At 36.6% G+C, this 144,179-nt stretch overlaps 1 pseudogene; it reads left to right on the top strand.

Moving 5' to 3' along the window:
* Positions 1–33,017: 33,017 nt before the first annotated feature.
* LOC101424110 (bcl-2-like protein 13 pseudogene) lies at positions 33,018–114,628 on the top strand (annotated as a pseudogene).
* Positions 114,629–144,179: the final 29,551 nt, after the last annotated feature.

The raw sequence follows: 144,179 nt of genomic DNA, 5'->3' as shown, positions 1-144,179 counted from the left end.
ATCAAGATGAACCCACCGGAATTAGATTAAAACTTTGAGATGGAAGCAAGTTGTATTTAATAAGAGCCATGTATTGATTCTAATTCACAGACCTGATATTTTGGAGAATATACTTCTTCAATCAATAATTGAATAATCAATAATTAATTATATGCCCACTGACTTTTGTTTGTCAAATAAAGGAAGCTTTGACATGATGACATGCCATTTCCTTCTAGGCTGAGATCTCATAAAATTGAATTACACTTGTATACATATTGCTGCCTCATAAGCCACTACATTATTTTCAAATTTTAATTTAATGATGGTGATATTTCTTTCTCATAAATGCCCATGCCATTATTTCCTCAAGTGAAGAGCTGTGTGGGATCTATCATCTGGAACCAGTTTTCACTCAGAACTAAGGTGAAAGAACTTCTAAATTTACCAAACATTCCTATAGCAAGCTCATAACTTATTAATATTCTATGCCCAAACAATAGGCGTCCTGTTGAACAGTAGAACTGATTTTCTTAGTTCAGCATCAGAAACAAGTCAAGGCTATTATAATACATGAACTTTTCCTCACCAATATTAGTTATCATTATGCCCCTAAAGAATTACATTCTTCTTAGAAATCAACTTTCATCTTATACTTTTTCTTGTTCATCTGGGAGACAGACTAAAGTATCAGAAGGGGGAAAATGAGTATGGATGTAAAACTATTTGTGATGGTTAGGCTAATGTGTCGATTCAGCCAGGTAATAGTGCCAGTTGTTTGATTAAATAAGCACTGAGCTAATTGTAATACAAGGGCATTTCATGAACTTTAGTCATCAGTGAGTTTATTGCATAGATGGCTGATTGCATCTACAATCAACTAAGGAGATTGTCTTCAGCAATGAGTGATAACACATTCAACCAGTTGAAGGCCTTAAAAGGGAAGTGATTTCAGCATTCAGAGAGATAATTCCTATCTTTACTTCAGACAGCTAACTTCTTCTGGGAACTCATCAAGGACTTTCTCATGCTTTGCAAACTGCCCTGCAGAATTTGGACTTGTGCATCCCTACAGTCGCATGAGAGAATTTTATAAAATCTCATACTATTTCCAGATATCTCCTGTTGGTTCCATTTCCATAAAGAACCCTGACTAATACACTCTTTAAGCTAAAATAAATTCAAAGTTAGCATTTTTATAAATCTCAAGGACCCAGTTTGGTCTCCATTTTTATATCTTCCTCAGAGATCCTTGTGTTACAGAAGAAGGCACTCTCATGTTCAATGAATGTTGCAAATCTCCTCAGAGATGACACTGTCATGAGGCTCTTAACTCTCAAAACTCTGTCATATATCTTATCAGTCAACTATTATTTAATAAGGACCCATATCAGGTGATGTTCCAGGTACAGTGGAAAGAACAATAAACAAAGTCCCTGCCTGAAAGGATCTTATCCTCTTGTGGAGGAAAACCATCAATAAATGCACACACAGTTAAGAGTATAATATGGCAAATGAGAAGTTCTACGGAGGAAATCAAAGCCAAGTAACTTGGTAGGAAACCCGGAGGCCACTTTATATAGGATGGCCGGAGGGCTATATAGGTACTACTGTGGTTACTAGAGGAATATATGAGACTCATTCTGAGCATGGAGAAATAGTCTGGAGGCACAGACAATGTGGAAACACTGAGCCCAACCCTGGGAATAAAATGCACTTGAGTAGTATCAAGGAACTCTAAGGTGGTAGTCATAACCGGCCCATAGTCTCAGGGGCTTAACTAAGTTAAGAGCTGCAGTAGTTTAAGTAGACAGATGAGAATCAGAGTCACACCAAAATGAAGACATTTGACAGGAATTAGAACTTTCGCGAGACAGAACATCTAGAAGTAATGGTCCTGGAAGTGAAATCAGTAGCTAGACTATATTCTTTCTCAAAGGAAAGCAAATCCACACACTGTGATTAAACTTGTGTTCCTGATACTTTATCACAGGAGCTTTTGTGACTTGGCCCAGGTTCTCAGAGGAAGTGAAGAGAAATGATCTTTCCACCGGTAGCAAATCCTCAATGCATAAAAGTGTATAATGGGAAGAACTGGTAGCAATGAAGTTATAAAATATACTGAAGAGGGCCTTAGGCTCCAAACTTTTCTAATAAACTGGCTATGGACTTTTCAGAGAAAGATGTAATACCTATACAAGTTTACATGTATCAGCAAATGGATTAGGAGGTAGAAATTTTGAGACAGGTTATGAAATAGAAATATAGGTAAAATCATAGAGTAGTAATTTACAGACAGGAGGAGAGTAATAGACATTTATCTTTCTTTACAAAGGTGAAGAATATTTACATCAATAATATGCAACTTTTTGGAAATGTTAATATATCCACATTATACCTCTTCCTACCCTCCTCTCATGATCATCTAATCAAGATGCTTCCAACAACACCCTAGATCATTCTTTTAAGGTGATTTTCTATACTTTTTTCCTGTCTTAATAAAAGAGACAATAAGAAAAAAATCTACTTCTCTTATAAAATCAAGGGAGGCATTTCCTTGTTCCCACTGATTTACAAAAGAATGATTTAAATAGTCTATATAACAAAGCATGCCCTATTTTCATAGCAAGAATTCAGGTTAGCATATAAATCAGCATTCCAATATTGGCTAAAATTAAAATCTCATATCTTGAATCAGTAGCCTATATATTGCTACACAAACATCAGTTGCTTTAATTAAAAATATATACTTTTTAAAGATGATTCTTAGAAACTGTTTGTCATTATGATATCAAATTTTGAACATGTTTAAGTTTCAGTCTTGGGTACAGAATTTGGGGTTTTGCTTGACAAAATTCTAGACATTGAAGCAGTCACCCATGTGTATTCTTCAGGTCAAATTCCACCAGGGAAAGCAAGTCACTGAGAGTCCATGGCAATGCTCCAAACCATGATGAACGGAGGCAATTTCATTTTCGTTGACCATTGCTCCAGGTCATTGTAATTTAATGAGTAGTAATCCTATTTAAAAATAAGATGCAGGCAGCAAGGTGCCTGCTGGGAGAAAGAGGCTGTGCATGAACAGATCAATATGCATTGTGTGCTTTCAACCATTCAATAATCGATTCACCCTTGTTATGAGAAAATAAATGCCAAAGTCCCTGAACTTAATTTTTGAAGAAAGCTTTTACAAGGCTATCAGATTATTAAAAGTTTCCAAGAGTTATCTTCTGTTTTCTTATTTGTCCTTAAAATTTCTGTGCTACAACTCACAATATCCCATCCAAAAATTATAAGAGAATCCTAAAAGTAAATTCTAGCTGGGAGCTTGGCTGCATTTCTTTAGTTATCACCAAAGTGCTGAAAGCTTGTGTGGACTAGAGCATTTTACAAACTCAACTCTTTTTTTCTCCTTCTAGTCTTACTTTTAAATATACCAGCTGCTTTTAATAAGCTATCAAGTAAGGCTTTCAGCAGGCTTAACTGTAAGATGTCAGACCTTCTACTTCATGTGTCAGTCAGTAATTTTCAATTTCTCAAATTTGTGCATTAAAAGAAGGTAACATATTCTTTAGACCAGTCTGAATTTTTTAAAGTCTTAGTTATATGCTATGGCTTTTCAACATTTCCCTGTTGCCATGGAAATGGGTTTACGAAGGACTGAATCTGTGCAGCATAATCACAAACATTAAATTGGCATATAAAAGCATTTCAGCCTAGCATTTCCACTGTCTATGCTAATGGTGTCGCTGCTTTGAAAGCAGTATCTTACTAGGCTGTAATGCATTCAGAGGGCCTTAAACACTCTCTTTCATTGAAGTAGATTTCAGAGGAGTGTCTTATACATTGTGTACCATTTTACTGTTAGCTAGCTGAGCCCTCAAACCATCATATTGCCACATCAATGAGTTCTGTGGATTAGAAATCAAACTAGAGAACTATCCACATCAGAGCACCAAGTGTAATGCATAAATCATACACATTTGACTTCAATTAGTAGAATAATGTGAATGGCAAACAAGATTCATTTCCTTGGATCTCAGTCATATTGCCATTTAACAGAAATTGATTACAATTTCACATGAGTGAGTAAATATATTTGGTTATCAAAGTTACTAAACTTTATCTCCTCAAATCTTTTTCTCTCTAAGAAGGTTACTACTTACTTTTAAAAGATTTGGCGTTATTATGTAAAGATGAACTTGTTAAGGATTTCATCCCCTTAATAATAAATTCTGTCATTAAGACAATCCCCAAAAAACTCATCTTAGTCATCTAGGTAGCTTTAGAAAAGTAATATTCTTACACTTGTTCATTTGCTATAAAGTTTAATCAAGATCCCCAATCCTTCTATTTTAATGACTCAAAACTTTGATTCTGACTCCCTCTAGATCAAGAAAGCAGATGTTCTCTTTTGCTCTCTACCCAAATTGAAGTTAATTAAATTCTTTCTTGTAACAAAAACTAGCAAGGACCTAAAATTAACAGCTACTTTAATTCTTCTGTGTGTCATCTTTCATTGTAACCTGCTCTTAGAATAGGCTCTGTTCAGCAACTTTTCACTTGTTTATAGAGGACTAGTTTCATTTGAGCTGATGTCAGTGGTTTTAACTTTTATTCTTACAAAGGTCAAATCACTTCTACAACCCTCAAAAGAGACACTAAATTCATCTCATCCTAACCAGGCAAAAAGAGTGCCAATGCCATTTGTCAAAATAATCAAGAGTGACTGTTTTCCTCACACTTTGGTTATAAAGTAAGGTCAAGAAAAATGAGATCTAGTGATTATTTGTTTATTTTGCAGCCTAGCATCCAACCCTCTTTCTTGTGAAAACTATTTCTCCCCTCTTATTTCACTTGAATCTAGTGAAACCGAGCCCATCTCCATGAATTTTGCTTGGCCAATTAGTATGTTCCATTGCTCAGTCAAATCATTGCTTTGGGGAGGGCACAAGATTCACATCAGACCAACTATAGCAACAGATCTCAAATCTAGAGAGCCGGCTCTTTTTCCCCTGAAAATTGGTTTTGTGATGATATGAGCTTGGCGCTTCTGGAGGAATAAAGAACACACAATAGAATAGATAAAAGTTGTGGGGAAGTGGGATCCTGATGATAATACATGAATGTATCCACACACTAGGACTTTACAGCAAGATGAACCAGTTTGCTTCAGCTGGATGGAATCATATTTTCTTTCATTTGCAATAAACAAAACAAGTCCTGCTTCGCAGTGGGAAAATAATCAGTTTGGCTTATTTTGATTAGAAAACTGTTTTATTTAAAAATAATAATAAGAACTTTCAAGTAGTTACATAGAAATATGAATGAACAGACAATTAAGAGATTGTATTGGCACAATAATATTAAGAAAAATTATATATTTTGAGCCATCGTATGTTTATAAAACTTAAATAGGAATGTCAGACATGCAAAGCTATTAAAAATGCAAGATATGAGTGAGGAAAATAACCTCTTGCTTGCTTTCATTTTTTACTTTTTCTTAATTTTATTGAAGTATATCATTCATACATGAACATACATAAACAATAAGTATACAGTAAAAGTTATGAACTTATAAAATAAACATGCATAATATCATACAGGGTTCCCATACATGACCCTACCACCAACACCTTGCATTGTTGTGATACATTTGTTATATGCTATGCAAGAGCATTGTCAAAATCTTACTACTAACTATAGTACTTATCTTCAATTTGATATATTTTTCTCCCAAACCACCTTATTATTATTTTTTATATATTTTCATTACAGAGGTTGAGAACTTACAAAACAATCATGCATATGTATAGATTTCCCATACAACACCCCTTCACCAACACACCACAGTGTGGTGAAATATTTGTTACAGATTATGAGATAATATCATCACCTCACCCATAAGGTATCAAACACAAATTTTGGTGAAAGAGAGAGAAATACAATGTCCTTTAATTCAATTTTTAAAAGATATCTACTAGAACAATTTAATTGCTTCTCTCAATTTTCCATTAATTCTTCCTCTCCCTTTCCCTCCCAGAAACTTAAAACTTTCTAAAATATCATTTATTGGTTAACTTAGACTTCACCTGATTGTTGGACACACCTATTTATCATTTCTTGTAGGCTTTGTGTTCTCTGTTTGGGAATATAGAATTGATGAGGTATATCCAGCTCCAAAGAGAATAATAGTGAAATAGGAAATAAGGCAAAGATCCCACTAGACACATTCTTTCGTGGTCCCTGCTTGTTTTTAAATAAATTTTAATAGAATAAAATAAAGTAAAACCAACAATTGTATCAAATAATTGTAGAGTTAACTAGTAAAGTAAGCCCCCCAAATCTTTTTTTCAATGAACAAGACAACTGTTTGGGCTGGGCAAAACTAGATTTTATTTAATTCAAGCCAATATGATGGCTACTCCTGTGAACCATTTAGATAATCCACTGATTGCTCTTCTAGCAACCTTACATCCAGGGTCATGTTCATGACACATATTTTTATCAGGACCAAAAGTACAACCAACATAATTTAAGGTCATAACCTGGATTAACATAAAAACAAACTCCATTTAAATATACAACAAAATGTCAACATTAGCATGAAGCAAGAAATGTTAAAACTTTCAAATGATGTAAAATATATCTCTCAGAACTAGCATACCAGGAAACATGAAGCATGTCTCTTTGTAGATGTCTACCCAGATTATAAAATCATAAATGGTATAGGAAAACGTTTCTTAACCTAAAGTTCTTCTATTATCTTCTCTCATCATCCTACCCTTGAGAAAAGTTTACTTCAGTCCAAAAAAAAAAAAATTTCTTATTTTGTGTACATTACACATCAGCTATTTTCACTAATGAAGATCTGCAAAGATGATCAGATTATTTTATCTCTCTGAACCTCAGTTTCTTTATCTGAAGAGGAGTATAATAATAACTGGTCTGATTGGTTGTGGCAAAATGAAATGAAATGAAATATATAAAGCACTTAGCAAAGTACTCACATACAATAAGCTTCAATAAATAGTGGCTAAAATTTAAATCTATCAGCCCAACACATTATGTAAACAAGAAGAGGGAGGCTTTAGCCTATGCATTGCAAAATGTCTGTGCTATGTGGATTATATATCTGTATCATTTTTCTGTTCCTGCTATAACAAATTACCAGAAAGTTAATGGATTAAAACAGCCCAAAGTTATTTATCTTACAATTCTGCAGGTCAGAAGTCCAAACTGTATCTCACTGGCTGAAACCAAAGTATCAGCAGAGCTGAGTTTCTTTTGCAGCCTCTAGAGAAGAATTCATTTCCTTTGCTTTTCCAGCTTCTAGAGACACCATGCTTTCTTGGGATCCTGGCTTCTCACTCCATCTTCAAAGCCAGCAGCATAGCATCAACAAATATCTCTCTGGTGTTGCTGTGGGGGGAGTGGGGGGTGGGGGCGGTGGGGTTGATTGGGACCTCGTGTTTTTTTAATGTAATTCGTAAAAATAAATAATTTTAATTAAAAAAAAAATATCTCTCTGATACTCATCCTACCTCTTCAACTTAAAAGGGCCCTTAGGAAAACAGTGGGTCAACTAAATAATTCAGGATCATTTCATTAGTTTATTTTAAGGTTAGCTGATTATCAGCTATCCACTGGTTCCAGATATCAAGGTGCAAACATATTTGGGGTCCAGTTTTCTGCCTACCACAGAATCTATCCTACATTGATTCTTTGAATTACAAAATAGCAATCCCTAGAATTCACATCAAGTCACTATATTAAACAAATTTTTCAGCAGTCCAGAAAGCATACCCATCCTGCTCTCCTACAGTAATTGAGAAGGAAAGATCCAAATTATTCATTTTGTTGTAAGCTTATCTTCACAGATAATCTGAAAAAAATAAAATCATGCTGGAGTATACCAAGATTGCCAAAGATATTCTAATCACTTTTAAAGTATAATTTCAGTAAACGTTCTAAAATATCCTAGAATGCCATGACTAGATTATTGTAACTTGGATATTAGATATCAGTGCCCTGATTTCCTGTACAATGCATGTCTAAACTGCATTTAGAATATAGAATTTGAAACCCATACAACAGACTTGCCGGTAATAATACTATGCAGATACATTTGGCAGGAGTGGGAATTGGATGGATTTGGGGGTGTGCAGAGGTAAAGCTAGAAACGAGACATTCTCAAAGAGGTTTCTTCCATATCTGTGAATAAATGATTCCTGGCATTTTATAATTTTGACTCAAATTATAATTTTAAATGATTTTAATATTTTTGGTAATTTTGCTGGATTAAAGCATAACTATTTCTTCTCAATTCATCTGTGTATTAATCAGCCAAAGTGGTGCTGATGCAGAGTACCAGAAATCTGTTGGCTTTTATGAAGGGTATTTATTTAGGGTAGAAGCTTACAGTTACAAGGCCCTGAAGAGTCCAACCCAAGGTACCATAAGAGGTACTTTCTCACCAGATGTCTGTTGTCACGTGTTGAAGCAAGATGGCTGCCAATATCTGCCAGGGTTCAGCCTTCCTCTTTCCTCTATTCCATGGACCAGCTTCTTCCAGTCTCAGCTGTAGGCTGGCATAAGGCTCTCATGACTTTTCAACTGCTCTGGTCTCTTCACAAGGTCAGCTGTAAACTATCAGCAAATATCTCATCTCTCCCCAGGGCTCCAGCTTCAAAACCAACTTCTCTCCTCTGCCGTGTGTCTTTTTCTATGTATCTACTTCCACATTCTTGATTGAAAATCTGCTTATATAGCCCACCAAGGGGTGGTGCCTAAACCCTGCATGCACTAATGATGTGGTTAAATCAAAGTCCTAATCTTAAAATAATCAAGTTTGAATTTAACACAATCAAAGGGCATCCCACTCAGCGGAATAGACTAGTTTACAAATAATCTTTCTTTTTGGAATCCACAAATAATCTCAAACTGCCACACTCCACCCTCCAAATTCCAAAAAGATACTATAATATTAAAAAAAAAAAATCTTAAATCAGTAACAATGTTAAATACAAAAACATATCATAATCAGTTTAAAGAAATACAGTTTGTCTGGCTGTAGACCTCTGAAAATAACAAAACCATTTATCTGCTTCCAAGATATGAAAGGACAGATAAAGCATAAACATTTGCATTACCATAAGGAGAAACTGGGAGGAAAACATGAGTCATGGGTCCCCTACAGTTCCGTAAACCTACAGCACATACTTCATTAGATTTCAAAATCTGAGAGATATTCTTAAGAAGATGGCATGACAAACCCTTCTCCCTGGGGCTCATGGGGACCCACCCTTTCCACAGGCTTTCCCAACAGCCATTTTCTTGGTTCCACCCTCACCAAGCATCTGGTTGGCAACTGAGCTTCATACCTCACCCTCCAAACACATTGGGGTCATGGCCACAGAGTCTTAGCCCCCTTAGTACAATGAGGGGGAGGCAGCATCCTCCCTAATCTCTGGCCTAAATGCCCATCCCTCTCAGAGCAACCTGGCTTCCCTAATCAATGGAGGACAAGCCCACCTCTCTCAGATGTACGGGGTGGCTACCTTAACCTACCTAATTCTTGGGGAATATACTCTACCCTCTCTGTAGCATGGGCTTGCAAAACTCTCCCTGAACAGTGGGCTGGACATCCATCCTCTTTAACTGGTGGGGCAAACTCAGCCTTTCTGAACACATGCATGGGGTTTCTCTCTTGGCCCAAGGAGATGTCTTAATTCCAGACCTCAGCCTCCGTGATTTTCTTCTTAAAGCCATTTTCCCTTCAATCTTTCCCCTTCACATCCCTTCTAGTCCAAGTTGACAGTGGTTTGTTCATACAGCTCTCTCAAAAGCTTGTTGGTTTAGCATACAGGAAACAGGGGTCCAATCCATCAGACAGCAAGACTTTCCACAAGTCTTTCCTAGAAAACTGTATTTTCAATCCTGATTGACAAGTTCTAAATTTAGTCAAGTACTCAAATGGGCACTATCTTCTGGGGGCTTATAGCAGTTTGAGATAGTTATGAATTCCAAAAATAGATACTGGATTATGTTTGCATTCCAGTCTGTACCTGGGCATGATTCAGTTATGATTGATTAGGGTTTTGATTGGGCAACATCATTTGGGCACTGAGTTCCCACCCCTTGGCAGGTGGGGACTCACAGATAAAAGGCATGGCAAAGGACAAAGTTGAAGGTTTTTAATGTTGGAGTTTTGATGTTGGAGTTTGATGATGAAGTCTTAAGCTGGAGCCCCAGGAAATCAGCATGCAGAGGAAAGAGAAGCAAGCCCCAGGAAGAGATGACCTGAGCCAGGAGAAGAACACAGAGGAAATAGACATGGCTCCCATTCCTCTGTGGAGAAAACAGAGGAGCTGAGCCCAGAGGAACCCAGGAAGCCTGAACCCTCACAGACATGAGCAGCCATCTTGCTCCAACACGTGAAAATAGACTTTGGTGGGGGAGGTAACTTGTTCTTTATGGCCTGATATCTGTAAGCTCCTACCCCAAATAAATACCCTTTATAAAAACCAACCAATTTCTGGTATTTTGCATCAGCACCCCTTTAGCTGACTAATACAGGGCTTATTTCTGGAGGCTTAGAATTTCCAGAATCAGATTCTGTTTTCTTTGTGCCCAACAATTCAGTTCTAAACATATGGCTCTCATCTAGTGTTTTACTATAAACTGCAAGGGGAAAGCAAGCTGCATTCTCTGAGTTTACTTTGGAAAGTTCTTCAGCTAAACACCCAGGCTCGCCATTTTCAAATTCTGCTTTCCGTAAAACATAAGGAGTTAATTTGGCAAGTTTTCTGCAACTTTAAAACACAGATCACCTTCCCTCCAGTTTCCAATAATAGTTTCATCATTTACTCCTAAGGTCTCGTAAAAAAGTCTCTTCAGCATCCATATTCCTATAAACAGTCTCTTCAAAGCAATCTAAGACTTTTCTATCAAACATCTCAGAAGTCCTCCAAAACTGTGCCTTTACCCATTTATAAAACTGTTCCTACATTTTGGTAATTGCAAAATCATCACCCCACTCTCCTGGTACCAAATTTTATATTGGTCAGTCACTTCCACATTCTTGAGTGAGCATCTGATTATATGTTCAAGGGGGCAGGGTATCAACCCTGCATGCTCTAATGATGTGATCAAATCAAAGACCTAATCTTAACATAATTAAGTTTGAATTTAATACAATCAAAGGGTATCAATTTCAGAGGAACAGACCAGTTTACAAATGTAATCTCTCCTTTTGGAATTCATAATTTCAAACAGCCACGACCTACATCTACCTTTTTATTTGAAACATACTTTTTATAATTTCTGTTTTTTTCTTTGTATGTCTTACTACAAACACATCTATTTTAATAATCTTTTGAAGAACTCATTCCTGTGTTGTTGGATCATTTTTTTATTTGGTTAATTATTTTCTATTTTATTTAATCCTATAAAGCCATAGTTTTTCAGCCATAAAAAACTTTAGGTTTTTACCAGATGTACAGAAACCACAACAATAAATTTTCCATCAAATTACCCTTACATTTCCAGGTCCAATTCTAAAAGGATTTTCCTGTGGGATAAAATGTAAAGATAAGCCTTAAAAGAAAGTAATAAACTGCAATGAATACCAAAAATGTTCATGCTTAGAAAGGTACCAGGGCCCACTCATGTGATGATCTAGACAATAGTCTGTTCCTCAACTAAGATAAGTGACTTATAAGCAGAGGGATTAAAATTGGCACTCTACATTCAAATTGAGTCAGTAAAATAGAAAGTAATCAACCAATTATTCAGAAAAAGAGAAATATGGGAGCTAGCCTGAAGCCAACCTTTTCCTACCAGGATCACTGTCAAAAATAGATGCAGTCTGCTGGTGTAATTGAAGCATGCATTAGACTTCATCATTGTATTCATAAAATGAAATTCCTCATTGACAAAGACATGGCTTTGGAAATATAAATACCACATTTAGCAATGAATAACAACAGGCCTTCGATCTTTAAGTCAATTTTTACTTCCTGTACTCATACTTTCTGTTTATGGATTTATTAGTCACAATGAAAATGGAATTATTTTATAATAAAAATCAATAAAACATTTCAGCCATGAATTATAAAACATTGTTTGTTTATTGTTCCCCCCCCCCCCCCCCCCCAGTTACAACTATGTTCTTCTGATCCAAATCACATTTTTGGAGTAATATTCTCAGTCGATGTAGTAGGCAGAGTATTGGACTCCCCAAAGACTTCCATATCCTAATCAACAAAATCGGTGAATATGTTACTTTCCATGGCAAATAGGCTTTGAGGATGTGATTCTGTTAACAACCTTGAGATGGAAAGATTTACATGGAATATCTATTTGGGCCCAACATTAAAAGGAAAGACAGAGGCAGGTAAGGCTGACTCAGAGAAAGAATAGCAACAATGGAAGCAGATGTCAGGTAGAGAGAGAGCTTTTAAGATACTGCCCAGCTGGCTTCAATGATGGAGGAATGGGCCAGGAGCCACAGAGTACAGGCAGCCCCTAGAAGCTAAAAAAGACATGGAAACAGATTCTCCCCTAAAGCTTGCAGAAGGAACACAGTCCTGATTGCACTTTGATTTTAGAACTTCTGATATTCCAGACTGTAATATCATAAATTTGTGTACTAAGTCTCTGGAAATTTGTGACAGTAGTTATAGGACCCTTTATTGCCCACAATATCAGATGTGTAAATATTATCAAATTTCTTCATATTCTTTAAATCAAATTAATTTTTATTTTCTCAGCTAAGCAGGCAGGCAGGCATGGAATTCAATATTTGTCCTTCTTGCTCCCCCTGAGTCTCTCCCTCAATGGGGTGGTTATCCAGTACCAGAGTCTTATACAGTATCTAGTCTGTGGTTTTTGGTTCACACTAGTTTCTGCCAAAACACCATTTATTTGGTCATTTTAACTTCAGTCACTCTGCTCTTTCCATGCCATGCTGGGAGCATGAAATTTTTTGGCAAGTGGGAAACACTCATTTTCTTCTGAGGTATTGCCACCTATCCTGTGTAGACTGAGAAGGGCACTACTGCTCCAAGGCTGAGGAACACACAACTTTCTGACCCTTCTCATGTTCTAATGATATCTTTACTATATTAGGCACATCATTTTCTCATGTTATATCTCTCTCAGTGGTACCTTCTTTCTTCTCCTTTCAGAAAGTCTAGCATAATCTTATTACTGGGTTTCAGTTTTTAGCAAATGAAGCATTTGTCAGAAAACCCTTGATTTCTGCCTTCCTTGCAGCTGAGCAACACAAAACTTGCTATTTGCTCCAACACAGGGGTAAAAAAGAAAAAGGGGGAAGATAAAAATTATATCTCATGCCTGACACCTTACACCCTGAAATAGTTACCCAAAGTTAAATTAACAATTAGTAGCTTTTCTATGCTTATTTTCTTTGCAAAAGTAAACATATTAGAAATTTGAGCATAAACATACCTAAAATCTTTTTGCCTCAGATAAATCACTTAATCTCCCTGATATCCATTTCCTCATCCATTAAATACAGTTTATTAAAATTTCTGTCCTATCTCAGAGTTATTGAAATGATTAGTAAAATTCATTAAAGTACTGTGCAAATAGTAGTGTTATTTTTAATAACTAATATCAAGTATTTTAATAAAAATTAAGCTTCATTATCAAATTTTAAAGTACATACAACCAGGATCAGAATATAGATTATTACTAAATTATCTCCAAAATTTGTTTAATCTTATAATATTGCCATATAATAAGGAAATTTGTGTGGATCTGTGTAAGTAGGTCAAAAGGGCTCCTAGGGAAACTGGAGGACTACTGAATGTTTAAGCTTTTGGTCTTGAGAATCTTTACTCTATAGTAGGAGCCATTCCATTCCTAACATATTCCCATGCTCCCCCTCAGTCTCACTGCCTCAATGTCACTGCTTTGTTCAATGTATATTTTTTAAAACACATATTCCTTCATTCAACATTGAAATCAATCTCAAGTGCCCAACATGTTCCTGATTCTGTTCTAGATGCTGAAGAAGCTGGAAAAAGAGAAATTCATGGTTCCTGTCCTCATGAAGCTTGCATTACACTGCAGGATAGGAAGGAGGGGAAAGAGCAAACAAGTAAAGATATAAAAAGTTATGTTAGTGGTAAGTGAATGCTATAAAGGATATAGAAGAGGGTGTTATAAAACAGTCTAGAGTTGGAGATGCTCCCTATATAGGGGTGATTTAAGGTCTTTGCAAGAATGTGGCATTTGATATGAAGGAAAGACAAGAGGAAATGAGTTATGCAAGTATGGAGAGCACAGCTTTCTAGGCAGAGGGAACAGCTAATGTGGAAATGGGTTCAGTATGATCAAAGAGCAGAAAGAAGAGTCAGCATAGTTGGCACATGGAGACAGAGGGTAAACGTATTAGGAAATGAGGTTGGAGAGGATGACCAGTGCCACATATCCAAAGCCTTTTAGTGGATGATAAGGATATCATATTTTGGTAGCTGTGATAAATACAGAGATGCACTCTCCAGATATCCCTTCAAGGAAGAATTTGCTCCCCACCAGCAAGAAGAGCAATCAGCCAATAGCCTTCAGCTATCAGCCATTTTGCGCTAGGTCACTCCCTTTTTAGACTGTGTCCAGTGAAGGAGTGGAGATGCAGGCGCAGCTTATAAAGGCACCGCAGTGTCAGCCTGGTATGGGTCTATAATCACTCCAGAGCTCCCCACTGAGGTTTTGGCCAAGGATTTGTTGGCCCTGCATCACAGTTAGGCTTTTTCTTCTGACCAGTTCTTCTAGGTCCTCCTTTCTTAAGTGTTGATTCCTCATACTTTCTCTCATAAACGATCGGCATACCGAACTCCATCTTCAATCTGCTTACAGGAATTCCATCCTACATTATTTATATGCAATGGACAATTTTTAATGATTCCTTCTACCACTGTTTGGAGAATGGATTAGAGGAAGATGAGGATGGAAGCTGAGAAACAGTAAGGTGGTCATGTTAGTAGTCCAGGGGTGAGAAGATGATGGCTTGACTTGGGTGGTATCTGAGAGAAATGAAGAAATCTGCATATATTTTTTCATAGAAACAATATTTCTTGCTGATGGATTGGATGTGAGGAAAGAGGAAAAGAAAGGAATCAAGCATGACTCAGGTTTTTGGCTGGAACAGCTGGGATAGTGTGGTAATATTTATTAACAGTAAGAAAGGAAAATATAGTCCAACAAATTATCATTTCAAAGTACTTTTCCTAGTTCATTTGCCATAGTTCTTTATTTATGTCAGAAGAGAATTTTCCATAATCTTTTTTTTATTAGAGAAGTTTTAGGTTTACAAAAATGCATGCGTAAAATACATAAAATACAGAATTTCTCTATATCATTCTATTATCAACACTTTGTTTTAATGTGGTACATTTGCTATAACTCATGAAAGAACAATTTTACAATTGTACTATTAATTATTGTTTATAATAGAGTTCACTCTTTGTATTTTACAGCCCTATGATGTTTACATTTTTATTCTAGTAACATATATACAATCTAAAATTTCTCCTTGTAACCCCATTCACATAAATAATTTAGTACTGTTAATTACTTTCACAGTGTTGTGCTACTATCACCACTATCTATTACCAAAACTTTTCCATCACCCCAAATATTAATAGAAACTCTTTACAATTGAAACATTAACTCCCCATTCCCTATACCCAGTGCAGCTCTGGTAAACCTATATTCTAGATTCTGAATTTAAAAGCTTGTTCATTCTAATTGATTCAAAACAGTGAGATTATACAATGTTTGTCCATTTCTGTCTGGCTTATTTCACTGAAAGTGATGTCTTCAAGGTTCATCATATTGTCACATGTATCAGAATGGCATTCATTTTAACTGAATAATATTCCATGATATGTATATATCATATTTTGTTTATTCATTCATCAGCTGATGGATACTTGAGTTCCTTCCATCTTTTGGCAATTATGATTAATGCCACTATGAATACTAGTGTGTAAATATCTATTTGAGTCTCTGAGTTCAATTCTTTGGGGTATATATCTAGAAGTGGGATTGCCAGATCATATGGTAATTCTATAATCAGCTTTCTGAGGAACTGCAAAACTGTCTTTCACAGCGGCTGGACCATTAAAATTGTCACTTGCAATAAATTAGCCTTACTAATTCTCCACATCATCTCCAACATTGTAACTTCTGTTTGTTTTTAATAGTAGTTTTTCTATTGTGTGAAATGACATGTCATCGTTGCTTTAATTTGCATTTGCCTAATAGCTAATGATATGAGCAACTTTCCATGTGGTTTTTCACCATTTGCATATCACCTTTCGAGAAACGTCTATTCAAGTTTTTGATCATTTTTAAATGGCTTTTCTGTCTTTTGATTGTTGATTTTTAGGATTTTTTTTCTTTTGTTATTTGCATTTTGGGTGTAAAGTCTAAGAAACCATTGCCTAACACTAGGTCCTGAAGACACTTCCCTACATTTTCTTCTAGATGTTTTATAGTTGTTTCTTACATTTAGATCTTGATCCATTTTGAGTTAATCTTTGTATATGGTGTATAGGAGTTCACTTCATTCTTTTACATATGTATATACATTTCTCCCAGTACCACTTATTGAAGAGACTATCATTTCCCAATGCAGTGACCTTGACAGTCTTTTCGAAAATCAATTGACCATTGGTGGGAGGGTCTATTTCTGAACTCTCAATTAGATTCTGTTGGTCTATATATCAATCCTTGTGCCAGTACCATACAGTTACAACCACTGTAGTTTTGTAATAAGTTTTAAAGTCAGCAAGTGTGTTTGTCCAAAATCATTCATCTTTTCCAAAAGGCTTTTGGCTATTCGGGGCCTCTTACCCTTCCAAATAAATTTAGTGACTGGCTTTTCCATTTCTGCTTACTAGGCTGTTGGAATTTTGATTGAGATTCCATTGAATCTATAAATTGTGATAGAATTGACATCTTATCAATATATACTCTTCCAATCCATGAAGATAGAATGCCTTTCCATTTATTTAGGCCTTTGTGTTTTCTTGTAGCAAAGTTTTGTAGTTTTCTCTATATAAGTACTTTATCTAATTGGTTAAAATATTCCTAGATATTTGATTCTTTTAGTTGCAATTGTAAGTGGATTTTTTTTCCTTATTTCCTCCTCAGATTGCTCATTACTAGTGTAAAGAAAGACTACAGATTTGTGTTTGTTGATCTTATACCCCACCACTTTGCTGGATTTGTGTAATAGCACTAATAGCTTTGTTATAATTTTTCAGGACTTTCTCTATATTGGATCATGTAATCTGCAAATAGGGAAAGTTTTACTTCTTCCTTTTAAATTTGGTTGCCTTTTATTTCTTTTTCTTGCCTAATTACTCTAGCTAGAACTTTCAGTACAAAGTTGAATAACAAATATTACAGTAGGCATCCTTGTCTTGTTCTAGATCTTAGAGGGATAGCTTTCAATCTTTCACCATTAAGTATATATGAGCTATGGGTTTGCAATGTATGCCATTTATCACGCTCAGGAAGTTTTCTTCTGTTCCTATTTTTCTAAGTGCTTTTTTTATCAAGAAAGGATGCTGAGTTTTGTCAAATACCTTTTCTGCATCAATTGAGCTGATTGTGTGGTTTTTACCCTTCTTTTTGTTAATGTGGGGTACATATTAATTGATTTACTTATGTTAAACCACCTTTGAATATGTGGGATAAATCACACTTGATCATAGTGTATAATTATTTTAATATGCTATTGAATTTGATTTGCAAATATTTTTTTGTGGATTTTTGCATCTATATTCATAAGATAAATTAGTCTGTAGTTTTATTTCCTTGTAGTATCTTTATCTCTCTATGGTATTAGGGTGATATTGGCCTCATAGAAGGAGTTACGTAGTGTTGCCTCCTTTTCAATTTTTTAGAAGACTTTGAGCAGGATTGGTATTAATTCTTCCTGGAATTTAGGTAGAATTCTCCTGCAATGCCATTTGGTCCTGGGCTTTACTTAGTTGGAAGGTTTTCCATTACTGATTCAATCTCTTCATTTGTTTCGGTCTATTGGGATAGTCTATTTCTTCTAGAGTTAGGGTAGGTTGTTTGTCTATTTCTATGAATTTGTCCATTTCATCTAGGTTGTCTAATTTGTAGGTATGCAGTTGTACATAGTATCCTCTTATGATCCTTTTTATTTCTGTGAGGTCCATAGTAATATACCCCCTCTCACTTGTGATTTTATTTATTTGCATCTTCTCTCCTTTTTTCTTTGACAATCTCATAATAGTTTATTTTATTGGTATTTTCAAAAAACCAACTTCTGGTTTTGTTAAATCTCTCTGTTGTTTCTTATACTTTCTGTCATTTATTTCTATGCTAATCTTTGTTATTTCTTTCCTTTTTCTTGCTTTGGGTTAATTTTGTTGTTCTTTTTCTATTTCCTCCAAGTATGCAGTTGGGTTTTTGATTTAGCTCTTTTTTTTAATGTAAGCATTTACAGTTATAAATGTCCCTCTTATCACTTCCTTTGCTACCTCCCATATGTTTTGATATGCAGTGTTCTCATTTTCAATTGTCTCAAGATATTTACTGATTCTCCTTGTTATTTCTTCTTTGACCCATTGATTGTTTAAAAGTGTGTTATTTAACTTCCATTTATTTGTGGATTTTCTATTTCTCTGCATACTACTACATATACAGTTTCATTCCATTGTGGTCAGAGAAGATGCTTTGCTTAATTTCAATCTTTTAATATTTATTTCAACTTGTTTTGTGTCCCAACATATCCCAACATCATCTATCCTTGAGAATGATCCATGTGCACTTGAAAAGAAGATATATTCTGCTGTTTGGGGGTGCAATGTTTTGTATATGTCTATTAGAACTAGTTCATTTATTTATAGTGTTATTCAAGTTGTTTGTTTCCTTACTGATTTTCTATCTCTTTGTTCTATCTACTGATGAGAGTGGTGTATTGAAGTCTCCAATTATTAGTGTTGAGGTGTCTATTCTCCTTTTAGTTTTGACAGTTTGCCTCATATATTGGTGCATATGCATTTATGATTATTTCTTCTTGGTAGATTTTCCATTTTGTTGTTATATAGTGTCTGTTTTTGTCTTCTGTAACAGTTTTTGACTTAAAGTCTATTTTGTCCAATGTTACTATAGCTACCCCAGCACTCTTTTGGTTACTATTTGTATCTTTTCCATCCTTTCACTTTCAAGCTATTTGCATCTTTGAGTCTAAGGTGAATCTCTTGTAAATGACATATAGTTGAATCATGCTTTTTCATCCATTCTGACAATCTGCATCTTTTGATTGGGGACTTTAATCCATTAACATTCAGTGTTAATACTGTAAAGGCAGTACTTAATTCAGCTATTTTGTACTTGTTTTTTATATGTCGTATCTTTTTGTCCCTCTTTTCCTTTATTGCAACCTTCTTTACTGTACAGTCAGATTTTTGTGATATATATGACTGATCTTTTTCTCATTTCTGTTTCAGTATAGTTTTAAAATGCTTTCTTTGTGATTACCATGCAGTTTGTATTACACGACTTATATCTATTACCTATCGATTTGAAAAGATACCAGTTTAACTTCAATAACATACATGTTCTCTGCTCCCATATCACTATTTCCTTCTTTTTATATTGTTTTGTCCCAAATTCCCTCTTTATAGTTTGCATGTCCATTATCAGGAAATATGATTTTTCTTACTCAATTGTATTCTGCCTTTCAAGAGCAGAGTTGTATATTGAGGATGCATTGGGTTTTGCATTTATTCATTTAGTTTACTTTTGATGAAGATCTTCACTTCTTCACAATGCTCAAAGACAGTCTACTGTCTCTTCTTTTCAACCTGAAGAACTCCCTTAGCCATTCTTGTAAGGCATATCTTTTGGTGGAAAACTGTTTCTGCTTATCTGTGAATGTTTCAAACTCTACCTTATTTTGAAGGATAGTTTTGATAGATAAAGAATTTTTAACTGTCAGTTTTTCTCTTTCACTACCTTAAATATATCGTACCATTTCCTTCTCACCTCCAGGGTTTCTGCTGAACAAATTGGCACTTAGTCTTATTGAGGATACCTTGTATGTGACAAATCGATTTTCTCTTGCTGCTTTCAGAATTCTGTCTTTACCTTTGACATTTGACATTCTAATTATTATACATCTCAGAGTAAGTCTATTAGGGTTTATTCTGTTTGGAGTAGATATATTTATATCTTTCATAAGAGTTGGGAAATTTGGGGCAATATTTCCTCAAATATTCTTTCTTCCCCTTTTCCTATCTCTCCTCCTCTTGGGACTCCCATGATGCATGTATTTTTAAGTTATATGCTGTCATTCAAGACCCTGAGACACTGCTCCATTTTTTCTATTATTTTCTCTATCTTTTCTTCTGACTCTCTGATTTTAGTTGTCCTGTCCTCTGGTTTGCTGATCCTTTCACCTGTTCAAATCTGCTGTTTTATGTCTCTAGTATAATCTTAATCTCCACTATTTTGCCTTTCATCTCCATGAATTCTGTTATGTTTCTTTTCAAACTTTCTTTTTTTTTTTAAATTATTTATCTTTTCAAACTTTCTAATTCTTCTTTCTGCTCACAGAGTATCTTCTTAATAACCTTTAAGTCAATATCCAGCATTAACTTATTTCTATCCCTTTTTCCTTTTTCTCCTTGAAGAGTTAGGAGAGCTGTTTGATCTTCTTTGATTAGTTGTTCCAAATTCTGTGTTTCCTCTGAATTTTTAATTTGTTTCTTTGACTGAGCCATGTCTTCCTGTTTCTTAGTATGACTTTTAATTTTTTGCTGATGTCTGGACATCTGATTATTCTGATATGCTAACTCTGAAGTCAGTTTCTACCTTTTGCCTAGGGTTTTATTGTAGATTGGCTATGTATTAAGGTTCTTCTTTAACATTTGGTCCAACTTATCCTGGACTTTTAGACTAGTCCTTGTTTAACTGTTCAGATTTTCTCAGTTTTTCTGCATCTAATTCTTGCCCTGGCTATGTAGTACAATTTTTAACATTACACTTTTATGTACGGTTATTTCATGTCTAAGAGAAAGCTTCCTTTCCTTTGTTCTTTCTCTGGGTATTCTGGTCTATTCTGTTTGTTTTTGTAAAGAATTTTCTTCCCAGATCTTATGATTCATTTAAAATCTCTCTTTCTCTCAGTGACCCCTTTTCATTTAACTTTTCCTGCCTTACTGCAGTTCAGTTTTATCCCAACCTTTTTATCACATGGTGTTTCTGCTTCTGTTTCTTCTCTGTAGGGTTCCACCACCACCACCAGGGAGCCAGATGGGGTCAATCCAGAAAGGTGCTCCAGCAATCAGAGACTGGGTTGAGTCTGTGCACCTCTAGTCACCAGCTGTGCAGTGGTCTCTTTAAGTTCCTGGGAGCACTTTTGTAAGCAGCATTCCTCAGATGCTTGTATTCTATCCTGGATCTCTCTGGCTTTGGCTTCCTGTGTTTTGGTATGCATGGGGTTCTAACTAGCTGCTTTGTGACTCCATGGTCCACATCCAGGTAGGAGGATCCTAAGCCATGCTGCCTCTGTGCGACTCTTAAGCTGCATGGGTCTGAAAGAGGGGGAGGTATCCAGACCGTAGATCTCCTACCTTTATCTGGTGGGTTTTTTTTTTCCTTTTCTTTGATTCAGCATTAAAGGAGTCTTCTCCAGTCTCTGTCATCTTTCAGAGTTCCAAGCAAGTGGGATTTGTCGATTTATTGTTACTGAGGAGAGACTTTTCCAGGTGTTATCATGTATCACGACGTTAATGATGCTTCCTATAATTTCTTAATTCATTCAAATACTAATGGTTCAGTCTGGTTCTGGTTAATTCATCTGGTTAACAGTCAAGTGGATCTGCTCAACAACAAAAATTTCCTAAACTTCACTGTTGAACGTTATTGCAGTATAACTGCAATATACTGCAATATACTGATTGCAGTATAGCATTGACCTGCATTTAATTTTGTTTTTTGTCTGAGGCAGTTTTTTTTAATATTTTTACTTTATTAGGCAATATGAGCATTTAATTTAAAAGGCCAATTAAGACTAAAAGACTCATAGAGAAAAACAGTAATCCTTCTGCCCACCTCTCCACATCTATCTCTTGTAACACTAAAATCTCTGTTTTTTGGAAGGAATTTAGAGTTTTTTCCTTCTTTAAAGATTAAAAAAAATATATTCATAAATATCTGAATAGGTAGACGTTTTGTATAGGGCAGTTTTAATGAAACATAAAATCCTATTAGAAGATTTACTGTACGACATGGTAGATTTTACACATACATTTATGTTCACTGCCTTCTGAACCCCTACCTAAAAGACAATAATAAGATTATAAGGAGTTTTAAAAACACAAGGAAAATAAAATAAGGAACCAGTGAGCAAGAGATCTCAACCAAGTTTAGAGGTTAGAAAGCAAATGAATGAGTTTTTACATAATTTTATGGAGAAAACTAAAATATCAGTGCATGCAATGGGGCACACCAGTGAGCAGAAGCAGTTTATACTGCAGAATTCTAGACTGCCTTTGGAGAAAGACTGTAAGAGAATAATTTGGTGTGTGGTAGCCTGAAAAGCTGAAGTGTTTATCAGGTCTAGTCAGGCACTTCCTCCCCTCAGGCCCAGACTCCCACCTCAGACAGCCAGGCAGCTACAACTTCTTGAAAGAAACGTAAAGTATTGGTCTTTAAAGAAATTGACCAGAGGGGTTTAAACCATGAGGAAGGCAGAGGTGAAGAACCACACTGAAAATGAGGATAAATTTAAATTCCATGTGCTAAACAAGGAGTCCCTGGCACTTTCTCCCACCTCAGCTCCTGTTATGTTAGCAGTCAGGCACTCTAGCAGGAGTAGAGAATGAATAACTGGAGAAAATGATCAGAGAAAAAGCCAGCAACACATTCAGTGGTCTATGGTGAATCTCCTGACCTGTTCTTTATAAATAACGTCTCACTCACACATATACCATAAAATTTTCAATGAGATTTTAATGCTCATTCCTAAATTTGAATGGTTGCCAAGAATCAAAAGAGATTTGAGGCATACCTCCAACATGAAAGAAACAGCAGATAAGAGGAACTTGTTAAACATAAAGACAATATCATGAGGTTAAAACCATGATTTGAGAGATAAAAATCTATTTCATTCACAAAACAAAAAAAAGATATAGCTTTTTTTTAAAAAATGGGGTACAAAGAACAAAAAAGAGAACCATGGAAATGTTAAAATAATAGTTGATATGCAAACTTGAATTTAAAGTTTAAAATATTAACTTGAGACAATCTCCCAGAAAGAATTAAAGAAAAAGATAAAAAGCAAAGAAGGGAGTTGGGAAACAGGGCAAAAAGATAAGAAATTAGGAGGTCAATGCAAGAAGTCAAACAGCTACATAATAGATGTTCCAGGTAAAAGAGAAAAATAATGTAAGAAAAATTATAAAAATTATAAAAGATTCCCCATAACTTAAACACATTGAAGGGACTACTGAGTACCAAGAAAAAAGCTCAATAAATTGAAAAATGCCCATACTAAGGCACATTTCCATGAAATTTCAAGACACTGGGTATAAAACACTTCTATAGAAAATGAATAAAACTTTATATACAAGAAGACACAGCAAGTCTCAACAGCAACAATGGGAAATGTTAAAAAATTTTGAGGAAAAACATGTCAACCCGTAAGTTCATAACCACCCAGTCAAGCAAGTGTGATAATAAACTGAAGATACTGTCAATCGTGCAAGCTTTATATTCCTTATACCTTTTCCTGGACCCTAAAAGAAAAGCGCTCCACCAAAATGGGAAAGAGAGAAGTACAACACCCAGGAAACAGGAAACAATATACAGGGAGAGAGGAAGGGAATATTGAGGATGGTATTAAAAGGAAAACCTAAAGGAATATTCACACAGCAGGCCTGAAGAATAACTAGTGCAGTTTGGAGCAAGTAGATAGGGAGTAAGGGAGCTCAGGATCGTTGCCTTGCACAACACGGAAGGAGAGGAGGTTGGATGTGCCATTCACACTATAATGTGTGAGAATGCACACCCTGCAGTTGTGCAGCCCAAGCCTCCCTGTTGCATACAGAAGGCCTAGGAGGACTCCAAGACAGATGCCTCCTGGTAGGGAAAAATGGAATGGGTAAATTCTCTGATATATTTTACCATGTGGGAAAAGATGGTGAAAGGTGTTTCACAGTAACATAGAAAAGTCTGGAAAAAATTAGTGATAATTAGAGAGAATATTATGCAAATAGGAAAAAATGTAATGATCAACTCTTGGGAAACGTAAATAAAAGTGTATAATAATGGAAAGGGATATATACAACTAGATTCATCAGTTAATATTTATACAGTAATATAAAGACTGAATATTAATTTAATTAAATAGTATAGTATAATTATATTTGGGAGAATATTAGAGAGAGAAGTAGAAGGGGTAGGAATGTGCTAAGTCCTCATCTTTCATAACAGAAAATCAGTACATGAAGACTAAATTGATACACATACAAAAATGATTTAATTTGGAAATGTGATCTATTTATCAGGATAAAACAGGTAAAAGGATTGAAATCAGTTTCTCTAGGAAGCAGCACTTGGGTTTGGTACTGGAAAAAACTTTTTCATTCTAACTATTCTTTTATAAGCCAATTTTATTTCTTTAGTATGTAGTATTACTTTGATATAAAAGTATTTTGGAAATTAATGAAGCAGACATCAAATGTGACTGTTTCTATTTTGATTGCAGATTATAAGAGTATTATTTTAATCTGTTGCTATTTCTTTCATGTGGTCTGCAACATGGTACAAATTTGATCTAGTGGAGATTCATGATGAGGAAGCTATTTTTCTCAAATCCTAAATGTGCCTTTAATTTTGCTTTTGTCAATTTCTTTTAGGAAAAAAAATCAAAAATAAATAGGGCTGATTACAGTCCATTAAGAACAGATGGATAATGTTCCTATCAGGAAGTAGATCAAACGGACATAATTTTTTCTCTCTTTTTATGTCATCTGGATACTAGAAGAGGAAAATATGCATATTCACACTATGTAGACTGAAAAAACAAATATTCCTAGACTACAGGTTCAAAATCAAAAAGAAAGAATTTTATCTTCCTTCTAGGGACAATAGACAAATGACAAAGCAATCTTCACAGTTTTTAATGAGATCCCAAGGTAGTCATGTAGATTTCAATAGTGAAATAGTTGAACAGCTGAATTTAAACTATCTGCTTTTTCTTGAAACTTCCAGTTGTTTTTTACAAAGAGTGCGGCATACAGAATACTGGACAACAGTGGAATAATGTATTTTCACATTTTCAGGAACATCAAGATTTATTATTAGGAGTTCAACCCTGATTAATGATATCACAATGAATACCAAAAAGGAGCAAGGAGAGAATTGTCACTTATTATAAAGCATAGTCACATTTCTTTTAGTTTCTTGCTGAGGGTCCAAGAAACCGAAGTCATTACTTTCTGAATGAAATATTGCATTCCAGATATTAATAATAGTGCATCTGGAGCTCCCCAGTTCCCCTGGATTATCATCTATGCATACAATTTTAGAAGGGAATTGAATGAATTGTTTAGAGCTTTGGAAAACTTGAGAGTGATAGCATTGCCTAAGGCAAGACGCTGACTCTTTCAAGCCACAAGGTAATTGTGGAAATGGCAAAGTCCCACAGCTCTAACCTCAGTTCCTTTCCATCGCAGAACTATTTTGCCCCTGCTTTTAAAAATCCAAAAGTAATTTTGTTATGAATATATATTAATTTCTGTCTTCCATATGATTCACTTTCAGTGCATTAAAACATATATCTAAATTTCATCAATTAATTTTACCTACCAGAGTGTGTCACTCCATAATTCAGGGAAACAAATTTGAATCAGTGACAGCTAACTGCAGATATTGCTAAGAGTATCACCCAATAGCTGGTGCTAACGTCAATTTTCTTTTTGTGTTTTTATATATGTAGCTTTGATTTGACAAGAACTTGAAAATAAAAGCAATTTTATGTGGCTGAAGGTTATAATTTCTTGAAGTTCACATACTCTCAATGGGTTTTTTTTTATTAAATTTTGGACTGGTTCTTTGTTTATATTCTTTGTCCCATTTGACTTTATGGATATTTGATCGACTGTATTTTGTTTCTTATTCTTCATAGGATTCTTCTCTCTCTCTCATTCACACAAACACACACACACACATACACACACACAATTTGCTAGCATTAACCAGATTTCTGGGAAACTTATTTCAAATGTTTAATTTCTAACCTCAATAGGGAAAATTTACAGAGCCCTGCACAAACTTATTTAGTGATTCTGCTTCTGTAAATATAATGGAAAATCATATGGCTAACTTCCTTCCTTTTATGCTAGGATTTTAACAAAATAGCTCTAAAGAAATATACTTATAAGTCACATATAAGTATAAGCAAAGCAAGTCTTCAGAGTGTTTAACCACTTGTAGTAGACTACAATTATATAACAAATCTTTAGGAAATAAAGCAAAGAAATGAAATGATCACCCGTTGGCCATACCCAGAAGAATTCTCCTTATGGCAACATAATATTAGGTATTGGTTGTAATCAAGTACTGAGACCTACATAATTTTGTTATCATAGTAGTCCTGTTAAGTGTCCCACCAATGACAAAGTTACTGCTTCTTTGACAGTAAGGAAATCATTAGAGTATGTGACAGAACTTGTGACAGAAGTTGACAATCAACTTGAATCCTCAAGATCCTCCTCTACCCACCCCCATCTAGCCTTAGAGAATTGCTCATTCTGAGTTGGAGCTACTGCTGCCCGCTTTCGTGTTCACATATAACCGTGATGGATGTATTGGACCATCTTTACCTCAGTGCTTCTAAAGACACTCAGTGGTGGGATGTGAACCATTGTTTGCATTTGTCTTAACCTAGTCCCTCTTTCTACTTCCTTTATTCACAGAGGAGTAAGTACACCAAAGTACTGTTTCATGTGTATTATGACACAGAGGAAGAAACACACATACACTCTCACTCTCTTCATCTCAGACAACAAAAAACAGTGTATGGAGATACGTGAACAAGTCTGACCTTTTGCTTGGCTTCCAGTTTTTCTGAACCCATCCCTTTGGCCAAGGATTTGTTAGATGTAGTTAGGATAATAGGTAGGCACTTCACTCATACATTCTTGTATATCACTAATTAGCAGATAAAGCAGAGCTTTCAGAATAGTCATGGTTTCAGAGTAAAATAGATGAGAGTCCATATGGTAGAATGTGAAGGGCACCATAAATTTGTGAGGAGACTAATACCTGCTGAAAGATAACTCACAGAATATCAGGGCAAGAGGGAGCCTTAAATTGAATCTGGTCAAGTTTACCATCTGATAGTTCAATTCCTTCTAGAATTCCTTGTCAGTAGTTGTTTACCATCTTCCTAAAAATATCCCATAAATTTATGGGGGCTGAAATTGAAATACAGTGGGTTTAGGATTAATAAGAGGTATGGAAGTTGAGATAGTAAAATCAAGAATGTGATAAAAGGAAAAGAGAGATAAGGTGACACAAAGTGGAATGACAATGGAATTCACCAGCTTCTGAGGGAGTCCTTATTCCTGGAAGATTCTAGTTTTTAATTTGAAACAAATTGAATATCTTTTTTACTTCATGTTACACACTTACACTGAATACTTTGTATTTGCTAGGATTTGGGATGCAGAAGCAATAAATTCATGGTCTTTTTCCCCTTAAAGGAGCTTAGACTCTGGCTAAAAGTCAGTGCTGTATAAAAAAATCATCACACAATGTGAGTGATAAATGCTAAAGCAAAGTAGTCTGGTAAGACTAAATGAGTTTCCTGTTAGGATAATTGCACAGAGGAGATGAATATTTGAGCTGATTCTTTGAGGAGGACTTCGCTAGGGGACAAAGGAGATGGATCAGGTGGATGGGAAGCTGACAGAATCCCAAGCAATGTGATCAGAGGAATAAAGTCTATGAAGTGATTAATGAACAGTCAGAAGTCAGCTGGGGTTATAGATTTAAAGGTATGGGAAAGAGCTTGGAGAGGAAGCTGGGAAGATAGCAGAAGCTCCATTTTGAAGAGGCTAAGGTAGCAGAAGCTCCATCCTGACTGAGCAAAGGATCCAGTTCCTACAGCTGGGCTTTGGGGTTCTAAATTGAAGCAAAAGGCAGTTACATGGGCTCAAAATTTTACAGGGGGGGTGGGTTCAGCATGTTCTGGGCAGAGTTAGCATGTTCTGTGAGCATAATAGAGAGTATTAGCTATTCTTCCAAATTGGTTAAGTGCACAGGGAAAATGGACAATCTGCCCTGACAACTATTTTCCTGTCTCTCTTCTGTGTATAGAAATTTCACAACCTGGACCAACATGTTCAGTCATGTGTTTGCATTCAGTTCCTCTCAGGAGAAATAGTAATTTCAGTGATTTTATGTTCTGGGGATCTTTCATACATACTAGAATGGATTCATTAGAGCCCTAGTGTCCAAGAAGTGACATATGGTTTCATGTCAAAGAACTTGCTATTCAAAAAAATTTCCATAAAGGGAAACTGACCCCAAGTTAAAAAAAAAAAACAACAAAAATCTGTTATGTAAGTTGCAAGGCAGACAATCAGATGTCTACTGAGAGGGAGATACCAAGGCACTAGTCACTATTGCAGTATATAAAGGTTTTGCTTACTCTGGCACAAACTATCTTTAAAGTCAAATTTACAGCCAAAAGGGCAATAGACTGATAAGGAAGGGCTAACTATTTGAACTTTAGACTTTATAAAGTTCACGTCTTCCAATTTAACCCTAACCACAGATGACAGCTCTTAGCAATCACTGAATGGAGCAAGGGGAAGATTTTTGTGACAGGTGTGACTTCACTATCCCCATAAACATTCTCTTGGGTACAGGGCAAAGAAGCTAAACTGTGAACAAGTCTTGTGACTTGTGCATTAACACACATCAGCAGCAAAATAGTATTAAATAAGAACAACTCATGTTTCAGGTTCTTTGGGACCAATGATGCAACTGTAGTTGTTTTGTTTCTTTCTAGGCTATTGTGGAAAATTGTTCATTATGTTATTCTGAAATAGACAAGAATTTTCTAAGTATCCCATGGGAAGACATAGTTCATTTAAAATAAGTCTGGCCAATTTCCTCAAGTATAATATCAACAAACTAAATATAATATATTATATATAATGGATATATATACACTATATATACCCCAAGTACTTCATTCACCCACATGTAGCCTAAAGACTGTAAAAAAATTAAGATGGCTAGTTTATTGTGCATAAAACATTATTGAATCAAAAAGAATATTCTATTCCCATCTTGGGCAGTTGTGCTACATTCTCTAATAGAGCGGCAAGAATCTCTAGGGTACATGGACAGTGCCTAGTGAAGGAGGACAGCCAATAAGCCGGGCCCTTGCTATTGATGCTCGTAGTTACAATTTCTTTTGAAACTGAAATTTAAGCCTAATAACATATATTTCCTAGGAGTTATCTCCTGACAGCCTCTCTCTAAGCCAAACTCAGCATATAAACTCACTACCTTTCTCTCACCCCACCCCCATGAGGGGCATGACTTCAAGGAATGGGCCTCCCTGGAACCAAGAGATTATTACCAAGCTGAAACTAGCAATGCATTTGGAAATAGACCTAAACCAAGAGGAGGAAATATTAAATACAAATGAGTTTTTATGGCTAAGAGATTTCAAAGTGAGTCAGGAGATGCTCACTGACTGCCACAGTAAACAGTGCCTTAAGCTGGGGTACTCCTGAGGGTCATAGAGACATCTAGACACTATAGGCAGGGCAGAAAACCCCAAGAAATTGGCATCCCATCATCAGGCCTTAACTTGGAATATATGATAACCTATCTCCCTAAAATATCAGAGTTAGATTCATTTATAATTTTTCTACACATGATTCTTCTGTCCCTTTTATTTCAACCTATAATTAGCACTATATCTATTAACTATACATTCCAGAGGCTTAAATCTTCTGGCTGTTCATATGCCAGTTGAGCCCTAAATCTCAGCAGAATTGTGCCCAACTCTGCTCTCCAGTTCATTGGACTCACCCAAGACAACTAACAAAATGGTGAAGATGGACAACACCCATTATAAAAAACAGAGAGCATCTACAACTGCAAACAGACAGTAGTTCCATCCATCTGCTGCACGGGATCTAAGTTTCCTTTCAAACATCACTCTCCTCAAACCCTCAAGATTGAGGAACAAATAAACAAAAGGTAGGACTGCAACTATGAACTAAAGTAGACATTATTAGTCTAGTAATGGAAGAACATGTAACATTGATGTAAAGATAGTGCTTGCCAGAAGTTCTAATCTAAGGGGAGGGATAGGGAAGAAAATGTGTATTATGGGTCATTTTTGAGACACTGGAATTGTCCTGCATGACACTGCAATGACAGATCCAAGCCATTATACATTTTGCCAAAACCTATAAAACTGTGTGGTGCAAAGTGTAAAACATACTGTAAACATAATGTAAACTATAGATCATGTTTAGTAGCAATGCTTAAAAATTTGTTTATCATTTGTAACAAACTTACCATACTAATGAAAGATTTTATTAATGGGGGAAATTGTGGGAAGGGGAATGGGTGGGGTATATGGTAATCCCCTATTTTGTCAATGTATCATTTATGTAATCTAAAGCTTCTTTAAAAATAAAGAAAAAATAAAAATGAGCATTCTAAATCATTTGAAGTTATTGGATAAATTAGCAAGAATCCTTCACAAAGAAGTGTAGCCAGATTATATGGAAAAGAAAATTTAAATAGTCTACTATCCACTGAAATCACTTTTGTTATGGTTGGAAACTATACAATATTTGGAGTAACTCATAAATGACAGAGCAGACACATTTTAAGCTGAGGCATGCAAACCATTGGCATTTATAACAAATGTCTAGTGTCTGGCACACACACAAATGTGAGTGCTCCTGTTTCTCCATGTATATGATGCCATAAATATTACATAAACTCAGCATAGCACTTGAAACCAGTCACAATCTGTGAAAGATAGGGAAACATAGTAACTCTGTATCTAGGTAAATATCCTTCATTTGAGGGATTCTGTTTGTTTTCTGTGTTTTCATCAGGCAAAAGAATAAATATGTATCCAACCTATTTTCTTTTCAGTATACATGGCTCTCTTTTGACAACCTTTAAATATAAATGGACATGATTTTGATTTAGTAAGTCATAAAGTAATTATAACCTCATCTCATAAGGGGTTTTCCACATTCTAGAATTGGATAAAGGAAAATACTTTACGGGAAATAAATTTCACATTCTCAGCCAAAAGTATCAAAGATTTTGTTTAAAAAAGTGAACTCGCCATGATTTTAAGAATACTAATAAAACATCTACTTAGTTCCAATAAGTAGTATTTATTTAAGAAAATGAAAAACGGTTACCATATTCAAACTAGTTAACACTTTCAGATCTGTGCTAAAGCCAACCTTAGCATAGCGTAGCTTAGCATTCTAATGTGCAGGTAGCTCTGAGATCCTATTGAGCAGAGACTGTGTTGTTTCATTCAGGCAATCCATATGCCTAGCTCAGTCCTGGCACACTTTAGATGTACATTAACATAGACCAATATGCTGTGAATGTCTCATCTAAAAGTTAGTGTATATTAGCTTTTCCTATCAAAGGCAAAGGATCTTTCAAAATAAGGAAGAGTGAACTAATATTTCTGTTCGTCACAGATGCTTGGGAATTTTAGCAAAAGTTTTATGCTAGCTCCTAAAAGTCTCTTTTATCAATCAAAAATTTAGTGGCAAAAAAGAATGAAAGTATTCTAAGGACAGCAACCATTTTAGCAAAACGAGAAAATCAGTCCGTTGGGAGCATAGGATCACTGTTGGGATGTGATAGCGGCTAAGGCAGGAAGGGAGATGAGGCCAAGATGGCTGCCTGTGAGTCAGTCTGTGATGTTTAAACCTTGGAGTGTGACTGTCGCAGTGGGATAGAAGGTCTCCAAGCAGAGGTGAGGTGAAAATAAGGCAGAAATGGAAGTGGGGAGTTTCAGGAAAAGCCTACTGCTAAGAAAAACTCGATTCTCAAGATGTTGTAGCAAAGGAAGAAAGAATTTCAATGACAAGACAGCAGACAAAGCCAAATGTTCAGAGAGTAAAAACTGAGAAAAGACTGTTGAATTTGGTAATTAGGATCCTGTCATTGAACTTAAAAAGGAGAATTTCAGTAGAATCAAGATGGCAAAGCTAAATAAACAATGGTTTAAAGTTTTAATGCATAAAAATGAAGAAACAGACAATGGTTGTTAACCCTGAATCCAAAATATTGGCAATGGAGAAACAGAGGTGAGAGACCTTTGTATATTTACAGGTTTCAGGAAAGAAAAGTTTGGAGATGGAAAGAGTGAAGACACAGTATATCAAGAATATAATGAGTGAGCAGGGCCTTTGAGGAGGAACTGAATTGCAGCCAGCCTTGAAAAAGGAAGGGCACATCTTCCTCAGAATAGTAAAGAAGCAAAGAAGAAGATGGATATAAACAAAGTACTTGTGCATAGTGAAGAGAGAAAATGGGCAAAGTTCTGACTAAAGAGATGTCCTCTGCCTTCTTTGAAAAACAGGAAAGGAGATTATCTGACAAGATTGGGGCTGATGGAATGAGATTAAAGGTTTGAGGCAATCAGAAATTTAGAAAACCTGTTATTAGGAAATTGATAGATAAAAAAACCTTGCTATTCGCAGTGAGTGAAAAAGCAAAATTAGGACCTACAACAGATCAAATCAACATGTGCCTATGCCTCGCTCTATATATTCTATAGCCTGGAAGCAGGAAAAAGGATAAATTAGTCAGGGAGGATAGTCCAGGCCCAGCAGATCTGGTTATAAGGTTAAAGGTAAAAGGCAATATAGGGCATTAGAACTGCGTAAAGGTGACTACTAGAAGTCTGACTGAACAAGGATTCAAGTGCAATCATGGAAGAATCACTGAGGGAAATGAGAACCTGGGCCATTAGAGGTCACCTTGAGGGCAAAATGCAGTCAAAGAGCTTGAGAGAGGATCTGAAATACAGAGTGCAGCAGTATTACAATGCCAAAGGTACGGCTGCCTTTTCTTCCTAATAATCTCCCTAGAGTCTCATAAACTTTAAAAAATGGATGAAATAAAATAGGAACTTGTACTGAAAGAAAGATAAACAACTGTTTGCCACAATTTGAAGTCTCAAGTTTTGCTCCGGGAGCATTTGTAGGAGGACCTAACCTCACTAAGAGAGAGACATGTTTGCTATTACCTTCGAAACAGGAGAGAGTGATTAACAGGCGTCGTCAAAATTAACTATATGTTGAAAGTAAGATTAATAAGCTCACGTCTCTCCTGTCTGAGCTGCTCTCTGGGAATAAATCAGGTAGGTTTAAAACAGCATCAATTTTCTCAGAATTCACAATTCTATTTAGTTAATTAAGTTTACATCAATTCAATATACATTTAATGCATACCTACTAAGCACTGAGACACTGTATTAGGGAATCCAAGCATGTCCCATCCATGAAACTCCTTTGACGCATATATCTACCAGAGGATACTTTAAGATCCTCCAAGGGAGAAAGGAAAAAGGAGGAAGAGGCTCCACAAATGAAACCACTATGACAAAGGGGTAAGTTAAGAGCTAGTAGTGAGGGAAGTAACATGTATGATAAAGGAAAGGAGCTGTAATTCAAATAACACCTCAAAAACAGAAACCCAGTAGGTAAAAAATTCCAAACCACTGCAAAAGCCATGAAGCAAGGAGAGAACCATTGACAAAGCACAGAAGAGTGTTGGCTTCAGTGATAAAGAGGTCACAGATGAACAGTACAATAGGCTAACTATGACCAACTTTAACAATAAGACAAGATTGTTCATATCCAATGAAAAGAGTAATAATTCAAAGAATAAGTGATATTATAGTCATTAAGTATGTGGTCAACAGTCAAGGTTCTAGAGAGCTTGAGGATAAGAGAGGAGATAACAAGCTATAGGGAAATTATTTTGAATTATATATATATATGGAAAACAAGTCAGGAAAAGAATTTGGGGAGTGTGTGTATATACATATATACACATAAGTCATTTCTGTATTAGGCTGTTTTTCTTTGCAATGAGCATAAATCCTACTCAATTCATTAATGCAAATTTTAAAAAGTGATATAAGAGGGCACTATGTGCTTTCATGACTGAAACTTTCAGGAAAAATTTTAGCATGCCTGGATCCAGAGATTCACTATCCCATTATTTTCTCATCTCTTGGCACAGATGTCCTTTCTGATGACTACATTTTACCTTGTTGGTACCAACATTTCCATCATTGTTTTATCCTAACGGAAAACAATCCCAGAAAAAAAGGGGGGGGGGGGGGAGGGAGAAAAAAAAAAGAAAAAAGAGTTTCTTCCTACTTGGTAATGCCAAAGTTCTTCATCCAGTTGAATCTTGTGTCTGACTAGATTCTAATCCACTCTTTTCCCTTCTAATCTGGTTTAAGAATTGCTAACATAGAGCATGACTCTGAAAGCAGCAACCAGTTTTCCCTTTGGCTCATGAACTGCAGCCAGGGATAAAGAATTCATATGAGCCACTCTCTCCACACAAGCTAGGAACAGCTCAAGCAATTTTATGGACTAAGAGAGAGGAGGGTCGTTTCCAGAAGGAAAACTGAGTCTCTCTTATCAGAGTTATAATCTCAATTAATGTTTCTCAAGCCAAATTGGAGGGAAAAGGAGTATATCAGAATCTGGAGGAAAGGGAGGGAGAATTTTATGAATAAATAGGGAATATAGAAAAAAGAGGGAGCATGGATTGAATGAGACTAAGAATTGCCACTTACTATATTATTGTCTATGATAAGGATGCAATCTATATTATTTTTAAATCTAAATGCCCTCACAGCACACATATGTTGTTTTCAGATCCAGCTTTACCAAAAATAATAGAAACCTATTTATTTACTATCAACCTACTTACTCCTAAAAATTCCTCAAAAAACAAACAGGAGCACACCCAATGTTCATTCCCTAGTCAGTCTAGCTTTTATTAGAGCTGCACATTATAAACATTCACAAGTACAAATAAATCATTTGTCATAAAATAAGCATCATGAGATGGTGGTATTTGTAGGAGTGTGGTGTAAACATTATACTTTACTACTTACTTCAGATATCTTCCCAAATTTCAAGTGACTGCTTTCATACTTTGGATGCTATTTAGGAGAACATCAAATATGGTCAAACATGACTAGGCTTTTCTCAAAAAATAATATATCAAGTCTATTTACCATAAAATGAACTCTGGTCTTAAGATATTTAGAACTACACCTAACAAGAAATTTTAATAAACCTGTATTCCATTTTTTTACACAAGACCCTGAAGCAAATAAAATTCACATTGCTTGGGCATAAAATTACTAAAGATGCAGGGACAGGTATAGCTGATGTGGTTGAGCACTTGCTTCACAAATACAAGGGCCTGAGTTTGATCTCTGGTGCTTCCTAAAAACAGAAAGAAAGAAACAATCCAAAACAACTCTCATTGGGGAGCAAATGTAGTTCAATGGTTGAGTGCCTGCTTCTCCTGTATGAGGTCCTGGGTTCAATACCTGGTACCTCTTTAAAAAAATTATTAAAGATAATTGCAATAATGTTGTATATTGTTTAAGGAATGTAATAAATCACATCTTTTAGGACTTTGACACTTTTTGAGAATAAATCACCAAAATTCAACTTGAAAACATTAAAAACCAGTTTTCTCTACCACCACACAGCATAAAATGTGGAAGTACACTGCAGGGAAGATAAGATAAGAAATAATGAAAAATAAAGTTGTATAAATGTCATCCTATGACAAGTTAAAAAAAAATAGAACATGCAATTACATTTAAGAGCTGATTTCAAGGTTTCTATATTCCATTCTGAAACACTAATCATTTTATTTTACCATTTAAATATGTTCACGAAATTGATGCTCAGTAAATGTCCAAATAATTTTAGGAAGTTTGAATATTTAGGAAATTTAACATAGTTCTTTATTGAAACTCATTTTTTATTTTTTTTTTATTTTTAACGTTTTAGATTATATAAATGTTACCTAAAAAATATAGGGGATTACCATATGCTCCACCCTCATCCCCTCCCATAATTTCCCACATTAATAACATCTTCTTATTAGAATGGTACATTTGCTACAATTGATGAACACTTATTGAAGCATTGCTACTAACCATGGGCTATAGTTTACATTATAGTTTATACCCTGTCCCACACAATTTTGTAAGTTATGACAAAATGTATAATGGCCTGTATCCATCATTGCAATGTCATGCATGACAATTCCAATGTCCTGAAAATGCCCCAATATTATACCTGTTCTTCCCTCTCCCTCCCCTCAGAACTTCTGATGGTCGCTGCCTTTATATCAATGATAAAAGCTCTTCCATTGCTAGAATAATAATATGTCTATAATAGAATAATAATAATTCTACTTAAGTCCATTGTTCATTCCCCAGTCTTGAGCATTTGGGGATGGTGATGCTCTCTCTGTTTCAAATTGAGAGGGGGCTTAGATCCCATGTGGGAGATGGATGCAACTGTACTGCTTATAGTTGCAAATACTCTCTGTTCCTTGGGATGGGCGTTATCTATCATCATTTTCATGTTAGTTGTTCTAGCTGAGTCCAAAGAACTGAAGAGTAGGCATTACAACAGCCAGCATAAGAAAAGACCAAAGATTTAAGTCTTTGGGACATATATGAAATTGAAACTTAACCTAGTATATATTGCCCAACAGGTACCTCCTGAAACCCTCCTTGTTGCTCAAATGTGACCTCTGTCTAAGCCAAACTTGGTATATAAACATACTACCTTCCCTCCCCTTTCCAACCCTGTTGTGGGCCATGATTCCTGGAGATGAGCCTCCCTGGCACCAAGGGATTATTGCCAAAGCGCCAATTAGTAATGCATCTGGAAAAAGACCTTGACCAAAAGAGGGAAATATTAAATACAAATGAATTTTTATGGCAAAGAGATTTCAAAGTGAGTTGGGAAGTCATTCCAGAGGTTACACTTATGCATGTTTCAGCAGGATCTCATTAACTGCCACAGTAAACAATGCTTCAAACAGTGGGGCTTCTGAGGGTTCTAGAGACATCTAGACACTATAAGCAGGGCAGACAAGCTCAGGAATTTGGAACCCTGTCAGTGGGCCTTACTTTGGCCCCAGTGTAACAGAGGTAGAGTCATGTATAGTTTCCCTACACATGGTTCTTCTGCCCCTTCTTTTGAATCTAAATTTAGCACTATACTTGTTAACTTTGTTCTTTTATGTGTGCTAGTTCAGCTACTATTTGGGATTTTTTCAGGTGTTTTACTAGGGCATTTGATCAAACTTGCTTTAACTATTGTCATTTTACCAATGAAACCATCAGACATTGGAAAGAAACAAAGTTTTTAGTAACCTTGAACACATGTTCATTTTGGATTTAAGTTTGGGATTCTTCTTTAATTTTATAGACCTCTGTCAGGTAATTCCCAGTCAAAATTCTTTCAAGCCAGGATTTCCCCATGATATAAATATCGCTAAGTTTTAACAAAATATTTGCAAATATTCACTCCTTGCTGACTTAGTTGTAGCTTTTGTGGTTATTTTTCTAATTTTTCATATTCAGTTCAATTTAGCAAACATCTGTCATCCCAGTTATTGGCAATCATATGCATTTTGATATACTTGTTCCCAATTCTACCTATTAGGTCACTGATATTTTTTAAACTTGATAAAAAAATCAGCTTATGTCAAAGAAGAAATGCATACCCAGTCTGTAAAGACTGACAGCTGATAGAGCACATCAGCTGAGTTTTCCTACATTACCCAAAACATTATTCATTCATAGGAGAGAAAGAAAAAAAATGGATTCACCCTGTCTGTACCCAATGGTAGAGATTGACCATTCCAATATTTTTTTCTTCTTTTGGATTTTATTCTAATTCAATGATGCTTATAAAATTGTTCCTTATTTTACAAAAAAAAAAAATTCTCTTGGACAGTTTTGAAAGGCTTTCTAGTCTTCAAATAAATTCTCAATCACAGCCCCTAACAGATTTACATCAGCATTCACCCTTGTCTGAGGCATCCCAAAATCATTCCTCAGGCCCTGCATATTTGACTAAACCCCAAAATGAATGTGCACCAACCATTTCCTCCTTATCTTTGAGAAGTATGTCACTGGGTCTTGTTTAGTAGTCCCTCACAGCATAGTTACATTTAGATAAAAGAGAATGAGCAATTCCTAATAAGTGAATCTTCTAGAAAACTGACATTTATCCCTCTAAGCATACTGTAGTATTCTCTATCTTCTTAACCAAAGAATCCTGAACCCAATTTAACATTTTCTTGTTGACTTAGACCTATCAAATGAAAGCATAGTAGAGAATAGAATAATTGTGGAAGTGCATGTGCTCCCTCTGCTTCTTCTGACTATGTGACCTTGGGAAAATGCATAACTTCTCTGTGCCTCAGTTATTAACATCCTTTATAAAAAATGAGGAAGAATATAAAACCTATCTCATAAGTTTATTATAAGTATGAAATTATATTTCACTCAAAGCAAATCTTGGTACTTAGTAAACACTCAGGAAATTGGAACCATTACATACTATTATTATTATTGTTACCATCATTATTTTGAGGAGTACTGTGCTGTCCTCAGAAACCATAAAGTCTTAGCCTGTATCATGCCTCACCTGCAAACTGCCAGGGACTCTTCAGCTTGCCTAAACCCAAATCTACACCTCCCGATTCCTTTTTTTTCAAATACATTGAAATACTATGGATGGGCAAATGAGAAAAGTCCACTTATTGGATCTAAGCTTTACTAGGAGTACAGTTCATTAGCTTCAGTACATGTATGTGTATGCTGACAACCCACAGAACTTATTTATTCACTTTTTGATTCTCAATTTTTGTCCAAATAGAGAAGGTACTGGGTAAATGACCCCTGGAAACTAAGGGGATAATTGCTTGTCTCTTTTCTTCTTTTCTGCTTTGGTGTTCACTGTGTTCCAAATAATACACATCAAACCTTTTCCGGAGTCCTAATTGCAGTAAAAAATAGTACCACCTATATTTAAAAAGGCAAAGCTAAATAGAACAGTTCTAAAAGAAATAAACTCTTCTCAGATTAGGATTGCCTCAGGTAGAAAAGCTCTGATTCACCCATGTCAATCCATTTGTATCATCAAAAGAACCATTTTTTTCTCCTGAACAAAGTAGTAGCCACAGGATAAGGTAAGAGAGAGCCAAAATTAGTGTCTGATTGTTCTTCTGTATAGCTATATTGACTCAGAATTCTAAAAGGGTTGAAAATAGTTCTTGAGAGGTATCAGTCTCAGGAGTGTCCAGGCTGTTTTATTATCAGTTCTCGAAAGTTTGTTCTTTTATGTCTTTGAACAATTTCTAATCTCTCAAATTTTACTAATTCCCACCAAAAAACAAACAAACAAAACCTCCTATTTTAGTAAGAACAGCCCTTATAGAGAATTGTCTTGCAAACAAAATAGGCCGTGCCTTGTTCTAATTAATCATGTGTTTGTTTCCAAAGTAATCAAGTAGACAATACCTGTAGACAGCATTTATGAAGTTTTACATGCATTTAGGGTTAAATGGAGAATGTCTTTTTTGGAAGAACTTAATATATAGTATTAAGCATCTTTATAAAGCTGTTTGAACATTTCTTTTTTTCATTTAGATATTCAGTAAAATTCTTTAGCGCATGTCAATTTATAACACAAGCAGCAGTTCTAATGTCTGCAAAAAAAATTTTAAAGCCGCAAATTTAGAAAAATAAACCCTATATAATTAAATGGATGAAATATTTTTGTCAATGAAATACAGGGATGAAACTTTCGTGGGCATTCATTAAGTAAAATCTCATTTCAAAAATAATGTGTTATTTCCTGTTTGTGTATACTGTGAGCACATTTAATGCCAGGATGTTGAAGATCTAAGCTATTTGTTTTTCCCCCTAAATTCTCAGCAATTATCACTTCAATCTGTTTATTTCTGTATGCTAGAAAAACTGGGCTACTGTTCTTAGCTTAGCTAGAGCAGTCTTCAGACCAACTTGTCCTGCCTTTTAATGCTATTCCAAACAATACAGTGAATTAAAACATATAAATCTTATTTACCGGAGTAAAACATTGAGGCTAGGTGAATATTACATAAACAGAGTTAGAGATTCAACTGCATTTGTAAATTGCTGGTGTTTTTTTCCTACTATGAAGTGTGAGATAGAAAGTTAGAATTCATTTTCTAAAAATAATATATCAAAAATAGAACCAATTAAGAGAATAATAACCATTTCAAAGAGGAATGATATAAGAACAATTGTTGGACTTCCAGGTAAAAATCTGAGATTGCTCCACGCTGAAACCCCATTAAAATGATAATAAAGTGTTATTCAAAAGAATACATTCACAAGGAAAAACAAAAAACACAAGGAGAGAAAACAGCCACAACAGCATTTCGAAGGTGGTAAGTAGTTGGACAAGTGGTAAGTGAATTATGAAAAACTTGCTGGCTGTAGAGCAAGGCAAGAAGCAATCACATGCAGAACCTTTAAAAACTCAGGAATTGGAGCCCCTAGTTACCTTTGGAAGAGGGAGAAAACAGAGCTAAAGAAAGGAAGGATGGTTGTAAATCTGCATTCGAAGCAGTTAGAACCCTCAGATACCTCCTTCTCCCCCACTCTGCACAGCCAAGGAACTGCCCCTCCCCACCCCTGCAAAAGATTGAAAGTTTTCCAAAGATGGTAAACAAAGGATCTCTGGACGCTGGGAGCATTACTCTATGGAAAAACAGGAGTAATAAGCGACTATGAAATTCTGCCCTATCTGTCAGACAGCACTCTGCTCTCACTTGGACGCCAAGGGAGATGATCCTCCTCTCCGGCATTTGGGCATTTGGTCGGCATTTGGGAAAAGACCTGAGGTTATTGGTGTCATGGGCTCCTAACAAAAAGAGCCCAGTCAGGCCACCCTAGAGAGAAGTGCCCCATTTAAAAATGTTCAGGGTTTCCATTTAGCATTCTTTAACTTGAAAGGGACTGAAAGCATGTTTGTTTTTTTAAATCAACTTGAACAAAAAAGACAATACCAGGTTAGGAAAACCTCGCAAAACTATTTTTACTACCCAAACAGGCATTTCAGAAAGAAAATCATTAAAGCAATAAACAATTTTCCCAGAATTGCAAAGACTATGAATTTTCCATTGAAAGGTTCCTCTATGTGTGCAGCTCAATAAAACACATCATTGTGAAATTTCAGAACACAAGGGATAAAAAGAAAGTTCTATAGGCTTCCAGAGAGGGAAAAAGTCATAATCAGAGGACAAGAATGAAAAGATCTTTGGACATTCCATAAGAAATAATGAAGGCAGAATTTAGTAGAAAATTACCTTTGAATTACTGGAGGATATTCTCTTTTTTTGGGGGGGAGGGGGAAGCATGGGGAATAATTCTCTTTAACCTAGAATGCCAGACCCATTTGGGGTAGTCAAGAAGGCTGCTCAATAAATATTCCCACCTTTCTCATTTCCATTTTCATGTAAGAAAGCAAAGTTAATGGTCTTATTACATGGCTCAGTTTTGAATAGCATTTATTTTATCACACTTAATATTGAAGTAGTCAAATTTAAACTATCATATTTTAGGAGTCTGAACGAAGGGAAAGATACAAGTGTGGTAGGAGAAATGAAACTAAATCCTCACCTTTGCCTGTGAAAATTCAATATATAATTCCTAAAACTGAAGCAGAACCCTTTAAAGATATGGAGATTAATACCAAATACCAAAGGAATCAGTCTGAATTATTTCAAACTAATGTAAACAGGAAGAAATATGTGAGCATGGAAGTTAATGGTCAGTGCTGGTCTGGTCGGAAAAGGTCTAAATAGACGGTCTACTTTTTTTCTGCATTTCTGACTAACCAAAGAAGAAAAAGCCATTTTTCAATAGTTTAGCAATCCAAATTGCCAATTGAAATAAGTCTAATTGGAGGCAAACCTGACCACCTCATTGGATTCATAAAACTCATAGTTAAAAGTTCTCTGCAAGTGAAATGCAGCACTTCTTGTTTAACTTGGCCAAATAAAAGAATTTTTTTTTCTAAACTCATACCACACTGTATTTTTGCTGCACTTCATACTACACATGTGCTTTTATGAAGGATAAAGCTCCCATTTAACACTTAGATCCTGGACAAGTGAACCAGGAGTTGTGTCTGTGCCGTAAACATTACAATCACACGTGGGCCACAATGAGAAATTGTGCATCTGCTGATATGTGCAATATTGACACCGTGAAACCGCTATATCATTAGTATAGGTACAAGACCATTAAGTATTGAAACTTCTTCTGCTTCTTTCCCTCATTTCAACTGCTTTTCCAGCATCCTCAGAGCATATGTGCCCTTCTGGTGTTCATCACCTATGGTGTGTTCTCAGCTTCCCTCAGGCCTATCCTGCATCTTCTCCTCCAGCTTTGTGCTATCTTCTACAACCTCCGTACATCAACCCCATTTCTAATGATTCATTTCTAAAAATCACATCTTTGACTGGATGTCTTCTATACATCTCTAACCAGGTTATCTTTGTTCCTCTGAACGTCTTCAGAGTCTTCCTTTCTTCAAGTCCCTTTCATAAAAGCCAGGTCACTTCCTTGGATTTCTGCAACCAGCTAGAGGCTAAAGTCAATGGGAGAAGGAGAGCTAAGTGAGAGGCATGTGAAAGGAGAACGTTTACTCCAAATCTAGGTGGTCTTTAGAAGATTAGGAGGGCAAGGGGGAATATGAGATAAAAAGAGTCACGACCTAAATCTTAATGGTGATAATAAAGAGAAAGTGCAAAGTTGATAATAAAGAGAAAGTGCTCTTTGTGCTGATTTCAGAAGACTTTTATATCTACCTAAAATGGTTACATTTTCTGGCCATTTTTTAAATATTTACTGAGACTATTAAGTGGCTGACCTATATATTCCCTGGTAGTCATATGATCAAATGATAATAACTCAAAATTTTTTGACCTTGCAAGTATTAGGACTTTATAATGTGAATTTATTTGGCCCTCTAACAGAGAAAGGAACACATTACCACAACAGACCTCTTGAGTCTCATTTTCAAACTAATGCATTCCAAAATGCATTTCAATTTTTAACAAAGAGCAAAGGATAAACAATTAAACATTACATGTAACAGAACTCTTACCCACCTGCCAACAATTAAACCCAGTAATTAAAAACTGTAGGAGAGCATACCCAAGCATATCTTCAGCAGCAGTCATATCACGGTCAAAGAGGGGAAAAATATTTTTTAATAAGTTCCCTTTCCGTTTCCCAGGCTGCTTTTCTTGACATTAAACAGACACAAGACTCTGTCAACTATGTTTCACTTTCTTTAAAAAGAGGGAAATCCCATTCTGTGTCCCCTGGGAGGACTATTATATACAGATGAATGTATTTTGTTATTTGGTTTAATAAATGTACTGTTCAGAACAGATGTTAAAGCTTGAAATTGTCCAGAAAAAGAAACAGCTCAGGTGGCAATAATGCAGGCTTCCTGCCTGCTGGGCTTTCTTCTTTGTCTTTGGAAGCACTGCTTTCACAGGTGAAATGGTATTGCAGTATTTATAACCACTCAAGCCCTCACCACTGCCCTGACACTGACAAACAGGGTGCTAATTAGTACCAGGAGTGGCGGCGGCTGCGGTTTTATGACACAGGCATCTGGCCAGTAAATTCGGCTAAGAGAAACAGCCCATTTGCAGAAGCACTGCAAATCCAGCCATGCGATGGGAAAGGGGTGAATGTGAGGACCTGTAAAAAAGCTGGATTTTCTCTAACACCAGACTCTTTGGCCTTCCCACGGCTATGTTCTTCCGTGGACTTTTCAGTACATTAGCTACTTATATCACCATAATCCAAAAGGATTTCTTTAGAGTGCACCTGTGACTTCTTGGGACAGAGGTAAGATATTTGGTTAGAGTGAATTTCTGCCCTCTGGGAATTATAGATTATAAAAGCAACAAACCTCACTGTAAACAACAGACTACTGTTCTGCAAGCTAAGAAGCAGTAAAACATTAACACCAATTAAAAATACTTCTTTTGAGTATTTATCAAGAATGAAATTCATTGCACAACTCACTATATGAATTTCATAAAGCTTAATTTAGTTTAACTAAAACAAATCTACAATTTATAAATGTAGTCAGCACATTTACATTGTCTTCATTGATTTGGGGTCCATGGTTGCTATGGTAAAGACAAAACATGACATAATGGGGAAAAAATGAACAAGCATTATTAGACAAGTTGCATTCAAGCCCTAGGAGCTTAATAGTGTGGTTAAGAATGAGAAATTTCAAATCAAAGTTCTTGTGGCCAAATTCAATGCTCTTGTTGAGCCATTTATTGCATGATCTTTAGCAAAGTAATTGTTCTGACCCTCAATTTCCCCATTTGTAGCACCTACTTTATCGATAACTGTGAGGGCTAAATTACATACTACATATAAATTAATTAGCACAGTTTCTGATGCATTACAGTTGTTCACTGAGTGTTAAATATCCTTAAAACTATTAGCACTATACCTGTTAAATATATGTCCCAAAGACTTAAGTCTACAGTCTATTCACATGCCGGCTGAACCCAAATCGCAGCACAGTTGCAGCCAACACTTACTCTTCATTTGTTTGGATCAACCAGGACAACTGACTAAATGATGATGAAGGACAATGCCCATCCTAAAAAGCAAAGAGTATTTATAACTGTAAGCAAAACAGTTCCATCTGTAATATCTAAGGCCCCTCTCAATCTGAGGCAAAGCGGGCATCGCCATCCCAAATTCCTCAAGAAGGAGGAATGAACAAACATAAGTGAGGAATGCAAACAGGTCCAAAGTAGACTTACTATTATTGTAGTAAGGGAAGAACTTGTAACATTGTCATAAAGATAATGGTTGCCAGAGGTTCTAAGGGTAGGGGGAGGGAAGAATAGGTGAAACACAGAGCATTTTTAGGGCATTGGAATAGTCCTGCATCATTTTGCAATGACAGATACAGACCGTTATACATTTTGTCAAAATCTATAAAATTGCACGGTGGAAAATGTAAACCATAATGTAAACTATAGACCATGATTAGTAGCAATGTTTCAATATTTTTTCATCAATTGTAACAAATATACACACTAATGTAAGATGATTTTAATAGGGGAAAATGTGAGAGAGAGAGGGGGGAAAGTATACGGGAATCCCCTATATTTTCTATGTAACTTTTCTGTAACCTAAAGCATCTTTAAAAACTGAGTTAAAAAAATTCATAGCCATTTCTCCATTATTTAATCTTTCAAGTTATAAATTTTCAAGTGTATCCCCAGTTATTTGAGGATTAAATATGATAAAATAGAAGCCCTTAGAATTATTAAAAGCTACATGGATACTACTGCTAAGGAATAAAGCATCTTTTATTCTGTTGAAAAGCTAATTTTAAAGACAAGCTTTCCATATTATTTTTATATTTATTATAATTCACTTCACATATTTAGTTCCCACAAACTATCTTTCACAAAAGCCAGGGCATTCTTCCAGACTAAGGTATATGTAGCTGGCCACAGAAAATGTAAGTGTAAAATGAATAATTGTATTGTGAGAAGCTGGATGGTGATTGTTTTAAATAATTGGCTCAACTTTTGAAGAAAAACTGTTTAGCATGCCAAGTTCAATGCACAAAACTGCATCTCTGGGATATAATGTCACGGGAAGTAACAAAGGGAATAGAGTAAGAAAGTCACCTGTCAGTGGGAATGGTTCTTCAAGTTCCAAAACTTACTAGATGGTCACAGCAAATAAAATAAACTACTATGATAAAAGTATCATACATATAAGGACAAAAGATATACAATAACAGTAAAAACTGGGCCACTTTGGAGAATTCATTCATTCAGTAAATATTCATTAGGCTTTTACTGTATACCAGGCACTATGCTTGACACTGGATATAGAGGCAAATGGTGAGCAAAATGAATACAGATGAGTAAGCAAAACAAAACAACTTCATTCAAGGAAATTACAATAGAAAGTAAGATTAATGAAACAGTTTATTCATTCTGAATTTGTAAACACTGTAATTAACACATTACCTATAGTAGATTATAGATTTATAAATCTATAAATTCTAAACAGGAAGTTTAAATTTTTGCAAAAATGTAATACAGTCTTATTTTGAATCACAAGTCTTTAAAATTGTACATGAGAAGGAAAACTTGAAATGTTCATCAGTTTGTCATGCACACTCAAAAAGTGAAAAAAATAAAATTGAAATGGACATCAGAATTGGTTAATTACATTTCTTCTAAGAGCAGAACTTTTTCCAGAAATTCTCCCAGCTCAAGCTATGGAACAGTGAGGTTCCAAGTTATAGCTTCCTTATTTCTTTATGTTCTATAATACAGACTTTGAGGCTCGCAAAATCCCCACCCATGACAGAGATTCTTTATTGTAGAATGAGTATTATATCAATTCCTGGCCTTTCCTTTAAGAAAAAAGAAAAGGACAAAACAACTGCTGGTATTTTTTTTTTCAGTCAAAATATCAATAATGCTATTAAAACATAAGTGTGCATTAAAATTACCCGTAGAAATTTTTTAATTTACTCATCTCTCTACCCTCTCCCTCCCACTATAGTTTTCTAACTCATTAAGGACGGAGCTGTGGTATCTGAAATTTTTAAACCCCATGGATGACTTAGATGCATATTCAGGATTGAGAAGCTCCACAAAATAACCAAAAGGAAAAGTTTTTCTTTTCTTTCTTCCTACTACCTTCCCTAGAAAAACAACCTGTATGGAAAAAGTTGTATAAGCCTACCTTGGGTAATAATGCCCATTTATATGCTGTAGAGATACATAGTTTTAAGCACTGAAACAGACTGACCTAGGTAAATTGAAGTCAAATTACCTAATAGAATCTTCTGTGAACTGTCACATCTCTCATACCCTGCCTTCATAGAGAGGATGAATCATGGATGATGATTCATTATTTTGATAAAACAGAATATTCCAATATTATTGTTAAGTAGTGGTGATGTTCATAATATGAGAGGATGGCACATAGTTATTTGAATTCCAATAATTAAATTATTCACTTTTTCATTGATGAAACCCAAGAATAATAGTTTTAAAAGCCCAGGACCTAACTGCTTTGACTAGTTTCTGAATTTAAAAAAGTGAATCCATTCTGACTTGGTACATTCTACTTCCTAACACAGAAACTTGCATATCGCTTTGTTTAGCATGTGCAATGAAAACAGCCACAGATGTGGGGGGAGTGGTGGGGTGGGGGCGGTGGGGATGAATGGGGACCTCATATTTTTTTAATGTAATATTTTTAAAAAATGAATTAAAAAAATAAAATTTAAAAAAATGGGAAAGAAAAAAAAAACAGCCACAGAGGTATATCATGAAAGAATGTTTTATGATTTTCTGAGCAAATTATTGGGCCTATAGAGTAAGTGCTGCCATAGTGGTTGAGACACAATCATCCAAGATCTCACTTAATAGAGAACAAGGCAAAAGGAGAAAACAAAAGGCAAATTCTGAGTAATACTTGAGTATGCTGGGAAGATTGACCTGAGACTCTAGCACAATTAAGTGTTTTACTGTCACTAGCCAAATAACCTTGCAGGGAAACAGTAAAATCAGTTAAGTCATTTCTCTTGATATTAAGGGAAACTTTAAATTAGTTATTTGAAAATCAGGTACTTGATAGCTCAGAAATTTTAAGAATTACTTATTTGCAAAGAAAGAGAAGGTGCTTTTTAAATCCTGTTATGCCCATCAGAACGCTGTGGGTCGTTCCATGCCATTTGTCAGCCAAATCTTTTTTTAAAAAACATCAGTGTCAGGGCTATTTTTGACAGGTATTATGCAAATTCTCTTCTTAGAAATTAGAAAAATAACAATGACAGTACAAAAAATAACCTATATTGTGCACTTATGTTTCAGGAACTGTGCTAAACAATTTACATGCAACTATTTCATTTAATCACCACAATCATTTGAGATATGCACTATTATCTGACTGATTTTAAGGACAAGGAACTTGAGACTAGTAAAGGTATCCAAGATCATAAAACTAATAAATAGGGAGCAGATGTAGTTCAAGAGATTGAGCGTCTGCTTCCCATGTATGAGGTCCTGAGTTTGATCCCCAGTACCTAAAAACAAAACAAAACACACAAACAAATTTAAAAAAAAAACAACTCTCATAGGGGAGCAGATGTAGCTCAATGGTTGAATGCCTGCTTCTCATGTACAAGGTCCTAGATTCAATGCCTGGTACCTCCTAAAACAAAACAAAACAAAACAAAACAAAATATCTAATAATTAGTGAGGCTGGGATTTGAACTTTTGTGTGCAGAACTAGAACTTATAACAGTGTACTTTATCTATGAATATAACTCGAGGATGATGACTGTACCACAGAGACAGATCTCAACATCTCACGAGGAGGAAAATAAGAATACAAATAAAAGCACAAGGAATTGTTATCTTTCTAAATGTAAAATTTGGGAAGATGGTGTAAGAGTAGGAACAAAACAATGGAGAAAGGGCAAAAAGCTGCCTGAGGGACCTGCTGTGAGGATTAGCAGACCAGGACAGAGCTGTGCAACCCCCAGGAGGGTGAGTGACAGACTGACGACAACCATAAGTTACTAAGCCCCATGGTTACTGGGAACAGCAACCATCCGCTGCTCTCAAGGCATGCAGCCTGGATAAAACCCAGGGCTCACTGCAGCCAACTGAAAGGGGAACAGGCATCTTCCTCCCTGGGAAGAGGGAAGGCAGAAGGCAGAGAGTAGTTTGTCTTCAGTGAATTTGGGCAGGAAAGCCTGCTTTGAATGTTAGTTCTGCTCAGACCAGAATCACCAGCCAGTGGAGACTGAAAAAGGCACCTCCATGGGAAGAGTTGCTGACTATTGCCATCTGCTGGCCAGTCAGGAAATAGCAAGGAAAAAACCTGCTTTTAGATCTCTCTTGTTCCAAACCCCTGCTAGAACATCTGTGGCCCATTGGTGAGTCCCAGGACCAATTTTGATAACTCAAGCTGGGCAATTTTAAAGACTCAGAATAAGTTGAAACAAAAATCAAAGAAGAGCTATGAAACCAAACCATTAGGCAAGAGAGAGAAATTCACCATCAGAGTAAATTCACCAACATTTTCAGATGCTTTGACATCAGCAAAAAACTACAAGCCATACTAGGAAACAGGAATAGACGGCCCAGCCAAAGGAACAAACCAAATACCCTGATGAGATATAGGTTTTAAGACAACTAATCAAAGATAATAACATGAATCCCCTAAATCAATCCAAAGAGTTGAAGGAAAATATAACTAAAGAGATAAAGGATATTAAGAAGACGACACTGGGTGAGCAGTAAAACACAATTTTGAAAACTTTCAAAGAAAAGTAACTGTGCTTATGGGAATGAAAGACAAGATGGTTGAGATTAAAAATATATTGGAGGCATATAAGAGCAGATTTAATTGCTTGAAGAAAGAATTAGTGATTTCAAAGATAGTGCATCTGAACTGGAAAAGACAGGAGAACAGAAAAAGAAGAGAATGGAAAAAATGGAGCAAGGTGCCAAGGAATTGAACCAGAATCATCCAGGTAAGTTGCTCCCAAATCCCAGTTTAGAATGTTTATTGCTTTTAGCTGTTAAGTTTGGGGGTAATTTGCTATGAAGCAATATATATCTGGTACACCCGTATTTCCTATATAACCAATGTGTTATAATATTACAGCAGGTAGCAGTTATTGCCTCTCTTTGTGCTTGCCACTTCTTCTGTTTCAGGCCTCAGTTCCTTCATCTTTTCAATGAGGAAAACATATTTACTTCATATGGTTGTGAGGATTTAATGTGATAAGTCATAAATACTTTTTAGAGGAGTTCATAGCACAGTAAGCCATAAAAAAAGGTTAGCCAGTATTACCATTATTGATATGATACAACATCTCTCTCATTTCCTTGGAGTATGGGTGGGACAGTGGTAGCATGGAAGGAAAGGGAAACTGAGCTACCTATCTACTAAACTTGGTAGTGCTTTTTCATTTCCCATGTTTTTATTATCTCCACAGCTCTTATTTCCCTCATCTGTATATCAAAGGTGGTAAGATTAAGTGATTATTTCAAATTTCTTCAATTTCCTATAATTCTTTAAAATGTCTCCCATTGGAAAGCTAAACCCATGGTGCCCATGAAAAGTTTGGACAGCAGAAGAACACAGGACAAGTTTTGCAGAGTCAAAAACTTAGGATGTAGGGGGCTTCATGGGTATAAACAATACATAAGGTAAAAGTAAATATTTCTTCTTCCACTAAGAGAAACAATGAGAGCTTAGATACTGGTCTGTTTCTAAGAAAGAGATCTGTACACTAACCACCACCCTCATCTTGGACCAAGACCCCAGAATGGGAGAAAAACGACAATTCCAAATATATGTGGGGAAGTCCAGAAAATGGGGAAAGCACTTCCCAGTGGAGTCCAAAGAGGTGGAAAGACCCCAGAATTTCCCTGCACACTAGACATGGTACAGGAACAATGGCTGCATGGTGGGTCTAGGAAATTGGCGTCAGACAGACTTACGGGTCCGCTGCCACCAGAGTGATGCAGGAAGAGGACAGTCACAGGCAGGAGCCTCAGCAGACCCTAAGAGGCCAGTTCATCATACTCAGTACACAACAGTGAAATGACCTGAAAAAACACAAACGAAAGGGTGCTCTACCTCAGTACATTGCTGGACTCTTCAAAGGCCCTTGGAACTAGACTCAACTTTAGGTAAGGGATTGGGAGAGTGCCATTACATAGATTCAGTTTCTCTAACCCATTAGAAAGGAGACTTAAAGTAGATTAAAAGGAGTTCTAAAAAGCAAGGTACATTTCCATCACACATGATCTTGTGTACTGAGATTTATACCTCTACAGGGTAGATAGCATGAAATGATATCTAACATCCATTTAAATGCCTCTACTTCCACAAACATCTCAAAATACAAGGCCAAGCCTTTGTTAATCTTTATCCTAGCTATTCAAAATTCAGATTTCCCTTAAATTCCCTGAAATTACAAAATTTTCTCAGTTCTTTTACAGCAAAATCCCCTCTTCAATAAGACTTTTAACCTATGTCCTCAAAGAGTCTTTTCCCCTACTATTACTACAATCTTGTACTCACACTTCTTTTTAGTAAAAGTCTGACAGATTATTTGCAGGGAGCAGGACCATGGTTTGGGTGGAGATTGGAAGATTACTGGAGATTAGGTTTTGCAAATTTCATTTGTCCAGAAGGCAGCTAACACAATTCCAGGCTCTACCACTTACTAAGTGTGTGAGTTAAGGCAAGTATGTTCAACTCTCTGGGTCTATTTTCCCCTCTGTAAAACAAGGACAGTGAACTAGCTCTTTGCAGAATTAAGTGAGATAATCATGTGAAATTATTATATACGGTCCTATTTAATAATTATACAACTTTTGGGTTAACACAGGTGTTCAGATTATCAAATAAGACTCACATAAATCAGTGACTTCATCCAGAATCAGAAGGTAAAGATGAGGTAGGTAGAGTTCTGGGACATTTGCATGGCTCATCAGGTCCTTCTTTTTTGCATTAGTAAAACTTTCTGACCAAGAGTAAAATATATGGTCCCTCATCTATTACACACGGGTCACAGTTAGGTTATGAAACATCTCCATTTTATACTTACATCATTATCGGGTTCATAATGAGTCATCTCATAAATCTATACTTATTTACTATAGGTCATCCTGAAACAGGTATATTCTATTATGAGCATTCCATAGGTAAACTCTCCCCTGCCGGGAATATCGAAAGGAGAATCACTGCCATGTTTACATTTACAGGCATGCTAACCTGGGTCACCTGTCTTCTTTCCCTGCGACAATCCTTCTGGTAATCAATTTTTGAGAGAGAAATAGGTCACAGGCAACTTGTTTTACTCCTTCCCATTTTTTTTTTCACCATAATGTTCAAACATTATTGAATTTTAAGTGAATTTTTAATAGAATTCCCCTGACTCTTCACTCCAAATAAATCCTTTTTATCTTGAGGTCTTCCTGCCTTCTTTGTCTACAAATGATTCCTGAATTTCTTCCTGAATTTCTTCCTGAAAATATGTTTAGGAAAGTATGTATAGCAATGCCGTTCACATACATACAAACACACACTCATACACCCTCATGTTCACCATATGATTGTCTTCCATCTGATCTATTAATAGTGTATATTAATGTATGTTAATCAATATACATTCTTTTATTGTGTCTTATCTAAATCTGTTCGTGTAGTATAAATGTGGAAAACTATTGATTTAAGAAAGTATATAGTTACTACTCACTTAGGTGAAAGAATTTTAAAGGGAAAAAAATGAACCCATGTAAAGGAAATCATGGGAGAAACAAATTTTGAAACTTTGCTTTACCACTTAGAAAGCAGAAAAAGTCTGATGAGAAAATATCCCCTGGAGTGGAGAGACTTGGATTCACTTTATTCAGCTCAAGTCTATTCCCTTAGTGGTTTGAGTGGCTCTAATGGTCCTTCAGTTTTGATGTAATGATGCCAAAGAGGTGCCTGTACCTGAAAACGAGTACATTTACACCCAAGGACTTTTTAAAGTACCTTTAAAAAATACTTTTTTTAAAGGAGCTTTGAAATATGTTTAATGAATTTTCATTAAAATGTTGTTTGCCCTTGGAATATCGTTTTTTTACAGGATTTGTAAATTTGTAAATTTCACCTCCTCCCCAAATGATGTCACCCAATTTTAAGCATTTGTCCCCCAAAAATCTTGAGTACAGAGCATCATTATAAATCGCTTTTGTGTCTCTTTTGGCATCAGGCATCAAAAATAGGATAGGAGAATTTCCCTGATTCACAGATGCCTTCAGTATCATATGGTCAAATATTATAGCCAAGAAAATTGTTAGATACCACAAAGGGTTCATAAGTACAGATATTCCCTAACAATTTGCTGACAGTAAAATTAAAGTACCAAAAGAACTGTCCCACACTGTAATATTTTCTGAACAACTCTGGTTTGTATTCCTAGTTGTGACTTTCACTCAGGATAGAAGCTACTGCCAAAGGGATCAATCAACTCACCGGCATTAAGAAGAAAGTCACCTGACAAAAATTATAATTAATCCAAGGAAAAATACTCCTACAGATTCTTATAATGCCTCCAACTTTGGCATTTCTTTTCCCTTGTGCTACATTTCCCCCACTTCATCTCTTCTCTGCCTCCACTTTAAGTTATTTCCTTCTAAGAGGCTGATAATAAACTTTTAGATTTTTTTTTAAAGAATCAATTCTTAAATATGAGAGCCAGACTGGAGGACATTCTCCATCGCTGTACAAGTTCTTGTGTTCCAGTAGGGAGTGTGCCCCTCTTGCAAGGTACATATTGCTTCTATAGTTTTATGCTCAAAGACTAGATAGTAAGAATAGAAAAATAGATTGTGCAAATGGTTACAGGCAAAAGCATCTTAAAAGTCCTTTACATGTCTTGAATTAAATAAATTTTTAAAAGTACAGTAAATCTTTGATATTTATTCATATTTTCTTTAACTATAAAAACGGATGCAAATCACAATTTTGAAACCAATTTTAAAACTCGGAGGTTGTGTAATTTGAATGAAAATGTTGACACATAGCAGATAGAACTGAGCTGTAAGGTAGGTATACTGAATGGGAAAACAAGAAATTTTATAAAGGAACTTAGAGGAGAAAGAGTAAAAGGTAATAGAAGTAAGAGAAAATGATTTTTTTCTATTATAATTATAACAAATTTAAGACAGTATATATGATATTGTCTTAGTTTCCTAGCTATTAAAACAAATACCATACCATAGTTGGCATAAACTGGGAATTTATTTGTTTCACAGTTTTGAGGCTAGGTAAAGTCCAAAACTGAGGCATCAGCAAGGAGATGCTTTCTCCCCAAAGACTGTGGTGTTCCGTGCTGGCTGCTGGCAATCCTTGTTTCTTGGCTTTTCTGTCACATGGCAATGTACGTGACAGCATCTTCTCCTTTCTCCTCTAGGTTTCTTTGACTTCTGGTTTCTTCCCATGGCTTTCTCTCTCTATGTCTGCATTTCACTCTGCTTATAAAGAACTCCAGTAATCCTGATTAAAGCCCAACCCAATTCAGTTAAGTGTCACACCTTAACTAAAGTAACATCATCAAGAGAGCCCACTTACAACCCAACAGAATATGGACCAAGATCAAGAACTTGTTCAAACTGGATACACAAGTCAATCTAGCATGGATATGTTTTGCAAAAACCTTTTTAAAAACTTACCTATTGGCAAGATACATTTATCTGGCCCAACAGTTTTTACTAGACTTTCCTATTCTTTTTAGCATAACAATAATGTCTAATGATAATCATATCATAGGACAAAAAAAAAATACAACTTCAAATACTAATGGACTAACTTTTGATCCTTACTAATGTATTTATTTACTTTTCCATGTACTATTTCATTTCAGGTCAGGCCGTTTTTTACCTATATCTAGACTTCTGGAATCTTTTAATCAATCAGCAAACATTTATTAAACAAATAACTCTATTAAATGTAGCATACAGCTCACATATAATGGATGAACTAAATTAGAGTTGAAATATCTGTTTCCATTGCCTGTATGTGTGTGTCTGTTTTTTCTCTTCCTTTGAACACCCTACAGTTAATCTTTAAAAAAAACTATATTTATCTTTTTATTTTTAAAAAAGCTTTAGATTACAAGAATGTTACATTGAAAATACGGGAATTTCTATATACTCTATCTTCTCCCCCTCGCCCACTTTTCCCCATTAACTACATCTTTCATTAGTGTGGTAGATTTGTTACAATTGATGACACATACTGAAGTATTGCTACTAACCATGGTCTTTAGTTTACATTATAGCTTATGCTTTGTGCCACACAATTTTATAGGTTTTGACAATGTGTATAATGGTCTGAATCTGTAGAAATGTACTTATTGTGGTGATATAATGAAAACATTTCCCAGAAGTTAACTTTTGACAAGAGAGTTGGAAAAGAAAAAGTGATCTTCTTGCAGATTGCAGGTGCAAGGAAGGAGAAGAGGGGACAAAGTTAAGTCAGAACTCAAGGGATGTGGGAAGCAGGTGTGACTGACAGAATGGTAGCAAAAATTTCATTGCAAAGAAATGGATAGATATGGTAACTACTAAAGGAGGCAGGAAAAAGAAAGTAGATCATAAGAGGGAATCCCTGCTGAGAAACATCTGCAGAAAACATCTGTAGACACTTCTCCATCATCACTGGGAAGGAGAATCCCTGCCACAGAGGCACAAAAAAAAAGGCTTTAACTACCTGTGGTATTTGGTTGAAGGGCACACACAATCCTCAGTGCACCAGCTCCTAATTACTCTGTGACAACCCCAGTTCCGTCCTCCCAGTGGAGAACATATGTCAAAGCACTTAGTATTGACTGAAACATAAGGAAATTCTTCGATTCATCTCTTTCCCCACAAGTCTGCTTTAATTCACCCTCATTTGTCTGAGTAAAAAGGAAAAAAAAAAAAAACAAGTTCCTTCCAAGGGGAGTAAGAAATGGCTCTGAAACATTTATAATACAAGTGTTTTGCTTTGCTGTGTATCTAAGGTTAGAAAAATTCTGCCAACACTGTCCTGTCAGATTGGTATTGAATGCAACAGTAGGCATAACAAAGGCACTAGCAGTTGGAAGGGTGCATGCATTACTATCTAACGTGCTAGAACAGATGACTGGGTCAGCCACCTGGAAGACTGAACAAGTCATTAGAAGATCAACTGTGGGAAAGTTCACCCTCCCTGCTCACACATCTTGTCCGCTTCAAACATCTTATCTTTCCAACGCTCCACATTATCCCCTTCACAGCCTGCTCAGTCCTAATGTAGCAGAGGGGAAGTATCAAGAAGTCAGAGACAGAGAATGAAACTTCACAAAAGAAAATAAAATTCCTTATTCCGAGAAGTGGAGTTCATAGTTTTAAACATATATATATATATATATATATATATATATATATATGATGTAGGTTTCCATGTACACATTACTAGCCCTGGTCCCTTCAGTCATTCAGTCAGATGAATATTGCACCTCACAGAGTGAGTACATTTTGTGGGTCAATCACAGGCACTTTTCGGTAGATGGGCTGCTGTACAGAATCAGGGTCTCTGGGTCAACAATGAGCAAAATGATGCCAATGGTGCCACTCCCAGAGTCACTGCTTCTGAGAGCTCCTTTTGAAGTGCAGTTGGCAGAAAGAAACAAGCGGTCACAGAAAATATAATGGAGTCCATAAGAGGCCTGGGCAAAAGAATGCAGATGAACAATTGCCTGGTTGTTAGGCTTTCCATTCAATTTCAGAAGTCTGAATTATCTTGACAATGACTTGCTGAGCATTGCAGGAAAGTCCCTAAACCTCTATGCCACTCAGGTTTTTGATTTATAAAGTAAGTTAAAAAATAAAAGCAATGTGATATACAATACTGTCCCATAGAAGTAGGTGTTCTTGAAACCATTCATTTTAAAAGATCAAATAGATTAGCTTCCTATTGACAACCTCAACTGTTATCATAGAAAGTATCTATGAAGGACAGCAATCAAATACTTAGGGCATTCATAAAACCACAGTTTGAGTTAGTTGGCAGTTGAGAAGGCCCCTTCTTCTTTTCCCTTGCTCAGGCCCTTAAACAAGGAAAGATGAAAAGGTCTCAATCCTTCAGACTAGCAAAAAAAAAAAATAAGTTCTTTGTACACACAGCCAAGTCACGAAGTTGGAGGTGCCATGACCAAGAATTGAGTAAAAAGTTGAGGACACTACAAAAGAAAAGCTAAAATGCTACCTCATAAGCAATAAAACCATGATCTTCCTCTTCTCTGACCAATTTGGGCTCAGTAACTATGTATCAGAGAAGTATAAGAAAACAAGATTCTTAAAAATAGGAAGGAAGAACAAGCCCAAGAAAAAAGGTGGAAAGAGAAATGAAGAGTAGTTTATGGAATACAAACCTCCACTTTCTTTTCAGGCATACCTACAATCTCAAACCACTTTACCCTTAAAGACAAAAACATCTTTCCGATTTCTGATAAACATCCCCCTACCCAATCCACCACCTTCTCACCTCTACATTGCTTGTAATGCAGTATCATGAGAACACATTAGATGACTCAAAAAGTTATCTGACTGTAAGTCTGATCATTGAAATGCAGTGATTGTTCTTGGAAACAGATATCACTTTTCCATACTTGAATTTTATATAATTTGGCAGAGGAACTGATTGAGAGACGTATAGCTCTTGGAACATACAGGGGCAGAGCTACTTACATGTCCATTGGTATCTATGCATAGACATGCATCTTTACATGCCAATGGACATTTATCTTTTTCAAACATGTTTCATTTTTCTCTTCAATTTCATAGGGTGAAGTTTCATTCAAACATCAATTTATCCAATTGACGTAAATTCTATCACCTTTATGAGATGGAAATTTATTTAAAGCAAAAACTTTTATTGTCTTTTATCTCCTAATCCCAGCAAATGTTGACTGACCAAGACATATATTTTAGGGTCAGTCTGTTAATGAACTCATCTCTTGCCCTTCCAAGTTTTATACTCCTGTTTTGTCTTTTTGTTATTGTTTGTTTTTGTTAATATGAACCATCTGTTTTTCTCATCCTGTGTTTTAAAATAAGCTACCTAATTATAGGGTTTTAAATTTTTGTTATTTTACCCTCAAGCCAGCTGTTGACAATTTTTCTAAAAATTGAATGCCTGCCCTTTAAAAGGTCATTTCTGAGGTTTAAACCTGTTGGTTTGTATTATTACAGCAAATCTCACTACAGAATGTTCAGCGTTATACAATAACCACCAGTCCACTGCTGTGTGTAATGAATAACTAAGTCAAAAGCCACTATTTCCTCTTAGTTGTGAAGATCACCTTTTAAACATACACACATTTTGTGGTTTGCCTTTTACATTTTCCCAGCAGCTTGTAAGATAATATTCTAAAGAAAGTTTACAAAGCCAAATCCTTTTGTGCAACTTTTTGAAAAGTAGTATTGTTACATAAGAAGTGCAGTAAGACAATAATAAATTTCAATGATACACTCAATAAATTATTTCTCAAGTCATAATTTTCCTTGGTCTCATAGATTTCACAACTAAATTGTCCTTTATTTTTACTTGCCACAAGATAGTATTATATTGTCCAGTGGAAAAATTATATATGTTCTTTCTTAAAAAGATGCGGAAACAGTTTAAGTACATAAGCATATTACAAAAATGAACATAGGAATGGGAAGATAAAAACTTATTTCAGAAGAGAAGTAAGAAATCTCTAAGGTTGAAAAAGTATTTTTTTTAATCAGGAATAATGTTTATTACAACAATAGTATATGAAATTTGACCGTAGGTTTCTAGGAAGCCAGTGCTAGGAGAGATGAGGAGGCTATTGTGCTCTCTAATTCACATGTGATCACTTAGGAGACTCGTTCCATCACTGTTTCCTTGATTACTGCAGGGTTCACCAGGGGCTCAAATATGAAATACTGCAATGACCTTTTGGTGTTGCTAACAATGACCTAATGAGATCGTACGCTTTATCCTGGAGAATGAAGGAAGGAATCGAGCAGTCTTCTCAAAATGATTTACCGGTTACTATAAGGTCTCCAATTTTGGAAAATAGTAGTAAGATTAATATTCCTAATATTAAAAATAACAAACGACTACCATAATTGACTGTATCTTGTAAGAGCTTTAAGAATATAACTATGGGCCCTGAAAGACAATCATCTCGACATGACAGTCAGGTATTTCTGTTTTAGTATGCACTAAAACAGTGCACCTAAGAAATTAATTTAACCCTTTGTTTTATTTTTGATGCACAAGAAATTATAAATATAAAAGAGTGTTGCTTCCTTTAAATTCATTATCTTAGAAGGTTTAAATGTAACAATACTCTAAATACTATCAGAACATGAATTTAGGGACTATCTTTAGAACTAGTTTACAAGAGCAGGCGCCTAATTTTTTACCAAAAACATAACATCCTATGATCATCTCCCTCAATTTTATTAAAAGCATATAATAGCAACAGCATGAATTTGGAAGCCAGACAAACCTGAGTTTGAAGCCTATATCCATTGCACATTGTCTGTCCTGGGGCATGCGGTTTCAATACTGTACACTTGTTTCACAATCTACAAAACAAGGATAATAACACAGACCTCAAAAACTGATTCTAAGGATAAAGTCATATGTGAAGCACCTCTCACAGTCTCTTACACACACTTGTAGTTTAAGAAATCACAGTTGTTCATAAACAACTTTCCATAATTGCATACAATGTAATAGCAGAAACACTTCTCCCAACTTAGTGGAGATTATTTTACTAATATTACTAGTGGCAAAGGCAATATTAGCAGCAAGAGGAAGTCTTATATTTTGTCACTGGTACGAGTGGAATTCTATTGTATAATTATGTTTACACTCTACCTCATTTTTAGCCTTTTTCAATTACCCATTATCTCCATACTTTTGCCATGATACAACTATTGAAGAGGGAGAGGCAGAAAGAAAGGTAAACCAGCATGTCCCTATGTATCAACAAAAACACATGTGTTCCTAGAAGAAAATCCAGCTACAAGCAACCAAATATTTTCAGCAAATCAACATGGTATTCTGAAGCTGTGACATTTTATGTTATCTAAAATATTAACCTTTTTGCTTATTGGCAAATGACTTCCCAGAAGACATACTTACCCCTTACCATCAAAGACCCCTTACTGTAAAAGACAAGTGTCAAGAATAAAGTGGAAGTAGTACACATCTTGTATATTTTGTTTTTTGTAAAAGTGCTTTTCTATTTTAACACATCAAATGGACTCATCAAGTTATCCTGGTTTTTTTTTTTTTCAGCAAAAACATACAGCTTCCATGCTAAAAATGTCAAAATTTTAAAAACTAGTTTTACTACTAAGATGCTTGCAGATAGAAACCCACTCTGTACATAATACACAGGATATTAACAAGAAGTAACAATGGCGTCAGTCCATGGATTTTGTGAATATCTTTTAGAGCAGAGGTTCTTAACAAGTCTTCTATGAGCTTGAATTGAAATTCAAAAAAAACCATAATTCTTGTGGGGACATGTTGGTGTGGCTGTGATATATTTATTAAATAATTCACAATATAGTGTGGACTTAGTAAAGAGTCTGCAGTTTTCACTTGACTGGCAAAAAGGTCCCAGGAACAAAAAATGTTTAAGAACCCCTGTTTTAGAGGAAAAGAAAGTATTGTGCATTACTAGTAGTAATTTAAATTTTGTTTATGATAATTTAAATATTTAAATACACAAATCCAGGTATAAACCCCTTACTTAAACATAAACTCAAAAACATATGAATTAAATCATCAAAGCTTTAAAAGCAATAGATTAAAATTAACACTAATATAATGTAATATCTGATGATGCCTTGCTTTACACAAATTACCAGATGCAACATAGTATCTCACTCACTGCTAGAACATAGTTTCTCTCAAGTTCAATATAACTACATAACTGCTTTGTATAATGAGATTTTTCTTCCACTACTTTTTTATTTCTATCCAGTTACCATGAAATCTAGATTCATTTGGCCTTCACTCTGTGCTAAACTTCATATAAATATTAATTCAACTTCAGTTCTTCCATTCTGTATTACACTTAAAGTAGTACTGCTTGCCACTAATTTAATCAGAAGTAAGACTATAACTACAAGTGCTAAAATACTGTAATAAGGTGGTCTTTTCATAATTCACATTATGTTTGCACTAATTTTTATTTTGACGTAATTGAAAAAAAACATACAAAGTTTTTAATTCCCATAAAAACTCACTGACCCCTGAGAATATGTAGTGGAAACTTAGGGGTCCATTTGTTGATTCATTCAGCAAATATTTGTTGGATAGGAACTGTCTCAACCAAGGGACATAGAGTGAACAAAACAAGTAGAAACTCCTGACCTTGTAGAGCTTACATTTAGACGGTAAAGACAAACAAATTAGTAAAGTAAGTCTGATGATCATGAGTAAACTAAACTGGAAAAGGGCATCAAGATTATTGGAGGTAGGGCTATTTTTAAAATGGTGAAATGGATATTACCTCTTGAGGAGATGGGATTAGAACTGAGGCTTACAGTAGATGAGAGAGCAAGTCTAGTGGATATGGGGAGTGGGTTGGGGGAGATAATAGAAGTGGAATTAGAAAGACCCTGAGGCAGGAGAATGCTGAAACTGGGGGTGCAACAGGGCACAAGGATAGAACAGTGTAAATAAGGTAGGGAAAGGAGAGACAAGGTCAGGGAGGTGAAGTGGGGACACATCATCTATAATTTGGGGGGTCACTACAAAAGCTTTGGCTTTTACTTGAGAGGGGAATTCATCTGTTGGTTTTGAACAGAGAAATTACATTATCTCTTTTACGTCTTATAAGCTCACTCTAGCTAAAGTGTAGAGGAAATTTTGTATGTGGGTAAAGATAAAAGCTGGGTGACCAGTAAGGAAGTCATGGCAGTGATCCTGGTGAAAGATAATAGTGGTTTGGATAAGGTGGTAGCAGTGGTGGTGATGAGAATGGCGTTTGGCGATGGGAATGGCATTTGACATGAAGGGCAACCTGAATGTACATGTTAAATGTGAGATGCCTATTAGCCATACAAAGAGGACAGTTGGTAGGTAATTGGACAGAGGAGTCTGGATTCAGGGCAGTAGTTTGAACTGGAGGTATTAAGCTTATTATTGTGTAAATTTCATGATGCTGTAGTGAGAGAAGGAAGAGGCCCTGTAGCCAAAGATGTGTCAGGAAATGTGATAACATAATGATCCAAACCTACGAAAAGAAACAAAATGCCTTTGTGTCTCTGGGTCCCCCTTTTCCTGTCCTCACTTATTTATGAATTTATCTGTAACTTTAGTTCAGATTAATGGATTTTAAACTATAGGAAGAAGGAGTTAGAATCTACAGAATTGTCCCAGAGGGAGAGTATGAGAGGCACTTCAGCTCCCCACCACTGCTTTTTTGTATGCAGTTCTTTTCTTTACTTTAATATATTAGGAGGCTTAACAAATATTTCACTTGAGGACTTTCTTCTGCTTCTACACAAATATGATTATTGCTATTTTAATTTAAAGAAATAGAGAAAAACTTGAGCTATCATATATGATTTGTGCTGGGATATATGGACACCCATGGAAACCTAGGGCAGTCTGGTGTTCAGAAAGGCATAAACTTCATAATGTGGCAAAATCTTTTCTCCACTGTACTGGCATTACCTTGACTCAGTTGCTTTCAAATTACCTGCTTCATGATCCCTGTTTATGTAACTAGAGAAGCATCTGCAATTCTTTCTCCTTTTCCTATCTCTGCTTCCTCAGAACTTTGCCTTGTGACAAACACTGAGCATTCTAAATCTACCTTATTTCATCTTTCAGTTTCTGCCCCCATTTTTAAATCACTAATTAATTTCATTTATTACCCAGTTTTTAATTCCTAAGAGAAAGACTATTATATATCCTGAGTAGCTTTGCACATCGGATATTGCTTATGATTTGGGACCCTCCTAGGGCCAATCAGCGGCCAAGGAGGGGACCTGAGTCTATCATCTGTGTAAGTCAGATTCTTTGGCAAAGGCTGTGGACAGATAACATTGATCTTAGATGGCAAGCTTCGAGATTGCCATATTTAGCCCAATAGTGAACATATCATCCAACATATACCTTCAATGAGAATGAAAATAAGAGTTTGGATTTTAAATAATGTACTGAAGGGTAATGATTGCTTATGACACAATATCAGGAAAAACTTATGATAATAGCTACTAGCAAAATATATTAATTTTATACAAATAATACTTAATCACACTGATGTTTTTATATGCTATGCTGCCCCTGTAATTATAAAAATAAATGTAGGTGTAGGTCAGAACTCTTAATGGTTCCGATATATTTTCTACTTCATCTGGAGATGTAAGGACCTCAGATGATGGCTATATGGGATCATTAGGTCATACTCAAATAACCAGAGAAATCACAGCTGCCCAAAAAATATGCATTATATGAATTTCAGGAAACACTTCATACTCATGGTTTTTCTTAGGGGTAGTTGAGGACAAACAAAAATAAATTAACCCTTTAGCCATGGTAAAAATCAATTTTTAACAAACACAAATGCATTCGTTTAAAATTGTCAGCTGAGGAAGCAAGTGTGGGAGTTTTTAACTTAGATTTATTAAACACAAAACTTTCCATACCTACTGCTTCCAGACCTTTAAAAATGTACTAATCTTGTATATAGAAAAGAAACTTCAGAAGAGGGTAAAATTAAAATAATATTGCAAGCTCAAAATAAATCAATTTGGAGTAGTGTTTCCTTACAAATGTTATTTTACATGCATGGTCATGGAACACTTAGGATATAAAGTAGAAGGCATCAAAGTCTCTACATAATAAAAAGTTTTCTCATGCGGGTGAGAACCCCGAAGTTGATGAAGATCTGATTATTTCAATTCATTGTGAACACCAAGGCTCAGTGTTTGATGCATTTTGATTTCATTTTCCTTCCCTAAGGTATTTCCTATTTGTAACTCATTGAATTTGATACTCCATGTACCTTCAACAAGAAACTTTTCTATCCTATTTAGCAAATATTTGTTCTATTCACATGGAAGATTATTATATAGAATTTCATATAATCAACGAAGAGCCAAAAGCATTATCAGGAAATCAAAAGTAAAATTTAGAATGTCTTTGGAATGTGCTTGAGGAACTTGTAGCTTAGAGAAAGTGCTAGTCATCTTTGATAAACTGTATCATGCTTGCGCGATGGTGTTGGTGCTACTGTTTTCAGGTAATGCAGTGAAAACCAGCAGTATCACGAAATGGCCATTTCATTCTGTTTTTACCAGTTTTAAGAGTATTTTTTAATTATACAAAGAAATGCTTCATGGACATCATAATCCTGCCTATAAGGACAAATTATGTACATAGTGTTATGTTTATGGTTCATTTTTTAAAAATTCTTATATGCTGACAAATAAAAGGAAGTATTTCATCACCTGGTGATTGCAAACTATACAAAACTTATTATCCCTCAAATGTTATTCACGTTGGAATATGAAAAAAGTTTAGGCTGTATGTGGATTCACAGATACATCCCATTACAAGTTATTTAAAAGATAATATTCCTAATATTTAAGAATAATATTATTAAGATAATATCATCAGCTCCTCCTAAGTTTTATATTTGTGTTTTGGGATGAAATTGTCAAAAACCAATACAAATTATTAAATCTTAAGTTGAAAGGAACAAAACTGATTTTCATTCTACACTTGAATATTTTACTCATGAGAAAATTAACTTTCAAAAGCTTAAACATTTGGCCAGTGTCAAATAAAAGTGGCAGACCAGTATATGAATACTTGTATATGCATCTGAATGGAAGTTAAAATCTACATGGACTGTGTTGTTGATTTAGGAAGGATGTTTCATAATCAATCAATAAATAAATATAAAAGAAAGAAAAAAAAATTCTGGAAACTATGGAAGATCTCTGTAGAGGAACTGGTCTTTTCATGAATAGATACCAATTTAAGTGGTGGTAAAAATATGTGTTCTACTTTCTTCCTGCCTCTTAAATATTATTTCCTAATTGCTTTGTAATACTTTAAATTAAAGCAAATGGGAAATAAGCACCCTCTATATTTAGGTAAGATGATCTTATCATCACTAACAAGAATGGCCTTAAGATATCATTAATCCTGCTTCCTAAAAGGAAGAAGAATCAAACAGTACTTACAATAACATAAAAGGAAACAAGAAATCATCATATTTGATAGAAATGTGCCACTTTTTACATCAATAATTGCAAACTAGAAGCTTACAGGACTCTGGCCTTCAATCTTGATTGTTTGACCACTTCCTGTATTTTAGTTTCATAAATTCAAATAAAACACCAACATTCAAAAGTTGGGAGATTTCACAGGAAAAAATCCAGATTTTCAGATTCTCTGAAAATTCAGAAAACTTGACAGTACTGATTGTATTTTCAAATGTTAGTAATTTACATGGACTGAGTAGCTCCCTTTGTAAAAAATTATACCCTTTCCAGGTGCTCCCACCACTCCCTCTTGTTCACTCAAATATAATACTTGCCTGACTCCTGTAGTCCTGGGAGTTTGGAACCTGATTTAGTAGTCAATATCAAGTAATTAAGTATACCAGCTCAATTTACTCAACTCAATAGAGACATATGTTGTGGTCGACAGCACCCATTCGGATAATTTTGGCTTCAAATAAAATTATTCTGAGTAATTTTGAACTCAGAGTTCTTAGATTGGTTAATTTGGCAGCTCATTATCTCAAGTACCCAGTTTCTCAGCCTTCTGCTTTGCCATCCTAGGCATATTGCTTTGATTTTACTGGCTACATCTTCCCATCACCCTAATTGGCCAGTATTATTCCTTGTGTCACAGTCAACAATGTCCAGAGTGATAAAGGAAGGCTGTCTTCTATCACCTTTAACCATCAAGGAAGTATTTCACAAATGGTCCCCAATAGACTTCACCTCACATCTCATTAGCCAAAATTCAGATGTAGTGATTACCATAATTTGCTTGGACCAAACATAATTTACCTTCTATGACTGAAAAGGAGACCCAACCTCCCCTGAAGCACCTGGCTACCCCAAACTTCAATAATGGAGCTAGAAATAATGGGTATCAGGATGGCTACAGGAAACCAAAAGTGATTTGTACTGAAAGATACAACACTTGGTTGTGTTGCTTAAATTTGAAGGTTTAAGGAGAATAATCAAAGTGAGAGGAAATGCTACCTTCTTAAATAAAATTCAGATTAATCAAAATTGGCACTGACATGAAAATTCAAATTAATCAAAATTGGTACTGAAATGAACTTCCTGATGAGGAGAAGATTTTGGCTATATGTCCAACTGAGAAGCCAAAATCAACTTCAAAATCAACTCTTTGAATTTCATTTTATCATATGGAGGTTGATACATTGCTCATTTCTTAAAACCAATATTACACAGTGAACATTGAGTAACTTGGTAAACTTCATCTTTTGCAAGGCAACCAGGAAACTTAGAATCAGCTTTATATCCAATCACATTCTTGTTAATGCCTGCACTTCCCTATTAATTGCATTTGAATAGCATTTGAAAGGCACATTAGCATGGTTGTTAAGAATCTAGATTCTGAAACCAGATTGTTTGGGTTTAGATTCCTGTTTGCATTGTCCAAATGTGAGACCATGAGAAAGTTTTTTAACCTCTCTGCGCTTCAATTTTTTCATGAATAATATAAAAATTATTTTTATTAATGGAAAAGGAGTTAATATGTCAGCCTGACACATAAGTATAACTTTTCTATTTTATTGTCTCCCTTACGAAATTCCTGTTTTTCATATTGTGCTATGCTTATTTTTTAAAGCGGCATCAAAATCTTTTAGAAAAAAAGGAAGTAAAAAGTAACCTCTCCAGAGATGGAACACTCATTTTTTCCCAGGTGTAGAAAAAATTGTCTCAATTGGAAAAGGGAGAACACATGGAGAAATGGAATAACTGTCAATTAGAGAATGAAAGGAGCAAGTTTGTAAGAGGAGGAGGAACTGCAGGCAATTTGATGTGGGAAGAAAAATAAAATATAAATTAAATATAAATGAAGTTATTATTAAAGATAAATATTAAAAAACAGTTTTAGGGCCAAATATCAGAGAGAAAATGATACCTATTTCTTATAATTATTCATTATTTATCTGCTGCTGAATTACAATATTACCACAGATAAAGTGCTTGTAATAGGACACATTTATCTTCTGTCCTGTGGGTCAGGAGTCCAAGAAGAGCTTGGCTAGGCCTTTGGTTTCAAGGTCTTACAAGCATTCAATCCAGGGTCAGCAGGGCAGCAGTCTCATCTGAGCGTGGAACAGGAATGATCCACTTCCCCACTCATGTAGCTGTTGCCATCATCAAGTTCCTAGCAAGTTACTTGACCAGTAGCCTTTATTTCTTGCTGGCTGTCCTCTGGCTCCTTGCATGTGGGCTTCTCCATCTGGCAGCCAACAAGATGGCAGCTTGTGTCTTCAAAGCCAGAAAGAGAGAGAAGGTGAGAGTCTTAGCAAGCTGGGCTGTACAATCTTGCATAGCATAGCTATGCTCACATAACTAAGTATTTCCCAATACCTTTGCCAGATTCTGTTGGCTAGAAGCCACAGGTCATGCCCATACTCAGGAGATGGGATTATTGCAAGGGCATGGATACCAAAAGGCAAAGGTCATGGGAACCACCATAGTGGCTATAGTCTGCCATCCATAATTATAGGCATACCTCAGAGATATTATGTTTTCAGTTCTATACCATTGCAATAAAGCACATATGGCAATAAGCAAGTCATATGAAATCTTGGGTTCCTCATTATATTTATAATATACTGTAGTCTGTTTAAGTGTACAGTAACAGTATATCTATAAAAAACAATATACACATCTTAATTAAAATATGACACAGAGACACAAGGTGAGCACATGTTGTTGGGAAAATGAAGCACATAGACTTGCTCTATTCAGGATGCCACAAACCTTCCATTTGCAAAAAAAAAAAAAAAAAAATGCAGTTTCCTCAACACACAGTTAAACAAGGTATGCCTGAACTAATAATCTTTCTTCTCTCCAACAATTCTAACCACATAAGGATTATGCTGCCCTTTCTCTGTGGCTACCAGGAAGCCCAAAGCCAAAATTTTGACTCAGCTTTAGTAATAATGTAAGGCTAAATAGTCTGTGTACCAGTAATATAAATATCCCCTGGTACTGATCTTACTTATAAACAGATATTTATGCTCTTACTTGCCATTAATTTACACCCTTTCTTATCCATTTATTTTAAATATATTCATATAATTTCTCCAAATTATCAGTAGAGTGAGATATAGAATCAATAATTATACCATAAGGACATTGCTTAAAAGAACTCAGCTTTGAAGAGCTGTGAGTAATCCTAACTGTGCTATATCAGCTTTCCTGGTTTCTCCATTGGCCCTGGACAAATCCTACATGTGAAAAGCATGTTCCCAGTTCTGTCTGATGCCACTACTCATCTCCCTAATTACAGCACAAGTCATTCAATTCAGTTACTGTACTTAATCTTTCACTTAATCAAGAGAAATGTCACTTTTCCTTTTGACTTGTAAAGGCTCTCTCCTTCAACCTAAGCTAAGAAAATTAATGTAAGAAACCTGATCCCAACAGGGATTCAAATTAGGAAGAAAAGTGCTTCAGTATAGAATACATGTTCTACATGCATGAATATGTACATGTTCAAAGAAGTGGGAGGGAAATTGCACTTCTAAAAAAGAATTACTTTGAGTTGACTCCCATGACATAAGAAGCATTTTAGAAGAAATTCCCTTAATTTTCATTAGTACAAGTAGAAAATTTTAAAGCTTTTTTTGTATTGTTTATGAAACATGTTGTTGTCTCATGTTCTCCATGTTTTTAATTCAAATCATAGGACTAAACCACCAAAGAATAATTAACATCTTTGAAGTCACTTATAATTTCTGCAGGTATCTTTCAGCAGTTTTATTTCCTGGTGAATAACAATTTCATGCAATAAAAAATTGAGGAAAAATTTAAAAGTATGTTTTCATCTTGTATCTTTCTCACCTTTCTAAAAAATTAAATGCACTAAATCTTTTCTGGCATTAACTTTACTTGTAGAATTAAATGATACTCCTTGATGTACAGTGCAAGTGCTAGCTGAGTTTGATAATGGTGATTACCACCTTCTCTGAAGAGATTAAATTATCTGGTTGTATGGGTGGTTTCACCTCACTTTACTCAGAAGCAGATTAAAAAGGATTTAAATTCTCTCCTTTTTGGTAAATGATGGTTTCCTAATAATCACCTACCCAATTCCATCACTACATCTTCCCACCGTCCTGTAAGCACCTTCATTTATAACAGGGTAAGGCCAGTTGAACTCGCAGCAATGAGCAGGGAATGTTCTTGAGTGTCCCTGTGATTTTAAGAGGGAAGAGTTATGTGCATACTAAATCCAAATGTCTTTTAAAGAGGAAAAAGGACGGCACAAATATGCCTCAGAAGGGATGGTGTGAGGAGGAAGGATGGGTGGGTCACTATAAACCCAGGCATGCCTGCTTTGGAAAGTTAATCTTGCTGCCTGTACTTCACAGGGGACTATTTGTCAGCAGATTGCTTTCTGTTCATTATAACTCTCATATTCAGGAAAGAGAATTGACCAAAGCAGTAATATAAATGCATTGTGTGTGCTACCCTCCTCCAATATGATTAATTCCACCAGTGGTACAAATTTGCATGAATGAATGTCAGTGTGTTTTCTGCCCTGAACATTTCCTGCTGGCTTCAGTTCAGCCCTGCTGACATTTATTACAAATAATAGCTAAATATTCCTGATTTAATAGCTGCAGTGGCCCCACATCTGAAGGTGATGTCTGTAATAAAAGCAGACAAGACGAGCTTATAACAAATACTAATCAGATTGTGTTTGCACACATAATGGATAAGCTTCACAGATACAGCCACAAAATGTAATGGTTGTTTTTTAAATGCAGCTGCTAGAAGTCACAGTTCAAGAACATATTAGTCGCTTTATTTCTTTTTCATTTCCCTTCTTCCTCCATCTTCTTAAAGTACCCAAGCCCTCTATGTACAATCAAGATTGAATATTACCCCTATTTTATCTGGAAAAATGGGACACTGCACACAGAAGACTGGCTGTGTCCTTTCATTTATCTTTTGTTGTTCCTCCTAAACAAAGGGCATTGTCCCCTGATAAATTCCATTTTCTGCCTCTTATTCAAAGATAGTTTATACACCAGCTATGCCAATTCTCACACAATGCAGGGACTGGCAAAGATACAAATAACTTTCAAAGTTCTTTCAACCTGTTGACCCAGGTGTCCCTTTAGAAAGATATAAACAGCCTTCCACACCTCTTACAATTGATAAAGGAGACTATAAAACCTGGGATTACAAAAGAAAGACACATAGTGCCTACTAAAGGCAGGCTTTTAAAGCCTTTAGGAATAAAAAGTGTTTTTCTCTTTGTCTTACCCAAACTTCACAAGCCTCCAAGTGAAAATTGAAGGTCAAACTGGCAATGTCATTACCTTGACATTTAAATACTTAGGAATTTTACTCCCGTGGCATTAATTGTTTTATGAAAACACATCTTTTTCTCTTTTGCCAGTTGTCTTTCTGAAGCAGCAGTCCAGTAAGCCAAAAGAGTGGGTCTCAGGTCCATTGGTGCTTCTTCTCAAAATCTGTTCCAACAGCAGTTCCATGTGAATCACAATAAGATTACATTCAAGAAAATTTCTACTATCTTGATATTCAGAAAGAAATTTAAATTTCCATCCTTTTAACATTGTTGGCCCCATCTCTCAAGCAGAATTGGTTTGTTCATTGTGATCTTCAAAAGAGGTAGAAAAAGAGCAAAATGTATCAGATTTGTCTAGGAATTACCACATGAAATATAGCTTTATAGAATGTTAAACTTAGAAAAGCAACCTAAAGATTATACTCATTTTACAGATGAGGACACTGACTCAAGATGTTGAAGTGACTTGCCAAAAGCCACATATTATATTAGGATAGAATTTGTATTGTACCTCTGTCTTAAGTTCTGGGTCAGTGCTTCATTACACTATTCTTCATTCACTTCTCTCTTCTCTTGTTTGGTTCATGAGAACCAATCACTGTTACGTATTTTCGTCTGTCCTGAGCTATAAAATGTAATGAGTGGGTTTTCTGTAGTCTCAGTCTGTTACATAAAAGATTTCCACTTACTGGTATCTGACCTGATTTGAGTCTTTCATGGACCCAGAAAATTATGTTCTTAAGCTTACCCATTCCTGTCCCCGAAAGCCTATTGTAAGTGGACCTTTTGCTTAGATTCAGTTGAGACCTTTTGATTGGATCAGTTTTTAAAATATTTTTTTATTTTTTTTAATATACTTAGATTACACAAAATGCTACACAAAAAAACATAAGGAATTCCCATATGCCCCACTCCCCACACCTCCCACCCTTTCACCCATTAACAACTTCTTTCATTAGTGTGGTACATTCATTGCAATTGTTGGACACATTTGGAGCATTGCCACTAAACATGGATTACAGTTTACATTGTAGTTCATACTCTTTCGCACTCAATTCTATAGGTTATGGCAAGATATATAATGGCCTGTATCTGTCATTGGAATTTCAATCAGGACACACCCAAGTCCCAAAAATGCCCCATTTTTATACCTTTTTTTTCTTCTCCCTGCCTTTAGAACCTCCAGTGGCCACTGTCTCCACATCAATGATATCATTTCTTCCATTGCTAGAATTGTAATAAGTCTATAGTAGAATACCAGTAAATACACTCTAGTCCACATTTTATTCCCAAATCCTGTGAATTCTGGGATGATGATGCCCACTCCACTTATAATTGAGAAGGGGCCTTGTGATTAGACCACTTTTGATTTGATTAGATTGCAGGGCCCAGGGTGGGTCCTATTCCTCTCACTGGGGTCTTATATAAACTGAGAACTGAAAACAGAAACACACAGAGAAAGAGAGCTACCATTTTACCCTGCCACCTCAGAGAAGTCTCCAGGATCTCCTACAGCTGCAGAAGGACTCAAACACAGAAAAATCCTGCCAGGCTGGGAAAAAGGCCAAAGGCTGGAATCAGCAGAACAGCCCCAAGGAAAAGGAGAGATGAGCCCTGTGTTTGATGGCCCACAGCTGAACTTGGGAGAAAGTAACCCTGAACGGGAAGGCTAAGCCTCAGCAGAGATGGGCCTCATTTTGCCTTTCCACATGGCAGAAGTCCAGGATCTGCCAGCAGCTGATCTTTGGGGAGACAGATGAAGCCTTGATTTGGACATTTTCACAGCCACAGAACTATAGGTTTTAACCCTAATAAAGCCCCATCATAAAAGTCAATCTATTTCTGGTATTTTGCAACCAGCAGCTTTAGCAAACTAAAACAGTATCCATTTGGCCAAACATATGACCCATGTGTTGTTCTGCCTTTGAGCTCTGTGGTTCCCAATCTCTATTCTTTGTGTGGTACAGTATGAGGATGAATTATAAAAGACATGGTCTGGAACACCTAGTGCTTATAACTGCAATACAGATAGGCCAGTATATAAGTGCTATGAAAATTGAAGTGACAAGAAGGGCATTAGGTGCTCAGAGTAGAGAGAAATCACTTCTAGCTAGTATTCAATGAAAGTTTCAAAGAAGAGACAGTATTTGAACAGAACAGAAATGGGATAGAAAAATGGTATTCTCAGCTCAGGGCATAGCAAGGGCATACAGGTGCTGAAACAGATTTATATAAGAGTAAATAGGGCCATTATGGTGAAGGTGAATATATATGGTGGGAGACAGAGGAATCTGAACACAACATGCTCTAGCATATGAACTGAATCTCCAGAAGGAGCAAAATTGTTTGACAAAAATAGGAGAAAATAGTGCTGTAAGGGGAAGGACACAAAGTTCAGGAAACTGAATACCTGACTTCTAAAGACTAGCCACAAAAGTCACACTTAGCAATGAGTGAATGTATATGAAGTTGTTCTTTGTTAGCATGAGAAGTGAGTTTCTCATTCAGGGAGAAAGAGTATATGTTAAAAATCTAATTGCACTATTAGGTAATGGAGAGCTACAAAGCTTGCATTAAAAATAATGCATGTATGTATATATGTATATGTGTGTGTGTGTATATATATATATGTATGTATATATCAAGAATAATAAAGAACAGGCAGCCTACTCAATGGGAGAAAATATTCGTAAACCATATATCCAAAAAGGGTTTCATTCCCATGTTATATAAGGACATCACACAACTCAATGACAAAATGCTAAGCAACCCAATTAAAAACTGGGCAAAAGATTTGAAGAGATATTTTTCCAAAGAGGAAATACAAATGTTCAAAAGGCACATGAAAAGATGCTCAACATCACTAGCTATTACAGAAATGCAGGTCAAAACTACATTGAAACATTTCATGCCTTGCAGAATGGCCATTATTAAAGAAAAAGAAAAATACAAGTGCTGGAGAGGATGTGGAAGAATAGGAACATTCCTGTATGGTTGATGGGAGTGTAAAATGGTGCATCTTTGGAAGATGATTTGGTTGATGGGTCCTCAGGAAGCTAAATACCATATGATTTGGCAATCCCACTACTAGGACTATATTCAGAAGAACTGAAAGCAAAGACACAAACTTATATTTGCATACCAATGTTCATAGTGGCATTATTCACAATTGCTGTAAGATAGAAACAACCTAAATGCCATTCAACCAATGAATGGATAAACAAAATGTGGTTTATACACACAATGGAATACTGTTCAACTGTAAGAAGAAAATGCACAGGGAGAAGCACATGACAACATAGATGAACCTTGAGGATATTACGTGAAGTGAAATAAGCCAGACACAAAAGGAACAATATTGCATGGTCTCACTGATATGAACTAAATATGATGATTAAACCTATGGAGTTAAAATATAGAATATAGGTTAGTAGGAAACAGAATGTGGGTTGAGAAGGGGTAGCTAATACTGAATGTATACAGAATATTTAAGGTTGACTGTAATAATATAATAATGGATAGAGTTGATAGTAGCACATTATAATGCATCTAACAAACTGCTGATTTATAAATGTTTCTGTGGCTGAGAGGGGTAGTCTAGAGAGGTTCATGTTAATTTAAAAAAACAGCCAGAAGGTAATCTAGGGATTATATAACATAGTGTTTTGGGTGGTAGATGAGGATTATGGTTAATAATATAAATTTAAAAATGTACTTCTACTACAAGGTATGAAGTCTATGGTGATACATGGCAAAATATAACTAATGTAACAGACTATTGTTAACAGTTATATTGTAATATTTTTGTAGCAAAGGCAAATTAAGTACTGTATTTTTCAGCAAAAGGAGTGCTAATGCAAAATACAAGAATTTGGTTTGTTTTTTAAAGGGTATTTATTTGGGGTAGGAACTTACAGATACCAGGTCATAAAGCATAAGTTACTTCCCTCACCAAAGTTTACTTTCACATGTTGGAGCAAGATGGCTGCCCATGTCTGTGAGGGTTCAGGCTTCCTGGGTTCTTCTGGGTTCTTCTGGGCTCAGCACCTCTGTTTTCTCCACAAGGTCAGCTGTAGACTATGAGGCTTTCTAAGCTTTTCCTCTCTCCACAAGGTCAGCTGTAGACTATCACGCAAACAGCTCTGTCTCTTTCACCGGGGATCCAGCTTAAGACTTCAGCATCAAACCCTAACATCGAAACTCCAACATTAAGAACCCTCAACTCTGTCCTTTGCCATGCCTTTTATCTGTGAGTCCCCACCCACCAAGAGGTGGGGATTCAACACCCTAATGACATTGCCCGATCAAAGCCCTAATTATAACTTAATCATGCCTAGGTATAGACCAGATTACAAACACAATCCAATATCTATTTTTGGAAGTCATAACTGTATCAAACTGCTACAGGTACTATAACAATGATAAAGGTAAAAAAAGAATACAAGGTTTAATTTTATGAGATATGAATATGATTAAGCATTTTTTCCTTCATTTTCTTAACGAGGAGATCTTGGTCATGTCATTTGACCAGTCTGTGCTGGAGAAACTATTTTGTTTTTAGGAATAAATGAGATGAATGTTCCTTGAAAGAATTTTTTAGAGTAAGTTTTCCTTAATTTATTAAGCAGCCTTTTGTCTGTTTTTTTTTTGATGTTGAAATAATGTTTAATTTTTAAAAAATGAAAGCTGCCATATATCTCTCGTGTGAAGGCCTTAATGGAAGTGAGAAAATGTGAACCACTTTAGAAAATGACTATCTCTCCAAGTGATTGCATGAAAACTTTTTAAGATACTCCTTATTTAATATCTTACTATTATACCTATTGCATTTTCTTTTCCTGAGCCCAGAATTAACAATTAAATGTATTTTATTGCCTATTGTTTAATATTTCTTTCACTAAAACAAGTCATCTATTACTATTATGAAAATTCTGGGGAGATGCTGGGCAAGATGGTGGTTGCGTGAGCTTGCCTGGTAGTGTCTCTGCAGGGGGCGGCTGGGCAGCGTTGAAGGCTCTTTGAGACCGCGCTGTTTCGGGGATTTTTGCTGGTTGGAAGGTGTCTGGACGTCAATTCGGTGGGAAGGTAACAGAGAGGATACATCTATAATATATAAACGGAGGTCCCAGCTGGGCTCGGGAAGTTCCCTCCTTGGGTGGGCGGAGCCGCGGTAGCGGGTGCTCCTGAAGCTCCGGAGCCGCGGCGGCCAGGGTTTTTGTTTTTTTTTTCCTTTTACTAGAGGCTTTGCGGTGCTGAGAAATTCGCGGATACTGGGCTGGCTGGTGAGGGATTGTTGGGACAAGACTCCTTTGCAGATTGATTTGGGGAGACAGACGGTGTTTTCTTGTGAAGCGGGGGACGTTTTTGGTCGCCGGACAGGGGGGGCAGTGCTTCCGCCTGGAGCCCCATCCCCACAGGTACGGCTGCCGATCTGCAACGGAATTGGATTTTGGACAATAAGGGGACACAATTGGGAGACTGTTGTAGGGTGCAGTGAGGGAGGAGGACACGTCTGGAAGCTGATTGGAGGATATTTTGCGAAGTTTGGGATTTCGGATCTTAGAGTTTGTTTTCGGCGTTTCCAGCTGAAGCCCACCCCACCTGGCGGGGCTTGGGATCTGGGTCATTGAACTGGCCGTGGTGTAGAGGCGCCCTCAAGTGGCCGTTGCGAGGGAGCACAAAGAGGGAGCTGTCCAAAGGCTGATACCCTGAGGAGTTAGGTGAATTTCAGGGATCAGAAATTCAATATAAAATTCGCGGATCTGGCTTCCCCCACAGGGCTGGCACCCAGCTACGGGGATCCCTGAGGGCTGTGTTGCACTGCGGGGCTCCTAAGCTTTCTGTGGACCAGATTTGAGCTTGCCAGGTCTGGGTCCCCTGAACTCTGGCGGTCCACACCCCAGACTCACACCTCTTGAGTCTTCAGTGTCTCAGACTTTCCACCCCTGAATCCATCACGCTCTGGGGTCTACCTGGGGTCCTTGAGTGCCCTGGACCTCAACGCTTGCGTTTTATCTTTAATGGTTCATATTGTTTTGTTTTTATTTTCACTTTATCTTATTTTTTACTCTTTTTGATGCCCTGATTGCTAATATTGCATTATCCCCTAGTCTTTTCTCCTAGCGTCTCCCCCAAAGTCCTTTTTTTTTTTTATACAGATATTTAGGGGTTTTTTTGGTTGTTGTTTTAGATAGTGTTGCAATTGTGACACGTGTATACCTGTATCTCTCTCCCCCATCTGTTCCCCACCGCTTGCCTATCCTCTTTTTCTTTCTTCCTTTCTTCTTGTCTTTCTTTTTTTCTTTATTATAATTAGTGGTTTTTTTTTCGGTTCTCTCTTTCCCTCTTGTCCCTCATTTTCCACTTATTTTATTTTAATTCAAGTACACAATACGTGCTACAGGGAACACCTCACATTTGCTGGGTTTTCCCATCCTCCACTGCCTCATTTCTGTGTGAACTGATTTAGGCTACCTACACTATCCCTCTTCCCCTGCATCTTGATAACCACTATCATCTACTGTCTCTCCTATATTCCACCCCCCACCTCCCATTCTTTGATCCACAAAGTGTCTAACTCTTAATTTCTAATACCTTTGTTCTGTTTTCTGTCTGTTATCCACTCTTGAAACTATTACCTTTCTTTTCTTTTTCCTTCTCTCATGAAAACAATAGCTTTGTAGTTCATACCATATTCTGCCTATATTCAGTCATCTACTTCATAAAAGATACTCTACCTACAGCTATAACTCTATACAATCTACATGAATCTAACCTCCATCCTCCCAGATCTCATATTCTTGCTTTGTTAACATACATTACCAATACCACTTCACACTTTACCCTTGCTGACACAATTGCCTTTTCCCAACACTAATACTTTCTTCTAAAATGAACTTAACCAACAACAAGTAACTTGAGTAAGAAGAAAAAAGTGACAAAGAGAAGATATAACACCTATGCAAAAATAACAACTAATTAACCTCCAAAAGCAGACAAAGAAGCTAAGGAACTGATTAAATTCGTCAAAATAAAGAGATGACCAGAAAGCAACAAAAATCTACAAACCAAACCAAAAATCAAGAAAACATGACTGAATCCAATCAACAAACCAATAAGCACGAAGGGGAGCAAAACTTGGCACAAGCAATGAAAGAACTCAGAACATTCATCACCGACAAATTTGATGCAGTAATGAAAGAGGTTAACAACATGAAGACATCACTTGGAGGGGAAATTGCAGACATACGCAAAAACATAACAGATATGATGGGAATGAACACCACAGTTCAAGAAATCAAAAATACACTTGCAGCAAATATCAGCAGACTAGAAGAGACAGAGCAGAGAATTAGTGATGTGGAAGACAGTACCTCAGAAATCAAACAGATAGTAGAAGGGGTCAATAAGAAGATAGAAAAAATCCAATTAGGATTTAGGGACCTGAATGACAATGCAAAACGCTCAAACATACGTATTATAGGCATTCCAGAAGGTGAAGAGAAGGGAAAGGGGTCAGAAGGAGTGTTGCAGGAAATAATGGCTGAAAACTTCCCAAATCTACTGAAAGAGACAGATGTACATATCCAAGAAGCACAGCGCACTCCACAAGTCATAAACCCCAACAGGCCCACCCCAAGAGATATACTTGTCAAATTATCCAAGGCTCAAGACAAAGAGAAAATCCTAAAAGCAGCAAGAGAAAAGAAAACCATCACATACAAGGGAAGCTCAATTAGATTAAGTGCTGATTTCTCTTCTGAAACCATGGAGGCAAGAAGACAGTGGTATGATATAGTCAAGGTACTAAAGGAAAAAAACTTCCAACCAAGAATACTCTATCCAGCTAAACTAGCATTCAAACATGATGGAGAGTTCAAAATATTCACAGACAAACAGAAACTGAAAGAGTATACCAACAAGAAACCTCCCCTTCAAGAAATTCTAAAGGTAGTTCTGCAGGAAGAAAGGAAAAAACAGGAAAGGCAAAGTTGGAGGAGAGTATAAGACCAACAACAACAACAAAAAAGACCAAAAAAATATACAAACAAAATATGACAAACACAAATCCAATCAAAATATGGCTAACACAAATAATTCCTTGATAGTAATAACACTGAATGTCAACGGATTAAACTCACCTATCAAAAGATTCAGACTGGGACATTGGATAAGGAAATATAACCCATCCATATGCTGTCTACAAGAGACACATCTTAGACCCAGAGACGCATGGAGATTGAAAGTGAATGGCTGGAAAACAATCATACAAGCTAACAATAACCAAAAAAAGGCAGGAGTAGCTATATTAATATCAGACAAAATAGACTTTAAATGTGAAACAATTGTGAGAGACAAAGAAGGATACTACATTTTAGTGAAAGGGAAAATCTGTCAAGAAGATCGAACAATCATAAATATCTATGCCCCTAACAAGGGTGCCTCTAAATACGTCAGGCAAACGCTGGAAAAACTAAGTGAAAGAATAGATACATCTACAATTATAGTGGGGGATTTTAATACACCACTATCAACTCTGGACAGAACATCTCAAAAGAGAATCACCAAAGAAACAAAACATCTGAATAGTATATTAGAGGAGCTCGATCTAATAGACATATATAGATCGCTACACCCAAACACAGCAGGATATACATTTTTCTCAAGCGCACATGGATCATTCTCCAAGATAGATCATATGCTAGGCCACAAAGAAAGGCTGAACGAATTCAGAAAGATTGAAATCATACAAAACATTATCTCTGACCACAGTGGACTCAAGCTGGAGATTTGCAAGGGACAGAAGCCCAGATTTCACACCACGATTTGGAAATTAAACAGCACACTCTTAGAAAAACAGTGGGTCAAAGAGGAAATCTCAAAAGAAATCAATGACTACCTTGAAACAAATGATAATGATAACACAACATACCAAAATTTATGGGATGCAGCAAAAGCAGTACTGAGAGGGAAGTTTATAGCCATAAATTCATATATCAAAAAAGAAGAAAGAGCAAAAATCGAAGAACTAACTGCACATTTGAAGGAATTAGAAAAACAACAACAAAGTAACCCAACAGGAAGAAGAAGGAAGGAAATAACAAAGATAAGAGCAGAACTAAATGAAATAGAAAATAAGAAAGCACTTGAACAGATAAACAAGACCAAGAGCTGGTTTTTTGAGAAGATTAACAAAATTGACAAACCTTTAGCAACACTAACAAAGAAAAAAAGAGAGAAGATGCAAATACACAAAATAAGAAATGAGAAGGGCGATATCACCACTGACCCAACAGAAATAAAGACTATCATAAGAGGATATTTTGAAAAACTATATTCCAACAAAAATGACAATCTAGAGGAAATGGACAAATTCCTAGAAACACATAAGCAGCCCATATTGACGAAAGAAGAAATTGATGATCTTAACAAACCAATCTCAAGCAGAGAGATAGAATCAGTTATCAAAAATCTCCCAACCAAGAAGAGCCCAGGGCCAGATGGCTTCACAGGTGAATTCTACAAAACATTCCGGAAAGAACTGACACCAATCCTGCTGAAACTATTCCAAAACATCGAAACGGAAAGAACATTACCCAACTCCTTCTATGATGCCAACATTACCCTAGTACCAAAGCCAAACAAAGACATCACAAGAAAGGAAAATTACAGACCAATTTCTCTGATGAACCTAGACGCAAAAATACTTAACAAAATACTTGCTAATCGTATTCAACAACACATTAAACGTATTATACACCACGACCAAGTGGGATTCATCCCAGGTATGCAAGGATGGTTCAACATAAGAAAATCAATCAACGTAATACACCATATAAACAGATTGAAGGAAAAAAATCACATGATTATATCTATTGATGCAGAAAAAGCATTTGACAAAATACAGCACCCTTTCTTGATAAAAACACTCCAAAAGATTGGAATACAAGGGAATTTTTTGAACATGATAAAGAGTATATATGAAAAACCTAAAGCCAATATTGTTTACAATGGAGAAATCCTAGACTCCTTCCCTCTAAACTCAGGAACAAGACAAGGATGCCCACTGTCTCCGCTCCTATTTAACATTGTCTTAGAAGTACTTGCACGAGCACTGAGGCAAGAACCAGAAATAAAAGGCATTCAAATTGGAAAGGAAGAAGTCAAAATTTCATTATTTGCAGATGACATGATCCTATACATAGAAAACCCTGAGAGATCTACAACGAAGATTCTAGAACACATAAATGAGTTTAGTAAAGTCGCAGGTTATAAGATCAATGCGCAAAAATCAGTAGCATTTCTGTACACCAATAATGAGCAAGATCAGGAGGAAATCAAGAAACAAATACCATTCACAATAGTAAATAAAAAAATCAAATACTTAGGAATAAATTTAACTAAAGAGGTAAAGAACTTATACAACGAGAATTATACAAGATTGTTCAAGGAAATCAAAGAAGACCTAAATAAATGGAAGACTATTCCTTGTTCATGGATAGGAAGACTGAACATTATTAAGATGTCTATCCTACCAAAATTGATCTACACATTCAATGCAATCCCAATAAAAATCAACGCAGCCTTCTTTAAGGAACTAAAAAACTAACTATGAAATTTATTTGGAAAGGAAAGAGACCCCGAATAGCCAAAGACATACTGAAAAAGAAAAACGAAATTGGAGGAATCACACTACCTGACTTCAAAACATACTATAAAGCTACGGTGGTGAAAACAGCATGGTATTGGCATAAGGAAAGACACATAGACCAATGGAATCGAATTGAAAGCTCTGATATAGAACCTCACATATATAGCCACATAATATTTGATAAAGCCACCAAACCCTCTCAATTGGGAGACAGTGGCCTATTCAACAAATGGTGTCTGGAGAACTGGATAGCCATATGTAGAAAAATGAAAGAGGATTACCATCTCACACCTTATACAAAGATCAACTCAAGATGGATCAAAGACCTAAATATAAGAGCCAAGACCATAAAAACCTTAGAAAGCAGTGTAGGGAAACATCTACAGGGCCTTGTAATAGGAAATGGATTTATGAATATCTCACCTAAAGCACGAGCAGCAAAAGAACTAATAGATAAATGGGACTTCCTCAAAATTAAAGCCTTCTGCACCTCAAAGGAGTTTGTCAAGAAAGTAAAAAGGGAGCCCACACAGTGGGAGAAAATATTTGGCAATCATATATCTGATAAGAAACTTATAACTTGCATATATAAAGAACTCCTATATCTTGAAAATAAAAAGATAAACAACCCATTTAAAAAATGGGAAAAAGACTTAAACAGACACTTCTCCGAAGAAGAAATACAAATGGCAAGAAAGCACATGAAAAAATGTTCCAAATCTCTAGCTATCAGGGAAATGCAAATCAAAACTACAATGAGATACCATCTTACACCCATAAGATTGGCAGCTATGAAAAAAACAGAAGAATACAAGTGCTGGAGAGGATGTGAAGGAAGGGGAACACTCATCCACTGCTGGTGGGAATGCAGAAGGATCCAACCATTCTGGAGGACAGTATGGCGGTTTCTCAAAAAACTAGCCATAGATTTGCCATATGACCCAGCAATACCACTGCTGGGTATATACCCAGCAGAACTGAAAACAAGGACACAAACCGATATATGTACACCAATGTTCATAGCAGCATTGTTCACTATTGCCAAAAGTTGGAATCAACCCAAATGCCCATCAACAGATGAGTGGATCAATAAAATGTGGTATATACACACAATGGAATACTACTCGGCTGTAAGAACAAACACACTACAAACACATGTGATAACATGGATGAATCTTGAGAACATTATGTTGAGTGAAGCAACCCAGACATTGAAGGACAAATACTACATGACCTGAATGATATGAAATAAACAAGCTGCCCTAGATAGCAAGAGATTGAACGATAGGCTTACAGGAAATCGGAGGGTGGAGGAAGGATATGAGCCGATGTCTGCAGGGGTGGAACTTAAGACGAGATGGTGGTAAGTATGAACACAAAGAAGAGATAAAATGGGGGCAAGGGGTTGCCTTTGGTTGGGGCTTTACGGGTTTGAGGGTGGCTGGGGAGGGACGGTTGGGTAATGTTGCCCAAAAGTGGGGGGAGGGAGGGGTAGCATACGAACACAGGAGAGGGTTAGGAGGTGGTGGAGAGTAAAATGCCGAGAAAATAATATCAAAATATAATAAAGAGGGTTACCTGTTTAGAATGCTCGGAGGGGAGGGTCTGATGCAGGACGGGCTCCTGGGGAATGTCTAAATGCTCATTCTGCCAGAGTGGGTGACACCATGGGGTAGAATCCCAAGTAGTGAGAGTGGGGGTGGACCCACATCCTGGGGAGGACTAATGCCACCAAATAGAGGGAACTCTATCCCTCGAGAGAAAGGGTGGCTCCCAGGGCATTGGGGCAGATGAGCAAGTTAGGCCCTAAACACTATTCCATCTATCTCTGGAAGTGGCTCCTCAGGAAACGGAGGTTGACTGTCACTGTGGGTACCAAGGTGGAAGGGAAAATGGACGTTAAATGTGTGGAACCAAAGTTAATGGGGGGCAAGGGAGGAGTTTCTTGAGAGTACACAAGGATGGATATAAAACATGTAATATTACACCATAACATATAGGAGACGACAGACTGATAATGTCAACCATAATGTAAAACATAGGATAACTAAGAATGTAAAGAACTGTGTATCCTAAAGTATGCACCATAATGTAAGCACAGATATTACCATGTTAGAAAGCTAATATCTCAGACTCTGTACATCACCTTAAGTAAATATGATGTGAATAGGGTGTAAGAGTATCGCTGTGGAAGGAAAAAGGTGTTGTGGTGGATGTATGGGAGTGCTGTATATTATATATATGCATTGCTGTGGTCTAGGACTCCTACGAAGAAATGCTGAATTGGGGGGGGGGGGGGGAAAAGGATAGGATGTGGAATTTTTTCAAGTCAACATTCTTTATCTAAGTTCTTTATCTAACTTTATCCAAGTTCTTTATCTATCCTTTAAACCCATCGCTATATGCCATTCCCTAGTAAGGGACCATGACATTATATTGGGCTTCAAATTTCGGGGAGTTCTGGATCACAGAGTGTTTCAACAATGGCAATGGAGGGATACTGGTATGGGATACCAATGACAGGTGATATATGGCTGACAGGGAGCTGCACAGAACATATGTCCAGGGTGCATGGTAATGATTGGATATACTCATAGTGGCAACAATTAAAAACCCAGCAGGGGGGGTACTGGGTTCCTGGCCAGTGGTGCTCTGTCGTGGTCCCTAGGGGAACAGCGATAGTCTCCCAGGTACAGCGGCGGGGACCGGGAGGGAGTGAGGGTTCAACAGTGAGCCCCTGATGCTAATGACTATGCTTGTGAGCTGATAAACCTAAAATAAGAACAAGGCCTAGAGCAACATTGTGCCTGGGAATTTCCTCCTGTCAGCCTTCATGTTACTCAAATGTGGTCAGTCTCGAAGCCAAACTCAGCATGTAAATGCAATGCCTTCCCTCCAGCGTGGGACATGACACCCGGGGATGAGCCTCCCTGGCAACGAGGGACCACTATCAAATACCAACTGATGATGCAACTGGAAAAGGACCTTATATGGAAGGTTCAATGCGGATCAGCAGAATATCCATGTCTACATAAAACAACATGACTTTAAAATGCTGTTTGACCTAAAGTAAGGGGGAAATGGAAAGGAGAAATGAGTTTATATGGCTATGAGTTTCTAAAAAAGAGTCTGGAGGCTGGCAGAAGGATTGCCCTCATGCACAACTGAGCAGAGTCAGAGAGACAGATAAAGCAGATACAACCCCCAGATATTAGTTCCTATGAAGGCTAAAGAGACCCATGAGAGTTATGGTCATGGCCAATGGGGTTTACTACCAGGGCAGATGGCCCCTCTCTGGAAATGGTGTTTATGTGTGATGAATCTGGACTCAGATGGGATCTCCCTTCATAAGACTTTCATACTAATCTGCTGGAGGTGCAGTTAACGTTGGGGTTTAAGATATAGTTAGGGGATTTGAATCTCTGGACTGATAATGTGATAGCCAGGTCCTGAGCCTCAACAGACTCCAGCACCTACAATCTGATTTATTGGACTTACCACACTCAGCTAAGATGGAGTTGAAGAAGGACAATCACCACACCATGGAGCCTAGAGTGATTACAACTGAAAATGGGAGGATGGCAGCCAGCATCCATGTGGAATCTGAGCCTCCTCTTGACATAGAGGTGCAATGGACACAACCAATCCAATGTCCACATAGAAGAGGTGGCATTGGATTGGGAAAAGTGGACATGGTGGACGATGGGTATGGGGAAGGGCAGGAAGAGATGAGAGGTGGGGGCGTATTTGGGACGTGGAGCTGCCCTGGATGGCGCCTCGGGGGTAATCACCGGACATCGTGGATCCTCACAGGGCCCACTGGATGGAATGGAGGAGAGTATGGGCCATGATGTGGACCATTGTCTATGAGGTGCAGAGGTGCCCAAAGATGTACTTACCAAATCCAATGGATGTGTCATGATGATGGGAACGAGTGTTGTTGGGGGGGGAGAGGGGGGGTGGGGGGGGTGGGGTTGAATGGGACCTCACATATATATTTTTAATGTAATATTATTACAAAGTCAATAAAAAAAAAGAAAAAAAAAAGAAAATTCTGTAAATACATTTACTTCATGTAAACAAAAAAATAATATATTAATAATTATCCAAAAGTCATACATTTTCATCCATATTGTAACTGTTTCTTTCATCAGGAAAACAATACATCTTTGCAACTCTGTTAAAACTAAAAAGAAGCATATGTTGCATATGTTACTTCAACGTTCTAAGAATAATATAAAAACTGGAGAAAGCAAGCAAAATGGGTTTCACATTCCAGCATACTGTATCCAGCACAAGCTTCATACCTGTGGCTGGAAGAGCAAATGAGGCAGGAAATCTAAGCACTCAGCCAGTTAAAAGTTACATGAAGTTATGGTTTACACTCACCGAAAGGTAATGGTGTGGCAGACAGTCTTCCTGAGGTGCTTTCTGATCTGAGGTGCCCTCAATTGACAGCTGGCCAAAAAGTAAACAGACTCTGCCAAATACCTTTGGTTGGATGATTCCAAGGTAGCCAAGAGAATAAGTGGTAAGTTTGCTAGACATTCAAAGTCTAGTATCTATAGCCAGGGTCAGAATCCTCAAAATATTTTAAAGAGTGGATATTATTCCAAAAGAGAAATCAAAAAACCACTGAGGTGATTTATAAAGTCTAAGTAAAGAAAACAACACCCGGAACCAGAAATAAAATTTTGATAGGCAAATGACAAAGTAAGAAGAAAGAAATTTGCCATCATAGACAAAAAGTTATGCAACAAGTGCCTAGAAGAATATTCTGTTGGGAATAAAGACTGGCTCCATTCTCTGTGTTTCCCTTTGTTGCTCAATTACAGGAAGTCAGTTGTTCTAGAACACACATTGAGTCCCACAACCTCTATGAATCAGTTATTATCCTCATATTTAGCCAAGAAGATACTACTCAATTAGGCCTAAAAAAAAAACTTGACTTTTTTTTTTTTTTAAATTAGAGCAGTTGTAGGTTTGCAGAAAAATCATGCAGAAAATACGGGGTTTCCATATACCCTTCTCACACACAAAGATTTCTAAATTATTAACTCTTTGCATTAGTGTGGTACTTTTGTTACAATTGATGAAACAATTTTATTATAATTATACTATTAATTGAAGCCCATACTTTGCATTAGAGTTCACTATTTGTGTTGTACAGTTCTATGGGTCTTAAAATTTTTTTATTCTGGTAACATGTATACAACTAAAATTTCCCCTTTTAGCTCCTTTCAAATATACCATTAAGTGATATTAATTACATTCACAATTTTGTGTTACTGTCACCACCATCTATTACCAAAACTTTTCCATCCACCCAAATAGAACCTGTATGCCAATTAAGCATTAACTACCCATTCCCTATCCCCCACCCCAACCCATGATAAGCTGTATTCAAGTTTCTGACTCTGTCTTATTCTAATTATTCCATATCAATGAGATGATACAGTATTTGTCCCTTGGTGTCTGCTTATTTCACTCAACATGATGTCTTCAAGGCTGTCTCATGTGTCAGAACTTCGTTTCTTTTTTATAAACAAAAATATTCCACGTATGTACATACTACATTTTGCTTGTTCATTCATCTGTTGATGGAAACTTAGGTTGTTTGTATCTTTTGGCAATTGTGAATAATGTTTGAATGAACATTGGTGTGCAAATATCTCTTCAATTCATGCTTTCAATTCTTTTGGGTATCTACCTAGAAGTGGGATTGCCAGGTCATATGATAATTCTATACTTAACTTTCTAAGGAAACTCCAAACTGTCTACCACAATTGTTACACCACTTTACGTTCTCCCTAATAAAGAATAAATGTCCCTATGTGCCAACGTTCTCTCCAACACATTTTTCTACTTTTTAAATAGTAGTCATTTTAGTGCCTGTGAAAAGGTATCCCATTGTAGTGTCCTAATGTCTAATGAAGTCAGCTTTTCAGGTACTTTTTGGCCATTTATATACGTTCTTTGGAGAAATCTCCGTTCAAGCCTTTTGCCCCATTTTTAAACTGGCTTGTTTGTCTTTTTGTTGTTGAGTTGCAGGATTTCTTTATGTATCCTGGATATAAACCCCTTATAGATAGGTGGTTTCCAAATGTTTTCTACCATTCTTTGGGCTGCAATTTTACTTTCATGATAAAGTCCTTGAATGCACAAAAGGTTTTAATTTTGAAGAAGTCTCATTTATCTAATTTTTTTTCCTACTCAAGTTTTTGATGTAGGAACATGACTTTTAAAGAAAAACACACACCTTACTACGGAGCAGTCACTCAAAAAACCATGCTTCTTAAATTTTAATGGACATATGGTCACCTGTGGATCTGATTAAATTGCAGACTCTGATACAGTAAGTCTGAAATGGGCCTGGAATTCCGCATTTCTAACAAGTGTACATGCTGCATCCATCCATAGGCCAAACTTTTATTTGTGAAGACCTGAACAATACCCAAACTGCCCAACATGTAGAATAGGCGTATTTTAAAAATCAGTACCTAATATTTAAACAAAATTATGTACATAGGTAATTTACACAGAGTATAATTTAAATATTATATTATCTATAATAGTGTTTTATATTATTTCTCACCCAGATTGTATGCTGTTGCATTACCTTGCCTACATGAATAAAGTTAATTTAATATATAACAAAATTTGTGAAACACTTGTTTTCCATATTTATTTCTTAATTCACTCTGTACATATTCTTTTTTTTAATTAGAGAAGTTGTGGTTTTAAAGAAAAATCATGCATAAAATGCAGGATTCCTGTACACTACCCTATTAATAACACCTTGTATTGGTGTGGTTCATTTGGTACAATTAATGAAAAAACAGTTTATAATTATACTATTAACTATCGTTCATGTTTTAACTTGGGGTTCACTATTTGTGTTGTACAATTCCATGAATTTTTTTCAAATTTTTATGCTAGTAACATATATACAACCTAAAATTTACCTTTTTAACCAGATTCAAATACATAATTCAGTGCTGTTAAGTACTGTCACAATGTCTTGCTACCATCACCATGATCCATTACTAAAACATTTGCATCATAGAAACTCTGCATTTGTTAAGTTTTAATTCCCTATTCTCTACTCCCACCCTATCATCTGGTAAACTATATTCTAGATTCTGATTTTATGAGTTTCCTTATTCTTATTATTTCATATCAGTGAGAGCATACAATTTTTATCCTTTTGTGTCTGGCTTATTTCATTCAACAGGATGTCTTCAAGATTCATCCATATTGTCACATGTATCAGAATGTCATTCCTTTTTATGGCTGAATAAATATTTTATGACTGAATATTTAACTCTCTAAGGAACTGTTAACTGTCTTCCACACCGTGGCTATACCATTTTACATCCCCACTAGTAATGAAGAGGTGTTCATATTTTTCCACATCTTCTCCAACATTTGTAACTTTCTGTTTTAATGGTGGCCATTCTAGTGGGGTGACATGGTATCATATTGTGGTTTTGATTTGCATTTCCCTGATGACTAGTGAGGTTGAGCATCTTTTCATGTGATTTTTGCCCCTTTGTATATCTTTTTTGGAGAAATGTATATTCAAGCCTTTTGCTCATTTTTAATTTAGGTTGGTGTTTTCTTTTTGTTTTGTTTTCTTATTTTTGTTGTTGTTGATTTGAAGGATTTCTTTACATATTCTGGATATTAAACCTTTATCAGATATGTAGTTTCCAAATATTTTCCCCCATAGTGTACATTGCTTTTTTACTTTCAGATAAAACCCTTGGAGGTGCAAAAATTTCAAGTTTTGATAAGGCACCATTTTTAAATTTTTATTTTCTTATTTATGCTTTGGATGTTAAGACTAAGAAATTTTTTCCTAACAAAATGTCCTGAAGATGCTTTCCTATATTTTATTCTAGTTTTTTATCCATTTTGCATTGATTTTTGTATATGATATGAAGTAGGTGTCTACCTTCATTCCTTTGCAAATGGAGATTGAGTTTTCCCAGCACTAATTGCTGAAGAGACTATTCTTTCCCAATCCATTGGTCTTTGTCCCCTTGTTCAAAATCAGTTGGCCATAAAAGTTAGGGTTTGATTTCTGAGCTCTCAATTCAATTCCATTTGTCTATACGTTTCTCCTTGTGCCAGTAAGATACTATTTTGATTACTGTAGTTTGTAATAAGGTTTAAGATTTGGGAAGTGTGAGCCCTCCAACTTCATTCTTTTTCATGATGGCTTTAATTATTCAGGGCCCTTTAACTCTCCACATAAATTTGATAACTGGCTTTTCCATTTCTGCAAAGAAAGTTGCTGGAATTTTCATTGGGATTGCATTAAACCTGTAAATCATTGTGGATAGACATCTTAAAAATCCATGTACATAGATGTCCTTCTGTTTATTTCAATCTTCTTTGATTTATTTTAGCAATGTTTCCTAGTTCTCTGTATATGTGTCCTTTATATCCTTACTGAGATTTATTCCTAAATATTTTATTCTTTTAGTTGCTATTGTAAAATGATTTTTGTCTTGATTTCTTCTTCCAATTATTCATTATTAGTGTATAGAAACACTACTAATTTCTGCATATCAACCTTGTATCCCTTGACTTTGCTGAATTCATTCATAACTTTAGGAATTTTGTTGTGAATTTTTTAGGATATCCTATATATATAGGATTATGTCATCTGCAAATAGGGAAAGTTCCACTTCTTCCTTTCCAATTTGGATCCTTTCCAATTTGGAACCAAATTTCTTTTGGTTGCCTAATTTCTCTAGCTAGAACTTCCAGTACAATTTTGAATAGCAGTGTGATAGCAGGCATCCTTGTCTTGCTCCTAATCTTTGAGGGAAAGGTTTCAGTCTTTCAATTTATGTAAGATGTTAGCTGTGTTTTCTCATTAATGCCATTTAAAATAATAATATTTTTCTACTCTTAATTTTGCATGTGTTTTTTAATCAAGAAGGGATGTTGGATTGGTCTTTTACCTTTTCTAGGTCAAATGATCATGAAGTAGTTTTCCCTTCATTCTGTTGATATACTGTATTATATTAATTGATTTTTTTCTGTTGAATTACTTTTGGATACCTAAAATAAATCTCACTTGATCACGGTGTATCATTATTTTAATGTACTGTTGGATTCAGTTTCCTAGTATTACGAAGTGGATTTCTGCATCTATATTCATGAGACATTGGTCTGCAATTTCCTTTTTTAAATTTATTTATAAATTTTATTTATATATATGACATAAAAATTGCCATTTTAACCATGTTAAGTGGCATTAATAACATTTACAATGTTGTGTTACCATTATCACCATCCATTATCAAAACATTTTCATCAGCCCAAATAGAAACCCTGTACCTATTAAGCGGTAACTCCTATTTCCTCCATCTTCCCAGTCTCTGGTAAGCTGTAATCTATATTAATTTGCCCATTGTAGGTAGATGAGATATCTATAAACAGAATCACACTATAGATGACCTTTTGTGTCTAGCTTATTTCACTTAGCATAATGTTATTTCACTTAGCATAATATTTTCAAGGTTCATTCCTGTTGTAGCATGTGTCATAAACTCATTCCTTTTTATAGCTGAGTAATATGCCACTGTACCACATTTTGTTTATTCATTCATCTGTTGATGGAAGCTTGGGTTGTTTCCACCATTTGCTTTTGTGAATAATGCTGTTACATGTATCTGTTTGAATCCCTGTTTTCAATTATTTGGATATAAACCTTGAAATGGAATTGCTAGGTCATATGTTTATTCTGTGCTTAATTGTCTTCCACAGTACCTGCACCATTTTACATTTCTACCAGCAGTGCATGAGGGTTCCTGAGTATTGAGTGGTATTTCTTTGTAGTTTTTTCTTTTATCTTTAAATTGTTATACTAATAACATATATGGCCCAAAATTTCCCCTTTAACCACATTCACCTATATAACTCAGTGCTGTTCATTACATTTACAATAATAATGCTACCATCACCACTATACATTTCCAAACTTTTACAATCGCCTTAAATAGAAATTCTGTACAATTAAGCATCAATACCCCATTTCTAACACCAATCTATACCCTGGTAATCTATATTCTATATTCTAACTCAATAGCTTTGCTTATTGTAATTGGTTCATATCAGCAAGATCATACAGTATTTGTCATTTTGTGCCTGGCTTATTTCACTCAGCATAATGTCCTCAAGATTCATGCATGTTGTCACATTACCAGGACTTCATTCTTTTTAAGGCTGAATAATATTCCATTTTATGTATATATCACATGCTGTTTATCCATTCATCTGTTGATGGACACTTGGGTTGCTTCCATCTTTTAGCAATTGTGAATAATGCCACTATGAACATTGATGTGCAAATATCTGCTTGACTCTCTAATTACAAATTACTGGGTATATATATAGAAATGGGATTGCCAGGCCATATAGTAATTCAATAGTTAGCTTTCTGAGGAACTGCCAAACTGTCTTTGACAGCAGCTGCACCATTTTACAATCCTACTAGCAATGAAGGGCTCTTTCTACTGAACCACATCCTCTCCAACAACTTGCAGATTTCTGTTTTTCTTAATAGTAAACATTCTAGTGGGTGTGAAATAATATCTCATTGTGGTTTTGATTTAAATTTCTCTAATAGCTGGTGATGTTGAGCATCTTTTCATGTGCTTTGTAGCCATTTGTATACCATCTTTGGAAAAATTTCTACTCGTCTTTTGCTTATTTTTAAATTGGGTTTTTTGTCTTTTATTGTTGAGTTGCAGGATTTCTTTCTTTATTCTGGATATTAGACCCTGAGTAGATGTATGGTTTCCAAATATTTTCTCCCACTGACTATGCGGACTTTTCACTTTAGGGACAAAGTCTTTTGATGCACAAAAATGTTTTATTTTGATGTGGTTCCATTATTATGTATTTTCTTTCATTGCTTATGCTTTGGGTGTAATTTCTAACAAACTATTGCTTAACACAAAATCCTGAATAAGCATTTTCTTTTAGAAGTTCTATAGTCCTGGCTTATTAATTTGGGTCTCTCATTCATTTTGAGTTAATTTTTACATATGGTATAAGAAAGGGGTCCTCTTTTGTCCTTTTGCATATAGGTATTCATAGTACTGATTTTTGGATGCTGATTTTATACCCTGCCATTTTGCTCATTCATTTATTAGTTTGAGTAGCTTTGTTGTAGATGTTTCTGGTTTTCTATATGTAGGGTCATGTCATGTGCAAACAGTGAAAGTTTACGTCTTCCTTTCCAATTTGGTTGTCTTTTATTTCTTTTTCTTCCTTTACTGCTCTAGATAGAACTACCAGTGCAATGTTGAATAACAGTGGAGACAACGAGCATCCTTGTTTCATTCCATATTTTAGAGAGAAATCTCTCACTCTTTCCACATTAAGTATATTAGCTGTGCATTTTTCATGTATTCTCTTTATCATGTTGAGGAAGTTTCCTTCTATTCCTATATATATCTATACTTTTACCAAGAAAGAATGCTGGATTCTGTCAAATGCCTTTTTTGTATCAATGGAGATAATCCTGTATTTTTTCCCCTTCAGTTTATTATTGATGTGTATAACATTAATTTTCTTATGTTGAACCACCCTTGCATAACTGGGATAAAATATGCTTGATCATGGTGTATAATTCTTTTAATATGCTGTTGGATTCAATTTGCAAGTATTTTGTTGAGGATATTTGCTCCTATATTCATAAGATAAATTTGTTTGTAATTTTCTTCTCTTGTAGTATCTTTATCTGACTTTGGTATTAGACTGGTGTCAGCCTATAGAATGAGTTAGGTAGTATTGCCTCCTCTTCAATTTTTTTGGAATTCTGAGTAGGATTCTTTTTAATTCTTCTTGGTGTAATTGGTAGATTCAGCAGTGAAACCATCTAGTCAGGGGATTTTTGTGTGTGGTGGGGGAGGTTTTTGATGACTAAGTCATTCTCTTAACCTGTAACTGGTCTGTTAATATCTTCTATTTCCTATAAACATACTGTAGGTTGTTCGTGTGTTTGTAGGAATTTGTCCATTTTAAGTAGGTTGTACAATTTGTTGGAATACCCTTTTTCATAGCATACTTTTATGATCCCTTTTATTTCTGTGGGATCAGTAGTAATTTCCCCTTCTGTTTTATGATTTAATTTATTTGCATCTTCTCTCTTTTTTTTTCATCAGTCTAGCTAAGGGTTCGTCAATTTTATTCCTCTGTTCAGAGAATCTATTCTTGATTTTATTAATTCTCTCTATGGCTTTTTTGTTCTCAATTTAATTTATTTCTGCTCTGGTCTTTGTTATTTCTTTCCTTCTTGTCCTTTGTGATTAGTTTGTTGTTCTTTTTCTAGTTCCTCCAGAAATGCAGTTAGGTCTTTGCTTTTAGCTCTTTCTTCTTCTTAAGGTAAGCATTTATGGTTATGTATTTCCATTTCAGCAATGCACTTGCAGCATTCTTAAGTTTTAATAAATTGTGTACTCATTTTCATTTGTTTCAAGATATTTACTGATTTCCCTTGCAATTTCTTCTTTGACCCATTGATTGTTTAAGTGTGTGTTATTCAATTTTCATATATTTGTGGATTTTCCAGTTCATCTTTTATTGATTTCTAGCTTCACCCCATTAGGTTAAAGAAGATGCTTTGTATAATTTCCAACATTTTCAATTTACTGAGACTTGTTTTGTGACCCAAGTTGTGTCCTATTCTGGAGAATGATCCATATGCACTTGAGAAGAATGTATATCCTCCCGTTTGGGGGTGAAATGTTCTGTATATGTCTGCTAGATTTAGTTCACTTGTCATATTATTCTAGTTCTCTGTTTCCTTATTGATCTTTTGTCTAGATATTCTATCTGTTGCTAAGAGTGGTATGTTGAAGTCTCCAACTATCATTATAAAGGTGTCTGTTTCTCCCTTCATTTTTTCCTGTGTTTCCTTCATGTACTGTGGAGCATCATAGTTAAGGTCTTTAATATTTATGATTTTTATTGATTGCAGTTTTTATTAATGTATAGTGTCCTTCTTTGTCTCTTACAACAGATTTTGACTTCTAGTCTATTTTGTCCAATATTAATAAAGCTACTCCAGCAGTTTTTTTTTTTTTTTGGTTACTGTTTGCATGGAATATTTTTCCCAACCTTTCACTTTCAACCTTTTTGTGTATTTGGACCTAAGATGAGTTGCTTGTATACAACAGAGTTAGATCAAACATTTTTATCCATCTTGTCACTCTGTGTCTTTTGATTCATGAGTTTAATCCATTAAAATTCAATATTATTACTATAAGGGCTGAACCTACTTATCTTTTTTGTCTCTTTTATGCTATTACAACATCCTTTTCAAGAAAGTTATATTTTGCCATGTATCTGACTGATCCCATCCTCATTTTTTGTATCTGTTCATATTTTTAAATACTTTTTTGTGGTTACCTTGGGGGTTATATTACACAACTAAATTTATAACCTACTAATTTGAAAAGAACCAGCTGATGACGTAACTAGAAAATGACCTTGAATTAAAGGTTCAACGCAGACCAGAGAATATCCCCGTCTACATATAATAATAGGAGTTAAAAATGCTGTTTGACCTAAAGTAAGGGGGAAATGGAAAGTACAAATGAGTCTATATGGCTATGAGTCTCTAAAAAAGAGTCCGGAGGTTGTCAAATGGATTGCCCTTATGCACACCTGAGCAGAGTCTCAGAGACAGATAAAGTAGATACAACCCCATGTATTGGTTCTTTTGAGGGCTAAAGAGACCCACAGGTTCTATGGTCATGACAGATGGAGTTCACTGCCATGTCAGTTGGCCCTTCTTTGGAGCTGGTGTTTCTGCGTGATGGAGCTGTGGACTCAGATGTGATCTCTTTTCACAAGCCTTTCATGCTACTTTACTGGAATTGTATTTGGTGCTGGGGTTTAAGATATATCTAGGGGATTTGACAATATGATAGCCAGGCCCTGAGCCTCAACAGACTTCAGTTCCTACACTCTGATTTATTGGACTTACCCCACTCAGCTAACATGGAGTTGAAGAAGGTCAACCACCACACCATGGAGCCTAGAGTGCCTACAACTGAAAGCAGGAGGATTGCATCCAGTATCCATGTGGAATCTAAGCCCCCTCTTGACATAGATGTGGAATGGACACAACCAAGCCAAGGTCCACAGGAAGGAGGAATACAGTAAGGATTAGAGTGGACTTAATGATATTCTATTCATGAACTATTGTGGTTAATAATCGAGAAAATGTGGCATTGGTGTGGAAAAAGTGGCCATGGTGGCTGCTGGGTGTGGGGAATGGGAGGAAGAGATGAGAAGTGGAGGCATTTTCAGGACTTGGAGTTGTACTGAGTGGTGCTGCCGGGACAATTGCCGGCCATTGTATGTCCTCCCACGGCCCACTGGATGGAACGTGGGAGAGTGTGGGCTATGGTGTGGACCACAGGCCATGGGGTGCAGCGATGCCCAGAGATTATACTCACCAGATACAACGGATGTGTCATGATGATGGGGGAGAGTGTTACTATGGGGGGAGTGGTGGGGTGAGGGCGGTGGGGGTGAATTGGGACCTCATATTTTTTTAATGTAATATTTTTTAAAAAATGAATAAATAAAATAAAATTTAAAAAAAATTTGAAAAGATACCAATTAGCTTCAATAGCATTTATGTTCTCTCCTCCCATATCCCTCTGTTTCCCATTCTTATGTTGTTTTTGTCCCACTTTACCACTTTACATTTTGCATATCCGTTTTCAGGGAATAGGTCTTTTCCTTGTTCAATTATATTCTGATTCTGATAGATATTGCAGAGTAGAGCTGTATATTGATGATACAGTACTAGTGGGTTTTGTATTTACCCTTTTAGTTACCCTTACTGATAATCTTCTTTTCTTCACACTATTTAAGCCACTCACTCCTGTCTTTTCCTTTAGTAATTACTTCCTTTAGTAATTCTTGTAGGGCAGGCCTTTTCGTTATCGACTCTCTCACTCTCTGTTTATCTGTGATGATTTTAAACACCCCATTATTTTTGAAGAACAGTTTACCATATATAGAATTTTTGGCTGGCAGTTTTTCACTTTCAGTACTTTAAATATATTTATATATCACACCACTGCCTTCTTACTTCCATGGTTTCTGATGAGAATTGACACTTGAAGTTATTGAGGATCCCTTGTATGTGACGAATGGCTTTCCTCTTGCTGCTTTCAGAATTTTGTCTTTAACTTTGGCATTTGACAATCTGATGTCTTGAAGTAGGTCTTTTAGGATATATTCTGCTTGGAGTATGTTGCACTTTTTGGACATGTATATTTATGTCTTTCATAAGAGTTGGGAAACTTGGGGCCATTATTTCCTCAAATGTTCTTTCTGCTTCTTTTCCCCTTACTTCTCCTTCTGACTCTGCCATGATTCTTCTGTTTGTACACTTTATGCTGTCACTCAAATCCCTGAGATATTGCTAAATTAGTTTAGTCTTTTCTCTCTCTCTTCTTCCGACTGTATGATTTGATTGCCCTGTCTTCCAGTTCCCTGATTCTTTCTTCTGCCTGGTCAAATCTGCTGATGTATGCTGCTATTATATTTTTAATCTCTACTATTATGCCTTTTATCCCCATTATTTCTGTTATATTCCCTTTTTTACTTTCAAATTCTTCTTTATGCTTACACATTGTCTTCTTCATATCCTTTATCTCTCTAAGCATATTTTCCCTCATCTCCCTGAATTGATTTAGGAGATTTATTTGATCTTCTTTGATTAATTTTTCTAAATTCTGTGTCTCCTCTGGAGTTTTAATTTGTTCACTTGACAGAGCCATATCTTCCTGTATCTGCGTGTGGCTTGTAAGTTTTTGCTGATGTCTAGGCATCTGATTATCTTTTTTTTTTTAGATACCAAGGCTGGGGATTGACCCTGGGACCACATATGCAGGAAACTGGCACTCAACCACTCAGCTACATTTGGCTCCCCTGAGTTGGTTTTTGCATTTATTTGCTTGTTGTTAATTTTTTATTTTATGAGGCACCAGGGACCAACCTCAGAACCGCCCATGTGGGAAGCAGTTTCTCAAGCACTTGAGTCACATCCATTCCCCTCTTATTATCTTGATGAGTTAATTCTGAAGGTCAGTTTCTCCCTCCTATCTAGTGTTTTATGGTTGACTGGCTTTGTGTTAAGGCTCTTCTTTTATGCTTGTTCCAACTTAATCTAGACTTTTAGAGTAGCCCGTGTTTGATCAGATTTTCTCAGCTCTTATTCATGTGATTCTTGCCCTGGATATGTGATACAATTTTTAAGATTTCAATTTTTGTGTAATTGCTTCACCATTAGGAGCTATCTTCCTTTCCTCTGTTCCTTCTCAGGGATCTTGATTTCTTTTGTTTGTTTTTGTGCAGAATTTTTTCCCATGTGCCTCTGATGTATTTAAACTCTCTCCCTTACTCAATCATCTGTTTTCCTTACTTTTTTTTCAGTTCTGGGAACTGCCCCCATCCCTTTCTTTTTTTTCCTTGTGATTCTTTTCTGTCTCTGGTTTCTACCCTATAACTTTATCCTGCCCTGGGGAGCCAGACAGAGTCAATCCAGGAAGGTGGGTCACTCCAGAAAAATCCATTTGTGTTTAGGAGGTCCAGTCAGCAGAAACTGGATTGAGTGATCATAGCATTTTCCAGCTACAGTTTCACTTCAGTCTTCTTCTCTCTCCCTTTTTCCCCCCAGGGTCTCTGTGTACTTGGACTCCTATGCCTGGATATATATGGAGTTCTAATTTGCTGCTGTGAATGGCTGTATAGCCTGCTCCCTGGTGGGAAGTAGAAGAGATCCTGACCATTGTCACTGAGCAATGTCAAAAAACTTCAAGACTGAGTGTGGAAGAGTGGACCTGTGGGTCTTGGAAAGAAGTTTCCTACTTGTATTTTTTTTTATTTGATTCAGCACTTGTAAAGTCCTTCTTCACACTCAGTCCCAATTTAGATGGCCATTGACATGTTCTATTTCCTTACTGATCTGTTTATGTTTTTTCAGTTATTGAAAGTGGTGTATTGAAGTCTCCTACTATTAATGTAGAACTATTTTTCCCTTCAAACTTGTCAATATTTGTTTCATATATTTTGGGTTCTGCTGTTCAATTAATATATGTATATTATTTTTTAAAAATCTATTGAAGTATATCACTCACACATAAACATATATAAACAATAAGTGTGCAGTAATAGTTGTGAATTTACAAAACAAACATACATAGCATCATACAGGACTCTCATAACTCACCCAACCACCAATAACGTACATTGCTGTTAAATTTTTTAAGCTAATGATTAAAGAGCATTGTCAGAATATTACTGCTAACCAAAGTATTTTCCCCCAACCCACCCTATTATTATTTTTATCTTTATATCATTTATTTATGAACATACATAAACAATAAGTGTATAGTAAAAGTTGTGGACTTACAAAGCAAACATGCATAACATTATACAGGGGTCTCATACACCAGCCCTCCACCAACACCTTGCATTGTCATGAGACATTTGTTACAGATTATGAAAGAATATTGTCAAAATCTTAATACTAATTATAGTCTTTATCTTACATTGGTTTATTTTAACCCCAACCCACTCTATTTTTTTAATATATTTTTTATGGCAGAAGTTGTAAACTTATAAAACAATCATGCACATGTGCAGAATTCTCAAACAACATCCATCTATCAACACACCACACTGTGGTGGAACGTTTGTTACAGATAAAATAATATCATCTGATCATTACCATGTCCATACTGTACATTTGGCACACCTTCTTTATACTGCCCCATTATCAACACAGTACATCTTTGGCATATATGCAAGGATATTACATTATTACTGCTAACCACAGCCCATAGGTCACTCCAATTGTATTTTTCCCATGCTTCTGCACATTCCCACCACCCTGCAGTAGGATATACATTTGCTCTAGAGAACAAAGGACACTCTTGCATCTGTACCATCAACCACAATTCTCATCCACCTCTTGGTTTACTGTTCATTCCAAAAGCATTGCCATCCTGCCAATTGGCATTTATATCCCTAGACCACCATTTTCAGCCACATCCCAATTTATAAACTAGCTGTTACTCACTATTTGTTACCATCCACTCTATACATTTCCAAACTTTTACATTAAAGCTAATTAAAACTTCTACATGTATTAAACATCAGTAGTCCATCTCAGTCCTCCTCTTATCTCCTTTAAGAATCCACCACCTACCACCAGGGCTTGAAGATATTTTCCTATAATTTCTTCTAGAAACTTTATGGTTCTTGCTTTTATATTTAGGTTTTTTATCCATTTTGAGTTAATTTTTGGATAAGGTGTGAGATAGAGGTCCTCTTTCCTTCTTTTGGCTATGGATAATCAGTACTTTGAGCACCATTTGTTGAATGGACTGTTCTGCCCAAGCTGTGTGGGTTTGACAGGCTAGTCAAAACTCACTTGACCATACGCATGAGGGTCTGTTTCTGAACTATAAATGTGGTTCCATTGGTCTATGTATCTGTCTTTATGCCAGTACTATTCTGTTTTTACCACTGTAGTTAGGTAATATAATTTAAAGTCTGGAGATGAGACTTTGCTTTTCCTTTTCAAGATGTTTCTGGTTATTCAGGACCACTTACCATTTCAAATAATTTGATAAGCATGTTTTCATCTTTTTAAAAAAATGCTGGTGGAATTTTTTTGAGATTGCATTGAATCTGTATATCAGTTTGAGTAGAATGACATCTTTATCATATTTAGTCTTCCAATCCATGAATACAGAATGTTCTTCCAGTTATTTAGGTCTTTTTCTATTTCTTTTAACATTGGGTTGCAGTTTTCTGAGTACAAGTGTTTTACATTGTTGGTTAAGTTTATTCCTATTTGAATTTTATCTGTAATATTTTATTTTCCCCACTCTTTTGACACTTTTGGTTACTTTTATTTATGTAATTTTCATTTCTAAACTCTTTTCCAGGGCTTTCTCTCCTGTCTTTCCTTTTCAGTCTCTAGCACACCCTTTAGTATTTCCTGAAAATCTGGTCTCTTGGTTAGAAATTCTCTCAGTTTCTGTTTATTTGTGAATATTCTAATCTTGCCCTCATTTTTGAAAGACAATCTTGCCATATATAAGATTCTTGGCTGGAAGTTTTACTGTTGTAGGATCTTAAATATATCATACCACTGTCTTCTTGCCTTCATGGTTTCTGGTGAGAAATCAGCATTTAATCTTGCTGAGTGTCCCTTATATATTATGCATTGCTTTTCTCTTGTTGTTCTCAGAATTCTCTTTGTCTGTGGCATTTCACTTTCTGATGAATATGTGTCTTGGATTTGGTCTATTTGGATTTTTTCAGATGGGAGTACATTGTGCTTCTCGGACAGAGATATCTATGTCCTTCAATAGGGTTGGGAAATTTTCTACCATTATTTCTTCAAATATTCCTTCTGGGCCTTTTCCCTTCTCTTCTTCTGGGACACCCATGATGCATATGTTTGCACATCTTTTGCTGTTTTTAAGTTCCATGAGACCTTGTTCAATTTTTTCCATTCTTTTCTTCATCTGTTCTTTTGTATGTTCACTTTTAGAGGCCATTTCTTCAAGCTCACCAATCCTTTCTTCTGCCTCCTCAAATCTGTTATTATATGATTCCAATGTTTCTTTAATTTCATTTGTTGTGCCTTTCACTCCTATAAAATCTGTTATTTTTCTATGTATGCTTTCAAATTCTTCTTTGTGCTCATCCAAAGTCTTTTAATATCCTTAATCTCCTTAGCCATCTCATTGAATTTATTAAGATTTGTTTGAATATCTATGATTAATTGTCTCAACTCCTTTATGTCATCTGGAGGATTACCTTATTCCTTTACCTGGGCCATATCTTCATGTTTCTAGATATGGATTGTAATTTTTTGTTGGTTTCTTGGCATCTGGCTTCCTAGAGTATTTATTCTAGGTGCAGTTTTTCTCTTTATTTTATGGCTTCCAGCCCTTTCTCACTTGCTGGTTGTGCAGTAGGAGCCAAGGATTTAGTTGGTGCTATAAGCTGTAGAGATTTAAGCTGCCCTCATTGCCCAAGGGACCAATGAAGCTTTTCCCAACTTTCTCCTTTGCCAAGGGTAGGACAGAGCCACAGCTGTGTGGAAAAATCCAAGCCATACAGACCTAGACAGTAGTTGCCCAGAGTGACTGATGAGGCTTCAGGCCCCTTTCTCCCCTGCCTGGGTCAGGGATGGTGCTGCAGTTGTGGGCAGTAATCTATGCAGTGCAGGTCCAAAATTACCTCATTTGTCCCAGTAGACTTCTGATTATTTAGTTTGTGCCAGCCAAAGGTATCTGAAGTTACCTGGATAGGCTAGTGCAGGGCCTGCCAACATCCTCCCTGCCAGAGGTGGGGCTGAAGCCTAGGCTAGGGCTGTAGGCCAATCTGGGTGAAAGAAACCGGTTCCTACCATCACTGTGATTTTTGGTCCTGGCTTCCCCTCAGGTTGGATGCAGAGTCAAAATGGTGACCACCAGCCTTTTTCTGACTTGAAGAGATTCACATCCTAGCTGTTCCTAGGGTTATATCTCAGCCAGCTAAGTCTACTAATCAGTAGCCAAAATAAGTGGCCAACCGTCTCCTCCTCCCCTGTTTTGGGGAAATAGAGCTTCCAATTCCAGCCACAGAATAGCTCCTGAGGCAGCTTGCACTGCCAAAGTAGGACAATCACCAGCCTCCACCACTGGCCAGTAATCTTCCAGATAGGCTCCCAGCTTCCCTACTCCCAGAGGTGGGGCTGGGGCTTAGGCTAGGCCTGCAATCTGAGCTGGATGGAAAGAAGCCAGTTCCTACCAGCACTATGATTTTCAGTTCATCCTGCTTCCCCTTGTGCCAGGTGCAGAGTTAAGATGGTGGCTACCAGCCTCTTTCTGACTTCAACAGGTTCAAACTTTACCTCTTCTCAGGGTTATACTTTTGTCCGCTGAATTAACTCATCAGTAGCTGAAGTTGGTGCCCAACCGTCTCTTCCTCCCCCATTTTTGGGAAGTAGAACTTTCAATTACAGCTGTGGAATAGCTCCAAGGCAGCTTGTGCCTCCAGTGGAGGATGGGCACTGGCCTCTGTTGCATGGAGTGCTCTACTTTTAAATCTCTGCAGATGGAAAGTCTCCTCCTTCCATTCCTTCAAGGATGTGGCAGGATGCTTTTCTGGTTTCCTGGAGACCCCAGACAGGTGCTTCAGCTAGCTCCAGATAGCTCTGGGTGTTTACTAACTGCCCTATAGCAGGAGCTAACTCTAGGTGCTCCTTACTCCACTGCCATCTTGCTGGTTGCCTCCAATTAATATCTATTTCTAATTATCTCTTTTTGTTGAATTAATCCCTTAGTATATAATTAATATCTTTATATATAATGAATAGATTTGTTTATCTATTTTTTTCTTTTTCCTAAAGATTCACTTTATTTATTTTTTCCCACCCCATCCCCATTGCTTTGTGCTCACCATCCATTCTCTGCATCCATTCTCTGTGTGCTCTCTCTGTTTGCTTGTCTTCTCTTTAAGAGGTACTATGAACTCAACCTGGGTCCTCCCATGTGGAAGAGAGGTACTCAATCACTTGAGCCACCTCTACTACCTGCTTTGTTGTGTCTTTTATTGTGTTCCTCTTTGTGTTTCCTTGTTGTGTAATCCTGCTGTATCAGCTCACTGCACCTACCTGTCATGACAGCCCATCGCATCAGCCTCTTATGCCAGCTCATTTTCTTGCTTATCCTCTTGGGGAGGCACCAGAAACCAAACTTGGGACCTCCCATGTGGAAGGCAGGAGCTCAATCACTTAAGCCACATAAGCTTCCCTTTTGTATCCATTTTTTACTTAAAGCCTATTCTGATATTAGTATAGCTACCCAAGTTCTTTTGGTTACTACTTATGTGATACATGTTTTCTATCCTTTCACTTTCAGTCTACTTATGTATTTGAATTTAATGTGAGTTTCTTGTAGACAGCATATAGTTTGGTTTCATGGTTTTTTTATCCATTCTTCCAATCTCTCCCTTTTGACTGGAAAGTTTAATCCATTTACATTTAAAATTACTACTGATAATGCAGGACTGTCTTCTGCCATTTTGCTATTTGTTCTTTACAAATCTTATACATTTTTGTCCTTCAATTCTTCCATTAATGTCTACTTTCATATTTATTTGATTTTTTTTTTATATTGTACCATATAGTCTCTTCTCATGAGGTTAAAATTTAACATGTCTTCATTTCTTCCTCATTTTTGGAAGTCTCACTGGATATAAAATTCTTGGTTGACAATTGTTTTCTTTTAGCAGTTTAGTATCAACCCACTGCCTTCTTGTCTTCATTGTTTCTGATGAGAAACCAGCATTTAATCTAGTTGGACTCCCTTACACATAACACATTGTGTGGCTCTTGCAGTTTTCTGAACGCTCTCCTAGGACTTTGCATCTGAGAGTTTGATCAGTATGTGATGATGGATAGTTTTCTTTAAGTTTATCCTGTTGTGTATTCTCTGGGATTCTTGGATATACATATTCACATCTTTTCCTAAGATTGGGATGTTTTCTGTCATTATTTCTTTGAATATTTCTCCTAAGCCTTTCGTTCTTTCTTCAGTTTCTGGGACCCACATATTATGCATATTGGTGCACTTGCTGGTGTTCCAGGGTCTCTTAGAACATTTTTACTTTCTGTAATTCCTTTCTCTGTCTACTCCTCAGCCTGACTCATTTAAATTACACTGTCTTTAAGTTCACTGCTTCTTTCTTCCGGCAGCTCCAATCTGCTATTGAAATCCTCCTGGGAAATTTTCATGTCAGTTATTGTGGTCTTCAATATCACTAATTCTGTTTGGTCCTTTTTAAAAATTTCCATCTCTTTACTGAGATTCTCATATTGTTCATTCATTGTTTTTCTAATATCCTTTTTTTTTTTCTCTGTATTTTCCTGCATCTCCTTGAGCATATTAAGAATCATGTCTTTAAAGTTTTTGTCCAATATTTCCACAGTCTGGACTTCTTCATTTGTATTTTCTGGACTTTTATCCTCTCCCTTTGAATGATCCATTATTTCCTGTTTTTGTTTTTGTCTCACAGTATTTCATTTCATACTGCACATTTAGTACTTAAATGATCATTCTGGGATTTATTTCCTGAGATTCTGTTTCTTGAGTTTGTAACCAGCTAGTGATATACTAGAGATTTTCTTGAGTGTCATCTGTCCTAACAGGAAGGTCCACCTAAGTTGAAAACAAAGTGCAGGTTTTTCCCTGTCTTTCCCAGGCCTGTGTGCAGTCCTGGGCTTGTTCTTGCCAGTGTCCTTAGGAGTTCCCCAGTTTAGGGGACTTTTATGGACTAAATGTCCATAAAACGTCCCCACTTTAGGGGGGCCCCTTTAGGGGGCCTTCTCCCTCGCCCAGGTGTTCCACTCTTGTAATTAAAGCAGGTAAGCCTTTGCCCCAGGTCACCTCTCTCAATTGTTTCTTACACTGCTTTCACTCTCTCATTCTGCTTGTGTCTGGAAGGAAAATTCTGAGGGGGAGGTAGGCCAGCCAGCAAGGAGTTTACTAAATTGGTCTTTCTCAGCTGGAGGAAGGCCAGGGACCACAAAGGGAACACTGGCCATCTCCAAGCTGCCCTGAAGAAGGGATGAAGGAGGAGTCCAGAAGGGCACCCAGAGTTCTTCCACAGCTCCCTGCAGCTGTCCTTTCTTGACCTGCCTAGTGAATGCAGTCCTTTACCTGTCCTCCGCAGCTCAGAGGAAACATACGTCTGGAAGTCTCCTCCAGAATCTTTGTCCCAAGTGGGTTGAAACAATGGACATCCTCAGAGCTGGGCCCTAAGCAATCTAAAACAGCTAATAATCAAAAGCCATGATCAGCAATCAGTCCATGCCCATCCCAGATCTTGGGGGAGAGGATTTTTACGTTCCTTTCTTGTACCAGCAAGCTATGCCAGACTCGGACCCCACTGCTGCCTGCCATGAGAGTGGGGGCTGGGCAATGTAACCATGACATGGAGATAGCAATTTATGGGTACTTACCATAAGTTACCAGTCTCTTCCTCCCACTCTTCCCTGAATGCTGTACAGTGTTCTACCAGACTCTGAAGATTCAAAATAGTTGGTTCAGACACTTTCTGCCTGCTTAATGGTTGTTCTGATGGAGGAACTGATTCCTAGAGGTTCCTACTTCACCATCTTCTGACAATCCTCTCTTCCTTATATTCTTTTTAATAGGTTCCAAATTAGAAATGTTCACTTCACAGATTTTAATTACCTGAAATCCTCTTTTCCTAATTGGTTACCAAGAGAAAAGTAGCTTTTTGCGTTAACCTTTCAAAATGTCCAGTTTTGAATGCAATGTTTTTTCAACTCAGTGTATATAGATATTGCATACTGTTTCATACTGCCATTATAAAAAGACCATTTTAATTACCCCACAGAAATGTGCCTGGGATGGAGAATTATGACAGAATTGCCCAACAATTTGTTGGAAGAGCACACAGCAGCTACCAAGCAATTGTATCCATGCTAGATGAAGCATTCTCTCATTTGCTGGGGAAATTTGTTTTGACATTACATTAAGTTTAAATCAGTTATGCAATATCCCATAATAGCTGCCTTTATTATGTATTTTTTAAAAAAACAAAAGCCTGATTTTCTGGATTCCTGCAAGTGTACTAAACATTGGACTAAAGCCTAGAGACATCTCAGTAGGAGGAAGAGGGCTGCTGGTGGTGAAGTCATCCTCAGGCATTTGAATCCTGGGTTTCGGTTATGCCAAATGTGGTGACTATTTCGGGAAGCTTCAAGGTCACACAACCAACACGGCTTGATTGCAGTTACTTCTCTGATGCCTTCAGCAACTGTTTTTCCCTTTTTTACATTTTCTGGGCTTTGAAATTCACATAGCAACTTTATCCCCCCAACCCAATCAGAAGGCTTTCATGCAAGCCATTCTGCAAAACACAAAATCAGGGGGAAAAGTAGCTAAATCAAACTCAAATAAAAAGCAGTGATAGGAGGCTTCAATGAAATCCACAGAGGGAATCAAACCTGCTTTTAAACAAAAATATTGACACAGCAATTTAAAATAAATACCAGCTTCATATGCCAAACACTGTTACTGGCTCACAGGACTGCAAATATAAAGAACATATTCTTCTTTGAAACATTGCCAAAGGCAAACCTCTTAAAAACCAAACATTGTGACATGTTCTTAAGTAGCTTGCCATCATGTGGATTGTTGTATTTGGTATAACATAATGTCTGCATGTTCATTAAGCCTACAGTTTGCAATTAAGGTACATATGTTTTGCTTCTCCAAATGTCTGAAAGCCAGGTGGAACGAGTCAATCGCTCTGGTGACATTGAGCATTTCTACAACAATGCTGAATTCTAGCTCAGTATTTTGCATAGTCTGCCTATTATATAGAAAATAGAATTGCCAATATGTCCTTTTGTGTAAAGCTGTAAAAGCTCAGAAGATCTTAGCAAATACTGGCTATGTCGCTGCTAAGGTACATGAAGCAGATGTCTACAATTATCCTGTTAAAAAGTTTCATTGTAAAAGACCCTTCAAATAAAGCTGCCTGTAATTGTACATTAATTGGCTTCATTCCTCTCTGAAGGTCTAGCAGAGCACAGCTCTCTGATTTGCTGCCTTTCAAAGCACACTGTATGCTAAAAATATTGAGGGGGTCCTTGTTCTTTCATTGCTTTTTAATCTTTAGATAAAGTGCCTATAGAAATAAGACCAGTGATTCTACACTGACATTCCATTTCTTCACTTTCAAAAAATGCAAATAAAAATGGATTTCATTACCACTTGGGACTGGTAATATCTGAGGATAAGAGGCAAAAACAAGAGTAAAGGGCTGACCTAATCTGGAAATGGTAAGTTTCAGTTCATAGGAAACTTGAAATCATGGGTACTTGGGCTACTGAAATGTTAAGAGTGAAGTAGCTAAACAAAACGTGAGTTTTACAGATAAATCCCAGCAAAGCTAGAATTGTATGACCCCCTCCAATCCACATTTCTAGGTAGAGCTCAGTATAGCTCTCATTGTAATGTCAGGAAGAGCTAATTAGCTGAAAGCTATATCTGGGATGAAAGGCTAAAGGCAAGGCAAAACAAGGATTGCTTCAAAATTGCTCTCACTGCGTCTACTGGACAGGGCTTGGGGAAGATTGCTTAAAGTGTAAAAGCTCTTTCTGATATTTCTGACAGGTAAAGTATCCCAAATTGGAATACAGTCCTGTGTAACAGAATAGGAAGTAAACAATTGCTGAAGAGAGTTGATGGTTATATGGGGGTGGTTAATCTTTGCTATAAAAACCCAAGCAACTTGGTGAACTTTTTTTAAAAACTTTGAAAATATTAGATGAACATGATGTACGAAGCCTCTCATATTTAACCCCTCACCACATACCATTGCCCAGCCTCTCACATTGCCAGCTCAGAAGCACCATTCACAGGTATCTCTTTTAATTGTTTTAGGAAAAGATTTAGAGGGCACTGGTCATTTATGATTTACCCTAGCCAGAGGAGAGTGCAAGAACAGAATGGGAGAGACGTGAACATCTGAGGAGGCTATGAGGGTTAGGGCATCCGTCTACTACATGGGAGGTCCGCGGTTCAAACCCCGGGCCTCCTTGACCCGTGTGGAGCTGGCCCATGTGCAGTGCTGATGCGTGCAAGGAGTGCCCTGCCACGCAGGGGTGTCACGGTGCAGGGGAGCCCCATGCGCAAGAAGTGTGCCCCATAAGGAGAGCCGCCCAGCATGAAAGTTCAGCCTGCCCAGGAATGGCACCCCACACACGGAGAGCAAACACAAGATGACACAACAAAAAGAAATACAGATTCCTGTGCTGCTGACAAGAAGCAAAGGAAAACACGCAGCAAATAGACACAGACAACAGATAACTGGGGTGGGGGAAGGGGAGAGAAATAAATAAATCTTTTTTTTTTTTTAAAGAGCGTAAGAATAGGAGTCTGAAGAATTTTAGGTCACTAACTAGTGTGCGTCTTAGACAATGCACTTAATCGTTCTTTGATTTAGTTTCCTCATAGATATAATAATGAAATTGGTCTACATTCAACTTGGAAATCTGCACAGTGACTACTAGATATCCACTTCTTGCACTTCCTTCAGTGTTCTTAAATACCAGCATTATCTTCTATCTTTTGTAACAGCTCATTATTAACAAAAGGAGATTTGGGGTTTAATTACCTACATCTCCTTAAGGTATCTTTTACTTAGAAATTTTCATCTATAAGCATAAGAGAAATACTCAGTGGAAAAATAATTTTGGAATGCCAATAAATCTAAGAAATACAAAGGAAAAGAACCTTCTTGAAACACTGGGGTATTTTGCAGCTGTCAAAAGCATCTCTGACACCAGATGAAGCCCCCATAATATGAGATCTTCAAAGACCTCAAAGTCTGGGAAGACTTTGACAGAACTGGGAACATCTAAAACGATCCAATTAAGACTTATGTGTTTTAGAACCACATAAATAAGGTCTTAATTTTTGGCAAAGCTGAATTTGAGATACAGATCTCAAATAAACAGAAATGAAGACAAGACAGGGATTAAAGAATTAACCAAACTGAGAACCTCTGGTTAAAAAGCACTATACTTGATGCTGAATGGATAGAAAGATGAACATGATAAGCAACAGTACCAGAGGGAGAAAACTCCTTTGTAAAAGAAAACCTGAGCCCACTAGCTGCTTGTACATCATAGACACCTTGAAGCAATTAGTGAGAGATTACAGAGATGCCAGCAAAACAAAACTCAGTTAACCAAATCAGCTCCCTAAAAGGACTAAATCAGACAGGATGAGTTGGAAAACTGTCAACCCAGTCAAGAAGAAAATCAGACAATTTGGTCAGGGTGTACAAACAAATCACTATTCAGTTAATTTAACCCTTTGTACCAGGTGTCTGGCTGACTCAAAAGCTTCATCTAGAAAGTGGGATCTACTTCATTTCATTGCATTTGTTCTAAAAGGATATGACCAGGAATAGACAGATGGAAAAATAAAATAAAAATGTAAGTGTCTAAGACAAATACAGAAATCATATAAATTAAAAGTAAAAGAAAGGAGAGGGAATCAAAATAGGAGGACTCAATTAGATGATTTCTAAAAGTCCTCCTTCAGTTTTAAAAAAATTCCTAGATTTAATATCTGAGATCAGAAATTTGAGAAAAGGAGTTCAGCTATTCCAAACAATACAGATAGTTCCAGGATTATACATGGAATAATGTATTTCTAGCGCATTTATTCAAAACCCTTTTTAAATTATTTCCAATGAAAAAAATGGAAGACAAAGTATGAACTTCAGTGCCAGGACTGATGTTACACAAAGCACAAAACATGCTTACTTCTGCAAACTGGTATTTCTTTCCTATGATGATCACTTAGTTTACTGGCACTAAAAATATTCAAAGCATAATGCATTTCACTGCCAGTTACATAATTGTATCATATTTTGATACTTTTCTTGAAAAATAGATGCCATTATAACAAGTTCATATATACAACCCAAAATTTACAATTCTTTTACATGGCATACTGGGGATGGGGGTGGGGAAAATTGTTCCAAAAAAAATACAAATTGAAGCAGGCTGCATGTTTTCATCTTGTAATTAAGGTTCCATGCTAAAAATTGAATTATTTCTAAATATCTCCCCTTATGTCACAACCTTATATTTTGGTTAACAGACAACACTGTTCCGTTGTCTAGCCAAGAAGTAAGATGAGAATTAGCATTTTCTCAGTCTCTCAAGTGTAGAAGTTTCTATAGGTACTGGGAAAGACTGCAGCTGAAATGCTTCATTTCCTGAAATACCTTATATAAGAATACTATTCCTCATAGAAGTATTATAAGACAAAGCAAGTGGGGAAACCTGCAAGATTATTTTGAATTAAACTAAAACCAGAAGTCAGTGAATTATAGGTGATGCTAGCTGGAATTTTTCCATGGAAAGATAACCCTACAGTTTTCCTATGTGAAGTGTATGCATTCATCTTGTTGGGCTTAATGCACAAGGTAGATGTAGTCTGAGTATTATATGAATCCTAGTACCTTTAGGAAAAACAGATATGAAACACATTCAGATTCTCCAGAAATGTACACTAAAAGAATGTTAATATCTTACATATACATTTTTATCAAGGTCTTTATTGCAAAGATGATAATTAGCATACTAGACATTCTCAGTCATAGAGTTTTGAACTTAAGTTACTTGGAGACTGTCTGGTTCTGGAAAGCCCAGACAGCCCACACAAACTCCCTGTCCTCTCTCTTAGGTATACGATGGCACCAAGGGAGAGTTCTTGGAAGGGAATCCTAGTTCTGTCTAAGTGATGATAAAGTGAATCTTATGGCAAAAAAGATGGCTGATAGACTTTTTAGGCATCAGAATAATCAACAGGGATATCTTCTTGGGGAGATGGGTAGCGCTTCAATGTTCTGGTCAGTAGAAAAGCAAACCAAGGTTTGCTAACCGGGAAAAGCTGTTTCTGGGATTGAATGATCCTATGTGTTCCTGAAGTCTATCTTTCACAAATTGCAACTTCTTCAATAACACGTTTAAAAGAAAAAAAGATGGAGACATATTCTTTTTTTAAAGAGATGTTTTTGGCTTACAAAGAGAGGCAGGAGAAAAAAATAACAACACATTATGTGTATGAAAATCAGCAGCTGCACTGTGATAAAATAAGGCAATGAGGTTTTTAAATTAAAAATATTCTTTATTCCACCCTCCTGACTCATACTTTAAAAGAGTTTTCTACGGCCACAGGATATAGCAATGAAAGCCTGAACCTCTGCTTTAATCCTGGTTCTACTGCAAAACTAAAAGAATAGCAAAATGGAGAATTACTTATGTTCTTTTAGCTTCAGTTTCTTTTCTTTATCCATGTAATGAGGATGCTGACCAGAGTAGAGTTCACAAGCATATTTCATTTTCTGTGCCAACTCTGATTGGTTGGGAAGGGTGGCTTAGAGTGCTACATAGAAAAGCATTCGAGGCCCCATCTAGGCTCAGCAGAAAAGCTGAAATTGAATGGTGCAGACAGCCAGAATCCCCTTCCAAGAACTATCTCTTGGTGCCATCCAGCTGGCACTCAGGCCATAATCCTGATTCTCTTCCACAGACATATCCTTTGCCCCTTCCCATCCTACCTCCCAAACATGATACAACTCTATCCCCTACTACAACTTCTAAGCAACTAAGGAATGTCTCCTCACCATGCATTCATCCATCCATTCAACACATATTTACTGGGCCTCTTTTATGTGCCCAGCGCTCTTCTAGGTGATGGAGATCCAACAGTAAGCAAAATAAAGGCCCTAATCTCAGCGTGTCTACATTTCCACTTTAAAACCAGCAAGTAAATATACAGCATGTGAAATGTTAATTAGAGCGGAGAAAAATAAAGGAAGCTCAGAGAGAGTGATGGGGGAAGCTTATTATATAAGCCTGGTCAAGGAAAACCTGAAAAATCAATATTTGAGTCTTGAGGAAAGTTAAAAACAAGTTGTTTGTATTTGGTTGAAGAACCCCAGAAAAGTTCTTGATATAGAGATTAAAAAAACCCACTAGACTGGAAAGATAAATAGGGAAATGTAGGGAACTGTACACTCAAGTTTAGGGTTCAGGGTGGTGAGACAACACTAAGGCATCTCTAGTGATGTAGGAGAACCGAGATAAAGTGATGTCCATTCTAGATAACAGGTGAAGTGTTAGGAATGAAGAAATATTAACTGTGTTAAATGATACTGAAAGCTTGAATAAGACAAGGATTAACAACCATTCCATTTAGCCACATAAGTCAGGTATCCTTTATGAGAGCTGTTTCAGAATAGGCAATTGTGTTCAAAGGTTAGCGGAGGCCAAGGGACTACAGCAAGTATAGGACAGCCCTTTCTAGGGGCTTTTCCTAAAGAGCAGATAAGTGGAATGAAGAGAGGTTTTGTGGGGTGGTTTTATGGCTGTTTGTTTTTTAAGACAGGAGAAAGTTTACAAATACATTAGAATTATCTAGTAAAAGCAGGAAATGATGATGCAAGAGAGAGAAAGAAAATTTGCTGGAGCAATGTCCTTGATTGAGTCAGAGAGAGATAGGATCTAATGATCAAGTCATTTGAGGAGGATAGGGGCGTATAGCTAGAAAAACATATATTTAATCCTTAGCGAAGAAGAGAAGGCAGAGTTTGTGTATATATCCAAGACATTGAAAGATGTATTGACAGGAATAAATGGAAATTCTTTTCTGCTTACTTCTATTTTTTCAGTGGAATAAGGAATAAAGTTATAACTTAGAATGGGAAAAAGGAGGGAAGTGTTGAAAGTTTAATGTTTGAGGAGAAAGGAAACTCTGTCCTCTGCTCTAAATGACCTGAACCAACCACTGCCCTCACCCATGCTAATAGAAAAGCTTAGGAAACTATCCACTCTTTGTTAATTATCCACACCACTGCTCCCTTACATAATCAAGAGTTGATTGTATGTTCCTGAAAGACAGGCAAAGGGTTGGCTTATGACTTTCACCTTGAAGAGAGTTTTCAAAAATCACTCAGGTAACAAATATGTTATCTGCTCTCTCCCTCCCCCGCCACCATTTCCTAATTATGACCATATCATTTTTGTATTTTTTTTCTTACTTCACTCAGGACAGAAATATCCTCCTAAAACAAATCTTAAATTCCTCACACTTGGGAACTAAGAGGAGAGGAAATGTACTCACTAATGTTTAAGCTGTCCAACTAATTTTCTTTAAACCTTTATCTTTTTAGCCTCTTGATTCTTACTTAAGCAGTGGCCTAATAAATATGTGAAAGAACTTTGAAGACAAGCCATATATTGAGAAAATGTAAGAGATATAAAATAAAACCATCAGTAATGGAATGAGTAATTGATTATTTCATTTTATTGAGACAAAATATAAAGCAATTCACGTCCACAACTGTGTCACTTTCCCAAAGCCAAACTAAGCATTTCTTGTCATCTGAGGAAAAGAATTGATGGAATAAGGAGATCTAGGGAGCTGTCCTGGGATGTTTCTGAAACCTGTACACTAACCATCACCAGCAGGTAAAATATTTGACCTATGAAACAAAGTATGTTCTTAAGAGAATCTGCAAGAGCACCATCTGTCCTCACCCCAAGGGGTTCAACTATCAGATAGCTTCGCTATCTGCAGATCAAGAAGTTCCATTAAAAGTTAAAGCTGAAATTGAAGAAGAGCTGAAATCCCTGGACAAAGAAATTTTTAAAGGCTTTGTCAGTACAGGCTTTGACCACCATACTTCTTCAATGTTCAGCTGTGCTAAACCAGTAAGTTCAACAGAAGACTGCTTGGCCCATCTTGGAGAAAGTGTCATGGAAACTGAAAGAGCCTTGCATAAAGCACAGCAAATGCTCCTCAACCAGTGACATATCAGTCATATTGGGAATGTACACTGGAGACTATAGTTCATGCCAGCACCAGGAATAAGAAAAAAAATTGCTCATGTGTTTTGGTTCCTATTCTTTAAAATGAACTACTTAAATTTTGGGGCTTCTAGTTTTGCTATGGCAAATGCTTTTGGAGTGGATGAGATGTGATCAAGGACACTTGAGTGCACCACAACAATTTGGCATGATATATCTGGACTACTATGCAAACTATTCAGCAAGATGGCTGGTGTACTGTCTTTCATTTTGAGTCAGAGGAGGAAGAATACAGTGAAATCATAGCAGAAGACAGTAACATTTAAGTTAGTCCCCTAGAGTCTCCAGCTGGACCACTTCTTGGCAGACAGAGAGCTTACCTCTTCTCACTATCAGCCAGCCAGAGCTGGCACACAGAGAGCCTACCAGTGTCCTTGGTCCTGAGTCCTGGCAGCAGGTTGCAATGGATCCTGAAGAAGTGAAAATCTTAGACAGCAATGGAGCTGGAGGAAAGAGTGAGAACAACTCTTTGAATTCTGACCTCAGGCATGTGGAGAAAGAAGAAACACCCGAGGGCATGGAAAAGGCTGCTATGGTTCCTGCATTCCTGCTAACCAGTGAGCTACTAGAGGCATTCTCTGAAACCCCAGCTCCCTTGCTTCCACATATCACTGCCTTTTCCTTGCTGGACACGAGAGAACCAGACGCAGAAATGAATGCAGTTGAGAAAGCCAACCCTGCCCATATTCATTTGTAGAACTTGATGAAGAAGAGGTGAAGGTAGCAACAAGTGAACCTACTGAACTAGAGGACGTGGTGGTCCCCGCACTGGAACCTACGAAACCACTGCTGAGGGACGGGGAGACAAGAACCAAGAAAGGGAGTCTTATGGAAGAGCCCTCCTGTGCTGGAGAAGAGAAGACCCTCCCCCTGTCTGAGGGCTAGTCGGTTCTCTGCTTGGAGGGGCTGTGTGGTTGCCATCCTAGCAGTGGTAGTGGGGGTGGCACTGGCCCTGAGAAAGAAACAGCAGCTTTTTCTGAAGAGAAAGAAGAACACGGGTTCTAAGGTTTTAGTGGTAGTACCTGGAATTTGAACCGCCAGTAGCTGATTGGACAGTTGTAGAACACTCTGGGATCCTTGGAGACTTTTGCTAAGCAGGGCAGTGCATTCATCATACATCAAGGCTTGAAGTAGAGGGAGTTCCCTTTTGTCTGATTGTAAGTTCAGGGGCCTGGGATCATACTAGATACAGAATCTTATAAGTAAAGTTCTCACCCTAGAGCAGGTTTCTCAACCTTGGCATATTTGACATTTGATCCTTCTTTGTGGTGGGAGTTGTCCTGTGCATTGTAGGATGTTTAGCAGCAACACTGACCTCTACCCAATAGATGCCAGTAGCACTCCCCCCCTCCAGTTGTAACAACCAAAAACGTCTCCAGACATTTTCAAATGTCCCCATGGGGGGCAAAGTTGTCCCCAAAGTTAATAGCCACTTCTCTAGTAGGAGAACATTAGTTTAGGAGAATCTGAGATAGAAATTCCCAGGCAAGAGGACTTAGGTTTGGGTTCCTCATCTACTGCTGGTCAGCTCTTTGTCCCCTTGGAATTTCATCTTTACTGATGAGCAGGCTGTGCTTCACAGCCCCTCCTATCTAGCCCTTCTTCTCTTCCCTTCTTTCTTGTAGTGTGAGGGCTGCTCTCCCCTTACGTCTCAGCTGCCTTCAGGTACCGCACTGCTTCTCTTCACCCCAGGTTCTTTATAGGGTTCCGTGGCAGATGTCTTGCTCTGTACCACTGCTCAGATCCTTCAAATCCCCAAAGCTTCCGAAAGCCCCACCTTGTAAAGATGCTGCCTTTAGGAATCTTTTAAAAATTATGTAAATATAAAATAAAATGGAATGAAAAAGACCGAGGGTTCCTTGTCTAAGAGTGCAAGGGCACATAACCCCAGCCAGAGAGAGACATTTGTCTCATTTAGAGGCAGGAGGATGGCCTGCATGACCTCCCAAGGTCTCCTCCAGGCCTTTTGTCTATGCTTACCCTCCTGACCTTATAGTTACTTGCCAGCAGCATCTCTGTTGTTGGGAGGTTGGCACCTGGGATCCTGAGCTGGTACGTTTTTCCCACACTTCACCTCAGTCTCATTCATGGGCACCCAGCTCCTTTGTAGTTCTTACCATGTGGTAAGGATTTTCATGGGCTTACAAAACCAACTGATTTATAACTCATTAAAAACAGAAAGGCTCCTAAATAGCATTGAAATAAAAACTGGGAAAAGAAAGGCTTGAATTTCAAGACTGAGGCTACCCTCGAGATTCTAGCTTGGCTTTCAGAGTTCAAGGACAGAGGCTTCTTCACCCAAACTCTTCACAGAGATAAAACCAAAATCTTCCCAATCAGTGTATGCTAGTTGTTCATCTGGCCTGATTCCATGCCTAAAGGAGGGGTGGAACTGTGTCCTTTTATGCCTGAGCATCAATGTCACCATGCAGGACACACATGCTTGATACAAAAGTCATCTCAGATTTTTCTTAGTAATTGTAACAAATTACTTCTTAGATCCTGAAATTTGTAAATTACTTTACCTACCCTGGTCACCAAAATATTATTATTATTATTATTATTATTATTCTGCTGCCTTCAGCTGAGAAATGGCAGCAAGAACTGGAAGAATTTTCCTAGAGAAGCAGAGGATCTTCTTTCCCTACCATTCCTTTGGATGAGCCATATATATCTGTGATTTATTTGTTATTCATTACTGTGAATGATTCATCAGCTTGATTGCCTAGACCCTAGCTGACAATTACTCAGGGCATAGGAGTTTTGATAGTCTGAGATCATGCTGAGGAGGGTGGAGGGAAAGTAAAGGGCACTGTAGGGAGAACTCGGCAGGGAGTGGGGTGTCTGCTGGCAGCATTTGAGAAGGCACAGAAATAGAGATGCAAAAACAGAGATGCAAAGAGGAAACGTAACTGCAAGTAAGAGGGAAATAGAAAGAAAACAGGTAAGAGAAGCCATAGAAGGTGAAAATGAGAAAACTAAAAGAAAAATGTGGTCTTGCAATAATAGCAAAACAAATTAGTTTAGATCTTCACATTAATGTGACAAAATAAATGTTAAATTGATTAGAGACTTAAGTGCAGGGGGAAAACGATTAGAAAACTTTAAAAATATATCAATATCTCTATAGGGCATAACATTCTAAAGTAGAAATGTATATAATAAATCACCAAAAAACGATTGACCAATTTACTTAAAGTAAATGTATGTTTCTAACATCAGAAAACAACACAAGATAAAGAGGCAGACTTTATTTCCTTGCCTTCCTTTCCCAAACAATTTAGTCTAACAGCCACCCTGCGGGGTCAAGCAGGGTAGATACCAGAGCGGGTGGTGGGCGTGGGTGCAGGATGACAATGTCTGTTGGAGCTGTGAGAAACCGCACTACTCGCAGGTGAGAAGGGCATCATCTCAGAAACCGGAGGGCTGGGCGTGTGGGTGGGAGTGGGCAGCCTACCATAGGCTGCAGATCCCAAGCTGGGAGCAGAGATGGGTTTGAGTAGGATTAGGAAATATTCACAGAAGACGGAAGGGGGTTGGTAAGAAGGGAGAGATTGGTTACAGAGGGTTTGAGCAAATAATTAAATATAATAAGGATGAAGGGGGGACCCAGGTTTCTCATTGTAGGGAAAAGGCTAACAAATACAGAAAACAAGAAAACAAGAATGAATCCTCAGTTTTGGGAATTGAAGAAATCAAAGCAATTTACAGTATATGGATAAATGTAGACATTAATATAGAGGGTGTGTGTGTGTATCCTCCACCTCTCTTGGGTAAGAGCACCCGCTAGCGGTAACACCCCCAGTGACAGCAAAGAGTACACCTAGCACATTGATCTTGGTTTTTATACTGACTGGAAGAATCCACACTAAAACATTTATAGTAATTGTTTAGGCTGTTAAAATGATGGTCAAATTTTTTTTTCCTATTTTCAAATTTTTAAAAATAATTTGTAATACTCTCATAATAAAAACAAACAGTTAAAAGATATACCCAAAAAAGGGGGTGAGAGGTGAAGTTATTGAGGTTCATTCTGTGGTCTAAGCCCCCAAAAGCCTTTCACAGCCCACACTGCCCTTGCCCTCCTCTCTTCTATAATAGCTGGGAAGGAAAAACACCCAATTTTCTGCTTCCTTTGAAGCTAGTTGTGGCCATATACCAGAGTGCAGTCCAAAATATGTAGACAGAAATTGCTAGAGACTTTCTAAACAAACACAACTCCCAGGAAGAAAAAGCCTGTTGTTTTCCACTCTTGTCTCTTCCACCTGGAAGCCAAACTCTCTGCCTGTCAGCTTAGCAGTCTCTTGGCCCCTGACTCAGGGAGCATGAGCACAAAATGCTACCTAAGGAGAGCCTCCTTCAGCTACTGTGCCAGCCTGGACTCTTTGTCCCAGAACTGCTTGTTTCCTAAAACCAATGAGCCCCCATTGATTTAAACTGCCATTTATAGCAGAACATATTCCCAAGTGATACATTTATTTAAATAAAGAGTGAAAGAGGGTAACATTAGAAAAAAAAGCTACTTAGACCATGTACAAACAGAAGGTGTGTGCCAAGGTATCACATGCCCTTCATGACTAGACTCAGCCTAACAATATTTCTGTTGTCATAACAGAGTTACAATCTTGATTATATCATTAGTAATAAATTAATAATAAATGTGCAATTTTCTAAAAACCACTTCTTCCTTTAAATGAGAACTACCTAACTCCCCTAAAATGTAGCACTTAAGTTAATCACACATGCAACTTGTCTTTTAGAAACACCAATTTGACCTGCTGGTATCTGTGAAATATAATGTATGCTAAATTCTATAATAGTCCCAAACCTACAATATAGTATATATTCAAAAATTATGGAACTTGGGTTTTCATTGCTTTTCAAATTTCTCTGATTCTAGCATCAAGGACAGAGAGAGCTTGAGGCCAAAACTGGGATGAGAAAAGTGAGACCTCTGTCCTTAAGTGTAGTGGAGCAAATACCTAAGTAAGCTTTCATCCATTGACTGTAGCTGTAATGGGTTGAAGGGTGTCCCCCAAAAAGATGTACCTGCCCAAAACCTCAGAAAGTGGACTTATTTGGAATAAGTGCCTTTGCAGATGTAATTAAGGTAAGGCTTTGAGATGAGATCACCCTGGATGAGGGTGGCCCTAAATCAGTGACAAATGTCCTTATAAGAGACAGAAAAGGCTACTATAGAGGCACATGGAGGGGAAGGCCATGTGACAGTGGAGGCAGAGATCAGGGTCAGGCTGACACAAGCCAAGGAATGCCTAGAGCTACCAGAAGCAGGGAGATGCCAGGAAGGAGCCTCTCCTAGAGCCTCTGAGGGAGTGAGGACATGCCACACCTTAATTTCTGACTTCTGACCTCCCAGAACTGTGAGAGAATAAAATAGTGGTTTTTAAGCGACCAAGTTTGTGTTAATTTGTTACAGCAGCCCTAGGAAACCAAGACAATCCAAAACAATCTGTTGTGAGCAGAATTTCACTCAAGCTCTTATATACTAGATAAGAACAAGTAACACAGTTGGGAGATTTGGCCATATAGATATTTGATGAGGACTAGTATCCAAAATATATAATGAACTTCTACAAAAAACAGAAGAAAAAAAAACCAGAAGACAAAGATGAACAGACAAATAAGAAAATCCAAATGACAAAAAAAGTATGAAACAGTGTTCATTATTCACATGGAAATGTAAATTAGAATAGCAATTGGGTCTCACTACACACCAACCAAAATCACTAAAATTAAAATTTGTAAAATTTTGGCTGGGTTATTAAACAACCAAAACTCTTACATATTGCTAGTGGGAATGTAAATTGTACAACCACTTTGGAAAATTGTATTTTTTAAAGTTAAACATACATATAATTTATGATCCTGAAATTTTGCTGTTAGCAATGCATATGTTGTCATGAAAAGAGTTTTATTTATTAAAAATCGCAAATATTTATAATAGTCAAAAATTGTAAGCTACCCCAAAGCCCATCAAGGGAAGAATGCTTAACAAAATGTGGTGCATTCACACAATGAACCCTATACAGCAATACGAATGAACAGTTCTACAATTCTGCATAAAAATATTGTTGACTCTCCCAAATGTAATAGGGAGTGAAAGAAGCCAGACACAAAAGAGTACACACTGAATGATGCAATTTCTGTGAAGTTCAGAAACAGTGAGACTGATCTCTGCTGTTAGAAGTCAAGAGAGTGGTTACTTGTGGTAGAAAGAGGTAAAGACAGAGGAGAAGGGATGCAGGGTTCTATTTACTAATTTGGATATCGTTGGTGATCAGTTTGAAAATTCACCCAGCTCTATACTTACGTCTATTATACTTCACTAGAAGTATAAAAATACACATGGATTTTGTGTTTCTCTTTGTAATTTATCCATATTTCATATTTTTTTAATTTAGTTTTCTTTTCCCCCTCAGGGTCCCTAAGAAAAAGCTGGTAGTGCAGACAAGCCAAGTTTATCTATTGGCTTCTGAATCACTTAGCAACAACAGAATCCCCAAGGTGTCTGTTCCCCAGTTTGAAGAGTATGGGAAAAAGACCTTGTTGTTCCTCACCATAAGGTCCAAAGAGATTTGTCACAGTCTCCAGTATCCCTTCAGCCTTAACTTCAGTTGCCCTTACATTCAATATTCTACCCACACCAAAACACTTGATATTTGCTATATATATCCCATTGTATCATGCTCCCAGATCTTTGCTTTGCATTTTATTATACCTGAAATGTCCACACATCCTGCCTTATCCTTTCCTGGAAAACTCCTTGTTAGCCCAAATACCACCTCTTCTAAGAAATTTTCCCAGACTTCCCCAGATATAAGAATTATTCCTTCATCTCTGTTCTTGTTTTGACTGTAATATATGTACAATACACACACACATATACATATAATATTTATCAAATAGTGTTATAATTATTTTTATAGTGATTTCTACCATTAAACCTCAAATTTTAGGGATAATAATCTGTCTTCATCATCTTTTAATTCCCTTGCCTGAAACCTAAGACATAATGACTCCTTTATAACAATATTTATTAAAATAATGAAAATTTAACAATTAAGTTGTCTTTCAGCATTGGCAGCTACTCTGTACAGTGATCCCTCACTCACCACAGAATATTCTGGTGGCCACTTCACTTGGGATTCTAACACCCCTGTATTTCAGACATTTGCCTGCCACAATTTAAATTACTCTCTATTCTATCATGCCTTCTGTCAGCATTTAGTGTAAAATTTTGATAAACTAAGGCAGGCATAATCTTAGTTCTTTATTTCCCAGAAAATTACTGGCACATTTTATGTACCCCTCAACCCTCCATAGCCCTCAAACAAGTATATTTGCTTTTTTAAATATATATTTTTAAAAAGAGACTAAACAGTTTTAGAAGACAGAACAGCTTAATGGTAAAGTATGCACTTTGGGTCTGACGTATCTGAAATCAAACACTGGCTCTGCCTTTTGGCCCCCAGAATATAAATCGTTTGAAGTCAACAATTTTTGTCTTTTTATTTCGCTGTTGTTTTTCCTGTACTTAGAACAGGTTTTGGCATATGGTAGGCACTTAATGAATATTTGCCAAGTATCATTGGCAGCATCAAGAATTGGCAACCACAGCTCTCTTTCACCATATACCATATATTTGTCATCCTTAGATCAGTGATGATAAAGTTGCTGTGCTACCAGCAAAAATGAACACAAATAGTGGCTACACACTTCCATAGGTCATGCAATTTCCAGATTAAAAAAGGAGAATTATGCAAAACATATGCTGCTTGGTTTTCAGAATAGCCTTTCCAAATTTACTAAAGCAAACAAGGTTACATTTTCTTCACTAAAAACCATCTCCCATGGAGAGAATAATGAACTGATTTAAAAATTTATGTAGTCATACACATACAGAGAGGTGTAAAGAATATCAGGTTTGGAGTCAGATGGACCTAAATTGTCACCCAGCTCTGGCACTATTAGTAGTATTAGTGACCTTGGAAAAGTTTCACCCACAAAAAGAAGGTAATTATATACCTCATGCAGTTTTCTTGAAGAGTACTGGAGAGAATGCCTTTTAAGTATTAGTACATAGTCTGGCATTAAACAAGTTCTTTTTTTTTTTTTTAAATTATTTATTTATTTTTTAATTACATTATGAAAAATATGAGGTCCCATTCAACCCCACCGCCCCCGCCCCCCACTCCCCCCACAGCAACACTCTCTCCCATCATCATGACACATCCATTGCACCTGGTAAGCTCATCTCTGAGCATCACTGCACCCCATAGTCAATGGTCCACATCATAGCCCAGACTCTCTCACGTTCCATCCAGTGGGCCCTGGGGGGATCTATATTGCTTCACGGACAATTAAACAAGTTCTTAACGTTATATTTTGTTATTAGAGTGCCATCTTTGTAAATATTATATTTAATTTTTCACTCGGTTTTAATTAAATTTCATGTTTTTAGAGGAAACGCAACAGGAATTTCAGCAGCAGAGGAAACCCACATTTCCGAGAATTTCTGAATCTGTTGGTATAAAAAAATTCAGAAGCTTATTTCATTCATGGGGTTAAACTTGCACATGAGATCATCATCCAATCTTCATTTATTATGTTGAGTGAAATTATTTTCCCAAAGTGATCCCACCTTTAATCCAGTCATAAAAAATTAGCCATTCCCAATTTTAATTGACAAATCTAATTACTGTGATGAGTTTATTTATAGTCACTATTCAATATCTATTGATAGTTTCTTGACCTTGAAGAATATCATCCAATTAACATGGCAATACGTGTTAATGGATTTTTAAATTACTTCACACAGAATAAAAAGTAAAAGGAAAAAGGGAAATTCATTTTCAGAGGGAAGAATAACTATTTATGAAAATAAACTTTTATATATACGTTACTGAATATGAAGCATATATGTTACTGAATATGTTACTGAATAAGAGCTTACTTTGCATCCGAGTCAATATTATGGGACTAAGAGGAATTTTCTTTTGGGAAATGGTATAGATGTTTTTAAAATACTTTGAGGAAACAATCCCTAAATTCAGGCAACAAAACATATGCCTAATTCTAAGGAGAGTATATTAATTTTTTTTCTTGGAGGACCTGTTCAGTTTTAGCCCATTCTTTCACATTGGTGAAACTCACAAATTCCCTTTACACACTTGGGAAACAGGGAACTAAAATCAGAGGCAAATGATCATGGCCAACCCTATCAGTGACCTCTGGAGAAAGAGCAGTTACTCTTCAATTGCTACCTTCCCCTTTGAAAAACCAGGCTCCTTTTTCCTTTTTGTTCATTTTATTCCGTTTTAGGCTTAATTTTAGACATGGAGCTTGTAATCATAAGCTAGCACAGCTGTAGAGAACCTTAGATATTATTTGCCTCAATCCCTCATTTTACATGGAAAAGTGCTGAGAAAGTGAGAAATGAAGCGACTTATCCTTGGTTAAGTGACTCATACTTTTGTTTATTTTGTTTATTTCTCTGTCTCTATTAACACAAAAGCCTCTCCAGAACAGGAACCATGTCTTAATGTGCTTGTGTCCCTACCATCTAGGACAGTAACGGGCACATAGTAGGTGTTCAATTTACAAAAGGAGAAAGGAAGGAAGAGAGAGAGGTAGGGAGGGAGAGGGAAGAAGGAAGAATCTTACTGACATTGTAATTTGTGGCTACAGTATAAAAATCTAAGTTGTCTAACCCCTTCCCATTGCACCAAATGCCGATACTTCTCAATTTAGAATCTGGTTAGCGCTTGACTTCTTATGTGCTTTGCATACTTTCAACCTCTCATGTTTATTTATTATTATGCACCTGCAGGACAGTAATTTTATCGTCCATGGGTCCCAAATCTGCATATTTGAAATCAGCAGTAATATTTGAAGAGAGAAAAACATGCTTAACACCTGTGAAATTCCCATTTTACTTCAAACAGTTTATTAAGAAATATTTTATATATTGAACAAAAGTGCCTTAGCCAGGCTATATCTTAAGAATTTACACAGCTACCATAAATTATTTTGCTCTGAGAGCTGATCTTTTAGAGATAGGTATGGCGAGGAATGGGGCGGAGGTTTAAATATTTGTTTTTTATTTAGATGTGACACATCCTTTAAAGATACAATATATAAGAAATAAATTGTTCCACTGGGGTTCAGGAAATATTCATTTTCCTGACATAAAATAAATTGGAATGGACTATTGCATTGAGAAATACCTGTAGTATAGTGAAGGGTAGCAAACTGATGCTCAGTGAAGCTCATTGTACACGAAACCGCTGTAGTCAAATGCACTCAAGCACAGTTCTGAAATAGTTCTTTATTATTCTGAAAAATGCCAGTTTAATGATCTATTTAAACTGTATCTTCAATATTTTTAAAACATGAAATGGGTTGGGGAGGCTGCACTCAGGGCCGGTGGAGACAACAGAAGTTCTTGCCAGGGAATTTGGAAGTTAGACCTTTAAATGGTTGACTATCACACGAATATGGTCACTGCCAATTCTATCTTTAGGGCATCAGTGAGTCCTTACTGTATCGGAGACCTTGTGGATGCCTTAAATGCCTGCCTGGAGGAAAATAATCTCTCTAATGCTGTTATCTCAATCTTTTGATACAATTACAGAACAATAATTCAGTTACTATTGCAGTTGTATCAACCTTATGACTTATCCTGTAGTCTAAAACCTTTGAATAATTCCAAGGGAAAAATAAAGGGTATGTGTATGTGTGTTCATGTGTGTAGTGTATGTATGTGAGTATACATATGTATAGGTGAGCATGTCTGTGTGTGCTTATGAGTGTATATCTAAGTATGTGCATATGTGTGCATTTGTGTGTAAATGGATGTGTGTCTTTCTGTTCCTCTGTCTTGGAGACAAGGGGCAGAGAAGAAAGAGAAAACAGGATTGGTGTTTCCACTAGCACATTTTCAGACTAGCTCAAGCACTCTATGAATTCCATCCTCAGAAGCCCAAAAACTATCACAAATTACTCCACTCAAAAACTGAGTGATAGTTGTCTACTGAGTCTGTTTTTTAAAAAATTGCAATTTCATTTTTACCCATTTAACCTTCCTAACACTAACATACAACTGCTCTCCCTCATTCTACCAACAAAATTCCAAACTTGTCTCTGAGACCCAACTAAATTCCTTTTTTTTAAGCAGAGTTTTCCTATCCAAATGAACTTTTAGCTATACTTACATACTTTACAAATTCAGGCTTACACAACCCGGCAGGTAACATGAGTGAGGGAATAAGTGTTAGCACCTGGTTTCTATGAAATATTTTTCCTCTTAACACTTACACAAGAGAAGATATTACACAAGCAGGATGATAAATGGTAGTGGACACTCAATATGCATATAGGAATACAAAAGAGAGTGGTGGGGACTGTGACAAACTGGACAGTGATGTCACTTCTAAAGGAAAGAGTAATTACTCAGCTGCAGCCAATTTTCCATGTAAGAATGTGGGCAGAGGACAGCCAGACATTCTGAATTATCCATTGAAGCCCAAATCTCTCTGCTTATATAATCCCTCTTAGTTTTTAAGTAATGACAAATAATTTTTAAAAATTTTAAATACACAGAACTTTCCAAAGCAGTTGTAGGTAAGTAGAGCATCGCCAAATGATTAAGGGGCAGATTAACTCAAGCCCCCATTTTCCCACCTCTGAAATAAGCATTCATTTAACATGTACTACCTTAGCTCATCTCTTATTTCTGCCTAAAAGTGTTGTACCCTGCAGCATATAAGAGTATCTGTCTAGGTTTGAATTCTGATCCACAGTTCACTAGCTGTGTAGACTTGGGAAAGTTACCTAATCACTCTGTGCTAAGGTTTCTTTTGTAAAATGCAGATATTAAAAAGGTTATTATAAAAATTAAATGAAGTCTTATTCATAAAGCAATTAGAATAGTTTAAGGCACAGGGTAATGACCCAATATATACTGGTCACAATTAAATGTTATATTGTATTATAATTTGTATATGTCTGACATCTTTCCCTCCCCTTAATTAATGCCTGAGGGTAACTTTTTATACAACATAACACAAATAGTTTACTTTTTTAGAGCGGGAGCTCAGATATTATTGCTTTTTTAAAAAACAATGCTTACAAGGTATAGAAATCTTAAAAAGATATTTAAAGAAATTGACTGGAAATTAAGGTCAAGCTACTGCTTGTCCTTGCCTTTGTTCTATACATTTAAATCTACTGTAAGGCCAGCGCATTGCACCAGTCCATGCCATTTTATTTTGTGATCAGTTATAATGAATGTTTTCCAAATCCCAGACGTATAATTTCCTCTTTGATATATTCTGACCAGTCTGCAGTACGACAGGAACTATTCATGTCCTTTTCTTTGCTCCTTTAAAGGACTAGAAGAGATTTAGGGTTAGATAGAACAGTAGGTATATGTAGGGCAGCCTTGTGTGGCTGGAGCCCCTGGGTCTTTCTCACCTGCCTTTACTTAAATTTACAGAGGTTACATCACAAAGACCAGACAGGGTGCTTGTGAAAATGGTGTCATTATTATCCTCATTCTTTTCTTCCCCTACAACCCTTGTTCTCTTTGAAAATACAGAGTAGGTTCTAGAAAGGGAGTGTTACAAAATAGAACCCCCTTATTTCACAGCATGAAATTCAGAATTCTGAAACAGATAACACAAATAGAATTTTACAATATAGACTAGGATAATGACTGTATCTCATAACTTTAGGAGGTAGGCTATAAGCATATAAAGTTAAAATCATGTCTAAATCCAATCTAAACTTCTCTCTTCCCCGAATTACACTTTAAATGTTGAATATAACCAATACAAACCATCTGTCATTAAACCACCAAAAACCTTGCCTTAATAGATTAAAGGAGCCCCAAAGAAATGGAGCCAGAGAAACTAAGAACAAAGTGGTTTAAAATGTGGTCATATTATTACATAGGTTCTTTGAGGGAGATTATGAAAATAGTTATAAATCCTGGGCTACATTATTGTGTAGGGCACATGGATTGTATGTATGTTTATACAGTGGGAGTAGGGATGTGGAAAGAATGGAGTTAAGAAGAAATTTAGGAGTTTGAAGAAGCCAAATAAATCACGAAGGCTTAACGAGGAATTATGTAAAATATTGCAGAGAAACCTCCCTTGAAAATTTGACTTGAACAAAGGTAAAGTTTGGGGAAAATTAACCGTTATCACAATTGGCAGTACTTACTATTTCCTTCAAACAAATACTCACTGACCACCTACTTTGTGCCAGGCATTGTGCTCAGTTTTGGAGAGAGCAATGCTAATGAAATACTGTATCTGCCGCTGGGGCGAGGAGCAAAACATTGAATCGAATGTGTGTGTGCGTGTATGTATTGTTGTTTGTGCTTAACAAAACAAAGTAATAGAGAAGGATGTAAAAGTAAAGCCAAAGGAAAGATTGAGCAGTTGGGAAGGGGAGAGGAGTGGAAAGCATTAGCAAGGTTTAATATGTTAACCCTTGAAGTGAACAGGTGTTGCTAGGCAGATGGCAACTGAAGGGCATCACATCATAAAACCAATGCCTTGAAATAATTATTTTGCTTCTCTTTTCAGAAATCACAAAATCCACAGCTGTTTAAATTATGGGGAAAAATCACTTATATTCCTGCATATTTCCAGGTATGTTTCAGTGATCGTATTCTTTATATCCTAAAAATCACAAAATTTGTAAAGCAATGATGGTCCTTCTCTACAAAGCATATCTAATAACAATACTACCTCAACCTATGATAAACTCTAGACCACAAATCCAGAAATCATAATTCAAAGATGGTAGCAAATAGGCTTAAAATGATGAAGATTTAAACCTGCAAGAAAATAAAATCACCTCTGGCCAATTTAAATAGGAAGGAATTCATTTAAAGAACGTTAGATGTCAGACTCATTGGAAAAGTTGGGGGAGCAGAGGCAGAGCTATTCAAACAAGAATAATGCTCAAAATCAGGTCACTGAACTGGTTGGTCAGGATGCCGTGTCTGCCATCTCAGAGCACAGGACTTCGTGACTTTCACTATTAGCATCACTAGCTCTGAACCCTGGGCACAGGCACCAGCAGTGCCCATCTTACTAACCCTGAAATTCAACCCTTTTGCAAACCACTACTGTTGACAAGAGAACTCCTCAAAGTGCCCCTATTCTAGGGCAAGCACATCTTATTTGGCCTAGATCTTGTGTCCATGTCCGAGCTGCAAGAAAGCCTATGAAAATGAGTACTTCATAAATTGACTTTCAATGGTTGGATGTGTATATGTCCATTTCAAGAATCATAAGGGAAAAGAAATTCCTGTACTTAGGGACTAGGATTCAAATCCTGGCCATCAAAAAAAAGATTGACAAGTGAAAAGAAGGTGGCTTTCTCTAGCAGAAAGAATATTCAATTTGAAGTTAACCAAACCTGGCCTTGAACATCTATTTTGCTTCTAATAAGTTATGTGGGATACATCAGGAAAGCTAGATAGGTAACTTCTCTGAGAATCAGTCTCTGCATCAGTAAAATGGGGGAAACAATGGCTGTACTTCTGAGTTGTGGAAAGGATTCGAGTTCAGGTATGTAAAACACATGATGTAATTCCTGGAACATAACATATCCAAAAATATGTTGGAATTGATTAGCTTTGGATTTTTCTCTTATAAAATCTTTAATAATAAGATAGGGGTTTCATGTGCTATGAAATATTTATGTAATGTTTTGCCTAATGAAAGAGATTGGGTAAAAACTACTATTTAAATCAATATCTAAAGGATTCAAATACACTCAATACAATGTAGGGCTATGAAGTAGAAAAAGAGGTCCTATCATGATTACCTGGTATTAGATGATTCTAGTAAATCAAAATTTTGCCACCACAAAAATACAAAGAGCCTAGTTGAAAGAGAAAAGGGACAACCTTGAAGAGAACATCAAAGGAAGGAATTTGTATAGTTCCCACTTCTTCCTTTCTCACCTTCTTTCCTTTGTAGGGGAAGATGGATATCTCACAGGCATCTCATTTTATGACTGGTTGTTTGCTAATCATCAGGACCTGCAAACAATTAAAAATTGGGCAAAGATTGCTCTCCTCAATTTCTCTCTGAGCTGATGCTCTCTGGCAGGTAGTCAGAGGTTTCATAAGGATTTAGGACAGGCTTCAGAAATAATATCAGGCAGGGCTAGGTAGTCATCTCAGGAGCCAGTAGAGAGACTGTCCATCAAAGATTGTTAGGAAAAAGAGTTGATGCTGTCCTCATAGAATATCTGAAGTGAGGTGGCTACAAAAAGAATGCCCCCTGAGTACTAAAGCCTATATCAAGTGGCATAATATGGAATCAGCATTTAGAAACCAGCTCCAGAGAGTGTTACCAGGCAGCCAGGGTAAGATGAAGAAGAGGAAATGGCCAAGCAAAGAAGTGGCCCAAATACAGCACAAAGAGTATGACTTCACATAACCAGTGGGTCCTTACTCACATCTCAAGTTACAGCAAGCATAGGTGCTTACCCTCGATTAAATTAGACATTGACAATAAATAATGAATGGGATCTGAAGAGAATTATCTGAATGTGACTACACATTTCTGGTCAACCAACATGTTACATAAGACATTCCAAGGTGCTGTTTCCTCACAGAACCTTATAACAACTGTCAAAAATTGGTAGGGTTATCTTGCTCAGAACTCCATATAATAGTTAAAGCTTTGCAGAAAGTGGGTAGGTGCCGAATCAAGACAGCTTTAAAGAATGATAGCAAAAGTTCATGGTGCCCTAAATGCCTCTTCCCAAACTCCTTGCTGGCACAGTGGGTCACTGTGGGTCCCTAACCCTGTTCTGGGGGGAACAGAGTAACCACCCTGCATATGCTGTGGTGCCAGTATGTCAGTGCCAATCAGGATGCAGCTGGAAAGATTGAACAAGGAAACTCCTTTCTGGCTCACTCTCCCTGCAGGCAGAAACAACTAAAGCCTGAGGCAAAGGATTGCTGTTTTTAAGTCATATAATAATAGGGGGAGGAGAACGTCTATTTCATAGAATATATAGGGAGGATTCAAATTTCTGGAAATGGGGGAATTCCTAAAGCCAAAGCATGCACAGGCCCAGGACAAAAAACAGGCCCAGAAAGGGATAGGACCAGCACTTCCTATCCACCTCTGACTGACATTGATATGAGGACTAAACTCTGAAGGAAAGCACCAGCCAACACAGTCAATTTACAAAGATTGTGAAAAGTGTTTCTTTGCCTTGTTTTGTTTGTTTTTGTTAGCTTCTGGCACTCAAGGGTACCTGTAATATCACTATCTGTATACAAACTTAAGGAACATACTGCCCAGGGACAAAATATCAGAGATAACTCTTAAAAATATTAAAATGTGGAGATTACAAGATGAACAAAGAAACAGGAAATGATGGCCCAAAGGAGCCATCCAAAGGAGCAGGATAAAAATACAGAAAACATCAATGAAGAAGATCAGACTTTGGACATACCAGACAAAGAAATTAGAAATATCATCCTCAATATGCTCAAAGAGAGAAAGGAAAACACAGAGAAAACTACTAAGGATATCAGGAAAGGAAAAAATAAATAATAAGAGAAAAGGGATATAAATTTTTAAAAGGAACCAAAAAGAAATATTGGAGTTGAAGACCACAATAACTGAAATGAAAAATTTCATAGAGGGTTTCAATAGCAGATTACAGCTGGCAGAAGGAAAAGTCAATGAATTCAAATACAAGACAATTGAAATGATTCTGAATGAGGAGCAGAAAGGAAAAATAGAATTTTTTATAAAGGAAAACAGCCTGTAGGATAAGTATGGGAAACCATCAATCAAATCAGTATATGCATTATGGGAGACCCAAAAGAAGAAGAAGGATAAGTGGGCAGAAGGAATATTTAAAGAAATAATGGCAGAAAACTTCCAAATTTAAGGAAAGACATGCATATGCACATTCAATAATCCTAACTCCAAACAGGATAAACTCAGAGAGAATCAAGTTCAGAAACATATTAGTCAATATGTTGAGTGCCAAGGACAAAGAAAGTGTTCTGAAAGCTGCAAGAATAAACCAACATGTGATATACAAGGAACCCCAATAAGATTAAATATCAATTTCTCATCAGAAACCATGGAGAAAAGAAGGCAGTGGGATGAAATATTCAACATGCTGAAAGAAAACAATTGCTAATCAAGAATTTTATATCTGACAAGACTTTTTTTTTTAAATAAGAGCGATTAAGTCATACTGAGATAAATAAAAGCTGAGGGAATTTGTCACCATTATATCTGCCCTACAAGAAATGCTAAAAGGAGTTCTGTACACTGAATGGAAAGGACACTAAACAGTGGATCTAAAAGGCATAAAGCAATACAGTCTTCCAGTAATGATAATCATATGGGTATTTATGAATGCTAATACTATTGTATTGTGTTTTTTGGTATGTAACTCCACTTTTTACTTCTTACAGATTCCAAAATAAAATTACATTTTAAAAAAATGACAAATCTATGGTTTTTGATATGCAAGTTATGAAGATATAACTTGTCATAAATACAACAAAAATGTGGGGGATGATGGGGTATAGAAATATATATGTGTTTGTTATTGAAGTTAAATTGGTATTAAATAAAAAATGTTTCAGAAATAAGATATTAAATTCAAGCCCCATGGTAACCACAAAGGAAATATATGAAAAATGTACAGAGAGAAATGAGAAGAGATTCAATATGGTGCAGTAAAAAGTTAAATCACTGTAAAAGTAGATATCAAAGGAAGAATTGAGAGACAAAGATGGTATATGACTTACAAACACCAAAAGCAAAATGGAAGAAGAAAGTCCTGCATTATCAGAAGATACTTTAAATGTAAATGGATTAAACTCTCCAGTCAGAAGGCAGAGATTGGCAGAAGAATAAAATAGTATTACCCAACTATATGCTATTTACAAGATACCTTAAATTCAAAGACAGAATTAGTTTGAAAGAGTAATAATGGAACTTTTGTGCATCAAAGAACTTTGTCATGAAAGTAAAAAAAACATCCAGAATGAGAGTAAATATTTACAAATCATATATAGGATAACAGTTTAATATCCAGAATATATAAATAGATCCTACAGCTCAATCACAAAAAGACAAACAACCCAATTAAACATGGTCAAAAGACTTGAATAACGTGAATTTCTCCAAAGAAGATATACAGATGGCCAATCATCCCATGAAAAGATGCTTCAACATCATCAGCGATTAGGGAAATGCAAATCAAAACCAGGAAGAAATACCATTTCATATCCTCTAGAATGACTATTTTTAAAAATGGAAAATAACAAGTGTTAGAGAAGATGTGGAGAAATAGGACTGCATATTCATTATTGATGGGAATGTAAAATGCTCAGCCACTGTGGAAGACAGTTTTGAATTTAATTATAGTACTGTTTCATCAATTGTAACAAAGCCATCACACTATTTAAAGTGTTAATAATAGAGATATCTGAGTGTGGGGGATAGTATATTTTTGTGTGATTTTTATGTAAAACTACAATTTTTCCAACAATTTTTTAAATATCCAAATGTAGTAAGATATATTTACCGTAAAGATGAAGCTTCCCCAATCCCCAATTGATGAGCAGATAAAGAAACAGAAAATAGTATTGATATAAGATATTGGAAGAAAAAATTAAATTCTCCATGTCTCTGTGTCAATGATTTTCGTGTGTTCAGTGCACAACTTTTATAATTATTTCTCAGTTGAGTATGGAAGAGGCCCAGAAGGAGGAAAGTTTCAGGGAAGGAAAGATTTAGGGAAGGAGCAGAATAAAAATCTGGACCCAGTAAGCCACCACTGAATTAAGTACCATCTCACAGAATAGGTTTTATTTGGTTCCTGAGCACCTTCTAATTCCAATTTAATACCAAAAAAATTTTCTAAGAAAATGTTTCTATGGTTCATATAAAAAGCCATGGTTCAATTTCCTTTATAGAAAAAAATAAATTTTATTATACCATATAACTTTGTATCTATTCCAGTTGAACCATGGTAATATTTAATCTGAAATTCTTGTTGATTTTTAGCTAAAAGTGACTCAAATTCTGACTAGCAGCATTGGACTGGTAATAATTTTTAACCTTAATTTTAATTTTTTAGCTTTTAATTTTTCACTTTAATAGTAACAATAATTTCCAGTGTACAATGTGTTTTCCCTCTGAGGCACTCAAAACTGCTTCACATTTACTGTATTATTTTTTCACAGGCATCCCAGTTAAGACCAAAAAACAACAGGAAGTATATTGATTTTGCTATAGAAATAGATCTAGTAAGGTTAAATATTGGACCAAGGTTACAGAGCTAATCTGTGGCAGATCCATAATACTTATTGCTAAGGGTAACTACATAAAATAGAGTTAGGTTAAACCCAGTTATCACAGATATGATTAAGCCTATGTTTATGAAGCAAAGGGACATGTCAATCATGAAATCTTTGCCCAGAGAGACATCAATCTTTCTTTTAAAAGAGGTTTAAAGCTGCCCATCAGCTTCTATGTCATTGTATTTGCTTCAGGTTAAGTTCTCAGTGTCTTTCAGGTCTGCCTCAACTAGCTGGGGCTTCTGGCCAAGATATGGAGCAATTTTGCTCCCCACGATTCTGACCACAAGAAGTTGACTGACAATGAAGTGTCTCTTCAATCAAAGGAGCTACTGTATTATCACATCATTTTAAGGACACAAAGTCCCTATAATGTGTAATTATTATAAAATTACTCAATATTTTTGCCCTTTCTATTTGTTTTTTAATATGTTTTTATTTATTTTTAAAAGTTGCATAAATGACACTAAATGTTACATTAAAAAATATAGGAGGTTCCTATATACCCCACTCCCCACACCTCCCACTTTTCCCACATCATGTCTCCCGGGGTTGAGCATCCCTGGTGCCAAGGGATTGCTACCTAGTACTGACTAGTGATGCAACTAGAAAAAGACCTTGAATAAAAAGAGGAAATGGTAAAGACAAATGAGTTTATATGGCTGAGAAACTTCAAAATGAGTCAGGAGGTCATCAGAGGGGTCATGCTTATGCACATCTCAGCAGGACCTAAGAGACAGCCAAAGTAGATACAACCCCAGGTAGTGGTGCTCCTGAGGGCTACAGAGACACTCAGGTCCTACGGTCATGGCAGATGGCTCAAGAGTTTGGCACCTTGCCAGGGGGCCCTACTTGGAGTTTGTGATCCTGAGGGTGATGGAGTTGGACTCAGATGTGACTTCTCTACACATGCCTCTTCTTGTCCCTTTTATTGAAGCTGGCGTTGGTGTATGCCCAGAAAACTTGAATCTCTGGGCTGCCTATTTGCCAGCTGGGCCCTGAGCCACAGAGGTGTTGCAGCACCTACTCTCCAGTTTGTTGGACTTACCCAGTCAGGTGACAGGGAGGTGAGGATGGACAACCACCACACCAAGGAACTAAGAGAGTGTACACTGGTGGGCATGAGAGTCCCCTCCACCAGCCATGTGAGATTGAAGCCCTCTCTCAATTGAGAGGTGGCATGGGCATTGCCATCCCAGGATCCTCTGGGTGGAGGAATAAAATATGAACTAGACTGGACTTACTGGTATTCTACAATAGAATTATTGTGACTCTAGCAATAGAAGAAAGTATGTCATTGATGTGGAGATATTGGTCACGAGAGTTACTGAGGGCAGGGAGAGGGAAAAGGAAGTGTGATATGGGAGCATTTTTGGGACTTGGAGTTGTCCTGAATGATATTGTAGTGACAGATGCAGGACATTATATATCCTGGCATAACCCACTGAATGGACAGGGAGAGAGTGTAAACTACAATGTAAACTATAATCCATGCTGTGTAACAGTGCTTCAAAATGTATTCATCATATGCAATGAATGTACCACACTAATGAAAGAAGTTGTTAATATTATTTTAATAAAAAAGAAATTATCCAGTTGGTATCTGATTGGTTAATGTACATTAATGCTTTTTTTATTTGATGGTTCCTAACCTCAGGTCTACATGCACACTTACCACTTCAGATATTCGCTTTAGGCTAACATTGTTGGTTCTTGGTGCTATTACCAAGACCTCCTTTAATGTCTTTGCTTCCAGTTCCTGCCCATTATTTACCAAAATCTATACTTTCAACTCAATTATTTTGCCACTTGCCTAATTCCTATTTCTATAATAGAAAATTTTGACCAAGAGATGAATTTTCTGAAACACAGCACAGATTCTTTGAATACAAATTTTAACAAGAAATTGGCAAGTCTTTAAAAAGGAGCATTCTCCTAATTACAATGTGCCCTAAAATAATTTAACTTAGCTTTATTTGCTAAAACAACAAACTCTTTTTAAATCCTTGCCAGAGAGTTGTAGCAAGTTCTTATCCAAGGATTTCAGAGTTAACCAAGAAAAAATATATGACAATTTAGCTGGCAATAATATACAAGATTTATCTGGACAGTACTTGGACAGGTTGCCAGAGAAGGTTGATCCCTCATATCAGGAGACCTTCCAGAGAGAACTCAGGGCAAGGGGACTTCCCGGGGATGGTGAAATGAGACAGGGGCTTGCACATCTATGTGATATCTCAGAGTCAGGAAAGCATGGAGTCTCTGGGACAGGGAGCTCTAAAAGGGAGAATAGCTTGGGGTCTTATAACTCCAGAGCCTTCTCTTATCTATGGCTGGCAGAAGTTAGGTGCATTTTTACAGGGTATGCAAAGGTCAGCTCTAAATAACTAAAAACTGCTTATTTGGGCTAATTTTATTTTGTTTTATATATATATATATATATATATATATATATATATATATATATTTTTTTTTTTTTTTTTTTTTAAGGAGGTACCAGGAATTGAACCTGAGACCTCATACGTTGGAAACAGGGATTTAAACCACTGAGCTACATCTACTTTCCTGGGCTATTTTTAAGGCAACTGAATATGTAAGAATTTGAGTTTCGCACTGGTGGGTATTTTGGACTAATGGGCTCAGGCTGCTGTAAGAATTAAACAGTATGTAGGGCCAATACAGAGGAGCCATTTTCTGCTCATTTATATAACAAGAATCAATGGGTTTATTCTATTGAAAATGGAGGAACTTCCCGAGTTTTCCTTAGGGTTTATTAAAACAGTTCTCTACAAATATCTGTTCTCGCAACAAACCGTCTCTCTTGGTGATGTAAGTGTAGGTTAAAGGGTAGAACTAAAGTGTGCAAAGACCCCATCTTCCACTGCCACAAAAATGGGGACCAGAGATAAGGTCATGTGTCATATTTATGAGAAAGATGTGATCATCTGGAATTTCATTGTCTGCAATGAAGTTATCAACCAAGTTATATTTGATAATGCTGAGCAGGGCTTACTCAATGGTGAGCTAAATTTCTCTCTCTCTCCCCCTCTCTATCTATCTATCTATCTATCTATCTATCTATCTATCTATCTATCTATCTATCTATCACCAATGAGATTTCCTCCACTGTAATTTTTTCCAAATGTTATGTAGAATTCCTACAGAGACAGCTTATGGGGAAAGTCCTAAGTTCTACTTCTGGTTGATCCTTCACTCACTGAGCTCCATTACAGAGGGCACAGCAATACCCTCAGTGTCTCACTTGGAGAACGTAAGAATAAAATAAAATAATGTGGACATGCTTGATATACTGCAAAGTATACTCAAACACTTAGCACATATAGCATTTGTTGTTTGTTTTATTTTTCATTGCATGATTACAAGGAGTACATTTTCTCTCTCTTCTCATGGAATGAACATCACTTTTCAAACCCTAACAAATGTCAAGATTATAAAGGTATAGTACTATATGTAAAGTTCAGGTTAATGGTTAACAGGGCATCTTACTAGCATCCATAAGAACTGAAAGCTAATTTTAACCTAATAAATATCCTGAAAATACCCATAAGATAATAATCTATCATACTAAGGTAACTTCTACACTGGTTTCTTGTGCATGTTGCAAGCTTACCCTTCTTGTGATATTTTGAGATGCCACTATCTTCTGCCATAGACTCTCTCTGGTATACAAGTTAGCTTTGAACTCAGACAACTTAAATTCAAATTCCTCTTCCACATGGGTTAACTCTGTGACTTTGGGTCAATTTTGTAGCTGCTCCATTCCAGAACTTCTTTAACTGTAATATAGAGAAAATGATAATCCCACTGCATAAGAATGCTATACAGATTAAATAAAATAATGCACATGAAACAGCACAGTAGTTAATACATAGTAACACGACTCAATACATATGAGCTATCAATATTGATAATAATATGGTTATAATTGCTAATAATTATTTTGAATTCTTAGAACATATTTGTGCATGAGGACTCTTCCTAATTACTTTAATATTGCATGGCCTAATATATAAGAATCAGTTCTTATACTGAAAGAGCAAAATGTCTCAGTGCAGAAAAATATAAACAGAGCAATTTTTCATCACTGGTTTGCTTTGAATAGGCATAAATAGGTTACAATTATTTTCCACGTCTTATTTTTCTTCTAGTTGTGAAGTATGATTTCCAGTGAGGGGAAATTCTCAGAGACTTCCAAGCATTAAAGTAGGGTTTTGAGATACTTGTACATAAACAACAAAGTTATAAAATACATAAAATAAAGTTTAGGAGAACCAAGAATTGGGAACATTTTAACAATTGTACATGACAATTACACAAGGCTTTTAAGCATAGTGCATTATAAGTTACAAGTGACAACAGTCACATTTCAGACAATGGAAGGCTTCCATTTTTTATGGTACATAGGCTTAAAGTTATGTAAAAGCTTGGTATCTCTTCCTTAGGCAAGACTCCCTCTCCCTCCCCATAATCACACACATCAGTGGAGATAATAGCCAAGATATCTGGAGACTAGTATTCTGCTCCTTTTTCAGAAAATATAAAAGAACTAAAATTGTTTCTTAAATGTCCACCTCGAGAGAGAATACTCATCTGCTAAGCACTGTGTGCCCTGAGGAAAAGTAACTTTGTAAGCTTACCATTGAAATAATCAAAAGTAAATCTATAGGAGGCAAATTTTAGCAATCCTGAACTTCTCTCAGTTTCTAGAAAATTGCTTCCTCTTATAATTTAGAAGCTTTCCTTTTATTGCTGCCTCTGCCTGCAACAACTGTCCATCTTCTGCAACTCTTATTTTCTCTTGGCTACTTTACCTTCATTCTGGATTTCTTAGACCAAAGGACATTTTACTGGCAAGGCTTCTCAGACTCTCCATATCTGGATGAGATGTCCTTGCTAAGTATGCTTATGTTAATTTGTACGTTCCCTATACCATATTTTCACAATCTATTTTACATACAGTATACATATTTTGTGTAATATTTTATAGATTGCCAATTTATCTATAATCCCCCACTTGATAGTAATCCCAATAAAGGCAAGAATCTTGTCCAGTCTGTATCATTACATCCTCTGCACCACAGCACCTAGCACTTTGTAGTTTACTCCTTAATACTTGTTGGGGGAAAAAAAAGAATGCCCCTCAAATTTTAACATCCCTTCCAAACTGTACCTAAACAAATACAGTTATGTGCTTCATAAATTATTTCACTAGTTTGGTTTTTCAAATAAATTTGTGACATTTCATGTTCTGCAGCATGGTCTTTGTTATGGGCTTATACTTTTTTTATGCCACAACCAAGAACCTATATAGTAAATGCTTAAAAATAAGCAATCCACTTAGCTTGGTCTCCCCTTTATGCAGGGAAGTAAGTTCTAAGGCCTTCCAAGGGCACCTCAGATACTTTTGCATTCTCATATACCAAGGGAGCTGCTTACTGTGGGATTTCATCAGAAAATTCATGGTGTAAAGAGAGGAAGAAGGAATGGATTGAGGGACATAAAAAAGATCTGGCTTTTGGTCTGCTCAGTCAAGACCTGGCAACCTACATAAATAGAAAGCCACTTAACTTCTCCAATTTCCTCATGTGCAGTGACATGATTGGGTCAGATGTTTTCTAAAGTGCTTTCCATTTCTTCAGAGGATAGGGACTAAATAGCTGTGAGAATCTTGTCCCAAGATGGCAAAAGAAGTGTCTTTTGCCACTTGCCATTTATGTAACAAATGTTTACTGGCACACTTCTTTTGTAAAATCAAAGAATAAAAAGGTTGCATTTACTCTTACAAGCATTGGTGAAGTTCACTGCCAATTAGTAGAGATAATAGAATAGTGATAAGAAAGATTTCTAGCTTAATAGACACATATTTGTCTTCTAAGATTTACCAAATCATTAACAAATAAGTTAGATAACTGTACTGTTGTTTACTGGGATGAAAAAAACTTCTTCAGAGCTCTAGATTTCTCCTGGACATACTATTTCTTTCAGAGCACTAAGCTGAAATCTGCCTGAAATCAGTAGAATTCAGCCCACAATGTTATCATGCCAAGATACTTTCCAAACCTCAGTTTGGTTTTCTTTATGGGTTATCATAAAAGAAATCAAGAAAGCATATAAAAAGCAAATCTTCCCTGATGACTGATTTGACCTGGATTTCTAACAACCGTTACCACTGAGATTTTTCTGCTCAGTGATATTATATGATAAACATGAGTTAGTGAGTTCTGAGATAAAGATGGTGCATCTGGCCCTCTCTTCAGTGAGCCATCAACTATCTTCGAACACCCTCAGAGCCCAAAGAAATTTATATGTTTGGAGGAGGCAGTGGAAGAACTGACAGTAGGATGTTAGGAGCTGATTTGGGAGGACACCTGAAAAATATCGCCCGATCAAAACTCTGATCTGCAAGTATATAATAGGGCCTGAATTCCTAACATCATAGCATTAGTTCTTTGGATTAAAAGACTTCATTTCTAATGAAAGTTCCTAATTTAATAACAAATAATTAGTAGCAGAAAGAAAAACATGTTTAGCCATTTGTAGACAGTATTACAGCAACATAAATGAGTATATCAGATAAGATTCATTCACTTAACAAGACTCTAATGAGTAGGACACCAAATAGGTAAGTTTGGAAGGAAATTGAAAGGAAAGAGGTTAAAATTGCTCCACAATAAAGTTGCCACTGAGAAGGGAAGATCAAGGTTTGAATATCTGAGAAAAGATATAAGGAGCTAAACCAGATAATAAATACTAAAGAGCAAAAATGTCTACTTTCTAATTTTGGTAATGTTTGAAAAAATAATCCTGGCCTTAAACTAACATTCAGTGTAGTCACTCTTTCAACAATTTATTATATTTCTAAAATGTGCCAGACACCCTATTATGCATGTGGGATGTCACCACAAATGAGAAATTCTTAATTGGGAGGTAACATACATAAATTGTGCAAAAGCAGGACAGAAGCATATGCAAAATACAGAGAGGTAACTTAGAGGTTACGACCAAACCTATATGGAGATTAGGTGAGGTGGTTGCAGAAGCTTTTTTTTTCTTTTTAAGGAGTGATACATGATCTGGGTAATTAAATACACACACACACACAAACCATCTACAAAGAAGCATGCTCCAGAACGTGGTATAGAAGAAGAATGAATAATGTGGATTTGGAATGGATCTTCTATTGACTTCCACATGTGCTTCTGAAGGTTACCATCTACTCTAGCTAGTGAAGAGTATGTATGGTATGGCATACACAGGCATTTTAAAAAGGTTCTGTTATCTCTGAAATTTTTAAAAGAGAGAGAAAGAGAAAATAAATTAAAAACAAAATCCAGTGAAGTTTTATGATTCCAAATTTGCTAAATTAGAAACATGAAATCACCACTGAGATAGTGATCTTTTATTTCAGGGAAAAGAACTTGAATTAACTTTCTCTATATAAGATAGACAAAATGCCATTCTGAAATGTCCATTTTAATTAGAATAAGAGATATATAATAATGTGATGATATTAGGTGTTAGCAGTCCCTAAAAGAAAGTACTTTTGAGTCTCAGGGACTCCAAGCTAACTTGGCAGACAAGCCAAATGAAGCAAACAAGAGAAAAAAAAATGGTTGGAATAATTATATTATTTTTCTCAAATGTTTATTTTGTGTAAAAATATTGTTGCCCAGTTCTGAAGTAAACTCGAGCATATTCTCTTCTTATGACAGGTTCGTTTCAGAGAGAATTTTAGACTAGTAAAGTCAAAGCAAATTTTATCACCTCCTTCCCATCCCTACCGCATACGCCCTTAGACCTAAAAGAGGAGAATGAGAAGAGGTGATAGAAAGGGTAAAACTTTCTATCAAGTAAGCAGAAAGGATATGAAAGAAGACCAATGGGGGACCGGTAGTTAATGAACCCGACAGTACTATCTGATACTAAGTTGTAAATTATCCCTACTCTGTGATGCTTTTGGTGAAAATGTATTTTCCCCACTTCTGATATTTCCTTTTGTGACATGGGAGATCAAATGTTATGACATTTCTGGCCTTTCACTGTGTCTCTATTCAGGAAGACAAAGAGATAGAATGACTTCTCTGAGATTGGTAAATTTGCCAAGAACAAACCAGTATGCTTGGCACTGCTTCTCCTTATTTCCGCATGGAATAGCAACTTCCTGACAAAAGTCTGACTTGCTCCTCCCAATGGTGGTGAACATGCCTGATCCAAATTTACCTGTGACTAGGTGGAAAATTCTGCTGAACACTGAGTTCCATTCACAAGCCCATTTCCACCAATTTAGCCTTTACCAGTGAAAGGAGATATTTTTGCTTCCATCTGTTATTCCTTTTTCTTATTTCTGTTTGTTTAGAATCTAGGTGGGAAAGAAAGTGGTAACTCTTGGGCTTCCTCAAGGAACCGAGTCTCCTGTGAAGTCTATTAAATACAAAAGCATGGAGTCAGGTGGCATTTTATAAGTAAAGGTCTCTATTGTATAAGAGAAATAGGTCAGAGAAAGCTGTAGAAGTATAGACAAGGGATATAAGATGTCCTGTGGTAAACTCTGTGGAAACCGAAGGAACCGTTCAATTAAAAAAAAAAAAATCCTGGTATCTTAACAAAGTACTGAAAATTAGGTGGCTTAATACAACAGGAATTTATTGTCTAGCCTATCTGGAGGTTGAAGTCCTAATTCACATTGTCCACTAGGTCATAGGAACATATTTCCTCTTTACCTGTAGGAAAGAATCTGTTCCTTGCCTAGTTTCTTGTAGTTTGCCAGCAATCCATGGTGTTTTCTGCCTCAGTTGTCATGTGGTGTTCTTCCTTCTGCTTGTCTATATCTGTGTCAAAATTTCTTGTTCTTATAAGAACACCAGTCATATTGGATTAAGGGCCCACCCTATTCCAGTATGACTTCATTATTTTTAACTTGTACTATCTGTAGTGACCTTGTTTCCAAATAAATTCTCATTCTGAGGACCAGAGTGTTGGAGCCTCAACATATCTTTTGGGGGTCCACAATTAAATCCATAATATTTGGCAACAGGGAAAACCCAAATTACTTGGGATAGAAATAACCATTGTGCAAAATGGGATCCATATATTATATGGAAAAGCTACCCTATAAAACTGTGGAAATGAGAGTTGATTTATGTTATCTGTGTGCCTCTATTTCCTCAGTCTTTCAGTCTCCAGGATAAATGTGTCTGTGCCAGTTGTTAACTTATTACTTCTCAGCTCCACGTTTCCTTCCCTACTTTGAGATACTGAAACGAGACCTCACAAACCTTGGTTATCTTTTTCCATCTGACTAATAGGAAGCCTGCAACACTGAAAGAGAAAGAAGCAGCTGACATTTTTTTCTGCTTTTTCCCCCTGTCTAGGGGTGTCAGGAAGAAGACTGGAATAAGATGAGGGCATGTGTTTATTACAGCATTCTCTGCACCATTCACTATCTCCAGATCAGTTTCTTTATCCAGCTTCTCTTATGGTTTTGTGAAGAAACCCCAAGACTCTTCTTCACCCCAGGAACAGACTGTGTTGACATGACAGCCATGCCCCTGTCCAAGGCACACATCTCAGCTTTTTGATGACCTCCTCTAAGTTCTTAAATTCCTTCTTTGTTCACATATCCCTTAGTCTTTGGGACAGGAGCCATATTCTGAAATTATTACTTCCATTACACCTTAGAGTTCTCTTTAATCCCTTTTTAGTAGTGAACCATCTTTTATCAACTTAAAAGTTATCTATATTAAAGTTTCCCTGTTCAAAATGCTGGTGTGGTGTGATGACTTGAAGCTGTGTAAACTTCAGAAAATCATGTTCTTAAAGCTTATCCATTCCTGTAGGTGTAAACCATTTGTACATAGGGCCTTTTGATTAGGTTACTTCAGTTAAGCATGGCCCAGGGTGTGTTCTAATCTTACTGGAGTCCTTAAAAGAAAGTGTATTTCAGAGAGAGGAGAGGGGAAGCCAGGGAAACAAAACCTGAGAGAGAAGGGAAAGACCAGTAGACACCACCAAGTACCTTGCCATATGACAGAGGAATCCAGGATCATCAACAGGCAGTCTTTGGAGAGAAAGCACCACTGATTATGCCTTGATTTGGACATTTTTCTCACCTCAGCACTATAAGCTTGTAAGCTAATAAATTCCCATTGTAAAAGCCTACCCATTTCTGGTATCCGTTTTTGAGAGACTTGCTGACTAAAATCATGTGGTTTCTATCTTCTGACTAGAACTTGACTGATATAAGGTCATCTTTATAATAATGGCCTAAATTTCCTGGTATCTACTAATTCAAAATGTGCAATGTTCAGCCCCTACCAGGTCCACCACTCCCATCAGATATTTTTGAGAGCTCTAGAAAGTGCCTTTTATGAACTTATAAAAAAAATATATGTTCCCAGTGGCACCTTTTTGGCTGGCATCAATGGACACAGAAAGTATTATCATGCAACAGAGAACTACAGTCTCTTGGGAGCTATTAGTTATAAACCTGGAGCCCTCATTTAATTAAAGCTCCAGGGAGGTCTATGGTAAAGGTAAGCAGAGAAATCTTCTCTCCCTTTTGTGTGTTCAGCTCAGGGATAATATTCATAAAACAATGCTTTTTGGGTCCTAATGTTTTCCATAGTTTCTAGAGAAGCTCTCTGACTTGGTCTCTATATAATTCAGACAGGGAATTGGACAAGTAGTGGACAAAATGTTGAACTCAAGGTTGGTTTTCTCCTTCTCTGGTCAAGGTTTTCTTATAACAATACACTCTTCACTCTTTTTCCTTCAGGACAAATTCTTCCAAAATGCCTCTCAATGCATAGCTAGAGTATCCATCCTACAGGCTATCCAGATAAATTACATCATGTTAGCATCTCACCCATACTCGTACAAATGTATAAAGATGTAGAATTGCATGACTTAAATAGTTCAGCATAAATGGAATATAAAATGATTGAGGGCAGAATAGTGGATGAAAAGGGAGACAGTAACAGAAGATGGAGTCTTTTAACTAAAAGGTCTTGTTTATGAATATTAAATAACAGACTTACCTTGAAGGAAATGAGCAGCAATTAATGTTTTAATAAATTTAAATTGAGCAACAATACAATACAGAGGATAGATTGGGATGGGGCCAAAGGAGAGATTAAGCTAAAAGAAAGGAGCCTCTTACCTCCCATCT

This window comes from Dasypus novemcinctus, chromosome 2, assembly GCF_030445035.2.
Source record: "Dasypus novemcinctus isolate mDasNov1 chromosome 2, mDasNov1.1.hap2, whole genome shotgun sequence".
NCBI lineage: Eukaryota > Metazoa > Chordata > Mammalia > Cingulata > Dasypodidae > Dasypus > Dasypus novemcinctus.
Note: the sequence above shows the minus strand (reverse complement) of the source record. Positions and strands in the feature narration are given on the sequence as shown.